The following is a 137,853-nucleotide window of genomic DNA, read 5'->3' as shown; positions in this document are numbered from 1 at the left end:
AGAAAAAAAATTCTATTTGATAAGAAAAATAAATAAAAATAAAATTAATATAATTGAAGTAATAATTTCAGCTGCAAGATAAAAAATAATCCACAGAAATCACCCACATTTCTGTATATAATCAACAAAACCCAGTAGAAAGTGATAGAAAATGAAATTATTTTTGTAACTCAAGTCCCAAAGTCCACTAGTATAGGATTCTCTTTTCATTGGTGGAGATCAATTCTCTAGGCTAGTATGGAGGGAGTGGCAGATTTGGCAAAAGCAAAAGAGGAGAGTGATGTAGGATTCTTCTATCTTCCAGTTTCAAGAGAGAAGACTTATGATGCTAACTTCTCTTTAGGTTGCTAAAGGAAGAGAAAAACTGCAGGAAGAAGCTAACATGAGGGATAGTCGTGTCCCTAATCAGCTTGCTATAGTAGAGATTTCAGGGGATTTATTACAACTTTCTGTCTCTCTCTCTCTCTCTCTCTCTCTCTCTCTCTCTCTCTCTCTCTCTCTCTCTCTCTTTCTCTCCCTCTCTAATTATTTTCTCCCTCTCTCAACTGAGTTGAGATGTCTCACATCCAATTGAGAAGCTCTTTCAATCTGTATTGCCTGGTATATATTACAATATGTAACCTCTGATTTCTGCTTTGCTGTTGATTTGGAAAAATGAGTTTCTTTGTTATTTGTTCATGTGTGTTCATTGTGAAACCAGTTTTTGGTAAGAGGGAAGTAAAGCCTTGGATATAAAGCTTGGGGCTCTCCTTTTCCCATTAATGAATTGTAATCTGGAGTTTAACTTGAACCTTAAAGTTATTTTCCCAAGACTAACAATGAGGGAGAAGATAAATATAATTCTAGCCAAATACCCCTTTTCTCTGACCCCATCCTCTTGCTTCCCCTCCTGAAAGGAACGAAAGTCTCCCTTGAGAAGGGAAGGGGGAGAAGAGATATCTATTCTTGCCTACCTGCAAGCCACTTTGAGACAGCCACATTACATATTCAAAATAACTACAGAAGGTATAAAACATTTGGAGACACCAACAGCATCTCTAAGACAGCATAGAGGGCAGTCCCATCTACATCAGAAGCCACTCTTCCTGAATTAGTGGTCAATCCTATCTAGCATCGCTTTGACACAGCCTTCCTCCACTGTCAGCTGTCACAGCTGTCTCCCTGAAGAAAGATCACATCAAGGATCTCCAAGGAGCCCAGCAGCTCGAGACATGCTAGGTCTAGGTGGCCTTCATAAGGGCACCACAAAGGTGAAAAAAAGGACATCTAGCAACCAGCAGTTCTAAGTTTTGTTATGGCCACATATGCTTTCAAAATTTAAACCCACTTTCCCTTGAACATGTAATATGTATCATGAGCATTGGAAGGAATGCTTTGTACCAATTGCTCTTATTATACCACCTTAGTAAATATCCCTTTCTAAAGGCTAATTAATTCTGAATGATTAATTGATATTATGATAATCAATGAGGGAAGAAAACAAGCACTGACTCAGGAACATTCCAATGAGAAAAGACATTTCCAACCTCTCAGGTTTAACCCTAGAGTTCTGAGGGAAGATGTCACAGTATCCCTCTGGGGTCCCAGGCTCCTAGTGACAATTAGAAGGTTAGCTCCCGAGTATATGCTACTCGTTGTTCAGTGTTAGCTCCAGTCTAGTCTCTTAGCATCGTCCAGTGTCTTCTCTTCCTCATTATATCTTCTTGCAAAGAATTTGAAGCCAAGTTCACACTACCCAGTGAAACCAATACATTGAAATCCTGCCGATATCCTGCTGCAACTGGACTTTGGCATTATTTGCCTTCAAACATTTAATATTTGCTTTGTTTTGTACTTTTTAAGATTAGTATTAAAGGGATAACATGTGAGGCAAAGACCTGGATTTTTTTTTCTTTTCTCTAGGAACAGCTTGTTTCCATGACATTTAAGAGTGAGACTTTTCTAAATGACAAGCAGATTGTTGAAAGATGTTATTTTCTATCTTTTTTGATATGGATCTTTGCCTAGTTAGTGTAATGTAAGTGAGACAGATTCCTAAGAAGATTTTTAGCAGTACAGATATGGAAAATAGGGTAGGGGTGGAGAACTGGGATGCAATGCCTTGTTATGCTTGCTGCAGAAGTAACCTGATGTAGTGAAGCATAAAGTTATAAGATGCTATCATTACTATTTTTAAAAGATCTATTTCAAAATATTGTAAAGCAATTTCTGAAAGATCAGCTTTTAAAGAAATCACAGATATACACAGATAATGCATAATGACAAACAAATTTCAAAGCCGTACCTCCAGCACTGAAAAATAAAATGAGTCCAAATGACTGTCATTAGCTTCTTTGCGGGCAGAGACTATCTTTTAGCTTTTGTATGTATCCCCAGAACTTAGCACAATGTCTGACACATAGTAAGCACTTAATAAATGTTTGTTTTCTTCCTTTATTCCTTCCTTTCTTCAGGCTATACATGAGTTTTCTGACACCCAAAACCAGGCTGTTCTGTCATTTAGCATTAATAGAGATCATAAAAGTGCTTTGAGTCAAAAGAAGAGAATGACCAGAATTCAAGCAACTTTGTCAACTAAACAATGAAACTTCCTACAAAGGATGTCATTTTCCATTTTCATTTTTTTATATGTGAGCAACAACCGTGAAAGTAGAGAAGAGTTTGAAACACCTCCTTTCTCTTTGTTTCAAATTTTAAAAAGAATATTTACAAAACAAAGGTGAATTTTGCTATATACAAAATATTTTAAGTTATTTGTGCAATTAGAAGGAGATGAAAATATAACTAGTGTCAGACACTTCTACAGTTCCTTAGTGGCACAAAGTAGGCCTAGCTTCATGGTTCCTGGCAAAAAACAAAGACAAAGAATTATATGCAAAATATTATAGGAAATCAAAGAATCAACTGTAACAATAAGAACCTCTACTGGGCCCAGCGGAATGGCATGCTCTTCCCTCTATACTCAGCACTTTACTTCCAGTCTTGTGGGAACCTGACCTATTAAAAAAGGGTCAGGTTCTTTTTTCTTGAACTCTGGCTCTCTACACCAGCTACATTGGAGCCTCTGGAAAAATTATTTAAAACTTTTGTTTAGGCTCATGCTTGGGGTCCCCCCTAAGAGGGGAAAAGGGGAGCAAGAAGTTTATAACCAGATAAAAGCAGGACAGAAAAAGGAACTTATAAGCAAAACCCCAGAAGGAAAGAAGCAACTAATGAGAGAAGGCGCTTGGGATGAAGGGAAGAGAGCCAATGGGCCACACTTAAAAAAAAAAAAGTAAAGTAAAGAAACTGAAAGAACATAACACTATGTTTATAGCAGAAGAGGGTCAGGTGGAAGCATAACCTGGAGGAAAAAAAAACACAATATTAGAGACAGATATAGAAAAATATAAACCTAACTTTCACAACTTTCAATGAAAATAGATTAAATAATCCAATAAAGTAAAAAAAAGTGACAGATTGGCTAAGAAAACAAAACCCTCTGATCAATTGATTGCAAGAAACATACTCTAATATGCAAAATAAAACTGAGGGAATGGGAAAAAATTACTATGCATCAAGTGTATCCAAAAAAGCAAGAGTCACAACCATGCTGACAAAGCAAAAACAAACATTAGAAAAATAAAACAGATAAACAAAGAAACTACACTATGCTGAAAGGAATCATAGACAATAAACCAATATTAGTAGTAGATACAATTTGCACCATAGATTGGGTTGCATATTGGTATGCACAATCATTAATCTCTGAGAGGAAACATTATCTGAGCTACAAGAAGACATAGACAGTAATACAACAGAGATAGGAAACTTCAATTACCCTTTCTCAGTTTTGGCGAAGACTAATAGAAAAATAAACCAAATAGAAAATATGAAACTGAATAAATTGCTGGAGAAACTAGAGTTAAAAGATATCTTCTAAATGGGACAGGAAAAGAATATGCATATTTATCAGCAGCAAAACTTTTATAAAAACTGACCACTAGGGCACAGAGATATTGCAAACAAGTGTGAAAAGGCAATAAAAATAGTAATTGGTTGAGGGATCACAAATGAAAGATACAAGCCCAAATAGAGACTTAATGAAATGCTAAATAATGAATGGGTCAAAGAAGAAATCATAGAAAACATAAATAACTATTTAAAAGAAACACTGCACCAAAATTTCTGGGATGCAGCTAAAGCAGTCCTGAGGGTAAAAATTGTAACTTCACAAACCTACATTAACAAACAGAAAAAAAAATCATATTGATGATCTGAATATGTATTTTAAAAAATAGAAAGCCAACAAATAAACCTAAAATAAGCACAAAAGAGGAGATATTGAAAGAAACAGAGAAATTACACATAAAGCTAAAAGCTGATTCTTTGAAAAGACTGATAAATTTAAAAACCTCTAGCTAATTTGATTTAAAAGATGGCAGAAAACCAAATCAATAAAATGACAAATAAGCAAGGTGAAATCAGAACAAAACCAGAATTAAAAAATGATAATTAGAATATATTATGCACAATTTGTGCTAACAAATTGAAAATACAATAGAAATAGAGAAATACCTTCAAAAATATAAAATACCCAAACTATCAGAAGATCCAGTAGAGATTTTAAATAACACAATCACAGAAAAGGAAATAGATCTAGTTATAAAGTAACTATCAAATTAAAAAAACTCCTGGTTATTATTAGGTCCTTTTCTGTTCTGCTTGTAACAGGTTATTTCTTCCTCCACAAGAAAGTTCTATCAACCTTTTAAAGAAAAATTAATAATCATATAATCATACTTTACAAATTGTTCTCAAAAAATGAGACAGTACCCTTCCAGAATCCTGCCAGAATAAGACAAATATGGTTCTAATATATAAATCACAGAAAGATAAAACACATAAAGAGAACTATAGATCATTATCATTCATGAACTTTGACTCAAACAATTTAAATAAAATCCTATCAAACAGACTACAATGATTTATCCAAAGAACCATTCATTATGACCAAGTGGGATTAATACCAGGGATGCAAGGATGGTTCAATATTAGGAAAACAATCAACTTAGTCACATTAAAAAACCAAATCATCCAAAACTCAATGATCATGTCAATAAATTCAGAAAAAGCCTTTGACAAGCTCTTTTATGCTAAAAACCCTACCATAGAGGGACTTTTTCTAACATAAAAATCATCTATCTAAAACCAAAAACAAGCATCATATGCAATGGGGATACACTAGAAACTTTTCTAATAAATATGGGAGTAAAGCAAAGATGCCCATTCTTCCCACTATTATTTGATATGATTTTGAAAATGTTAACAGTAACATTAAGCTAAGAGAAAGAAATTAAAGGCATAAAGATAGGTAAAGATGCGATAATTCTAACCCTGTTTGCTGATGATATGATGGTATACTTGGAAAATCTTAGGGTATCCAAAGATATTAACTGAGATAATTAATAATTTCAACAAAGTTGCAGGCTACAAAATAAATCCTCAAAAATTAACAGTATTTCTATATAACAATAACAAAATAGAAGAAGCAAAAATGAAAAGAGAAATTACAAATAACTACAAAATATATAAATATCTGGGGATTGACCTACCAAAACAGGCAAAAACATTCAGTCACGTCCAATTCTTCATGGTTCCATTTGAGGTTTTCCTGCCAAAGATACTGGAGTGGTTTGCCATTTCCTTTTCCAGTTGAGGAAACTGAGGCAAGCAGGGTTAAGTAACTTTCCAAGGGTTAGACATCATCTAATCTGTTCTGTTGATATATTTAACCAATGGTTAAATTAGTAAGTGTCTAAGGCCAGATTTGAACTCAGGAAGATCATCTTTCTGAGTCCAGGCTCAGCACTCTATCCACTGCGCCATCTAGCTGCCCACAAAAGACAGAGGGATGCAATTACAAAGTGCTCCTTTTTTTTCCCTCTCTCTCTCTCTCTCTTTTTTTTTTTTTTGCTGAGGCAATCAGGGTTAAATGACTTGTCTAGTCACACAACTAGTAAGTGTCAAGTGTCTGAGGCCAGATTTGAACTCAGGTCCTCCTGACTCCAAAGCCAGAGATTTATCCACTGTGTCACCTAGCTGCCCCTACAAAGTTCTCCTTAAAGAAATAGAGAACAATATAAATAGATAAAGGAACATTCAGTGTTTGTGGCTAGGCCATGCTAATATAATAAAAATGATGATGCTACCAAAATTAATTTACACTTTTAATGCTATAGCAATTGTATTACCAAAAGGATACTTTATAAAGTTTGATTAAATGACTTATAAAAATTGCATTGGGATAAGCAAAATGTCTAGAATATCAGCAGAAATGATGAAATCTCCCTTTCAAGGCATGTAGGATGAATAGCACTTCCGGAATTCACACTAGCAGCAGTCATCAGAACCATCTGGTATTGGTTAAATATATCAACAGAACAGATTAGACAAAGGAAATTCAAAAACAGTAGAACCCAATAACCCAGAGTTTGATAAAGTGGAAAATTTAAACTGTGTAGGAAAAACTCCTTATTTGATAAAAACTGCTGGAAAATCTGGAAAGCAGTCTGACAAAATTAGGCTTATACCAACACCTTATACTATATTCCATAATACATTCTACCTGGATACTCAACTTTAATATTAAAGATTATATTACAAAGAAATTAGAAGAGAAACAGATCATACACCTCTCAGAACAATGGTAGGAGAAATATTCTTAATCAAACAGGAGATATAGGCAATTGCAAAAGATAAAAAAGGGAACTTTATCTACATGAAAGTGAAAAGCTTCTGCACAGACAACACTAATCTATCTAGGATAAAAGAAGTGATTAAATGGAAAAAATATTCATATCAAATTTCTCTGATAAGGGTTTAGTATACAAGCTATATAGACAATTATTAACTATATACACATACATATATACATATACATGCCTTTTCCCAGTAGATAAGTGATCATAAGATACGAATAAATAGTTATTAAAAAAGCATTGGAAAAAAAATAACAAAAGAAGCACTGCAAAATATTCACAACCACATGAAAAAATAACTAATAACTAATAACAAGACAAATCCAAATCAGAACAACACTTCTCACCCTGAAAATTGGCAAAATGACAAAAAAAAATTGTAATGGTCAATGTTGGAAGATTATGGAATGATAGGCACACCTACACATTGTTGGTGGAGCTGTGAAATGGCACAACGATTTTGGAAAGCAATTTGGAATTATGCAAATAAGTGATGAAAATGTACATACCCTTTGAACCAGAGAGTCCACAAGGAAACCATCAATAAGACAAAAGTCCCCATATACATCAAAATGTTTATAACAGCTCTTTTTATGACAGCAAAGAATTGGAGGGGGAAAAAACAACTAGATACCCATAGATCGGGGATTAACGAAACACACTGTGGTACATGAATGTAATGGTATATTACTGCACTATAAGAATATCTATGACCCTGGGCAAGCCACTTAACCCCTAGTGCCTAACCAAAAAGCAAAGAAAAAAAAAGAATATCCATACTTCATTTAGCTGCCAAATTGATCTTCTAATGTGCGGAACTGACTGTGACACTCTTTTGCTCAGAAAGCTCCATTGTTTTAAGAATAAAATATAAACTGCTCCCATTTAGCATTTAATTTTTTCCTTTTTAAAACTGTGTTTAGTTTTATAAGAATCTATTACCTTTCCCTTTTATTGTCCCCCCCATTTAAACAATTTTTTAAAAAAGAAAAAGAAAGCCCTCATAATGAATATGTATAGTCCACCAAAACAAATTCCCACATTGGCTATGTCCAAAAATGTATGGTTAGGTTCTTAAAAAGAAAAGCTAGGTAAATTATTTTTTAAAAAATTTACAGGAGCCTCTGTCTCCTGTATATTTACATAATTCTGTGAGAGTTACATAAATTTAACAGAAAGATAAACAAGAAAGAAAACATAAAGGTAAAAAGCATAGTTGAAAGCTAGATTTTCAAAAATGTAGGGAAAGTATATTTGATTGACTGATGGTAAATTCTGAATGAGAATATTAAAAGATACACATATTTTTCATCTTATCATGATACTTTTCAAATATTTATTATGTACTAGTTAGGGCATAAAGGATTCATAAACAAACATGAAAAGGCAGAAAAAATAAATGCATCCTTTACAGATCATAATGCAATAAAAACAGTAATGAATAAAGGAAATACGAGCAAGAGATACACCACTAAATGGATACTAAGAAAGAACATCCTGACTTTCAATTGATGGGTCAAAGAGCAAATTACAGACACAACAAATAATTTTGTTAAAGATAATCATTAACAAAGAAACAAGATACCAACTATTATGGAACATGAATAAGCAGTTCTCAGAAGAAAATTTACATCTCTGAAAACTTACATTTACAAAATCGAAAGAGGATCAACTTACCACATTATTTAAAAGACTAGAAAATAAATTAGCAACCCATTTTAAGATTTAAAAAAAAAAGAAGAGGAAGAACAAGCTTGAATGTTAGAGGAGAAATACAGAATCTTGGAAATAACAACTGGCTTAGTGAGTTAGGTACTCCTTTCCTCACCCAGAGGCCTGAGGTCAAGGTTAATGCAAACTGTAATCAGTCCAGGGAGCAACTGGCTTCTAAAGAGATGGGGTCAGGTGTTTTGTTTGTTTATTTGTTTCTGGATCACTACCACCACCACCACAAAGTAAAACTCCAGAGAAAGTCACTTAAACAAAACTTACATTTGCCTCATGTACATGATCTTCCAAAGAGGGATTAATAGAGTCCCTTCCAGAAAGGTAGTCAATGTACAAAGTACATAAGACATAAAACAGCCAATTATTTCCTGTGTCCCCCACCAAGATAAAAAATTTTAAAAGAGCATGCACTGACAAATATTTAAAGAACAAGCTTTTGCCTTCCCCTCTGCTCTGTAATTTCTGAGCACCTTCCTCAAGAGAAGCCCATATCTCCTGGAAAGCCAGGCTTGGACACAGCTTCCTGTCCGTGATCATATCCACTCGTAGTAGTTCCAGTCACACCAACTGAGGAACCTAGGAATTCCTGAACTCAGTTGAAGTCACAAGGATGCATTGGAACACCAATCTCAGAATGACTAATTAATCACTTGTGCTCAAAGAAATAAATGCAAAACACAAGAAGAAACTAAGGCTTTGAGATCCAATCTCAGGCTCACCCTAACAAGCACAAATTCTTAATCATGTGAAGGTAGTTACCCTTGCTCCTAGGATTCAGGAGGGGAAGACACATCCCCTGACCTCCCTATGAGAAGTCTAAGGGAGAGTTTGTACTGAGTCCTGAACCACATGTTCAAAAGAGTGGCAGAAGAGAGCAAAGCAATGACACCTCCTCCTTTAAAGTCTAATGGATGGTTGGCTCTTCCTGGCTTAGCCAATTCTCTTTGATGATACCTCTTCCCTGCTACCATTACAAGAACTCAGTAATTGGTGCACAGTCTCAAAGTCCTTCAGGGCTAAGCATGAATCCCTGGAAATACTCCAAAGAATTCACCTCTTCTCCAAGTATGCTCCATGGTATATTTTTTAGCCAGAGGTCAGAGGAGACTGCTATGATTACCCCCATTGCAATTTTTAAAAGATTGTTATACTAATAAAACTGAGCTATTTTTATTTATAGAAGTAGCACATGATTTTTTTAAAGTCACTATGTGAAATGATAATTCTTCCAGCTATGTTAAAAAATAACATGTCTGAATTTCACAAGAGGATTCCAGGTTTATAAAATATTTCATAGACCATTCAGATCCAGAGGCTTTCACTGAAATATTAACATTAGAAAGAGATCCTTTGCAAACAGGATTCTATGACTGGGGGTTAGAGCTGAGAGGTTTGTTCTTTATTTTTGTTTTTAAAATTAGAAAAATTGAAAAACTATTAGGTAAACTGATCAAGAAAAGGAGAGAAAAACTGAATTACTAAAATAGCTGTATACATTACTTCTACTTAGATTTTTTTCTGTTGATATTCCTGGGTTTCTCTAGCTAGATTTCTAATATCCTAAATACTGAGAGCAATTCAACTCCCCATCTATTTGTAATAAAATAATACAATTGCACCTTTTGAAGTATTCCTAGTTTTACATCTCAATTATTTTTTTCCCAAATTTTCTGTCATTTTCTAAGTTTAGCAACATGCTGCTTACAAACAGGAATACTTTTATTCCCTCTTTTCTGATGTTTATTGTCTTAATTTTGTTCTCATATGCTCAAACAAAGGTGAGAAGAAAGGGTATCTTTACTCCTATTTGAATTGGGAAAGTTTCCAATTTTTCTCCATGACAAACAATGCAAGCCTTTTGTTTTAAGCATGTAGTTTCTTTTTTTATTATATTAAAGAAGGGTCTTTTTGTGCCTTGTGCTGTGAGTTTTTAGCATAAATAAGTGCTGCACTTTGTCAAAGGATTTTTCTGTATCTGTTTAAATAATCACATGGTTTTTATTATTTTTTGTCTGTAGGATTGATTGTGCTTTTTTCTTAATATTGCATCTCTGTTATGACTCTAATTTTGTTATAGTGAATTATTTTCTGAATATATTTCCATAGTCATGAGAATGTTATTTAAAATTTTTGGAACAACATGACTTCAGTCTATAGTTCTTGCTTTGCCTCACCGTAGTGTGGGTATTATTGATATTTATCTCCTAAAAAGAGTTTGATTGAATGCTTTCTATATCTTTGAGAATATTTTTATAGCATAGGAATTAATTTTTCTTTAAATGTTTGGTAAGATTTGCCTGTGAATTCTTTTGGTTCACGGGCTTGTTTCTTTCATAACTTGTTCTGTTTCTTTTTCTGAGATTCAACTGCTTAAGATTTCAATGATTACTTTGTTAGTTTGGGTATTTTATATCTTTATAGATGCTAATGATCTTTCTCTGAATTTTTAGTCTTGCTGGTATGTAAGATTATGTAGGAATATCTGATAATTCTTTTTATTTCCTTTGTTTCTTGTGAATTTACCTTGTTCTTTTTATTTTAGTAATTCAGTTCATTCTTTTTCTTGACTAGTTTACCTAATAGTTTTTCAATTTTTCTAGTAAAAACATAGCTGGAAGAATCATCATTTCACATAGTGACTTAAAAAATCATGTGCTAATCACTTCTATAAGAAAGAATAGCTCATTTTTATTAGCAGGAAAGGGAGAGGCGCAAAGAAAGGCCTCTTGGTCTCTGATTCTAACTGATCTTTGCAGTTTTCATTTATGATTATTCTCCGTGACCTGTTTTTGAGCTCAGTTATTTTTGATAACAGATACCTTAAATTTTCTTCCATTTTTCTAATCTTTGGATTTTATTCTAATGTTTCCTACTGTCTCATAAAGTCAATGCTTTCTATTTGGTTTATTCCATTATTTTTCAGTGTCTGTTATTTGGGTCAGATTCACCACTTTGTGTACCCAGCTATTTATTCTCCTTCCAGTTCTTTCCTCAAAATTTTTATTTTGTTTTTATCTGTTGATTCATTCTTCTAATTATTCATGCAGTTCTTGTGGAAAATCCTCTTTTTTTTTCTTTTTTACCTTTGACTCTGTTTGCAGTTGGTATGATATTACTATCTCCTTCTGGGTGGGAATTGTGGATATCTCTGTGTCTAAAGGAACTTCAAAGAGTGGTTGGTGTCTTCTTACATTTATTCATATCTCCAGCCTTAGTTCTTAAATTAGGACTTTGTGTCAGGGCCAAAGGGCACCTAGGTGGCACAGTGGATCGAGTGCTGGGACTGGAGTCAGGAAGACTCATCTTCCTGAGTTCAAATCTGGCCTCAGACACTAGCTGTGTGACCCTGGGTAGGTTACTTAACTTTGTTAGCCTCAGTTTCCTCATCCGTAAAATAAGCTGAAAAAGGAAATGGCAAATCACTCCATTATCTTTGCCAAGAAAATCCCAAATGAGGTCACAAAGAGTGAGTAGGACATGACTGAAAAAATGACTGAGCAGCAGCAGTCAGGGACAGACATCGTTTTTTGCTGTGCTTTTAGGTGTTTAGTCAGCCCTTTTATGGTATAAAGCCAGGTCACCAGGGTTCCTGCACTGATTTCCACCTTCTGGAGCTAAGCCCCCCGGGGATATTTAAGTTTATGAGCGCTCACTGGTTCTTCAGAGCCCTGTAATGCCAGGGGTTCAGGAGTTAATCTCTTTGTGTGCCTTCATCCACTGGGATAGTAACTCCATATGTGCATGGAGAGAGGTTCCTTTATTTGCTAGGCTATTTTATCAAATGGGGGGGGGGGTTGTTGTTCTTATTGTTGTTTAGCAATTTTCAGTCATGTCTGACTCTTCGTGACCTCATTTGGGATTTTGCTGGCAAAGATACTGGAATGGTTTGCCATTTCCTTCTCCAGCTCATTTTCTGGATGAGGAAACTGAGGCAAATAGAGCTAAGTGACTTGCCCAGGGTCACATAGCTCATAAGTGTCTAAGGCCAGATTTGAACTCAGGAAAATGAGTCTTCCTGACTCTAGGCTTGGCACTCTATCCAGTAGTGCTACCTAGCTGCCCAGTCAAGTGTGTTATACTTTGAATTAATTTGTTCTGTTGTAAAAGTAAACATGTCAGTAAGGACTCATATAATGTGGTTTTGCATGGATATTGACCCAGAGCAAGCCTCAAACTTATCAGTTTCCAGAGCACCCATTGGTAAGGAGGATCTCAGGTGGTACATATATTTTTCATTTCCTTTTTTTTTTTGCCCCCACGGTGGGTGGCTGGGAGATGATTCAGTGTAATGGGAGGAGCACAGAACTTGGAATCATGGTTTCAGATTATGATCCAGTACTCAGTAGTTGTGAGACCACGGCCAAACCTTTCTGGGCCTCAGTGGTCTCATATTTAAAATTAGGGGGTTGGAAAAAGAAAAGTAATAAAAGAGCACCGTTGATACATTGAAGCATTTGGTGGTTCAATAGATAGAGCACTGGGCCTGCTGAAGTCAGGAAGACCAGAGTTCAAATCCAGCCTCAAACATTTACTATCTGTGTGACTCTGGGTAAATTACTACCTATCTCAGTTTTCTCATCTGTAAAAATGGGGATAATAATAGCACTTACCTCGCAGGGTTTTTGTGATGATAAAATGAGAGTATATTTGTAAACTGTTTTGCAAACCTTAAAGCTCTACATAAATACTAGCCATCTAAATGATGCATAGAAGAGAACAGAATGAAGGTCATTAGGAAACACAACCAAGTAGGACAGCTTTGGAGATAACATGTTGCATATGTTTAAAGAGAAAAGCAAGCTATTTATAATGAAGATTCTCAGCTTCATGTACAATCCTCTTTTTCTGCTCTGTTTGTAAATGGAAATGATCATCTTATTTAGTGTTAGTTAAGTTTAAAATAAAAAAAGATAAATGGGGGTAAGTGGTTGAACTAAATACTAAGGTCTTCCATCTCTAATACTATGTGATTTTGTGGATATGTTAGCCACATTTACACTGTTGTTAAAGCCCATCTATCATCCATATTCTCCCAGTAAGGCAGTACGACTGAGAATCGTGGAGTAGCATGCTCCCAAAAGAATTAAAAATGACAAAGGGTAACAGAAAGACAAATGGTAGGCAGATTTTGCTACCAACATGTTACCAAGAATGACTTAAGTACTATTAGTTGTTGGTTGGTTGTTAGCCCTTGAAGAGGACCAAAATAATATCACTAGGTTATAGCCACATCACAGTGTGTCTGACTATGGCTGATCAAACCAATACAAGCTTGGCATGCTTACCACAGATCGGGTATGAACAATCTGTATGAACATTTGGGGTGGATTCTCTAAATGTGCACATCTCACATTTTTCTTGAGCTACCTCAATTCTGCTTTGCTCATAGAGCACAGAACCTTCTCTGATGAGGGTCCACCATACTAGGCAGGCCCATTCCAGTGTCTCCCATGTCACAAATCAATTCCAAAGTTCTTAAGAGAGACCTTGAGAGTGTCTCTGTATCACTTTTTCTGACCTCCTTGTGAGCACTTGCCCTGTGTGAGTTCTCCATAAAATAGTCTTTTTGAGCAAACGTATTTTTAGCATTTGAACAACATGGCCAGCCCATCAGAGTTGCGCTCTCTGCAGTAGAGTTTGAATGCATGGTAGTTTAGTTCAAGAAAGGACCTTAGTGTCTCGTATCTTATCCAGCCAGGTGATCTTCAGAATCTTCCTAACAGTTCAAATGGAAGTGATTCAGTTTCTTGGCATGGTGCTGGCATACTGTCCAGGTTTCACAGGCATACAACAACGAAATCAGCACAATGGCTCTGCAGACCTTCACTTAGGTAATCAGTCTAATACCTCTTCTCTTCCACACTTTCCTTCAGAGCCTCCCAAACACTGAGCTAGCTCTGGCAATATGTACGTCAACTTCATTATCAATGTGTACATTCCTGCAAAGTATACTGCCAAGCTAAGTAAACTTATCCACAGTATTCAGAACTTCTCCATTTGCTGTAATTGATGGTTCCACATATGGATGGTGTGGAGCTGACCTGTGTTTTCTTGGTGATAATTGTTAGGCAAAAATTAGCACAAGCAACAGAAAATTGATCCATACTTTGTTGCATCTCAGCTTCAGAGGCTGCATTGAGTCCACTTTAGTCTTGGCTTGTAGACTTTTCAAGTTGAAGGATTTACCATCAGTGCAAGCAGCTGACCTTGATGCCATGTTCATCCTCATTGAAGGCGTTTGACAACACAGCTGAAAATATCATGCTAAAAAGCATAAGAGCAAGCACACAGTCTTATTTCACTTCACTGGTGACTAGGAAATCACAAAAGCATCATCCATTATCCAGAACCCAGGCAAGCATGCCATCACGAAATTGACGTGCAATACTTATGAACTTCTCTAGGCAACAACATTTTGACATAATTTTCCATAAGCCCCCATGACTGACAGCATCAAAGGCCTTGGTCAGATCTACAAATGTTGTGCACAGACCTCTGTTCTGTTCCTGGCATTTCTCCTGAAGTTGTCAGGCAGCAAATAACATATCAACTATTCCATGGCCTTCTCTGAAGCCACACTGGCTCTCAGGTAATGTCCATCTTCTAGGTGAAGGATCAGCCTATTAAGGAAGACTCTGGCAAGAATCCTGCCTGCAATGACTAAGAGACAGATACACACACCCATTGTGATTGTCATAGGACCATCTCTATAAAGGTAAAGGAAATAGATGGTCCTATGACCAGAGAGATGGGCTGAACACTTCCATAGTGTTCTCAACAGACCATCATCAGTCAATGCTGAAACCACTGACTGTTTACCTCAGTTTGAAGGCAATCCCTACCTAACAGAAGAAGAGGTTTTGAATGCCATTAGGCTCCTTTCATGTGGCAAAGTACGATGTGCTGATTCTATTCCAACTGAGATTTACAAGGTGGGGGGTCACATTGCTCATATAAAAGCTAACTGAAAATTTCCGGGTTATATGGCAAGAGGAGGTTATTCCCCAAGGAGTTCAAAGACTCCCTGCCATGTCTGGTAGTCTGAGCCTACTCCAACATTAAAAGTCACCCAGAATTAAAAGCTTGTCCTCTTTTGGCACAATTATGATAAGGGTCTCCAGGTCTTCACAAAATTTTTCTTTGGCCTCTTCAGGTGGGAGAATAGGCACTGATGATGGTGGCATGCCATTTTCTTGTAAGTGGCAATCACATTCATGAGCCTGTCATTCACTCCTTTTGGTAGGCATACAAGCTTGTTGACTAGATTAGATGGGTTTTTTTGTTTGTTTTTGTGAGGCAACTGGAGTTAAGTGACTTGCCCAGAGTCACACAGCAAGCAAGTTTTATGTGTCTGAGCTGCATTTGAACTCAAGTCGTCCTGACTCCAGAGCTGCTGCTCTATCCACTGCGCCACCTAGCTGCCCCTAGATTAGTTTTGATTACAAAACCTACACCAGCTTCACAGTGTTCTCGTTCACTGCAGCCACTTCAGAAAAATGTGTATCCAGCTCCAACTTCAGTGAGCTGGCCTTCATTTGCCAGCCTTGTTTCACTCAGGGCTACTCTTTGGATGCAATACTGAGCTCTCCAGCAACAAGAGCTGTTTGTCTTTCAGGTCTACTGGATTTGTGTTATTTATAAGTGTGCAGACGTTCCATGTATTGATGGTGAATCATCTATACAGAAGTTTTTGTACATCTTTTTGTGTTTTGACTGGAGAGTGAGATCCCTACCTGCTGCAGTAATCAGCCCGGATCTGGATAAGTAGACAATTTTAGGGTACCTTTTCTAGCCCCTTCCTCACACCAGAAGGTTAGCAGTGCAATCCTTAAAAGGCTGCTCAGACACCCGGGGGGCTGCTGAATCCCACTGCTGCTAATCCCACGACCCTATGTCTGGGCTGCCTGTGTGCATGCTTGTGACTACAACTCCCAGTGTATCTGTACCTACTACTTTGTCACTTGCCTGTCTCCACAGGACTTTGAGATAGGTAAAAATGGGAAAATGGTATGGGTGATGTCTTTTGATTCATGTGTAAATTGGATTTAAGTGAGACAGAGTTGCACAAAGTCATCAATCTCACTCTTTCTTCCAGAGTCATCACAGTCCAGTGGCAGGACAGAGTTAAGATGACTGGTGATGGCTCGAGATGCACTGGATGACCTTGGCATCTTCGATGTCTAACCAAGCTCTATGTCCCACAGCACCTTCTGCTGCTGCCTTCATGACCATTGGAACAAATTGTTGTCATCTACCCATTCCACCAGGGGAAGTCTTCATATGCTTGGGGGTAGACACCCACCTAACTCACCAACAGCTTTGAGACCCCTCAGTTATCCTCAACCTGGTTTAGCCTGTCTGCCAAAATTACCAGGGTGTAGCCATTGTCCATGCTATAGCCTCTTGGTGCCACAGGTGAGAGAGTTAGGTAGATCAGGTGGACACCAAAGGTGAAAAGCAGCCCTGAAAAGGACTCAGCAGCCCTCACAGCAGACTAGGTACTAGTCTTCCTTGAACACACTCTACACCCTAATATAAGTACTTGTGTATTTAAGTACTGTGACATCTTATTGAAGATACCTAAGATCAGAAGAGATGGGAATATCATGAAGTTAAATGAGTGATGGTTAAAAGAAAGTTGTTAGATACATTTATCAGCCTCCAAACCTTTCTCCTTCCTTTCTCAAGGAGTTCAGTGCCTGGCGCAAAATCTTTCTCCCTTCCCCATTCTTGTCCTCATACTGGGGGACAAAATATAATCATACCATAATTATGCCAATTTAAAAACACCCTAACTTCACAGTTCAACTTATTTCTCATGCCCTATTCTTTTTGATCTTGCCATCATCTGAAAGTGTTCCACTTCTATGTCCATGAACTCTAAAGTTAAACGAGAGATTGCTAAAGGACAGCAACAATACCATTGACAACTCCAAGATTCTGGGAGCACATGGGAGAGAAGAAAAGGAAGCCATCCATAGGACTGGGTAGGTCATCTTGGCTCTGCTACTTACTAGCTGTGTAACTATGGGCAAGTGACTTATCCTTTCTGAACCTCAGTTTCTCCATCTGATATTGACTTTTCAGGCAAGTGTTGTGTCTAACTTTAAAGCATTATATAAATGGAATTTATACATACATATATGTTTTACTATTTTACTATTAGTATCATCACCTATGAATATTTCAAAGGAAAATATGGACAAGAACGGTACAAGATGAGAAGAAGTAGAGGAGTTGCAATTTGTGTCCATGGAAAAAATATCCGCACCAATGAAATAAGAACAAAGAATGTAACATACTGTCTTCTTCTTCTGTTTCTCCTTCACTAACAAGAAGCTATTGGGCATAGCCTGTGCTTACATATTTTACAATCCTCTCTCAGAGAAATCTGCACTGAATCATGCAGCTAGAGAAATAGATTTATGAAACCATTAACAAGTAATCAGGATCCCATTTCTATTCACTGGCCTAGATGGCCACCTATTGGTAAGAAGCAAGAATATTAAGGCACAAATTTAACAATAACAAAAAAGGAAAGGTGCTTAGCAAAATCCATCATTGAATCTCAGAGGGACCTCAGAGGTCACCTTGTCCCACCGACACTTGAACAAGAATCTCCTCTTCAACATACTGCACCTGCCTCACTGAAGGGGTCATCCAATCTTTGTTTGAGGATATCCACTGAGGTCTTTTATTCCCATTTTCCTTCTGGTCAGAACCATTTGTTTGTGTCTTCAGAATTCATTGTTGAGAATTTTCCATCCCTCTTGGGCCAACTTCCCTTTAGACTTTTCTCTCCATAAGCATTTTTCCCTGAACCTTTTGAAATCTTCTCATCCTTAATCTGTGGGGTGAATCACACCATTTCCAATTTCCTTCTCCATCATGAATTCTTAGGTAGAGCGACCCCTTCCTCCCAAAACTCCCACCATTTTAACTTCAGCAAACTTCTTGTTAAGGTCCAGAAGAGTAAGTATTCCTTATTGCTTCCACTCTTGTTACTTTTTGAAAATTAAGTTGCTATGAATTTGAAGTTAAGATTTTAATGAGTTATTTTGCATATGGGACGTGCCAATAGTTTAAGTCCCCCATCAGTAATCTCAATCCCAAACTTTTTGTCTAAGTTTTCCTTCTGTTTAAGTGGTCTGACAAATACTCCAAAGACAATTTTGCTCATTTTGCCTTCATATTTTGGCTTGAAGCTTTCAGGAGAGTATAAAAGCATTACATATAAAAACAGCTGTCATGGTAGTGACAGAATACTCTTTATATGGATCAAATGCTGAACAAGTAAAGCCAGTCATGACACGGCTTGTGAGAGAATCTTACCAATTTACCAAAAGACGATAAGTAGCTACAATGGATTTTCTTTGTAGAGTTCTTGCCAAACTCTGGTGCTATTTTGTAAAGGTATAATAAAGTTGGCCAATCTCTTCACATTTAGAAATTGAGCTTTCCATCAATCTGCTAACATATATCCCAACATGTAACATGTAATATATAATACTAAGCTAACATATAATACCAAGCTGTTTCAATCAAACTTGTTTAAAATCTTGACAACAAATTTTGGTAGCATACTATCATTAGCTTTGGTAAGTACTTTTCTGAGCTAACATTGTAGCTAAACCTTCTTCTTTCTCACTCTTTTCTTGCACTTACTGAGACCTATTTCCTTCCTGATAATAATATATTCTTTAGAGTACTGATTACACTTTCACTCATACCACTCTCTACATACATCTCCACCACCCATAACTCCAGAGCATTGGTCATAGTGATAAAGTCAAAATATTCCTTGCTTTCCACTGCCAATATTCCCTTCCTCCTTCTTTTGTGTTCTGGCTTTCACTGAATTCTGGCTCCCACCTTAAGACATGGCCTCTCTAACTTTCCAATACTGGTTGCACTTTCACTCAATCTCCCCAACTCATTGGGCAGGGTCATGGAATTGGAATACTCTTTGTTCCCCATTGCCACTTCAAGACTCTGCTTCTTTCACCATCACTAAGTAACCTCTTCTCTTTCAAGATTCATTTAGTCCTTATTTATCACCCAAGAAAGTTGTTAGATACATTTATCAACCTCCAAAACATTCTCCTTCCTTCCTCAAGAAATTCAGTGCCTGACTCAAAATCTTTCTCCCTTCCCCATTCTTGTCCTCATACTGGGGGACAAAATATAATCATACCATACTTATACCACTTTAAAAACACCCTAACTTCACAGCTCAACTTATTTCTCATGACCTATTCTTTCTGATCTTGCCATCATCTGAAAGTGCTCCATTTCTATGTTCATGAACTCTGAAATTCCTTCAATTGTTTATAATCTTTTATCATTCCACCTTTCCTAAAAACCTAACCCTATTCTTCATCCTCATCCATGACTTCTAATCTCTCCAAGCTTTAGTTTTTTCCCAGGCCAGCATCCCTGAATTGGTAATATTCTTCTCCTTTCTCCATTTTGACCACTGGTCAAGTAATTCAAATCCTCACTATCCTTTTTTCTCATGTCCTTTTCCCTTTTTATCGTATAGCTAATCTTGCCCTGCCAAGTCACCATTATTATTCCTACCATTTATTGACTTTACTACTATTCACCTGCTCCTGAAAAATCCTGAAGAAACCTACAAAACTGTGATGACTAAATCCATGCAAATTTGTTGCATGGTCTCATCTGTGCCTTCAGTGGAGCAAGGCAATGCTTTTATACCTCCCTAATTGACTCACTAACCCCTCACCACATCAACTTTCCCAAACCTTTTTATTCTTCCCCTTAGGTCATGTGCCAGAGAAGTGAGCATGGGTTTTTATGTGTTCCATCTTTTTCTGTTTTAAATAAAAGTATAGTCACAGACCCAGGATCTTAAACAATGGAGAAATTGGAACCCAGGATTTCAGATCAGATGTTGCAACCAGCCAAGCAGGGAAACCCCAAGAATCCAGTGTCCTAGGATGCAAACCTACTGGGGAGGGAGTGTGGCTTTGGACTTTTTTTCAAATAATATTTTATTTCTTCCCAATTGTATGTAAATACAATTTTAGCATTCATTTTTTAAATTTTGGGTTCCAAATTCTCTTCCTCCTTTCCTCTTCTCCCCCCCTCTCCGAGATGGTAAGCAATTTTACCTAGGTTATACATGTGCAACCATGCTAAACATTATTTCCACATTAGTCATGTCGTGAAAAAAAATACAAAAATAAAGTGGAAAATAGTATGCTTCAATCTGCATTCACGCTCCATCAGTTCTTTCTCTGGATATGAATATCATTTTTCTCCACCCGTCCTTTGGAATTGTCTTGGACCATGTATTGCTGAGAATAGCTAAGTCATTCAAATCTGATCATCCCACAACATTGCTTACTGTGTAAAATGTTCTCCTTATTCTGCTCACTTCTCTTTGCATCAGTTCATTTAAGTTTTTCCAGGTTTTTTTTAAATCATCCTGCTCATCATTTCTTATAACACAATAGCATTCCATTACAATCATATACGACAACTTCTTCAGCCATTCCCTAATTGATGGGTACCCCCCTCAACTTCCAATTCTTTGCCACCACAAAAAGAACTGCTATAGTTTTGTACAAATAGATCCTTTTCTCTCTTTTTTTAATCTCTTTGGGATACAGACTTAGCAGTGGTATTGCTGGACCAAAAGGTATGCACAGTTTGATTGCTCTTTGGGTATATTTCCAAAATGTTCTCCAGAATGGTTGGACCAGTTCACAACTCCAAAACAGTGCACGTGTCCCAATTTTCCCACATCCCTTCCAACATCTATCATTTTCCTTTTCTGTCATATTAGCTAATCTGATAGGTATAAGTGATACCTCAGGATTGTTTAATTTGCATTTCTCTAGTCAATAGTGATTCAGAGCATTTTTTCATATGATTTTGATTTTTTTGTTTGAAAAATGCGTGTTCATATCCTTTGACCATTTATCAATTGAGGAATGACTCATATTATTATAAATTTGACTCTCTTCTAGTTGACAAATGAGGCCTTCATCAGAGACACTTGCTACAAAATTTTTCCCAGCTTTCTGGTTTCCTTCTAATCTTGACTGCATTGGTTTTGTGTAAAATCTTTTTTAATTCAATATAATCAAAATTATCCATTTTATATCTTGTAATGTTCTTTGTCTGTTGTTTGCTCATAAATTCTAACCTTTTCCATAGATCTGATAGGTGAACTATGCTATGCTTCCTTAATTTGTCCATGGTATCACCCTTTATGTCTAAATCATGTACCTATTTTGACCTTATCTTGCTATATAGTATGAGATGGTGGCTTTGGACTTTTAATTTAGTGTGATTGATGTTATGTAGAAACTGGCCTAAGATGCTAGCCTACCCCTCCCCTCCTAGGTGATGGGGAGAGAAGGGGGGAAAAAAGAGAATTATGCACCTGAGGTATTGAAGACAAATGATAATATGTTTGTTCTGACTATACTTTTGAAGTGTATTCCTTTGTAAAATCTAATCCAAATTTTAAGTGGTTAAATGAAACTGGCGTACTAAGATTCCTAAAACTGGGAGACATAATTAAGTTAGGACTAGAGTCAGTGGTAGAGAAAAGATACTCCTCAACTTCCTAAGGGCACGAGAGAATCCTGGACAAGGGGTAAGATGTAAAGAATCTGGCCTTCAGACAGTGGGAGGAGGGACTGTGGAGAATTACTGTTAGTTACACAGACAATTTTTAAGGATTTGTGCTCATGTTCTTCAGACATGCATCTTAAGTTAGAAATATTTTTCCATGCACACAATTTTCACACTTTTTGTTGATATCTGCGATCATATAGAGCCTTTAGAATATTTTTCTTCCATGTCCTTTCTTTATGCAATTTATGTGTCCAAAGCCATGTTAAGCTTTCATATTCACAGAAATATATGCACTAGGCATCATCTACTTCCTGGTACCATGTGTGGGATCAGTGACAATCTGGTACAATACCCCATTACACAATTTTAACTTCTGTCATTGTCTCAAAAGCAGGCACCTTCAAGGGACCAGCACTTGAGTTCTTTGGCATCAACATTTCATTTCTTGGCTTGCATCATTTCTAAAAGTTCTTCAGCCATCTGCTCTCGTCACCACTCAGTCATCAACAGATAACTGCGACAGAGAATGTGGGCTTAATGAATTAATGGTTCAATTAATATTGCTGGCATTCTGTTTGGTGAAAGTCTCAAAACTTTCAACTGTACTTCCATTTTAAAAATTATTTTTTTTCAATCTGCCTTTTCTTCTTCCCATCACACGCCCATTAAAAATCAAAGAAAAACAAAGCTCTTGTAACAAACAGGCAAAATTTTCCACATTGGACATGTCCAAAAGGAAATATACATATATACAGGTTTAGAAACTCAATGAAAATAATGATCAATTATGATTCCAGAGGACTAATGAAAAAAATATGCTACAGGCAAGAAAGTAAGTACCCTTCTGGGGACAATTTTATCTGTCTTGTAAGTAAAGGTTACAACTTTGTCTTTTACACTTTTCTTGGCATTTCTGTCTTTGTGTAAATAAGTGGCAATATATAAGGTGGGTACGTTCCCTGAGGATTATACCTTGAAAGAAACTTTGTTTCTCTCAAGGGAAAATTCCCCCAAATAGGATTGGGGGAGTAATATATAATCCCCTTGAAGAAATTTTCTCTTTTCCCTCAAGGAAGACCCCTCCAATATTGTGGGTAATCAAAAATGTGTGTACCATTTTTCAACATTCTTCAGAGCCAGAAGAATGAAAGAAGTCCTATATTCCTAACCAGAGAAATAGGTATAATTTGCCATCATCAGCATTCTTCAGAGCCTAGAGAATTGAGAGGGCCTAGTCTTCCCCTTGTCATGTGAGAAATAATTAAAATATAGAGTAAATTAATTTATATTCCACTTTGGGTGTGAAGAGGGATTTTTTCTTAAATATGTGAGTGTAAAACAAGTCATTTTTCTCCCACAGCCGGATCAGTCTGGGGAGTGTGGTACCATGATCTCTGAAGACATCTAGCGACCAAACTGAGAACAGCAATATGCTCGGGGGGGTTTTAGATGTAGGAGTGACACTTAGTGACAAAGGCCCTTTAATATGTTTAGGAAGAAAGTCTCCAGGCTTGGCCCTAACTTACTTTGTCCCTGGACAAAGGACTGAACCTATTGATAGCCACACCTACACTGGGGGAGTATGACACTGTGAACCCAGTTATACAAAACAAGAGCCAATAGGGATTAAACCTATCACCCCCTAGGAGGTTTCATTTGTACCAAAAGCACTGACATTTCTGAATAACCCATGGGTTTTTCCTTAACCATTAACTGACCACCAGTTCTGGTGCTAACAACCAGCATTCAGTTTTTTTGACACCTTGAAAAGTCAGGAGGGATTCCTGCTAGCAATTCCTGAAACTTTATTAGATTCACAAACTGAGCCCCAGGCCTGTGGCAAGGCTGTTAGGCTCAGCTACGTGACCCCTCGGGAGGGATTCCTGAAACAATTAAAAATTTAACTGGGCACTGTCTGTGACCCCACCTCTATTTAACCACCCAAGTATCTAAATTGGAAATCAGAGTACTAACAGATCTTTTTAACTTATCCAAACAAAAGAGGTACTTTACCTGACAAGAAGTAAAATTCAGAAGCATCAAACTAAAACCAGTGAGGAAACCTTATATTCATTGTCTTAATTGAGACTTGTAGGGATGTTCCTTCCCCAAGCTTCATCAGCCCTATATTTGTTTATTTATCTGTGTGTGTCCCATGAATTTTCCTTGGTCACATTTAAGAATTTTTTTTTTATAATGGGAGCTAAACTTATCAAAACTAAGGGAAAACTCTTGAGCCAGAGATGACTAAAAAACAAGTAATTAGGTTTTGTGATATCTGGTTTAAAACAGGGAAAAATTCAGCCAGTGAATTATTTTGATATTCAGAAGCTGAAAGATTTAGTATTCGTATTAGCAGATAAAAACCCAAAGCAGTTAAAATATGGTTATTTACAGAGCAAATGAACTGATGATTTAAGTAAATTTAAGTCATCTGATAATATCTTCCTTCTTAAAGAAGCTGTTAGTCATGATCATAGGGGCAACATAGTTTTTATTAGACAACATAAGACTTTCAGCCCCTCCACTTAGAGAAGTAACATTCCTAGATTTGATGAGGACCATGTAGCAGTTATAAACCACTTTCAAAGGATAATTAGAGGTTATAATCCTACTTGGGCAAATGTACCTGACTTCATGGTAACCCTACTCTTCATGTGAGAAAAATGAGCCATCATAGAAGAAACATTTAGGTTGGCTCTGGTGGTGGGAGATCCCTAATCCCAAGGGACTCCCCACATTGGGACCCCAACAGTCTGTATGATTACAGCAGGCCAAGCAATCTTTACTTAAAGGTATGAATGATTATGCAGCATTTCCAAAGAACTAGAGTAAATTTCAGGAGATAGTACAAGAGAAGGGTGAGAATCATAATCATTTTTATGATAGGCTATGCAAAATCACTAAACTATATGCAAGACTAGACCCCATCACTCCATGAGATGAATGTGTTATTAGTACACACTTTTTTAATCAATCATTGCTTGAAATAAAACTCTCCATAAAAGATGTCCTGCATGGCATGAGATGCCTATAGGTCATCTTAAGAGCACTGTCCTATTTGTTTATGAAAGCATGAAGAAAGAAATACAAGAGAAAGAAAAACAAGAAAATGAAAAATCTAAGAAAGAAAAACAAGAAAAAAAAGAGAAGGAACAAGCTGTCATTACCCAAGTGCAGGCAACTTCAGTTCAAACCATTCTTACTCTCTTACCAACTGTCTCAGAAGCCCACAAACAGGCAGTGTCAGGGTCAGGTCAAAACCTTGCAATTCACATGAGTTCTTTCCGGTAGGAGGAAGGGTCATATTGCCAAAGATTGCAGAAATAAAAAACAGGAGCCCAGAAATAAAAAGAAAAATAGTAGTGTTGGTTCTCAGAGGAACAGCAATGCACGAAAGTGCAGGGGAGGGTTGTGGATCTCAAAGAAGGACCTTTGAGTTTCCCCAGAACCTGATGTCCTAGCCCCAATTATCCCAGTCCCCAAAATGGTGAACCCCATATACCACCTTTAAGGCTGAGGACACAAACTATGATTGTTTACTATATACTAGAGCCTCTATATAAATTCGACTAAGTAAACCTGATTATGACTGTGCCTCTTTTGGGTCTTTAATATTGTTGGGGTTTCAGGGAAGCCTCAATTTACTCCTAAATTGTCCCCTAATACAGTTTCCATGAGTCTCCTTTCTGTGGAACATTCTTTCTATTTATGCCTACGTCTCTGCTAAGTCATCCCCATTGGGACAACATCTCCTGTGCAAACTTAGGGTCACTATTTCCTGCTTCTCCAATGGTACTCCATCCCTATAGCTGCCCACCCAATATCTGACATGAGGGCAACAAAGTTTGGCCCTTAAGGCATACTTTGATTAAGATTTCTCTATACTGGCCTTATTTAAGGCCAATTGTATTTACAATTTATGATTGTATTTACAATCAATTTAGAATGCCAATAATTAATGTTTGAGATACATGCTACTATTGCAATGCCATTGCATAAGAAATGTTAAGAATCAAAACATTTAACTCTCTTGATTTGAAAATTACAGAATATTAACCCTATCCACATTCTGAAAAAAGAAGAGTAAGTAAACAAAAAAGAGAAGAAAGCAAGTACAACCTAATCTGGGAAACTATTTTGTGTTGCTTGTTGCTTGAACAGACCAGGCTTTTTGTAAGCTGTTTAGTAACTAGGGCTGAGAGAACTCAGAATTCCCATCTCCCATGCCTCAACAGGAACATAAATCACTGCAGGGCTCCTGCTTTCAGGAGTTTCAAAACTTTCAAAAGTTTTTGTAATTCCTAAGAACATCTTCCATTTCCAGGAGAATGGCAGAATCTCAACTAGCTAGCAATGTTTCAACATAGTTTAATTGTTACAGATAAATTAGTGACAAAGTCATCTGAGTCAAAATTAACTATGCAGCTTTGTAAGCAAGACATTGGTTTTGACTAACAATATTTTGTGTTAAAGGAAAAATTCAGTTCTATAGACAGTCTGGGATACTATTGAAATCTAGACATTTCAGAAATATATCAAGTAAAACAAGAAAGTTTAGGAGAAAAATATGAAGGAAATAAAAGCATTTGGTTTTGAAGGCCACTGGAGGGGTATTTTAAAGAGTTGGAAAGAAAGGCCTAAGGGAAGTTTGGAGTTTCATTGAAATAAGGATATGAGAAATTTCGTGGCTTAATTCTTTTTTATATGGAACAATTGTAATAAGATTTGGCAGCTTGAAGTTCCTGGGCCCCAGTGCAGGGGGATGGGAAGGTGAGTGCTGTCTCAGGTGCTAATCTGTGAGGTAAGATGGGGATTTTACCTAGTGTGGCACTGTATTGAAGGTATTGTTGGAAAAGTTAATTTTTTTAAAATTTGTATTCTCTTGGGATGTAGATTCAGTTGTTATAAGACTGAGGTAAATATGTTTAAAAAAACTATGTAGAAATATAATAGCTAATCATAATAATTTTCTGGAAATTTGACATAGCAAAGATCTAAGATATCCTCATCTTAAGACCTTACAAGCCCTGCTAACAGCTCTAAACAGAAAAACAGTGCTGAAGGCTGATCCTCAGTGTTACTATCTTGAAGTACTTTTACTTCTCTTTGTCCTGACTTCTGCCTCCTTAACACAGTGAAAGGCCAAAGAATTTTCCTTTTTTAATGATAGTTTGGTGACACTGAAAGGATGGAAGGCATCTATGGGAAATTCTTAATTACTTCCAAACAGGAGGGAGAAAGTCTTCAGTTTTGTGTTAAGGTTAAAGAGAATGGAGCAAGGTGGAAATGTGATTCTAAAGAGATTCTAAGCTGGGTGAGATCACATTTTGAACAGAGCCAATGTTGCTGAAAAACAGAAAGCATCAGGAAACCTGGCATCCACACACAGCATCCATGTTAGACAAAAAGGATCTCACTTTAACAATTTACCTTTCAACTGAAGGAATTGGACTTAAAGCTGGAAACCAGGAATGCCCACAGCAACTACAGAGCCTGAAATAACTCAAAGCCTGAAGAAGAACTGAAGAGACTTGAGCTCTCCCTATCTCACTAACTCTTCTCCACCTCTCACACAAAGCAGAGCATTCATCTCTATCAATGAGGACAGAATTCCAATTCCATGGACTTTGGGTCTGGGTTTACACTAGATTTAGAGCAGAAAAGAGTCTTGGAGATTATTGAGTCCAAATAGCTTATTTACAAATGAGGCAAGTGAAGCACAAGGGAGGTAAAATAACTTACCCAAAATAGGTCACAAATTACATATCTGGGCTATCACTATCCCTCCTACAATACGGCATCCAGAAATGAACACAGTGCTCTAGATGTGGTCTGACCAAGTGACAGAATGTACTCTTACCTTCCTCGTTCTGGACAACATGGACAATGAATATAGTTTAAGTTCCTATTGGCTTTTTAATATAATTTCACAGTTTTGAATGCATGTTTTCTGTATCGAGTCTGTTAATGAACTTGAGTCTCAGAATATATGCAAGAGACAGGAAGAAAGCAAGAGAAAGAATACCTCAGCAGCACCTAATAGAGTATTCTTCTCGTAGTAGATGCCTAGTAAGTGTTGTTGTTATTTTTTGTCCTTTGTTCCCAAAGAGGACCAATGACATCAGAAGGGTGATGTCTTGACTTGCAAGTAAATTGGATTTAAATGAGGCAGAGCTGTACAAAGTCATTAACCTCACTCTCTCCTCCAGAGTCATCAAGGTCCAATGGCAAGACACAGGTCAGGACAACCAGCAATGGCCCTGGACGCAGTGGGAGACCTTGGCCTTTTTAACCTAAGATCTTTCCCAGGTCCCATTTTGTCTGAGGCAACACCCATTCAGTAGTTAAAGGCTAAGCTAATAAGTGTTTGTTTACTGAATGAATGAAAAATTAATGAACATATGAACATACTAAGAAGACAATGCATGAAAAGAAGTCTTTGTCACATAGAAGGATGACCTTAAATCAAGGAAATAGCTACTTTGATTCATAATGAGAAAATGTCCATATAAGGCAGACTTCCCCCAACTATTTACCAGTTGTCCACGCTCACCTTAGAGTGAGATACTGGGAAGCATGTCTTCTTCAGAAGAAAGACATCATGATGATGAAGAAACTCAAGACCATTCCATATGAACATTAGTTGAAGAAACCATGGATGTTAAAATAGAAAAGGGAAAAATAATAGCTACCATCAAGTATTTGAAGAACACTTTCCAGGTAAATTGTAGAGAGGATTCCCATTCAGGTATGGGGTTCAATCACATGGACTCTGAGGTATCTCCCAATTCTGAAACCAGTGTTTCTGATTCTGAAAGAGGTGCTACAAGACTGGGTAAATGTTATCCCATTTCCTAAAACAGAGAAGAGTATATTACATATTACTTATCAGACTTATGGATAGGCAAACATCTTACGGATAAACAAGAGACAGAGGGCAAAGTTAGGCATAAAATGGATAATTTTGATTACATTAAATTAAAAAGGTTTTGTACAAATAAAATAAATGTAGCTAAGATCAGAAGGAAAGCAGAAAATTGGGGGGGGATTTTATAGACAGTTTATTAGATAAAGGTCTAATATCTAAATTATATAATAAAGAACTTTGTCAAATCTATAAAAATATGAGTCATTCCCCAAGTGAGAAATGGTCAAAGATATAAACAGGCAGTTTTCCAATGAAGAAATCAAAACAATTTAGTGTCATATGAAAAAATACCACAAATTATTATTGATTAGAGAAATGCAGATTAAAACAATCTTGATATATCATTTTATACCTGCCAGATTGGCTAAAATGATAGAAAGGGAAAGTGGCAAATGTTGGAGGGGATGTGGAAAAATTGGGACACTAATTCGTTGTTGATGGAATTGTGAACTGATCCAACCATTTTGGAGAACAATCTGAAATTATACCCAAAGAGTTATCAAACTACCTATACCCTCTGACCCAGCAATACCATTACTTGGTCTATTTTCAAAGATGACTATGGAAAAAGGAAAAGAACCTATATATTCTAAAATGTTTACAGCAGCTCTCTTTGTGGTGGCAAAGAACTGGAAATTGCAGGGATGACCATCAACTGCGGAATGGCTGAACAAGTTGTGATATATGATTGAGATGGCATACTACTGTGCAACAAGAAATGATGAGCTCAATGATCTCAGAAAAACATGAAAAGACTTGCATGAAATAATGAAGAGCAAAATGAGCAGAACCAAGAGAACATTGTATGCAGTAACAGCAATATTGTTTTAAGAACAACTTTGAGCAAATAAGTTATTTTGTCTATTATAAATACCTAAATTAACTATAAAGAACATATGAAGAAAGACACTATCAGCATCCAGAAAAAAACTAATAAATAAATGTATAGAATAATTTTACATAAATATATATGTCTGTGTGTATGTGGGTATATATATTATTACAGTATATACACCCACATACACACCTATTTGTGTCTAATGGTAGCCATCTCTAGGGTGGGGGGGAGAAGGAAAAAGGGAAAAAAAGAAATTTACATGACAATTTTTGTTATATATTTGAAAGGAATAGCAAGTTATGCATAGTAAATTTGTAGTTTCACGTGCAATCAATTTTTATTGTACTATGTAATAGAAATACTTATTTAATTCCATACATTAAAAAGAAAATATATATAAAAAAAGAAAAAAAAAGAAACAGTGCTAAAATCCTGCAACAATTGGGCATAGCTTCAACACTTTAAGATTTTAAGATTTAACCTCACACCCAGGCTAGAATGCAATAATTCAATATTATTTGAGAACTGAAAATTATAAAGCAGAAAGTTTCAATTCACATCTCCATCCATTATACCACACTGTCCTAAGAATCATGAAGCCTTAACTTCTTAGCTTTTTACAAATGAAGTTAGGTAAGTGTCTGGTAGTACAGCCCAACTGCCTTTCAGCCCTACATCAAGCACTATAAATGTTCGTTATTATGATTACTTAATTTTCAGAGCTCTATTCTAGATAATTATATAACAGGGTTTAGATGTGACTACTACATAATAACTTAAGTATTTCCTTATATCGTGCAAATCGGGAATCAGTGTGTTAAATCTCTTTGTGTTCTCTGGGCTCGGTGTCTCCATGTGGACATAACTTCTGTGAAAATTATCAAGGACTTCAGCCTAAGAAATGAGAGCCATGCCGTGTCAGAGTGAGACCAGGCTCCTTAGAGCTTCTTGCCTGGGCCAAAAATCCTAATACCCTACCAGCTCTCCACCTAAAATATTAGAGTAAGAAATTTTAACAACAGTGACTTATAACATCTAGTCCAGTATACTTCAAGCTGACTTAGCAATGACAGTTGTGCATTTAAACCAATGGAGCCTTATATTGTACAACTTGATAACATCAACACTGTTAGGAAAATGACTTTTCTTGTAATTCAGACACTGTTAGGTGATAAATTCAGCTAGTGAAGAGTTGTTTAAAAGCTGCTAAATATTTCAAGGGGTGTATTCTATTTCATTAGGATTATAATAATAGTTACAAGGATTTCTTAGTTTGTTTTATCTGATAAATCTTTTGAGACTTGCTTTTTTGGTATAGTTATGAGGTAATAGCAGCTCTGTATAATGTTTTATAATGCTCAAACCTGAGAAACAGTGCTGGAACTAGACTCTTGCCAACCTTCAGAATTTGAAGAACTAGCTTCATACCCAGCTAGAATGGGAAATTTACAAGTTAGCTTACGTTAAAAAAATAAGTTCCAACTAAACTTATTTAGCTGTATTAAAGCCACATTTTAACTTGGTAGCAAAGACTCTAAGTCTACAGAACCCAATGATCTTCTGGAGGTTTGGAGTGTAAACATCACAAGAACTTTAAAAGTTCCCAACACTTGTCCATACTGACTATATTAAGCCTTCCATTTTAAAAACAAAGGCATTTTGACCCAGCTCTGTAGTCCCTCTACCCATCCCATGGCTTACTACTCTGCCTGGAGTGACTCTGCTGCTGTAGGGGTTTCCCCATATCTTAGGAAACCCTAGAATGTGGTTACTGAGAAAAGGAGATCTCCTCTTGTATTACTAATACTCCTCGACAAAGTTGATAGCAGCAATTTTATGTGATGATATGTGATTATAAAAGTTATGTAGTTGTACCTAGAATGGTATATATTGAAGTTACATCTTGAATCAACCTATTCTTAACAGAAACCAGTATTAGGGACATAATTTTGCTTTAGGGGTCAATATAGAATACTTATTCTCAACAACTGAATCTGAATCCAGCCCTAATCTATGATTAGTGAAACTTTGCTGTTTCAGGTAAAAAATTGTGGGACTGTAATTGATATTATTCTGAGTTTGATTCTAGGTATGATCATTGGAAATGTCATTGAGTTCATAATGCCAGAAGTCCAATGAGAATGACACCTGTAAACTGCTAGCAGTGGATATTTATCCCTGGGGAATAGCTGGGGGTGGGAAAACTAATGTATGACCGTATTAACTTGGTTTCCCATACAAAAAATTTCCCACCTGGTTAATTCTGAACCTGGCTATAACATCCTGTCAATACAAATGGCTACCTATATGATTCTTGCCTGGAATTAACACCGAATTAGGCAAGCATCTTCCCCTTGCTACAACTATATCCCTCTTTTTCCTTTTATATCAAGTTTCTATAATCATGAAAGGTGGTCAATAGTAGATATTAGTACAATACTTATTCAATTATTTAATAGACTAATACTGGAACACATTTTAGTTACTATAATAGGATGCAAGTAAGATCTTATGGTCACTCAATCTAAATATAGTCATTCCCATATCCTAAACAACTAAGCGGATGAGTACTTGGGCTTGTCATCTGCCTGCTAGTAGTTATGTATTCACGTGTCAAATTAGGTTCTGGAAATAAACCAGCATATAAAACACTCTGAAATACAAATAAATTACACAAGTGTTACCTTAAATATGTCTTCACGTTTTAGAAAGTATTTAAGAGCAGGGATCTAAATCTGTGTAGTATCTATTCCATTTGAACATGGTTAATAGCTGAACATGTTTTACTATAGACAACTCAACTGATACATACTGTTCTCTTGTATACAATTTAGAATTAATTACTAATACTTGCATGTGTTTTTGTTTCAACTGGAGTCAAAAATAAGCATCTTTTAGGTAAATTCATTTGTATAGCCATTGCATCAAGGCACAGAAGTCATTAATTTACAAAGAGTATTGTTCATCCTCCTGAGAGGGGAATTAATTGGAATGGAAATTTTTGAGACAGCAACAAGATCTTAAAAATTGGGGTTCCGAATTTTACATATGCAATTGTATTGTTTGTCCTCTAAACTGTCAACAGGCAATCACAACATCACAAGACTTATGTGAAAACCAGGTTTATTACAAGAGAAATAAACATGTATATGGAACCCAAAAGGTTCCAAGTCTTTACAGAAGTTTACATTTTTATGATAGCAGGACAAAAGGAAGGAGAGATACCAGGAAGTGGCATGACATGGGAAGGAGAATGGTGCAGCAAAGGTAAGAAAAAAGACAAGACCACTCCCCATGGGGAGGAGTAAGGTGATGGCCAAAACCTCATTCTTTTCCCTTGAGAATTAGACTGTAGGGGGCAGCTAGGTGGTGCAGTAGATAGAGCACCAGCCCTAAAGTCAGGAGGACCTGAGTTCAAATCCAACTTCAGACTAAACACTTGACACTTTACTAGCTGTGTGACCCTGGGCAAGTCACTTAACTACAACTGCCTAAAAATAAAAAGGGAATTAGACTATGATCTTCATAGAAGGGCCCACTTGTCTGCAAAGGACGCCAGCTGTACCTGCATTATCCCAGCCTGGCATAGACTGGTTGGTGCCTGTCTTGCCTCCAAAAGACCAAGGAGTTCAGCTTGGAATGCAACGACAAATTATGTCAGCTCAGGGGGAGCTTCACCCTTGACACATACAGGGCCGCCTGCATGCTCTGGGTCCAGTGTTTCTGGAAAATATGGCAACTCAAAAAGACAATTCAGGGGACCCCTTACACAAAACAAACCAGGCAGTTTAAAAGGGTTAGTTAGGTTCTGATTTCCCAGTTGTTATTTGAATTTCCTAAATATATCAACATAACAATTTACTAACTTACATCACAGGACAGTTATAGGTAACAAAACTGAATCTGAGGTGAAGAATGAAATAAATGAACACTAGTCTTAAAAAGTGAAATAGTGGAGTTAATGCCAATTTCTAAAAAGCATTCCATTTAGCTTACAGGTCTACTTCAATAAATATTAAATCTTTAACCAGAAAGGTTCATACTTTACAAGTCAGATCTTCATAGATTTTTAAAAATTCTTCCTTCAGCCTGCCGTTGGCAGTGTCTAAATCAAGTACAGTGTTTAGGTAAAGACAGAAACAGCAAGTAAAAACTTAAATTCTTCAAAGTTTTAGTGAATCGTGGGTTAATAGGATTAGAGCCATAAAGTTTGAGCTAGTTTTCACCACATGACCTAGTTATTAGCAAAGCAGAATTAAAGTAACTGTATTAAATTGTATTGAGATCTGTTTTGCCAAAGATTTTAACACAAACATCTAAGAATCTCTATGAGTAACCTGAACCAAAGAAGCAGATCTTCTAGGAGAAACTGCTCTGAGAACATGCCCATTCCAGAATGCCCAAGAGAAGAAGTCTTCAAAAACCAGAAAACTGCATGAGATGTCTGAGCCCTAAGATACGATATGCTGATTAAATAGACATTGAGAAAGGGCTACTAAGAAAGAGACTAAATGTTCACCCTTCCCTCTCACTCTTTCTCCTTTTTTAGGGTAGCACCAATCTGGTTTCTGGATATGGTTTCTGGAAGATTGGACATCATATGTGGGCAATCAGATGAATAATAATACAGTTCTTCTTTTGTAGGGACAACCTTCTTATCCTGAGATGGGGGAGTACCACTTGCTAGTTGGGGATAAGTGGAGGGCCACTTGGGTTAGGAATAGTTTTAATTCCATGAAGAATGGTGAGAATATATGACTAAACAAGTCTAAGGGCCACAAAGAAACAAGTCTAGAATAGACAGGAAGGGAAAAGAAATAATAAAGAGACTGAGAGAAAAAAAGCCTTTCTAGAAAAAGGCACCAAAAAATGAAATTGTAAAAACTAATGAACAAAATAAATTGAAAAGGAAGAAAGGAAGGGGGATTTTAGTTGACTACTTAACTGAGAGGAGAAAAGAAAGGGAAAGAGTTAAATAACTAGATAAAAAGAAAAGAGACTAAGCAAAGGTGTAGCAAATTGGAGGGTAGGGCATTGAGAGTGAGGGGAAAAGACCCAGCAGGAAAAGTCTGCCTTAAAATAAATCAAGTTAAAATAACTGAAGAGAAATAGTACTGTGTTTACAGAGTAAGGGGAAGGGGGAGATCTTAATTGGTAAAAAAAAAAACTATCAGAAATAAGTGGAGAAAAATACAAACCTAAATCTTATAACTTTAAATGTGAATGGATTTTTTTTAATCCATTTTTTTAAAGTGACACTGGATAAGAAAACAAAATGTTACAAAATCTGTTGCTTACAGGAAACACATTTTAAAAATAAATATATAGGTAGAATAAAAATGAAGAATTGGGAAAAAAAAATTCAAGGGAATTCAAAACAGCAGGAGAATCATGCTATCAGAAAAAAACAAAAATAAACATTCAAAATATAAAAAGAGATAAATAAGGAAATTACCTTGCCTTAGCATCTAAATTCATAAAGAAAACATTAATTGAGCTACGAGGAGATAGACAACAATGCGATACTGACAGGAGATTTCAAAAGTCCCTCTCATTTTGGAAAAGTATAACAAAAAGATAAAAGGGAAAATATGGAGAGACTGCTGGAAAAACTAGAGCTAAAAGACTTATGGCATCTTCTAAATGGGACTGCAAAACCTTATACATATTTCACTGCACTGCGTGACTCTTTTACATGGACTGACCATATATTGTATTAAAAACAAATATAAAAAGGCAATGCATCCTTTACAAACAAAAACACAATAAAAATAGTAATCAGTTTAGGGACCACAAGCAAAAGTCACAGACCCAAATGGAGACTTAACTAATGAAATCATAATGAATTGGTAAAAAAACACATCACATTTCTCTGATAAGGGTCTGACATCCAAGATATATAAACAGTTATAACTAATACTTAAAGCCATTGCCCAATAGATAAATGGTCAAAGAATATGAATGAACAGTTTTTATTTTGTTTTGGTTTTGGTTTTAGGCAATGGGGTTAAGTGACTTGCCCAGGGTCACACAGCTAGTGTTATGTGTCTGAGGCCACATTTGAACTCAGGTCCTCCTGAATCCAGGGCCAGTGCTCTATCCACTGCGCCACTTAGCTACCCCAAATGAACAGTTCTTAAAAGAAGAACTGCAAAATATTAGCAATCACATGATAGATAGTCCAAATTTCCAGATAAGAGGAATGCAAATCAAAGCAGCTCTGAAGTTTTTCCTCCCACCTAGAAAATTGGCAAAATTGACAAAAGATGGGAATAGTCAATGTTGGAGGAGTTGTGGGAAGACAGGAACACTTCTGACTATGTTGGTGGAGCTGCGAATCAGTACAACCATTTTGGAAAACAATTTGGAACTATGCAAATATAGTGACTAAAATGTCCACATTCTTTATCTAGAGATTCCATTACTGGGCTTAGTATCCCAAGGAGACTATTGATAAGAATAAAGTCCCTATATAGAACAAAATAGTTACAGCAGCACTTTTTGTGATAGCAGAAAATTGGAAACAAAGTAGATTCCTGTCAACTGGGGGATGGATAAATAAACTGTGGTATGATAATGGAATGGAATAATACTTTACTGTAAGAAATGATAATGTGATAAATATAGAGAAGTATGGGAAGACCTACATTTACTGATGCAGAGTGAAGTAAGCAAAGCCAAGAAAACAATATCCACTGATTACAACAATATAAACAGAAAGAACTGCTACACAAACAGAAAAAAAGTCAAAAATAACTGTTGCAAAATTATAAGTAAGAAGTTTGATTCAAAAGAAGAAATATGAGAAGACACTCCCACCCCATTCTTTTGCAGAGGTAAACAGTCCACGAGTGTAGCGCATTGTACACATTTTCAGACTTTTTAAAGGTCTGTTTATTCAGTTATGCTGATTTTTTTCTCTTTTTTTGTCTTTAAATAATACTATATTGGATGACTCTCTAGGAGAGACAGAGGAAGGATGCTGAGGGAACTATAGTGATGTAAAAAAAAAGACATCAATAATAATAAAACAATGACTTTAAAAATATTAAACACTATGATGAGATTAGATTTATACCAAAGTTTCAGGTATGATTCAGAATAGGGAAAACAATAAACATACTATATAAATGTATATGTATATAAATTTATATATATATATATATATATGTACATACACATACACACACATATTCACATGCATACATCGCTGGATTCTGCTTTCTAATCCATTCTGCTGCCTTTTCTGCTTTTTTATGGGTGTTTTTCCTCTTAATGTTCCTAGTTATAATTATATTTTAATTGTCAAATATATTTCCTTTCATCATATCTTCTCAGGGGAGAGTGCAAGAATCTTATCATGGCAGTAATCTATATTTGAATTCTGTTCCTTTTCCCCCTTCCTCTTTTCAACAAGACCATACCCTGATCTCTGCTTCTGACACTTTTTATTTTTATTTCTTTTTAATCTCCTGCCTTTTGAATCACCCGTTGAAGTTGAAATTTGTTTTACTTATTATGTCCCTGACTCTACCTTTCTTCTTAAGCTCACTTCTCTCCTCTTCCTATCCCTGTCTATTTTCCTGTTGAATTGTGTGTATTTAACCTTTCTTTGTTCATGGGATGCCTACTCCCTTCACCCTTTCCTCCATGTTTGCATACTCTTCTTCTCGTGTACCTAGTTATAAAAAATAACAAGTTCCTTCCTCTTCTTCATTTCTTACTGTTGTGAGCCAGACTACTAAGTCCAGCCTGCTGGTTCAGGCTCAAAACTGGTAAAAGACAAGACACTTAGCACAAACCTGACACATAACTGCGGTTTAATAAAATGCTTGTTAACTGACTCTAGTTTCATAAAATGGGGTTAACAACAACAGAATGGAAAGGATATTCAGTAGGGCTATAGCATGGATTTGGTTTGGCAAAGGTTCCCTGCCTATTCATTTTCCACAGTAGCACATCCTGGTCAGTAATTTATGTCAAATCTGAGGGGACTCCCAGCTCCTCATGTACTTTGCTTGTATACTTAGGCAATCAGGAAACTATGTCAAAATCTATAGTGTTAGTCTGCTTCCACCAGCTAAGTGTCAAGGATGGCTTCCTTACCTTTTAGTGAAAAACTAGCCTAGTCAACACGTAAGGTGTCGATACGTACACTCAACATGTGGATGATGCTCCTAAAGTTCTCTTAGAGGATCTCTGACTACTTAAATGACTTATGGTCATTTTTGGGAAACTGTGACCTTGGGGGTGCCTGTTCTGGGCCACACTCGAAAAAGGCAGACTCGAAGGTAACTTGGTAAATGGGAGTCATCAGGACACCCAGGCACGGGTTCTCCAAAATCCAAAGAATCCAATAAATCTTTGTTGTAGCTTATTCAAGATTGTGCCTGAAATTCCCTGGGTTTCCCTATCCACTCTATTTCCCAAGCATAGACTGAGCAAGCTGAACCTTAGATTTTCTCAGAGTTGATTTCCCGTCCCTTATGTCTCATATGGGCAACCATTCAACGCAGGATGTCAGCCATCGTGATCTGATGATGGTTAAAACTATGTTATCCATATAGTGGTGTACATTAGTGCTCTCAGGAAGGAAAACCTTTTTCAGGTCTCTGCCCGCTATAACGTGGTAGTATAGTAAGAGTTCAAGTAGCCCTGAGGTTACTGAAAACATACTGGACTCCTTCCAAGGTAAAAGCAAATTGCTCCTGACTAGTGTTAGCCATAGAAATAAAGAAAACAAACAAACACTGGTGAGGTCATTTATCCCCTACCACTTACCCTGGGCCTGGACCGGCTTGGTCTACAACATTGAGGTCAGGTATATCTGCAGTGATGGGTATGATGACTTCATTTAGATCCTTGTAGTATACCACAGCTTCCAGGTGCCATCTGCCCTTCCTCATGGACAAAACATTATTGTTTTAAGGGAAACTGGTATAAACAAAGTACTCCAGCTTCCTTCATCTCCATCACTAGAGAAGAAATATCTTTTTGACCACCCCTCCCCCGCCTGATATCATTTAGTGTTAACTGTACAAGATGGTCCAAACAACACCAAGTTTTCCATTTGTCCCTACCCATAATAACCTACATAGGGGTTTCAAAAGGACCTGCACAGATAATGAATCCCAATACCTCTTGATGCCTCTACTCTATGCCCTGTGTAATCTTCCTTGGGGCTGAAGGGCCATTAATGCCCTGGTGCTGAATTTCTCTTACAGTTTTACCAGCACACCTATAAACTGGCTATCAATTGGTTGCTTATCAATCTATAGGAACCACATCCAAATCTCCCTCTAGTAGAGGGTGGTACCACCCTCTAATTATCTAGAAGATGAGAGGCAGGGGGCTCTGAACCTCCTCCTTCCATTCACAGACTATGTATTTGAACTGACAGCCATTTTGCCTAGGCCACAGATGTCCTGATCTATCTATCTAATCTAATCTCAAATTTCACAATCAGCCCACACCTAGAGTTATGTGGCAAGAGAGACCCATAGCTAAAGTCTGAAACCATTATGATAGGGCTCCACCCAGCAAGTGGGACCTAATTACCTATGAGGCAGGCTGTGGGAGTTGGGTCATAAAGCCAATCTAATTAAACCCATTTCCTTAAGAGACTTTACCTCCTTATTTGCAGAGCCCCACTTGGGAGCCTGCTTCAGTAGGAATTCATATGTATGAGACCAGGTTGGAAAAACTCCCCATTTTAGCAATCTGAAAAAAAAGAGACCAAGGGCTATTTCTATGTGGAACATGTAACTGATCCAACTGGTCTTACAGTCCTCAGAGATCTCCTCCAGCCTACTGAACTTTGCTCTGGAAGGCCTCTCCATTGGCTCCATTAGATCACCCTCTCTTAGCAACTATTACTCCACTGACTAGCTTGAACTTCCCTTATAACCTCCCTAGATCCACAGTGGTGAAGGTTTGCCAGCTCAGTCTGTGGTAGAAATCACCCTCCTCCTGGAAGCAGTAATAAGAAGAGTTAACAAGAGTAACAAGAAAAGAAGCAGTAACAAGGGGCTTGGGGCTTTCTTACCACAGGCTCTCAAGTGTTCTCATTTCTGCTTCCATTCTTCTGTCTTATGGTTCTGACTGAAATGCAATGCAAAGACACCTGGATTGGAGACTGTACTTACCTGGAGGCTTGTCAGTTCCTAGTTCACTCCATCAACAGAGCTCCCTTCCCTTGAGCTATTACCAGCTCCCTTAACTTCCCCTGGGCATTCATTGCACAGTCCTTAAAAGCTAAGAGCTCTGTCTGCATTGTTGCTTAATGAGCTGTCAATTCACTTTCATTCTTACTTATTGGCAGTCCAACTTCTGCAGGACAGTAAACAACCAGGGAATGCTGGACCTATAATTTTCTTTACCCTTCCTGCCAGCCTCCTCTAGCACTCGATAAGCGAAATTGCTCTGGGTCTATGGAAGTCTACTGTGTTGCACTGCGAGGATTCTCCATAATCCATCAGAAAGGCCCTTGGCAGAGGGTACCAGAATGTCATATCTGGCCATCTAATCATCTTACACTTGGTATTTGCAGGACCCGAAATGACAAAATACCATCTCATCCCAATTCCATTTTCAACTACATCTACTGTTAAGAGTTGGCCTAACTCCCATCAGGTTTGATGTCAAAACAAAATGAAGCACTTTTGGTCATTCAAGAGTTAACAAAAAGATGCTTACCTAGCTTTAGCTAGGAAGGGATATTCAACAAAGATGGTACATAACTTCAACTGGGCAAGGCAATATTTTTACACCTCACTGACTCACTATCTCACTCACCAAAGTGACTTTTCCAAACCTCTTTTGTCCCTCCCCACCACATTCCTTAGCTTCCCCACCCCCTCCCCACCCTCCAAGCCCAGAACTTTGACTCATACCACATTGAAAAAAATTGGAGCCATTCTCAATGGGATCTTTCTTCTCCCCCTTCATAATCTTACATCACCTAGAAGCCTTCTGCCACTTTCTCTTTCAACTGTCTCACATAAAGAGATGACTCTTCTCCTTGCCAAGGCTAACCCCTCTATATGCACAAGTGATTCCAATCCATCCCATTTTCTCCAACAGATTGTCCCCTCTATCTTTCCCACTCTCTCACTTATCTTCAATGTCTCCCTATCTACTGGCTGCTTCTCTACTGCTTACAATGTGCCTATGTCTCTTCATCCTCAAAAAACCCTCATTTGCTCTATCCATCCCTGCTAGCTATTATCCTATATCTTTTCTCCTTTTTCTAGTTAAACTCCTTGAGAAGGACGATCTATATTCCTTATTACTGTTGAGAGTACCTCCATCCTCCCAGTCACTGAGGCTTATAACTGAGGCTTGTCAAGAAGCCCAGGTATTTGGAAATCAACTCATTCCTTCCAACGTAAAAGTAAAGAAAGCAACTGTTCTTCTCAACCCTGCAGCATGCAAAGGAAAAGCTAGAAATATTTTTGAAAAGAATGCCAGCTTAATTTTACACTTCTCTGACATGGATGTGACTATGGTCAAGAAAGAATATGAAGTACAAGCCAAGAAGCTGCTAGAATTAATGTAAAACTCAGTCATCCTGGACTCATTCTCTTTCACCTCCCGTATTCAATCAGTTGTCAAGTTTTGTCATACTATATGCCCCCTTCTCTTCTCTGATGTTGCCACCACTCTGGCACAAAGCCTCATCACCTCATACCTGGACTACTGCAAAAGCTTGTTTGTAGGTCTGTCTGCCTCAAGTCTTTGCCCACTTCAGTCCATGCTCCACTCACCTCTTAAAGCCATCTTTGTTAAGTGTAAATCTGACCGAGTCACATCCATTCAATCAATTCCAGTGGTTCCCTAGTACCTCCTGCATCAAATGGAAAATCCTGTAAGGTTTTTAAAGACCCCCCCATAACCTGACCCTTTCTGACTTTTCCAATCTTTTCATACATTTTTCTCTCCCATCTCCCACCCATGTAATCTGTGATCCACTGACCCTGACCTCCTTGCTGTTCCCCCACCTCCCTATTCCAGACATTTTTAATAGCGACACCCCATGCCTAGAATGCTCTCCTTCCTCATTTTTGCTTCCTCGTTCTCTGGCTTTTTTCAAGTCTCAGCTAAAATCCCACCTCTACAAGTAAACTTTCCAAGTAATGCTAGTGCCTTCCTCTGTTGATTATCTACAATTTCTTCTGTACATCTTGGGTGTTGTCTCCCCCATCAGGCAGTAGTAGCTCCTTGAGATCCAGACTGTCTTTTGTCTTTCTTTGTATCCCCAGTTTTCAGCAGAGTGCCTGGCATGATAGGACTTAAATAAATGTTTATTGGTTTTTGTTGACTTAAGCCTTAGTCCCCTGTGCCAAATCAAGTTTCTGGGACTGTTTTGTCTCCTTTCAGGGGAAAAGATATTGCCCCCATCGCATTCAGATATAAATTGCAGTAAATTACTTCTGAATTGCCAATTCAACAAACATTTATTAAACATCCACAATGTGCAAAGTACTATGCTAGGCACTATAGATAACAAAGACAAAATGCAAACAGTCCTTAACTCCAAGAAGCTTACATTCTACCGAGGAATGCAATATGTGGACAGAAAAGTAAATACAAGATAATCTTAGGAGGGTCAGGTTTGGCTTCCTGAAGTAAATCTTGAAGGAAGAGGTGAAGAGAAAGTGTATTCCAAGCCTTTGCAAAGGCATACACATAAGAGATGGAATACTGAATTCATGGAAAAATTAAGTCAGACTGAAAGCGTGTGAAGGTAGTACTATGAAGAAGGGAGGTAGTGTGAAGAAGAGCCAGAATGGGCAGCATTTTAAATACTAACCTAAGTAGTTTGTATTTTATTCTAGAAGCTTTAGGGAGTTACTGAAGATTCTTGAATAGGGGAATGACATGCTCTGGTAGGTCAGAAACAGTAGGCCATGGTATAGATCAGGTGGTTCACTTCAGGCAGATGTCTTGGGTTCCTGGACAAGCAACAACCAATTATGGAAAGGCCCCACTCACTAAGGATTATCCTACCTATTCCTTGTGGTTATTTTAAGACACACTGAGAAAATAAGGGTTTCTCAGATCCTGAATAGGCAGGAGGTCTTCTGACCCAACAAGAATAACTATACCAAACACTTCTATCAAGAGTTATTGACAAAGGCTATCAATTATCACGGCCATTGAGAGCCGTACTTGTGAAGTTTTGGACTTTAATAAACCACCTCATTTCCAATACTGAGTGCTTTATTTTACCCAAACAGAATAAACTTGTTCTCACCCACAACATATGCTCAAACCCAGGCTTTAAGATTTTTCATTTTGGACAACTTCTGGAGAATGGTTCCCTAGTACCTCCTAAATCAAAGGGAAAAAATGGCAAGAGGAGAGATCGGAAGCAGAGACAACAATTAGAGCTTTTTGCAATAATCAAGATGATAAGGACCTGAACTAGGGATGGTGGTATGTAGGGTTGTATAAATGGAATGCAGGGTACAGATGCAAGAGATGTACAGATTAATTAATCAGTTTTGGCAGCTGATGAGGACTAAATGAAAGATAAAGAAGATTCAAGGATGACTGAGGTTGGGAACATGGCTAACTAGAAGAAGCCTAACACCAGCACTCTCTATTTTGGGATGAAATGAGGCACTCTAGTGACACTGAAAAGTTAACAAAAAGGAGGTTTCCTTTGGCCTAACACAGAAAGGATATGCAGCAAAGATACGGTGGCACTAACCATCAGCTTTGGTAAATGTGACCTTCCTCACTTCCTTATGGAAACATGTCCAGTCAGTAGGACATTAGGGCAGGGTATGATAACTCCCCTGTTCTCAGTCACCCAATAAGTCTAAAGAGACACCTAGACTCCAACTAGGACTTTTTATACCTTTACATGGCCAGGAAGTTGTGTCAGGAAAGCTGCATCCAGTGAGGTCCTAGGGAGAGTTTTGTATCCATTAGGAAAAACGTAACCCGTGTTACAGGAAGGAAGGAGGACTGAGCTAATTAATCTATGTTATGGGGAAATCCTGGTAGATAGTAGTACCTGCAGTAGATATTAGTCACAAGTAGTGATGCCTTCAATAGATCCAAGGAGCTTTGGAGGAGAGATGGATTTATGGTGGGATGGGGAGGAGAAGATATGAGTTCTATTCTGGACGGGTAGAGTTTGAGATATGGATGGTATATCCAAGTGAAAATATCCCAGGGTCTTTATGGCATAGAACTAAAATTCAGAAGAGTTATAAAGTTAGATTATATCTTATGGAAACATGTGCAGGCAGTAGATCATCAAGGCAGGGTATGATGACTGTCCTGTTCTTAGTCACCCAGCAAGTCTGAGATGCCTTTGACTTTAAATAGATATATAGATTTTTAGAATTATGTACAAAGAGATCATTGAACCCATGGAAAATGATAAGCTATACAAGAAAAAAAAAAGACTCAGTATAGTCTTGGATAATAACCACCTCATTTCAGCTAAGTTGCTGGGCCTGGAGTCAGGAAGACTTGAGTTCAAATTTGACCTCTGACACTTACTAGCTTTGTGACCCTGGGCAAGTCACTTAACCTCTATTTGCCTCAGGTTCTTTAACTGTAAAACAGGGATAACAACACCAACTACTTCTCAGAGATGTTGTTAGAATAAAATGAAATCGTATTTGCATAAAGCACTTAGCACAGTACTTGGAACATAGTGTTATATAAATGCTTAGTCTCTTCTCCCTTTTTTCATCTAAAGAAGTATTTGACTAACCTGCCTATACAAGTGACAAACTTCACACTAATCAGAATCCTTTGGTGTTATAACATCTAAAGCCTTCTACATCTTTACACATCAATTTGACAGTGAACCAGAGAGCCAGCCTGTAGGGACCTCTGGAAGAGCAGGTGTCAAGAGCCGTCTTCTACATGAGGTCCTTCCTGATCTCTCCAGCTGCTTGTGCCTTTCCACCTTTTATTTATCTATATGTACACATATTATCTCCCTCAGCTAGATTATAAACTCTTTGAGGACAGGAAATATTTTAACTTGTGTCTGAATCCCCAAAGCCTAGCACATAGTAGGCATTTAATGTCTGTTTATTGGTTGCTTAACCAAGGAAGCATTGATTCTAGAATATGCAGGTGGGGAGTATGATAACCATTTGCTGAGATTATATTCACCATGCAGGGAAAGAGGAAGTTCTGTGGAACAAGTAACCACAAGGCAAATATAAAAATAGAAAGACAATATTGTGTAAGCATGAAGAGCTACAATAAGCATTTATTAGTTCTGAATGATGACACTTTCTTGCTGCAGAGGTCGTATTGCATTCAATGCTAATAATGAAACATAATTGCTATTGTGATGATTGCTAATCTGAATTTGCATGGTAATCATATTGATGTCATGGTTTTTGGGGGGGTGGAAAAGAAGCACCCCCATGGGGCATAATTTCAATTGTCAGAGACAAGGAAGAATTTGACTGAGGATATATAACAAGAAAGCAGAACTAGAGCATTGAACTTGGAGTCATAGGACCTAAGTTTGAATCCCCTTCTGCCACTTAAAGTCAGTGTGACCTTGAGCAAACAATTTAATCTTTCCTCATATATAAAATGAAAGAATTAGATCAGAAGACCTCTAGGGTCCCTTCCAACTCAAGATGTATGATCCAATGAGTTATCTACAGGTAGCAATCTTTCCCAAGGGAATAAACACTGAACATCGAGGGTTGAATGGGGAAGATAAGTTCCCAATAACCAAAAGAATCCAACATCAATCAAATATTTATCAAGTGTATGTGCCAGCCATTATGTTAAGAGTTGGAGATGCAAAACACCCCCCCAAAAAAAAAAAACTATACCTGCTTTCAAGGAGCTTACATTCTAACAGAGGAGACATGTAAATAATTAAGTACATATAAGATACAAGATAGAAAGAAGATAAGCTTAGAGGGGCTTTTGAATTGAATCTTGAAGGAAGCCAGTGATCCTAAGAAGTAGACGTGACAGAGGAGAGCATTCCAGGCATGGAGATACAACCAGTGCAAAGACACGGAGATGAGACAGAAGATGGGAGATGAGAGTGTTGTGTACAAGGAACAGTAGGATAGTAGCTATTTCTAGTGCTTAGCACGGTGCCTGGTATACATTAGGCTCTTAATAAATGTTTACTGATTAATTATATCATAGATTTCATGATGCACTTAGAAGTAAAGAGTAAGAAGCTGGAAAGGGATCAGGGTGTGAAGAGTTTAGAGTCCTTCCCCCTCTCCCTCCACAAAAGGACTTTATATTTGATCCTCAAAGTGATATGAGGCCACTGGAATTTACTAAGAAGGGGAAAGTGTTAAGTGACATGGCCAGACCAGCATTTTAGAAATATCACTTTGACAACTATGTGAGAGGAACATGAGATAGACACCTGTTGGTTGTTGTCTTTTGTTCTTGAAGAGGACCAAAATGACATCACCTCATTAGAGTCAAGTTACAGTGTGTCCGATTGTGGCATAGTAGACCAATGTAAGCTTGGAATGCTCTACCACAGGTTGGGTACAAAGGGTCCAGGTGAACATTTGGAGTGGATTCTCTAAATTTGTGCATCTCATTGTTTCTTTGGAGCTACTTCAATTGTGCTTTGTTTAAAAAGCACAGCACCTTCTCTGATGAGGGCAAGCCATGCTGGGCGATTCTGTGCCTGTGTCTCTGACGTCACACAATCAATTCCAAAGTTCTTAAGAGTGAAACCTATTAAATGGCATAAGGAAGAGGTGATGGGGGATGGAACTAGAGTGGAAATGGTAAGTAAAGAGAAAGAAATGTATATGAGAGATGTGGTAAAGCTAGAATTTACAAGACTTAGCAACTGATTTGAGAGTGGGAGGGGTAAAGGACAAAGCTCTTAGGACACAGCAATCCTTTATTTGTCCCCATGACACGAGTTTCCTTCCTAAAAGAGAGGAAGTTAAAAAAAATACTTAATATACAAATATGGAATGTAGATGGCACAGACCTTTTATTCCAATGCAGAAATGAAGGTGAATGGTCACTGAGGCAGGAGGAGCCACCCACTCAGTAAGCAATAACAGAACTTAGAAACTATTTATTTCCCCCTCCATTTAGAGTACATTGCTTAACACTGTGTGTAGCTATGCTAGCTGCTCAGAGTAGAGAGGAGTAAGGAGACTATCCCTCCCCTCCCACCCCCAAGAAGTCCAAGGTGAGGCTCCAAATAGGGAAGAACAGAAATGAAGTTATTAGTCTTCCTTTCCTCTTATAACCTACTGAGTAGGCAGCTCTTCCTGCCTCAGTTGCCAGTTAACTTCGACACAGACCCGTAGTCATAAGACAAATAAAGCACAGTTGTGTCATCACAAAGTCCTGAACAAAGGGTATTTTCTCCACAAAGCATGCATGTCAACTCCCAGGAAGTTTCACTCCAGTCCCACTGTTCAGGGTGGTTCTCCTGATCAACTCTTGTTAAGTAAGAATATAATTATGTCTAGAAATGTTTTTCTCCTCCTGACTCTTCAAAGCTAGTATTGTCCCAGACTAATGATACTCTTTAGTACAACTGTCCCTCATAGCTAATGTTTTCTAGATTCTTCCCTTGACGAGTGATGAGGATTTTATTTTGTTATTACTAGTATTTTTTAAAATAATATACTTAGCTCAGGGGTGAGGAATCGCAGTCTCAAGGCCACATGTAGCCCTCTAGATCCTCAAGTGCAGCCCTTTGAATCTAAACTTCACAGAACAAATCCCCTTAATAAAAGGATTTGTTCTGTAAAACTTGGACTCAGTCAAAAGGCCAAACCCAAGGACCTAGAAGGCCACGTGACCTCCAGGCTGCAGGTTCCCCACCCCTGACTTAGCTGGTAGATAAAGCAGTGCATCTTTACTCTCCAGCACTACGATTATGCTATCTTTTTTCAATTATTATTGCATGATGAGAACAGCACTTTGGCTATCTAAAGTACAAAAATGATATTTTTAAATGAAGATCTATTATAAACTACAAATCTATAGGCTATAGATACTTTAAATTGAATTTATATAAACCACATTAAGTAAATCTGATAAGTTAAAAAATTTAGGGGCAAATGTATGGATGAATACAACAAAATTTGGAATTATTTTGTGATGTGTCAGTGGTGTCAAACTCAAATAGAAACAGATCCCTGCAGCTGTATATTGACTTACAGAATCACAAATTAAACTTATCTATGTTATATTATATTTTTAAAAATATTTTGTTAAACACTTGCCAAGCCTTAACCTTGTACCACTTTCACCATCCACTGTCTTTGTTCTTATTCCCATGCTGTTGAACGAAGTTGGAGAAAATCACTATGTTATGCTGTCTGGGTCCACTACAAATTTATGTCACATAATCTCAATGGGCAAGGTAATTCTTTTACAACTCTCTAATCTATTTACTATTCTATTTACCACAGTGGCTTTTCCAAATCTTTTCATCTTTCCTTTATCCTACTATACACTTCCCCTATCCCTGACCCTCATAACTGAGAACCTGCCTCATATTTCCTTTTCTTTAATAAAAGTTTTATGAATTTTTTTATATCACCATAATTTCCTCTAGTACCTTTCTCTCTTTTCCTGCCAGAGTCATCTCTTATAACAAGAAATATTTTAAAGGAAAAAATAAAGAAGAAAAAATCAGCAAAACTGATCAATACATTTTAAAAGTCTAAAAATATATGCAATATATCACACCTGCGGACTTCCCAAGTCTGCAAAAGGGGTGATCTTCTTTAAAGCCTACTTGTTTTTAGTAAATTTGCAACATATACTTTTTGATTATTTTGTGGTTCTTTTTGCTTACGTTGTTACAGACACTGTGTATACTGTTTTCTTGGTTCTGCTTGCTTCACTGCAAATAAATCCTTCTATGCTTATCTATATTCATTACATTTGTTATTTCCTGCATCACTGTAATATTTCATTACATTTATGTATGACAATTTGTTTAGCCATTCTCCAATCAATGAGAATCTACTTTGCTATCACAAAAAGTGATGCTATAAATATTTTTGTGCATATGGAGAATTTCTTATCAATAACATCTTTGAGGTATAAGCCTAAGCCTAATATTGGAATCAATGAGTCAAAGGATATGGACATTTTAGTAATTTTATTTACATAATTCCAAATTATTTTCTAAAATGATTATAACTAATTCAGTTCTACCAACAATATAATAGAGTGCCTACTCCAATATTGACTTTTCCATCATTTGTCATCTTTACCAATTAAATTATGAGGTAAAATTTCAGAGTTATGAGGTATGAGGTAAAATTTCAGAGTTGCCTGATTTGTATTTCTCTTATTAATCATTTGGAGCATTCTTTCATACAGTTGTTAGTAGTTTGCAATTTTTTGAGAAGTTTGTTCATATCATAGACCATTTAACTATTAGGGAATGATTTTGTGTCTTACATATATCTATTAATTGATCACATATCTTGGATATCCACCCTTTATCAGAGAAGTCTGATTTTTTTTTCCTCCTATTTAGCTGCTTCCTTTCTTATTCTAGGTGCATTAATGTGTTTTGGGTTTTTTTTTGTACAGAAGTTTTTTACTTTCAGGTAATTAGTTACTTATTTTTTGTCTTTTGTAATTGTTTCTCATTTGGTTAAGAGTTCAACTCAAAGCTGTGAAAGATATATGATCTTTACTGTTAATGTCCATAGCCATTTTGAATTATTGTGGGATGCAGCATAAGGTCTTGCTCTAAGACTAATTTGTCCGAAATTCTTTCCAGTTTTCCCAGCAATTTTTATCAAATAGGGAGCTCTTTCCTAAGTAGTTTATATTTTCCCCAATTATTGAGTTCCATTGTTTCTAATTCTACCTTGCTAATCTGTTTAGTCAATCAATAAACATTTAAGTGCCTACTTTGTGCCAAAAAACTGTGCTAAGTACTAGGGATAAAAAAAAAAAAGAAAGACAAAAGATAGTTTCTGACCTTGAGGAATTCACAGTCTAACAGGAGACAACATTCAAGCAGCTCTCCTCACATACTGGAGGTGAACTCTATCACAAATAAATACAGAGCCAGCTGAGAGGAACCTGGGCATAAATTTAAAGTATAGTGGCAGTAAGGCACAAATATAGAATACAAGTAATGCAAATAGGAACTCACAACTCCTGGTACCGCAAGGCCTGGAAGTTTTTTCTTTGTAAAGTCCTTAAGCACCTCCCTTTGATTGTAGTATTTCTGCTGGACAAGTCACTCAGCTGAGCTCCTAAGATCTGCTTCTTTCTTGAATTCATAAGGCAGCACTTCTCAAATTCTGAGAGATCACACTCCTTGAAGCCTTGAAGCTGCTTCCTTCCTTTAGGGACTCTCTCCACATTCATGTCTCTCCTGGTGGGTGGGTGGGTAGGTGTGGGTGTGTGCTCGGCAGCGCTCCAAGTAGGATGCATTTTCTTCTACTCCAATGACAAGGCTGATAAGGGAAGGAAAGTCATCTCCCCCACTTCCTACCTTTTGATACAAATCTTAGGGTCTGCAGTCACAAAACACTTCAATGCCTGCAACTCTATTGCTGAATGGAGGTTTCCATATAAGCCCAGGAGGTGTGACTGATTCTTTCAACCAATTACAAAAGATTCCTTGTAGGGTAGAAGATGCCTTCATCCCTAAGGCATGTACTTTCAAGTTGATTAAGTACTTATTCATACAGTTATTGAGGAGCTATGGGGAAAAACAATGGGGCAGTCAGATGGTTCATTGGATAGAGGGACAGGCTGAATCAGAAAGACCAGAGTTCAAATCTAGCCTCAGTTACTTACTAGCTGTGTGACCCAGGGCAAGTCACTTAACTTCAAGTTTGCCTTAATCCACTGGAAAAGAAAATGGCAAACTACTCCAATATCTTTGCCAAGAAAATCCCGCAGATAGTATGATCCACAAGGTCACAAAGAGCCAGGCACAACTAAATCTACTGAACAACAAATGGGAAAATTATTTAAAACAGTCTTTATACTTTGTGATTATATTCTAGGCTTATTGCAAAGGGAAACTCTGTTACTTCCTCCCTTACACTGATGACATTCCAGACTTTGATAAAATCAACTCAAGTGGGAAATGAAACTCCATCCTTTACACACCAGATCTTTTTGGAGCCTTATCCCAAAAAGTGAACTTCTTGACTACAGTGAGAGCTTCTTGGACAAAAAGAGCATCTTGGTAGAAATTAGGTTTAGATGAAGATTCTTAAATCATATATTTAAAATAAGCTAAAAATACTTATATAATTTGAATATAAAAGGTTACATTACCGTATTTGGAAAATAAAGGAGAAATGACAAGGCACATTGGGAAAGAAAGAAATGACATACGCGAGGCAGGTTAAGCCACCATCACCACCTTGATCACCATTTTCACTTGGATCTTGATGGAGCCATCCCAGGACCCTGAACCCAAGAGCCTTTGAAATAGCAATGCCTCCCAAAACATCAGGCCTGCTTCTAGCCCATCTCCCATAGCTATCACTGAGGGGAGAAATCATTGTGGAGGAACACACCTTGCTTACCACCACTAGGCAACAACTGTTGACTAATTTTGCCTCCAAGAGACTTCTAAGTACAAAAGTTCTGAGAGTAATAGTATCCTCCTCTCCTACCCCACCCTGGTCCTGCTTCCATTCCGCCCTCACAGTCATCATCAATGGAAGTGGCTCCTGTGAAGAAGGGGCCAGCCATCTCCACCAACTACCAACCACCACTCACAGGGCAGGCTAACTAGCCTAGCTGAAGTCAAAAGGGAATGGAGGTGAGAGGCAGCACCAAAGGGGAAAGGAAGAGCAAACCCCAAAATTCACAACAATGGCCAAGAGGGGAGGCCAATGTGGGGCAAAGTCTGGGCTTCAGGCTAGAAGGGAGTTAGTGTTGGATGACAGATGGTGGTCCATGCAAAACAAAAATAAAAGGTACCCTTAGGGAGAGACATAAGGCAATATGTGCCAGGAAAGTCAAATCACTGCCACCACCAGCTTGACCACCATCTCCTCTCTGACCCAAATGAAAACAGCCCAAGACCCTAAAACTAAGAAACTAGGTATAATAGCTTCCAGTCCAGTGTCCCCAGCCATTATCCTGAGAAGCAAACTCTGTGGAGATGCAGCCTGGTGACTGTTCCTGCAGGCGATACTGACACAACTACTAAAGACCCAGAAAATACAGTTTTTGTCACTAAAGTCCTTAACACTGTCAAGTGGTTCAATATCATAAACTGATAATATTTTATCAGTGGAAATGACATGAAAGTAGAAATGACTTTGCTTCTCTCCCTTAAGGATCACGGAACTTTTCTATCTCTTGCAACTGAAACCTTCCAAAAATGTCATCTTCCCCATTTCTTTTCTAATTTGCACAAATAATAAATACTTAATAAAGTCTTTTTTTAATTCAAATGACAGGAATACTTTTAAAACTATGGCTAGAGGAAGAATTCATAACTAAGCAAGAGATATAGGTGAAAATAAGACAAAATGTAGCATTTTGATACATAAAATTAAAGTTTTTATATGAATATAATCAAGGCAGATATAGTTATAAGATAAAGTATTAAAACAATCTTTTTAATAAATATAACTGATAGAAGCCAGAAATAGAGACAAAGAAAAATGACAGTTAGCTAGATTAAAAGTGGTATAAGAATGTGAATAAAGTTCTACAAATTAGAAATACAACCTATGAATAACATGAAAATGTTTCAGTCAATAAGAGAAAAACAAATTAAAACAACTGAACTGTTACCTCACACTTTGCAAATTGGCAGAGGAAGTCAATGTTGGAAGAGATACGAGAAGACAGGCCTATTAATAACAGTTAAAGCTCAGAATTGGTCCAACTGTTCTGGAAAACAATTTGTAATTACGTAAGAAAAGTAACTAAACTGACCATACCTTTTAACTCTGAAAGCTTATAGTCATATATTAACCCACGGAGATCAAAGAAAGTCCAATAAATACTAAAATATTCACTAAAATCTTTTTTGTGTTTGTTAAAATTAGAAACAAAGTACTATCCTACCACCAATTGGCTAACAGGTAAACAAACTACTATGTAAATATGTGGAATATTATGATGAAGAAATGATAAGTAGGAATTAAACATGGCAAAATTTTTGTAAGAACTGATGCAGAGTGACACTGGCAGAACTTATTGTATTTCTATACAACATCCAAAATAAGTACAAGTGAAAAGATAACTAAAAGGAATATAAAACTCTGAAAAACTGAAAAATCAATAATGTTCCTGGAGAAGAAATGAAATATACCTTTCTTTCTCAGTAGGAAAGGCATTAAAAGAATGTGATGTCAGATTATTTGATTAACTCTCTTTTGGTTTTTAGAGGGAGGATTTGTTACAATTGCAAGTATGCTAGGGAGATATCCAGAAATTACTGTGATGTAAAACTAAAAGGTATTATTAACAAAACCTATTTTTAAAAAGTGAAATAAAAGGAAATGGCAATTTTGAGTCAGCATTGGTTCATCAAATAAAAATCATGCTGGACTAACTTCATTTCTTTTAGAAAAGGTCTCTAGACTGGTAACTAGAATACTATTGACAGAATACACTGGATTTCAACAAGGCCTCTGACAGTCTGTGCAGGAGACATCAGTATGTGCCGTTTTGATTAGATGGATTCAGAAGAATTGGACTCAAAGACTTGATTCTTAGGTACCAACTGGTATTAAATTTGTGGGAGCTCTCTACTATAAGGCTTCTACTGGGGATATGGATGCAGATAGAGATGGTATGCTTGGTATGCTTTTCAAATTGGCAGATAACAAACACTGGCATAATTATAAAGGTCTAATAATATCTCAATATATTAGAATGAAGGTTCAAATAGAATTAGATGAAATTTAGAAGGACAAATGTAGCATTTGGATTAAAGAAAAAAATCCGCCTAAGTACATAATGAAGACAGCCAGGTGACAGTTTCTATGAGAAAGATTTTAATGAACTGAAAGCTCAATGAATCAAATGTGACTTGGTAACTAGAAAAGCTTACATGACTGAAGGTTGCATTAACCAAAAACCAATATACAGAAAACAAAAAACCAATATACAGAATATAGAAGTTATAACATATAAAAAAACATACAAGGGCAGCTATGTGATACAGTGGATAGAGCACCAGGCAAAGAATCAGGAAGAACTGAGTTTAAATCCAATCTCAAACACTTAACAGCTGTATGACCCAGGGCAAGTCATTACTTAACCCTGTTTACCTGAGTTTCTTCCTCTGCAAAATGAGCAGAAGGAAATGACAAACCATTCCAGTATCTTTGCCAAGACAACCCAAATGGGGTCACAAAGAGTCAGACACAACTGAAACTACAAAACAACAACAAGAAGCTACAATCCCCATTATACTCTACTCTGGGCAAACCCAAACTCTGGATAAAAAGTTCTAGGTGCCCCAAATTTAGCAAAATAAAATTTTAGTAAACAATTCCAAATGTATCTATGAAGGTGAGTAGACTCAAAGTCATGCCATAAGAGCATCACCTGAAGAAACTTACATATTTTGCCTACAGGAAACTTGGGGAAACAAGACTACTTGCTGCTTTAAATATTTGAAGTGCTGTCATATCGAAGAAAGATTTGATATGTTTTGTTTTACCAAAGAAGTTGAAACAGGACTAAAGGGTGGAGGAAGGCTACCTTCAAACTAACACTTAGGAATAAAGATGGAATGAACTGTATCTTGGGAATCAGTGAATTGCCCATCACTGGGGGTCTTCCATGATATCATGTCATAAATGAGACCATTTGCTTATGATGAGATTCTGGTTCAGGTATGGCTGGGCTGGATGACCTCCAAAGTTTCTTCTAGTTGTTTTTTTTTTTTATGATCATCTTCATCTTTTTCCTATATATAACCTAAAGCCTGGCCTTAAAACAATAATATTAATCTTCCTTTGCTCCTCAGTTAGGATGTGATCCACAGACAGCATGCTTACTGAGGGATAACTTCCTTAGATTGGTCTGTTACCCCGAAAGGGGAAAAGCTAATAGGAAAGGTTTGACAGAGTAGGGGGAAGGATGCAGAGGGGGAAATCACAGAATTTTAGAAGTGGAAGTGACTTTTACGACATAATCTCATCCACACCCCTTATTTTTATACATCAGATAACAGTCCAAAGAAGTTAGTATCTTGCCCAAGATCACTAGTAAATTAGACCTCAGGAATTATAATGTCCAGTGCTCTTTCTACCATTCCTCCTGCCTCTTTGTACAAACTATGTTTGTACACGTTTGTACAATGTTTGATCTCATGAGGAGGTCTTCAAAGAAAATAAAGAAGCCATATACAAGTGTTCTGATTTCCTATAACATTAGAAGTAGCCATATCAAAGATAAGTACAGAAATGAGCCTTTAGAGCAGGGTTTCTTAGCCTGGAGTCAACTGACATCTTAAATAGATTTCTGAGGTCATAAACTTGGACCGAAAAAACATTACATCTTTATTTTCACTTACCTCTTGAAATTTAGCATTTCCTTCAATTATTTAAAAACATTCTGAGAAGGGGTCTAAACACCTCACTAAACTACCAAAATAATACTCAAAAAGGTTAAGAATTCCTGCTCTAAGGGTCTGGCACATACTAAGAGTTTAATAAATGCTTCCTGCCTTGCTCTAGAACATATCCCAGAAATAATTTTTTTAAGATGCAGTGACAGATTTTTACTGAACTACACACGTGGAATATCCTCTCATAATTAATCCAATGTATTTGAAAGACAAATGTTCAATGAATAGTTATTTCAGTACAGTATGAAACTTTCAAAGTAATTTTTAAAAATTCTTAGAATTTAAATTTGTAAATAAACAAACTTTGTTACTTCTCATTTTTATTTTTTTTCTAAAAATCAAATGAACAGTTATTTACAGCTGTACAGTTTCAAACAAAACTTTCCTACTTTGGTCAAAAGCTCTAAGTTTAAGAATATCTACATGATTTACACTCATTTGAGAGATTCCATTTGTAATCAACAACACATGATACTCTAGCAATTTTATTGTACAACAATCCACATACCACCATACATTTTTTAGCTTAGCCTAAATTTTAAAGTGCTGTTATCAGATGAAAGTAAGCAAATGCTACCGAATACTGAATTTCTTACCGGCCATAGTGTACTACAATTGAACAATAAATCACATTTGTAAAAGCACTTTAACCTAGTTTTTCAGTTTAAAACTGGAAAGAGTAATAAGCTTGGGGAATTATTCTATTAAATGAGCCAAAAAAGTATTGTAATGTCATCCATCTCAATAAAGGGACAAGACTTTAGACATCCATAATTACCTAATTGTAATAAAGAAGCCACAATTATTTACAGAAACCATATAATAAAGATGACAGCCAGCATGGCACAGGAGATAAAGAGCCAGTCTTTGGGGCCAGGAAGAACTAGGTTCAATTCCTAAATGACTCCTTTTGGCTGTGACTCTGGGCAAGTCACTTAACTTCCCAGTGCTCTAGACTTCTAACTTTCTTATAACAATAAGTTGTAAGGAAGGTACCCACTTATATTGGTCGAGGGGGCTTTCTTATCTAGGGGCTTCCTACATCAATGAAATTAAAGGTCCAATGTCTATATCTGTATCATTCCTATATAATAATGTAGACACATCCTTTAAAACTGAACATGAAGTTCAGGCATACGATGGTTTTTTCTAAGCATTCCATTTACAATTAATCTCCTTAAACTAATAATAAAAGTACATCAATATAGTAAATATGCTATATTTCAGTTGCAATTCCAAACGTTTGCTTCTACTTGCTTACTTTGCAAAAGATTATCCACACCAAGTAACAACACACAGAAAATGCCAAACAATTAGATCATTAGCTATTATTACATGTTTTAGAATATTTTTAATGATTTAAAAGATAAACTTATAAAAAACACTTGTGCATGAATCTTTCAAACATATAAACCAGTAAAAACTGAAATGTAATAGGCATACTAAATGAAATTAAATACTCAAAATATCATAAGGGAAAAAGAACAAATATCTCATTTAAATACCAGTGCACTTGGAACTAAGATTTGCTAAAACTATTTACTGAAGACAAATTCAACCTCTTCTCCCAAGACTACAATGTTTGCCTAAAGGAGAACATAAATTAGAGCTACTTTAAATTAATAATTACACAGACTGAAAAACATCCATCTTTGAATTAATTTTAATGTCGATAAGAAACCAAGTTTATTACAGTTCCATATTTGAGACTGTAGGAAACAATACTTCTGTTTCTAGGGAGGAAAAAACCTCTAAAATATTATTATTTTATATGTAATATAGAGGATTTGGTTTTCAAAGAAAATCAGCTACAGTAAGAACATGTAACAAGCACTATCATCATATATTATTAATAGCTTAGAAAACATTTTAAAATTCATTCTTTCCTATTTGAGTATGTTACCATCATTTTTATTCTCCCTGTCCATTATTTGTCTGTAAATTTTATTTTCCTATTAAAAACAAATATAAGAGACACTGTTTAACACTCATTTCTCTCCATAAATTACTTTTTAAAATAATCTTTCTCAGGACACAGACATGATTTAAATAGAAAAACAAATATAAGTATTTCATAAAATGAGATCTCTCTTGAATAAAAAATTAAGATGAAAATTGCTAGTTGACAAATTACATATTTCCAACTCACAAAGACACTCATCAGAGAAAATTCAGTTCCTAACCAACTAGTTCAGTAGTAACTTGAGGAAAAAATACCCTTAACTCCATCACAAAGAAATGCAGAATAATTAAGATGGAAGAAAAAAACTATTTTGGTTTTTTTCTGTGTTTTAAGGAAAACACACATACACACAAAACAAGCATGGCAAAAGCACTTAGGAGATATGTAATTATAATGAGTTAATGCTAAGGCATCCTTATGCTCACATTTCTCATCCTAAGCAGCATCAGTAGATCTTTGTACTACATGTCATTTTGGTATTCCAGATACTTTGCCGCAATGGGCTCTTCAAGCTGAATTCCTCCACTTCCCATCAATGCAAAGGCAGGATACATTGTACCTGAGCAGTCCACTTGGCGCTCATAAAGGCATTTCATGTGATCTGCATCATAAAACCCAACTTTGCCTTTATCATAGTCGAGGAAAATTCCTATACATGTTGGCATGGGAAGAACTCTGTTTTCAGGTTCATTGGAAGAAGTAGGTGACTTGGGAACAAAAAATTTCTTCATGCCTACAGTAACTAATGTAAAGGGCTGTGCTGAGTCAAAGCAGGTATCTTCACTTCCACTGTCATGACCGCTATCTTGCTCATATCTAAAATGAGAAAATAACTGTAATACACAAATTATAACAAACAATTTTATCTATATCATAAGACCTAGTGTATTTTCACATACACATTCAAATATCACACTCTGGTCTAAACAAACCTCTCTACTGAAAAGTACAGCTAAACATCTTAAATTTTTTTTTTAAGGCAATTGGGGTTAAGTGACTTGCCCAGGGTCACACAGCTAGTAAGTGTTAAGTATTTGGTCTGAGGCCAGATTTGAACTCAAGTCCTCCTGACTTCAGGGTCGGTGCTCTATCCACTGTGCCACTGAGCTATCCCCATTTTAAATTTTTAAATAGGCACTGAACAAACAATAATTAATGTAAAAGGTAGTAGGCAAGCAAGTTAATAATAGCTTATGTTTGTATAGTGCTTTAATGTTTACAAAGCACTTTCTTCCTAACCTTACTTGCCTTAATAACTTGCCTTAATAGCTGGGATTTGAACCCAGGTCCCTCAAGTTCAGGCTTCTCCCCAATAAGCCACACTTAGACACCTATCAAGAAAACCATTTGAAACAAAAGCATTACAACAGTGTTCAAAATCACCTATTTTCTATCATTGTCTGCATTTCCACCTCTGTTCTTTTATGTTCTAAACATACCTCCATTAGCACTACATTCATGTTTCACTTTTTCCTATAATAATTTCTCCTCTATTTTATCAAGAAATACATACTTTACCTTTCAAGAATTATGAGATTAAAGGAAAAAATATTACCATCCCTCACTGAAAAGCATGAAAATCTTTGCTGCTCTTTATTTATTTTGAGAAGAATAGATAAAAGGATTTTCTTTAAATTAATGGGAGCAGCTAGGTGGCACAGTGGATAGAGCACTGTGCTTGGAATCAGGAAGACTCATCTTCATGAGTTCAAATTCAGCCTCAGACACTAGCTGTGTGACCCTAGACATGTCATTTAACTCTGTTCCTCATCTATAAAATGAGCTAGAGAAGGAAATGGCCTCAGTTTCCTCAGCTATAAAATGATCTGGAGAAGGAAATGGCAAACCACTCCAATATCTTTGCCATGAAAACTCCAAATGGGGTCACAAAGAGTAGAATATGACTAAAATAACTGAACAAAAAATTAAATTAATAGGCTGAGGTAAAATTTTGGGCACAGATTTTTTAATTCAGAAAAATCAAGCAACCGTTTTTTGGAATTCCCAGGGCCAGAATAGAATCCCCTTGTTTGGCGGTTGGGCCTACAAGGTGCACAAGGGCTATATGTCTAGGCTATTTCCACCGATCCTCATACAATGTAACTACAATTACAAATGAGTAAATGACAATGGTCACCCTCCTTCTAAGGAGATTTAGCAGATTTAAGAATAGAAAGAAAATCCTAGCTTTGATCACATGTCCATTTCAGCACTATTATATAAAATCATATTAAAGGGAAGTTTTAAAAAAAATTTGTATTCACCATAGAAAAGTACATGTTACCATAATTACTTGTAAGGCCACTGGTTGGCCATTTTTCAGTCGTGTCATGACCCCATTTGGAGTTTTCTTGGCAAATATACTGAAATGGTTTGCCATTTCCTCCAAGTCACTTTACAGATGAGGAAAACTGAGGTAAACAGGGTTAAGTAACTTGCTCAGGGTCATACAGTTAATAAGTGTTTAAGGCCAGATTTGAATTCCAGAAGCTGAGTCTTCCTGACTCCAAGCCTGACACTCCATCCACTGCACCACCTAGCCGCCCTAAGGTAAGGCAACTACAGTATTCAGTGGTATCTCATCCAATAACTAACATATTTAGTAATAATACAATAGCAACACATATAAGCTCTATAAATGAAGGTACTGAATCTAAGCCATTTTTAGACCTACCATGAAGTGAAAAATAAACCTTAAACTGACCCAAAGTGACCGTGTTCTAAGAGAGTAAAGAAGAATCTACCTCGGGCTACTTATATCACGAGGATTATGGAGCCATTCTTGTAGTTTATCATTGGAAGCAACTCCCACTTTAACCATGTATGAATATGGTTCCACACGTAAGGCCCAAAAGTGTTTTCCTTTGGTGATTCCAGTGTCTCCGATAATATAATCTAAGCTTGTGTAACAACCCACTTGGATACGTTCAGCAGCAAGCAGAAGAGAAAATCCAGCTCTACTGTCCACACGGTCTCTCTTTAGATTCAGCAACAGATGTTCATTGTTATATCCACATTTTTCATCAAAGAGAAAACTAAAAACTTAAAAATAAAAAACTAAAATTAACTTGAAGCTTATTAACATTTTTCAAACTTAAAAATAAACAACTAAAATTAGATTGAAACTTATTAACATTTCAAAATTGTAATATATCAATTTGAGTAAAATTCTAAATAGATTTTACTGTTCAAAATCCATATCCATCTAGTAAAAGTATAAAATTAAATTAAATTTCAACTTCTTTGCACACCTATAGCACAAAACTATATGAAGGTTGAGACCTAAAACCACTTGTGAGGACAACTGAAAATTTAAAAAAATATATTTTTAAAAGACTTAATACTCCCCCAAAAAATGCCACACACACAAAAAAATATGTGCTTCCCTAGTCATCTAAAAAACAGAAGGGCTGGCTTTGAGTAAAACCAAAACTTATTAGTTAATTTCACAATTCTCTAACTATCTTCAAAACAAGATGACCACTGTGCTCAATATCTAATTCATAATGGGGGAGTTAGAGGAATACAATGCTGCAACAGACTTCCCTTTTAAAATATGTAATTTGGATTATAAAAATTTAGGGAGCTGCAAATGTTTTCTTCATATCCCCAAGACTACGTTGCATTTATCATATATCCCTTGATCAAAATACCTCAAAACACAAAGGAAAAATTTCACAAATATGTAAGCCAAAACTATTTCAGCTACCTATTACGAAGTTTATGGAAAGGATTGAATACTGAGTAGAAACTGAGACCTAAGCAAAACTAAAAACTAGATTAAGGCATTGAAAAAAGTGAGGCAAAAAATTAAGGAATAAGCACAGGTGACAAGGAAACAAAGCTATCATTTTTGGCAGACTGATATGATGGTATATTTGGAGACCCCCAGATAGTCAACTAAAAAACCAGTTGAAACAATTCACAACTTTAGCAAAGTTGTTAAAATAAACCCACACAAATCATCAGCACATCTAACCCAGCAGGAAGATGGAGAAACTCCATTTAAAATAACCATAGAGAGTATAAAATACTGTCTTGGGAATTCACTTACCAAGACACACACTGGTATCATATAAACACAACTACAAAACACTATTTATACAATTAAAGGTATATCTAAATGACTGGAGATATAGTACTTGTTCATGGGTAAGTCAAGCCAATATAATAAAAAGGCCAATACTACTCAAATTTACTTATTCAGTCCCATAGCAATCAAACTAACAAAGAATTATTTTATAGGGCTAGAAAAAATAATAGCAAAATTCATCTGGAAGAACAAAAGGTCAACTATCAAGAGAATCAATGAAAAAAGAAATGTAAAGGAGGGAGGCCTTGCAGTACCAGATCTCAAACTATACTACAAAGCAGTAATCATCAAAACAAGAAATAGACCGGTTTGATCAATGGAATAGATCAGGTGCACAATATACAGAAACAAGCAAGCACAATAATCCAGTGTTTGATAAACCCAAAGATTCCAGCTATCAGAACAAGAATTCATTATTTGACAAAAATTTCAGGGAAAACTGGAAACTAGTCTGGCAGAAACTGTGCACAGACCAAAATCTCACATAATATACACCAAGATAAGGTCAAAATGGGTACATGATTTATACATAAAGTGTGATATAAGCAAATCAGGGCAGCATGGAAAAAAATTACCTGTCACATTCATGGATAGGGAAAGAGTTCATGACCAAACAAGAAATAACTTCACAGGAATTAAAACGGGTAATTTCAACTATATAAAATTAAAAAGTTTTTGCACAAACAAAACCAATAAAGCTAAAATAAGAAGTAAAGTAGGAAAGTGGAGGGGGGGGATTTGCAAGTTTCTCTGATAAACATCTCATTTCTCAAATATATAGAGAACTAAGCCAAATTTATTTTAAAAATATGAGCCATTCCCAATTGATAAGTGGGAATGAATAAAAATGCAATTTTCAGATGAAGAAATCAAAGTAATGCTAATCACATGAAAAAAATGTTCTAAATTACTAATAATTAAAGAAAATAAATTAAAATAACTTTGAAGTACTACCTCACACCTATCAGAAATGACAAATGCTGGAGAAAAGTGTGGAAAATAGGTAACACCGATGCACTAAAAGTGGAGCTGTGAATTAGTCTAATGACCATTCTGGAGAACAATTTAGAATTATTCCCAGAGGGCTATAAAACTGTGCATACTCTTTGACCCAACAATACTGCTATTAGGTAGATGAAAGGAAAAGGAAAGAACCCATACATACAAAAATATTTAGAGCAGCTTTTTTTGTCATCATAAAGAATTGGAATCTGAGAGGATGTCCATCAACTTGGGAATAGCTGAACAAACCGTGGTATTTGACTAATGTAGATGGAATACTATTGTGCTCTAAGAACTGACAAAGAGGATGGTTTCAGAAAAATCTGGGAAGATTTATATGAACTGATGCAAAGTGCAGTGAGCAAAACCAGGAGAACAATCTACACAGTACAGCAATATGGTAATGGAAAGCAACTGTGAAAGATTTAGTAACTATAATCAATGCAATGATCCACCACAACTCCAAAGGACTCATGATACAAAACGCTATCCACCTCTAGATAGAGAATTGATGGGCTAAGAGTACAGAGATTAAAGCATTTTTTCTTGCTTTTTTTTTTCAGAACATGGCTAATGTGGGAAATGTTTTACATGATTGCATATGTATAGTGATTATCATATTTCTTGCTTTCTCAATGGGTGGGGGAAGGGTAGAAGGAGGAGAATGTGAAACTGAAAATAAAAATAAAATTTAAATTAAAAAAACAAAGTGAGACAAAACATAAGTAGCTCAAGAAAGGTTGTTGGGTTTTTTTTTTTTAGGCAATTGGGGTTAAGTGACTTGCCCAGGGTCACACAGCTAGTAAGTATCAAGTGTTTGGTCTGAGGCAGGATTTGAACTCAGGTCCTCCTGTGCCACCTAGCTGCCCCCTAAAGGTTGTTTTTTAAAAGACACCAAAATGACGACATCTGACCTATTTAGTGACACTATCCTGTCAATTCTAAGAAACTCAGGTTTGAAAAGGGGAGAGGGGGGAAAAAAAGGAGTTAATATAAATTTCCAAAGCATAGAAGAAGATATTTTTCTACCTTACATGACAATAAATAAGTGAATCTACCAATTAATTTAAGCCCACACCTGAAGACCAGATAGTTCAACCTGAATTATTTTACAGTACTTTGTTTATCTCTCATCTACATGTTTAAAAAAGAAATCTTAAGAAATTTCATGATAATTTTGATTTTAAAAACTTTAAAATAAGAATTACAAATTTTTCCTTACCAATTTTAACAGATTAAATATGGTAGAATCGACCAACTTTTACAATCCTACTTTATAGCTGCGGAAGGGACCTTAGAGATCTGGTCTAACGTCATTTGATAGATGGGGAAACTGAGACTTGCCCAAATTTGCTCAAGGTCAAGTGACAGAACAAGGAATGGCCTAACTGTCCTGATGCCAAATCTAACATTCTTTATATTATACTGTCAAGCAGTAAGAGTCTTCCTTTTTTACTGTAAGATTCCTTTTTCTCTCTCTGTTCTCTCTATACCCACTCCCCAAATGTTCCCTTCCCATCCATCTATGACCAACTTCTACTTTTACATTCTCCCCTTCAAATCAGGGAGGCCAAAACAGAAAGATGGATTTTAAAATATTTATTTCTTTCATTCAACAATCATTTATTGAGTATTCATGAGTAAAGCATTCACTGTACCAGGTACTACTCTGAGAGACACTGACATACAAAATATAGTCCCTGCTATCAACAAGTTTTCAGTCTAGTAAAGGAGATATATGACTATGTACCTCCAAAACAACATCACAAAGTAGTTAGCTGGTATTCAACCTCAGAAGAAAGAAATCACTTCTGACTGAATTGATTAAGAAAGGCTTGGTAAAACGATCAGGATGACTAGACTATTTGGACAAAGCAATTTTCATTAATTAACTGAACAAAAGTTAAAAGGGTAGGAGTGTAAAGTGGATCTCAGATTTGCAAATCTGTCCCAAACTCTTTACAACTCTTCTTAGAGTGCTGGGCCTAGAGTCAGGAAGACCAGAGTTCAAATTTGCCTTCAGACACTTTTTGTTTTGTGACGCTAGGCAAGTCATTTAATCTGTCTGTCTAAATTTAGCCTTAGATCACAGTGCTGTTGTGAAGATCAAATGAAATGATACTTGTAAGGCACTTAGCTCAGTACCTGACATACAGTAAGTACTTAATAAATGCTCATTCCTTTTCTACAACTATACGTTTTTCATCTCCAAAAAAAAAAACAAAATGATTTAATTATTTAGCTAAATAAATATCTATAAAGGCCATGCAAACCAGAATCAGATGCAAGTTTTACTTCAAGACATGAGACAAAAGAGAAAGTGAGAAATACCATTTGGATGTCCAAATGGTAGTTCTGATAACCAAGTCCAATAAATTTTCTTTAGGCTTACCAATAAATCATAGAAACAGGGTACTTTTAAGAACATAAAACTCATTTAAGAAAGGATTTATGTCTTTCTGATCTAAGTGAATAGCTACCTTCAAACATCTAGTTTCATTCCTCAATTTCAGATGTAGTTCTCAAACAAAAATGTTGATACATTTAGACCTCAGGTAATTTTGTCAACTCTAAGTCAGTATGCTGCCCAAAAAAAGACAGATATCATCACACTAGAATGGTTTCAGATAAGTCTTAATAGTGGGAGAATTTGTAATTAGATTATTTATCAAGGCCTTTTTTAATTCTGTTTCTTTGATTAAACATCATAATACCTGGTGCTGGAGTAGTATGGAAAATAACTTCTTTGCTGCAAGGACTACAGACAGAACCTTTATATCCTCTCACTCTGAAGGCATAGCTACTGTTACTTTCAAGATCAGAAATTACTTTGTTGGTACTATGGACCTCTATCTCATTCCAGGTTAACATTTCTTCTTCTCTACTAATTTTTCGATATTCAAGAATATAACTATCAGCTTTATTCTTCTTTTCAGGATGATGCCAGCATATCAAGGCTTTGTTATATATTTTGCTTTGTTCTTCATTGATCTCTGGTATATCTACACCTACAATGAAACAGAAAGGAATGTTAAATACATACATTTTGGGCCCAAGTTTTTTTTTTCTTCAAAAGCAATATGCAAACATGCTTCTCCATGGTTTCTTGCATTGCCATTAAAAATTGTTTGAGTTTTTGACATTAGAGAAAACAAATATGTATATTTATCACTATAATTAAAAGAATAAAAAACAAAGAAATGAGAAGAATATCTGGGAAATGAGAGATTGAAGTAAAAAAAGACCATATATCCTGCTTATAATGATATACATATAATAATTTCTAAATACCATCTACTCTATTTTTTCTCTATGTTGAAAGAAAATCTTTGGTTAGAGATAATTTTTAATTTGTGTGTTGGTTCTTTAAATATATTTTAATGAATTCAAAGACCAAACCATGAGGATCTGACTTTTAAAAAATGAAAATAAAATCACTGGAACATATTGTATAAATTCAAAATAAAAGTTTTAAAAACAATTGCATAATTTCCATTCATTTTCTTCTTAAATAAAAATTAAAAGTGTTTCAACTTAGGATAAACGTACTTAGAAAAAAAATTTTAACTTGGGCTTTTGAGAAAGATATACAAATAAGCATGAAAAAGTGACTCACTTTTAGAAAAAAAGTATAATCTGTTAATATTTTGCTACCAAAGGTAAAGGATAAACCCCTCTTTTCAATTAATAACTGGGGGCAGCTAGGTGGCACAGTGGATAGAGGACTGGCCCTGGATTCAGGAGGACCTGAATTCAAATCCGGCCTCAGACACATAACACCTACTAGCTGTGTGACTTCTGGTCAAGTCACTTAACCCCACTGCCTAACCAAAAAAAAAAATTAATAACTGATAAACTGGGAGCATTTATTTTGTAGGTGGAGTTGTATATAAATAGTGAAGTCTATTTTTGGCCAAATAAAAGTTTCAATAAATTTAATTTCTAAAAAAATCATTTATCAGGAAATATATAAATCAACATTACTTTCAACAAAGGAGGAAATATTGATGTAATATTTACAGTTTTCTTTTTTTTTCATTTTTTGGCTTGATATCTTAAATTTGTTTAATTCTTGTAAAGAAAAATCCTTACACAACATTAAGTGCAATCAATCAATCAAAACATTATAATGCTACAGGGGAAAAATACCCCTTTAATGAAATAAAGGACTTCCAAGTATTCCTAATGGAGGAACCAGAGCTGAATAGGAACTCTGAAATGGAAACAGAAGCATCAAGAGAAACACAGAAACATTTGAACGGACTATATAATGTTGAATTACTAATAAGTGAAACAAGTTTCTCCTTAAAACCCCTAATATCCTTAAGGATCATAGAAGGAAATATAAAGTGAATCCAAGTTTTTTAATATATTCATTATCTTAAAAGGAGAAAAAGGAAAGAAAAAAAAAAGACTATCCTAGAGGAGAAAAGGGTGTAAAACTTAATCTCAAATAATCATAGTAAAAGAGAAGACTATGGAGGAGGGGCAGGGGGAACAGGAATCACATGAAAAATTCACTTTTATCTGAACTGGACAAGGGAGAGCTGAACATACACAACCCTCCAAATGTGGAGAGTGGAGTATAAAGTAGAGATTAAAAGGAAAGAAAGAAAAAGTAAGAACCTGTGATTAGGGAATGGGGAATGGAAACAGAAAATGGGCAGTGAAATAGAAGCAGTGTGTATTAATTATAGATTACTACTGGGGGGGGCAATTAAAGAGAGGTATAATTGAGAGAGTAGGATAGAAGGAAACACTATTAACAATCATAATCATGAACATGAATGGGATGAATTCATCCATAAAAGGGAGGAGGAAAGTAGAACAAATTAGAAAGCAGAATCCAACAATATGCTGTTTAAAAGACACATACTTTAAACAGAAAGATTATACAAACTAAATCTATGTTTCAAAAACATAAGAATACCAATCATGATCTTACACAAGGCCAACAGTAAAAATACTTGAGTAAAAGAGATAAAAAGGTTAACTATATAATACTTGAAGGCACCTCAGACAATAAATTAATATAATACAATATATAAGCACCAAATGGCATAGCATCTAACTACTTAAAGGAAAAGCAAATAAATTAACATGATAAAGATAAAAGTTCTTAATATGCCACCTGGACAGATAAAAGAAAAATATAAACAAGAAAGGAGTTAGGGATCCAAATAAAATTTTTAAAAAGTTGTATATAATAGATTCCTTATGATTTGGACATGTCAATATGATAAAAATGAAAACGCTGCCTAAATTAATTCATTTATTCAGGGCCATACCACTCAAACTACCAAAAGGCTTGAAGAGCTAGGGGGGAAAATCATTTAGAAGAACTAAATGTCTTCAAGTACTTCAAAGGAAAAAAGCAGGAAGGAAAGGGAACTTGCTAGTAGTACCACATATATCAGACTATACTACAAAGTAGTAATCATTCGTACTGGTTAAAAAATAAGTTAATCAATAAAACAGATCAGCTACAAATCTAATTTGCTAGAAAGCAAATTAGCAAAATAGCATAGTTTTCAATGAAGCCAAAGAACCCAGTTACTAGGGCTCACTATTCAGCCAAAACTTCTTAGAAATTTGGAAAGGAACCTGAATGAAATTAAGTACAAACCAATGTCTTAGACCATATACCAATAGAATCTCCAACCGGATACATTCAAAAATTAAAAGAGCAATAAAGAAAATGCCTTTAGTAATTATAAATAATTTATGGGGGTAAGGGGCAGGTAGGTGGCGCAGTGGATAGAGCACCGGCCCTGAAGTCAGGAGGACCTGACTTCAAATCTGGCCTCAGACCAAACACTTGATACTTACTAGTTGTGTAACCCTGGGCAAGTCATTTAACCCCAATTGCCTAAAAGCAAAAAAAAAAAAAAAAAGAATTTATGGGAGCAGCTAGGTGGCGCAGTGGATAGAGCACTGGCCCTGGATTCAGGAGGACCTGAGTTCAAATCCGGAATCAGACACATAACACTTACTAGCTGTGTGACCCTGGGCAAGTCACTTAACCCCATTGCCTAGCCAAAAAAAAAAAAGAATTTATGACCAAACAAGAGACAAAAGTTCATAGAAGATAAAATGAACAATTTTTCTTTACATAAAAGTGAAAAATTTTTGAAGTAGTAAAATCAGTGAAGGGAAAATTAGAAGGGAAAAAAGTTAACTGGGAAAATATCTTTGCAGCAAATTTCTCTGATAAATATCTAATATTTAAGATATGTATAAAGAATTCACTCAAATATATAACAGTCATTCCCCAATAGATATTAGCAGGTCAAAGGATATTAACAGGTAGTTTTCAAAGGAAGATTAGAAATCCAAGTGATCAACACATATATGAAAAGATGCTCCAAATAAGTAATAACATAAATTCAAATTACATCAACACTGAGGTTTTATCTCCCACTTATGAGATTGGTAAAAATACAGAAATGAAAAAAGAAAAAATGGCAAATGTTGGAGGGACAGAGGAAAAACAGGCATTTATGTACTTACTGATGCAGGTTATAAATAGGTCTAGCCATCCTGTAAAGCTATTTGACACTGTTCCCAAAATGTCTAATCTATGCATACCGTTCTGCCTCAGCAATACCACTTATGCCTCAAAAAAGACCAGGAGAAAAAAAGATCTCATATGTACAAAAATATGTATGGGAAATCTTTCTGTCATAGCAAAAAACGTAAAAGAAATTGCCATCAACTGGGGAATGCATAAACAAACTATGGCATATGGATATATTAGAATATTATTGTGCTATAAGAAATAATGAAAGGTAGAGTTTCAAAAAAACCTAGGAAAACTTGTAAGAACCAATAGAGAATAAAGTGAACAGAACCAGGTGAACAAGTAGTACAATAACAACATTGTAAAAAAATTTTTTAAAGACTTAAGAATGCTACAAAACACTTTTCACATAAATAAAGTCAGATCTAAATAACTGGAAAAACATCAATTGCTCATGGGTAGACTGAGCTAATATAAAAATGACAATTCTACTTAAGCTAATTTACTTATTCAGTGCCATACCAATCAAACTAGCAAAAAATTATTTTACAGTGTTAGAAAAAATAATAACAAGATTTATTTGGAAAAACAAAAGGTCCAGAATATCAAGGGAACTAATGAAAAGAAATTCAAGGGAAGGTGGCTTAGCTATTCCAGATCTTAAATTGTATTATAAAGCAGCAATCATCAAAACTGCTTGGTACTGGCTAAAAAATAGACTGGTGGATCAGTGGAATAGGTTAAATATGCAAGACACAGTGGTCAATGACTATAGTAATCTATTATTTGATAAACCCAAAGACCCCAGCTTCTGGGATAAGAACCCACTCTTTGAAAATAAATGCTGGGAAAACTGGAAAAAGAGTATGCCAGAAACTAGGCACAGACCCAAATCTGACACTATATACCAAAATAAAGTCAAAATGGGTTCGTGATTTAGATATAAAGGCTGATACTATAAGTAAACTGGGAGAACAAGGAATAGTTTACCTATCAGATCTATGGAGAACAGAAGAATTCATGACCAAACAGGAGACAGAGAACATTATAAAATGCAAAATGAATCATTCTGATTACATTAAATTACAAAGTTTTTGCACAAACAAAGCCAATGCAGCTAAGATTAGAAGGAAGGTAGAAAACTGGGAAAGAATTTGTACAACCAGTCTCTCTGATAAGGGCCTCATTTCTAAAATATATAGAGAATTAAGACAAATTTATAAGAATACAAGCCATTTCCCAATTGATAAATGGTCAAAGGATATGAACAGACAGTTCTCAGATGAAGAAATTAAAGCCACCTATAGTCATATGAAAAAATGCTCTAAATCATTATTGATTAGAGAAATGCAAATCAAAACAACTCTGAGGTACCACATCACACCTATCAGATTGGCCAACATGACAAAACAGGAAAATAATAAATGTTGGAGAGGATGTGGGAAAATTGGAACACTAATACATTGTTGGTGGAGTTGTGAAATGATCCAACCATTTTGGAGAACAATTTGGAACTATGCCCAAAGGGCTATAAAAATGTGCATACCCTTTGATCCAGCAATAGCACTTCTAGGGCTATATTCCAAAAAGATCATACAAATGGGAAAAGGACTCACATGTACAAAAATATTCATAGCAGCTCTTTTTGTAGTGGCAAAGAATTAGAAACTGAGAGGATACCCATCAATTGGGGAATGGCTGAGCAAGCTGTGGTATATGAATGTAATGGAATACTATTGTGCTATAAGAAATGATTAAGAGGCTGACTTCAGAAAAACCTGGAAAGACTTGTATGGTCTGATGATGAGTGAAGTGAGCAGAACCAAGAGAACGTTGTACACAGTAATGGCCATGTTGTGCGATGACTGATATTGATAGACTTAACCCTTCCCAGCAATACAAGGATCTAAGACATCTCCAAAGTCCTCTGATGGAAAATGCTATCCACATCCAAAGAAAGAACTATGGAAGTTGAATCGCTGTCATTTTTTTTCTCTTCTGTTCAGTTTTGTTTCCTCGTTCTAATGGTTCCTCCTATTGGTTTTAATTTTTACTTACAACTTCACTAATGTGAAAATATGCTTAATAGGAATGTAAATGTATTGCCTATATCAGACTGTGCCCCGTCGTGGGGAGGGTGGTGAGGAGGAAGGGGGAGAAAAATTTTAAACTCAAAAGCATATGAAGTGATTGTTGATAAATCAAAATAAATTAATTAATAAAAAAAAACCTTAAGAATGCTGAACAATTCAAAGAACACTCACATCTCCAGGGGACCAACAATAATAAAGCAGATTATTTACCTAATGAGAAAGGTGATGGATTCAAGATGCAAACACAACCAATTATGGATTAATTTTATGTAATTATGCTGATTTATTATAAGGGTTTCTCATTTTTGTAAGTGGGGGTAGGAAATTTGGGAAAGTGGGGTTAGTAATAATCACACCCCCCCGAAAGCCATTAAGGCATTTAAAGGAAATGTACAGAAGAGCAAGTGAAAAGTTCAAAAGTATAACAATGAGGACAGCTTTAAAAGTAATTGGCTGAATTTGTTTAAAAAAAAAAGGTCACATATAAGAGATTCCACAGATTCATATACAATCACCTTTTTAGGTTCCACTGCTTATATTAAAATACTATATTTTTTCCTTTTGGTGCTTAAATGTAGAATAATTAAAAAGCAAACAATATAGGTTCTGGGGCAAAGTATGAGATGATGGTGAGGCCACATAAATAAAGAGCAAAGCAAATAAGAGACTATGAGCGCAGAGTTCTGAGTTACTATCTAGACTCTGCCCGTGATTAGCTATGATCCAGAAAGCAAATCACTCTACCTCTTAGTCTCAGTTTCTTCAGTAAAATAAAGGGATTAATGACCTTTAAAGATGTGTTCTTGATTTAAGATCCTCCATCTCTTTATGCTATCTTATACATAGTTTTAGCAAAATACTACTTGCTAAAGCTGTTCTAAAATTTGTGCCTACAATGAATGGAAATGGGAAGAAAGATGCAAGTAACAAAAAAAAATAGAAAACAAGCATCTTTATAATCTTTTCTTAGTTTTTTTTCCTTCTAATCTCTCTCTCCCCCTACACTATTCCTTCTCTTGCTCTTCAACAATTTCTATTTCTCTAAAAGTTAAAAAAAAAAAGAATATAAAAGACAAAAAGTTTTCCATGATATCAGAAGCTGCAGAGGAAGTAGCCCATACTTTTTCAAAGCATTAAGTAATCAAATAGGGATGAGGACTGTAAGACAAGCATGATATGACTAGACAGACAGACTTCCTGTTTGTGTCCTAGAGGTCCCAGGCCTCTGTACACAAGGAACTTTTGCCATACAGCTCAATTATAAACAGTGCCTACTAATGAAAAAGATGGAGGAAGAACAACAGAATGACAGTTAAATGTACTTCTCTATTCTGAACTAGAAGTCATATAGTCTATACAATACAATACCAGAGATTTTAGTTTTACATACAGCAAATGCAAGGATCCTTTAATATGGTAAACATTACTATACAAAAGATAAGCTTTATTTTACTAAAGACTTATCTAGGGGAAAAAGGAAGGAAAGACTACTTAGTAATTAGGAAACTAGTAGAAGGCTTACATATTATATAAAATAAATTGATTTTTCTCATGTACTACTGAAAATATTTTTCTTAGCAATGATTAGTTTTTTAAATGTCTAATATGTCTTAGCTAAAATTCTATGGGAATTAACCCATAACTCTTTAGCTAGAAAGCATTTGAACTAAGTCTTTTATCTAGAAAACAAGTATTTCTCATTAAGCATATAAAAAGTAACTGTTAGAATATAAGAATGGAATCATATGCCTTATTAACAATAAATACTACAATATATTTAAATGGCAACTAAGTTCCATTAACAGTTATCTGTCAAGATGTAGGGTCGGGGTGTGATGGGTTACATGAATTTTAGTCAATTTAGGCCTGTATCCTGGTTAATTAATTTTAATATGCCTATTATATATATATACACATACATACATATTTATACACACACACATACACATATGTATACCTAAGACTTTGGATAGTATGTTCATCCCCATCCCCATGTCACTTAACTTCATAACTTTTGATTAATATTTCAACTCTGTGACAGTAGCTTTTTATTTTTATTTTTTTCAGTCAAAAGGCTGTAGGTAAGCAGCTTTGGATTATGCTTTGGCTATCACAGAATTATAGCCTAGACTTTTGAAGTAAACCCAGAGCAAATCCAATCAAAAAAACTTTGAACTGAAAAGAAATGGCAGTGCTAAAACTGCCTATGACTATACACTAAGCTAGATGCTACAGAAAACAACTGCAATGTTAAAAAAAACAACTGAGAAATTCAAGTCTGTAAGACAAAATTCAAGAATCCTGCGGGTGACTTACTCCTAACACTGGAGCTTACATGCCCACAATGGTGTGCTTCCCATTAACAATCAGTACTAGACTCTACTAGCTCTTTAGAAAAGACATTTACTCAAATGGTATAGCAAAAACAATAGTTACATAACATTTTCCTAAAATATCTGAGGTACATTCTTCTCCAAATGCACACACATAGAGTTCTTGGGATGGGAGCAGGAAGAGTGAGCTTGAATGGTAGCAAAGCACCTATGTGGGAAAACCATGCAGCCAAGTTGACTCCTAACTTTGGAACACCAGGACCTCAAAGCCTTTTCTTTCTCTAAAGAATCCTCAACACATAAAGTTCACTTGAAAGCAGAGGTCAGTGCTAATGATAGATGAGATTTTGTTGCTAGCTTTTTAATTTTGGGGGAGGGGGGGCAGAGGAGGGGTATGCCTCTAAGGCCAAAGTCAGCAAGGTCAGTCAATAAATATCTAATTGTCAACTATGAGCCAGGCACTGTGCTAGGCACTGGAGATAAAAAGAAAGATAAAAACCAGTCCCTAATCTCAAGAAGCTCACAGTCTAATGAGGAAGACAACATGTAAATGGCTGTATATGAACAAGCTGTATAAATTGGCAATAATCAACAGAGAGAAAGCATTAGAATTAAGAAGGATTGGGAAAGGTTTCCTGTAAAAGGTGAGATTTTGTGGGACTTGAAAAGGAAGAGATGAGGAGGCAAAGCACTCCAGGCATGAGGAACAGCCAGTAAAAATGCCCAGTCTGGAGAGAGAATGTCTTGTTCAAAGAACAGTAAGGAAGACAATGTCACTGGATCCCAGAGTACATAGTGGTGTACAAGGTTTAAGAAGAATAGAAAAGTACAAAGGGGCCTGATTACAAAGCTTTCGAACACCAAAGGATTTCATATTTCAAACTAAGTGTGACAAGAAAGCCTGTGGAGTTTATGGAATAGGGAGATGATGTAGCCTTAGGAAAACCACTTTGACAACTGAGTGGAGAATGGAAAGAGACTTGTGGGAGAGAGGTCAACCAGCAGACTACTGTAAATAGTCCAGGCATGAAGCAATGAGAGCCTGCACCAGGAGGGTAGCAGTGTGACAGGAGAGAAGTGGGAATATACTAGAGATGTTTACAAAGGACTCAACAACTTATTAGATATAGGAGGGTGATATTGAGAAGTCTAGAATTTCACCTAGGTTTGGAACCAGGAGGACTAGGAGACTGGTGGTGCCCTCAACACTAATGGGGAAGTCTGGAAAGAGTGAGGGTTTATGGCAGGGGTGGGGAACCTGTGGCCTTCTAGGTCCTTGGGCATGGCCTTTTGACTGAGTCCAAGTTTTACAGAACAAATTCTTTTATGTGAAGTTTGGATTTGGTCAAACAGCTGCACTTGAGGACCTACAGGGCCACAGGAGGCCTCAAGACCACAGGTTCAGCACCCCTGGTTTAGGGAAAAAGATAATTCAGTTTTGGACATGTTGAGTTTAAGATATCTACAGGACATTCAGTTAAAGGTGTCCAATAGACAGTTGGAGATGTGAATCTAGAAGTTAGCAGAGAGGTCAGGGCTAGGCAAATGAATCCGAGAATCACCTGTATAAAGATGAAAATTGAATCTCTGGAAGCAAATGAGATCACCAAGTAAAGTGGTAGACAGGGAGAAGAGGGCCCAGGATAGATCCCTATGGTATACCTACATTAAGGAGGTCTGATAGGTAGGAGGAGAACCAGGAGAGAGTGGTGTCATGAAAGAGAAGGTGATCAACAGTGCCAAAGGCTACAGAGAAGTCAGGAAGTATAAGGAACAAGAAAAGGGCACTGAATTCAGCAATTAAGGGATTGACAGTAACTTTGGAGAGAACAGTTTTGGTAGGATGAAGTTGGAAGCCAGGTTGCAGAGTTAAGAAAAAGCCTTCTAGCAAAAGATACTTTGTTTCATACAGTATAAAAGAGATTCTTGTTCAGGGATAGGTTGGACCAAAAAGTATGTGAAATCCTTTCCAGCACTGAAATTCTATGATTCAGTGACTTCTTGATCACTTGCGGGATGATTTTGGCTTCTTTGCATGTATGATAGTTAAGGCTAGAAGACAGACATTAGTATATATGCTAAAACTTATCATTAGATGTGAAAATATGTTTACTAGGAATGTATATGTATAGCCTATATCATACTGCACACCATCTTGAGGAGGGAGGTGGGGAGGGGAGAAAAATTTAAAACTCAAAAGCTTAGGGAAGTGATTGTTGATAACTCAAAACAAATTAATAAAAAAAATATCTCCCTCATCCCCTCCCAAGATGGGAGGGAGACCTTATCTGACAACACTTGATTATTTTGTATTCTAATTCACCTATTATATTCTAATCTTGATTGCATTCTATTTTGTGTTCCTGCCTTATAACCCTTACTAGTCCATAAATAAACTCCTCAGGACAGAGATTATTTCTTATTTATCTCTGAATCTCTCCAATCCCTAGCCCAGTATCTGGTACTAGTTGCAATTTTAATGTTTGTTTAGAATGCAAGTATGAATAATAAGGTACCCAGGAATTTTAGAAATGGTAGAGCAGTAATCTCCATTTCTCTGAGATAGGGCACAGTGAATGACTGTCATCTACTTACTGAAAGACAGCAGACATCAGGATTAGCCTGGGTCACATTACTTAATAGGGTGACTTGATATTTGCTCAATATTCATCTATGAGGGAGAGCTCATTTCTGGGGAAGAATTTAACTTCTTTTTTGTCACTTACTTGCTTCTCTCATCATTCTTGCTGTAACTCTTCTCAAGATCAATCGTTTCAGATCAAGGCTGGCCTCATCACAGAAATTTACTTTAATCTCTATGTTCTACAAATCTCTATTTATTACCAGCCTCATATAACTTAGCAAATGATTGTATGTTTTCTTGTTCTCTTTCTTTTTAAAAATTTATATTTCTTTATATTTTCTGGTTCTCTAATGCTTCACTTGTACAAAACTTGTCTCACCAGTAAGACTAAGCTTCTTGAGGGCACCGTATCAAATTATTCCACTGTATCCCCTTATGAGAAAGGTGTCAGACATGCTTGTGGCCTGCAACACTCCCCAGTACTGCCAGTAAAATATAAGTGAGAAATGTTTAACAAAATAAATAAAAATACATTAAAATATAAAAAAACCTTACCATTAGAGAAAAAAGCTAATTCTCCAAGAAGCTCTTCTTGTTTAGATGCATCAACAACATAGTCTTCAAAAGACGTTTGAGCTGCTGGCCTGAAGGTCTTCAAAGACTCAGTAGCTTTTTGGATTCTACAGAAATGTACAGAAATAATTTAATATTAAAATGTTTTAAAACTAAGTATATTTTCTGAAGTCTGCTTAGGATCTTCGACAAGAAAGGCCCCCTTTCAACCTCTGAACAATTAAAATTAAGTGTATAACATTTCAAAAATACATAAACGTAACTATGAAAAAGAAAGGAAAAGTATCATGCCTATCTTATAGATGAGGAAATTAAGACTGATGGAAATTAAATGATTTGCTTCTTCAACAACATAAAATTTGTCAATGCTAATGTTGAAGGAAACACTTACTTTGAAACTTCATGAAAAGCTTTTAAAGTTAAATGCAAAAATGATACCTGAGGTGGAGTTGTTTTGCTGTTTGAACAAAACAAGACTGATCTGTCTCTTTAAGCACTTCTTGAGCATATCCTACAAGCCCATTATTTTCCAAAAGTCCCTGATATTCTTCCATTTGCGTCTGAAACTTGTCTAATCTTAATTTCTTTGAAACATCAATTGCTTTGATAATAGAAGATTTCTTCTCTTCCAGAACTTCAAAGAGTTTGTCAAAATGTGAAGTTGCTTCTTCTTTAGCCCTCTCTCCGTTGCACTGTTTGAAAGCAAAACTTTATTAAAACACTGCAAAGAATCTAACGAATTAAATTATAGTTGGTCCACACAAGTTGGTCAAAACAAGCACTAGTTAATTCAGACAGTACTATTTCCAAAAGAATTACCATTACAGGGGGAGAGGAGATCAAACTAAGAAGATTTTTTGGCAGAGAAAGAAGCAATACAATACACTTTATGACTTTTAAAATAACTAGTATTTTGGCATCATATAGAAGTAGGACATGTAAGTCAACAAGAAAGCAAAGGTAACACTGCTGAATAGTGTTTTTACTATGTACAGTTTTTACTTAGTTTTTACTATATATAATTTTGAATTCTCTATTGACATCTCTGAATTTTCTATAATCAAAATCTAACAAGACAATACATTCTTTATAAATGATGTATATGATGAGGAAATTATATTTTGCTTTGAACAATATGTCATGAATATTCCTTTAATCCAAACTCTCACTGCATACTTTTCTCTAACACCATAATTAACTTTTTGATTTAGACCCTTGATCTGATACTTCCCTTAATGGGAGGGGGAGAGGAGAGGGAGAGGACCTATGCAAAGTCAACAACCTATTGATGAGTAGATCAATTAGTCTTTTTTCCCAAATATTTTGCTTTTTTCCAATTACGTGTAAAAATAGTTTTAACATTCATTTTTTAAAAAACTTTCAACTCCAAATTCTCTCCCATCCTCCATGCTCTCCCCCCCTTAATGAGAAGCCAAGCAATTTGATACAGGTTATACATGTGCAATCATATAAAATATATTTCCATATTAGTCATATTGTGAAAGATAAAACAGACTAAAAAACAAAAACAAAACAAAACAAAACCAAGAAAAATACAGTAAAAAAATTATGCTTCAATCCACATTCAGACTCTATCAGTTCTTTCTCTGGAGGTGGACAGCATTTTTCATCATAAGTTCTCTGGAATTGTCTTGGATCACTGTATTACTGAGAATAGCTAAGTCATTCACATTTGATCATCCCACAATATTGCTATTACTGTGTACATGTTCTCCTGGTTCTGCTCACTTCACTTTGAATCAGTTCATATAAGGCCAGGTTTTTCTGAAAGTATCCTGCTCGTCATTTCTTATAGTACAATAGTATCCCATCACAATCATATACCACAATTTGTTTAGCCATTCCCAGATCAATAAATCTTAGCAGCTGCCAAAAGTAACTACAATAAAATGATTTACCCAAGGTCTCACATCTAGTTAAGGGTCAAGAGTCAGATATTAACCCAGATTTTCCTTAGTCTAAGCCCAGCACTCTATCTACCAATACTATGCTGCCTCAAATATATAGGAATATTAAATCTACACTCTAAAATGTTAATACATTAACTGAAATCACTGAGTATTTGTTATTATTATAACAAACATACTTTCAGAAAATTCATACCATTTTTAGTTCCTAAGGTTGGAATAACCCAGAAAATAAGGTGTTAATTTTATTTAGAAAATGTGATATGCATAGTGGTAAAATAAAATTAAAGACAGGAGCTAATGTACACAGAAAGGATAACCTTCATTAGCAACCTGGGCAATAAACAATGCATATTAGTAGAGTATTTTTGCATTTTCCAAATGACTTCTGACCAATACTGACAACAAAATGGAATATCCTCCCCTCTTAAAAATGTCCAAATGGCATCCTGTAGCATATAGTTCAACAATATACTGAAATGTTAAAACATAAGAACAATATGAGAAATAAGGAGGCAGTCAGTTAACAAGCATTTATTAAGCACTGTCACTATGCAAAGTGCTAGGTATAAAAAAAGGCAAAAGACAGACTGCTTTTGAGGAGTTCACAATCTAATGGGAGAGAAAACAACAAGTATGTACTAGCAAATTTTATACAGGATAAACTGGAAATAATTAACAGACGGAAGTCATTAGAATTTAAGAGGAATTGGGAAAAAAACTTCCTATAGAAGGTGAGGATTTTAGTTGGGAATTGTAGGAAGTCAGGAAAGTCAGGGAGGCTGCGATGAAGAGGAAGAGCAAATTCTTGGTATGGGGGATAGCCAGAGAAAATGTAAAGAGCATTACAGAGTTAGATGAACTACTGCATTGTTCAGATGTGAGGTGATGAGGGCCTGCACCAGGATGGCTGCAGTATCACAGCAGGGAAAGGGGAACTCAATAGGCCTTGGCAATGAATTTGAAAACGATATGAGGGAAGTGAGGAGTCAAAGGTGACACCAAGATTGGGAAGCAGGGGGACTGGAAGGATAGTGATGCCCTAAATAGTAATAGGGAAATTTGGAAGGGGAGAGGTTTTAGGGGGAAAGAAAATTAGTTCATTTTTGGACCTGTTGAGTTTAAGATGTCTACAGGACATCCAGTTTGAGATTTGTAATTGGCAGCTGAAGATGTAAGACTGGAAGTCAGGAGAAAGGTTAAGGCTGGATAAGTCAATTTGAGAATCAACATAGATATGATCATCTAAACCATGGGAGTTAATGAGATCACCAAGTGAAGTAGCATAGAGGGAGAAGAAGGCCCAGGACAGAGCCCTGTGGGACTGTTATGGGTATGACCAAGATGAGGAAACAGGTAAGAAAACTGAGAAGGAAAGGTATTTAAAAAGGTGAAAGCTATAAAAACTTATGTATTATTATCTCTCACTTTATATAATAAGTGTTATTATCTCCCACTTCATGTAAAAGACTTAATTTTATAATTACTAATCAGGGTTAGAAAATAAATTTTTTCTTACATAAAATGGGATACAATCTTTACTAATATTAATACAACCTACAAAAGCAGTTAAGTCAAAGGTACAGAGAGGTTAAATAATTTGTAGAGAGCCAAAACAAATTCTCTGGATTTCAATCTCTTGGTTGATGAATTTCTCTAAAGTAGAACACAGCATGCAAGTGGAACTAACCCACTGTAACCAAAAACAAAAACAAAAAATTTATTATGGTAAAAGATTATTTAATGAAATGCTTATTAAATATCTGATATATACAATCAATTATTAAGCATTTAATGTGTCATCTATTGGCTTTCCACCTCTCTGCCTTCCAATACCAAATCCTGGTTTTCATCCAATCCCTTTGACTCCTCATTTCTCTCCCAGACCATCATCACCTCCGCACTACCACATTCTCCTGCTTTACCCATCTTAGCCCCTTGATGAACCACTTCAAATCTATATTATCCTCTCCTATCAAGTCCCTTGCCTCTTTATCATATCGCCAATTGTGCCCTACCAAGTCTCAACTTTGGATAATTCCTACCATCTGCTGTCTTTGCTCCTATATGTGCTACTGAATGAAGGAGAAAATCACACAACCATTCTGACTGGATCCATTGCAAATTTATGTATATAAACTCAACTTGCCCTCACCATTATTTGGCAATCCTTTCACATCTCCCTAATTAACTCACTATCCGAATCACAGCTGTTCTTATAAACCTTTACATCCTTCCTCAAACCTCCCAGGTCTACCCATGCTCCCACCCTCTCAACTGAGAACCTTGCCTTATATCTTACTGAAAAAATTGAAGCATTTGTCAAAAACTCCCTCTTCTCCCCACCTCCTCATTTCATCACACAGATACGTTCTGCCACCATCTCCTCTTTCATCTCTGTCTCACATGAACAAGTGGCCCTTCTCTTTGCCAAGGCAAACCCCTCTACCTTCACAAATGATCTCATTCTATCCCTTCTACTCCAACAGATTGTCACCTCTATCATCCTCACTCTCTCACTCATCTTCAATCTCTCCCTATCTACTTGTCAGTAGATGGGCTACTAACTACTGGAGGCCCATGTCTCCTCCATTTTCAAAAAACCCTTACTTGACCATTCTATCTCCAACAGCTATCATCCCATATCTCTTCTGCCTTTTGTGACTGAACTCCTTGAAAAGGCTGTCTACATTGGTGCCACGACTTCTTTCCTTTTGCTCTTCTCTTAACTCTTTACAATCTTGTTTCTAAACATATCATTCAGCTGAAACTGCTGTCTCCAAAGTGATCTCCTAATTGCCAAATCGAATGTCCTTTTCCCAGTCTTCATTCTTTTTTACCTCTCTATAGCCTTTGACACTATGGATTACCTTCTTTTCTTTGATACTTAGTTCTCTCTAGGTTTTTGGGACTGTACTGCTGCATGGTTCTCCTCCTACATGTTGACTCCTCCTTCTCTATCTCCTTTGCTGGATCTTTATCCAGGTCTGCCCACTAATCACAGATCTCCCACAGGGCTCTGTCCTGAATCCTCTTCTTTTCTCTCTCTATACTACTTCACTTGGTGATCTTATCAGCTCTTACAAACTCAATTACCACCTCTATGTTGATGATTCCCAAATGTACTTAAGCAGCCCTAACATCTCTGCTGGCCTCCGGTCTTGCATCTCCAACTGCCTATTGGACATCTTGAACTGGATGTCCCAGACATCTTAAACTCATCATGTCTAAAACTGAACTCATTATTCCCACACACAAGCATTTTTCTCTTAGTAATTTTCCTATTACTGTGGAGACCATCACCATCCTCCATCACCCAGACTTTCAACCCAAGTGTCATCCTTAAATCCTCACTCTCTCTCATCACCCTCCCAATATCCAACCATTTGACAAGTCTTGTTGTATCAATTTTCATGGAATACCTCTCGAATATACTCCCTTCTCTCCTCTCATACTGCCACACTCTGATACAGGCTCTTATCTCCTCACAACTAGACTACTGCACTAGCCTGCTGGGGGATCTGTCTGTCAGAAGTCTCTCCCCACTTCAGTCCACCCTCCATTTAGCTGCCAAAGTATTTACCTAAAGCACAAGTCCAACCATGTCACCCTCCTAACTCAAGAAACTCCAATAGCTTCCTGCCAACTGTAGTATCAAACACAAAATTCTCTGCTTGGCACTTAAAGTCTTTCACAGCCTAGAGTGCCCCACCCCTTTCCAGTCTTCTTATATCTTACCCTCCCTCTCCCCTCAACATACTCTTCAATCCAGTGACACAGGCCTCCTTAACTGTTCCTTGAACAAGACACTCCCAACTCTTGGCTCCAGGCATTTTTCTGTAGCTGTCACCCATGCCTGGAATGCTCTCCCTCCACATCTCTGCCTTTTGACTTTCCTGTCTTCCTTCAAGTCCCAGCTAAATTTTCACTTTCTACAGGAAGCCTTTCTCAATCTCTCTTAACTCTAGTGCCTTCCCTTTGTTAAATATTTCCTATTTATCCTATATGTAGCTTGTTTGTATATATTTGCTAGTTTTTTCCCCCATTAGATTGTGAGCTCCTCGAAGGCAGTACTGTCTTTTGTCTTTTGGTACACACATTGATTATTACTGTGCATGGCACACAGTAGATACTTAATAAATGCTCATGGACTGACTGACAGCTATCTTTCAGGCAAAGAGCCTAAAAATACAAAGACAAAAATGATATAATCTTTTCTCCCAGGTATCTTACATTCTATTTAAGGAGATAACTTGTACATAAATAAGCACTTAAAAAACACACAAGATAAATACATAATAAAAAGAGGTTTGTGGCAGAGAAAGGGTATGAGCAGCTGGAGGAATTAGGAAAGACTTCATGTAGAAGGTGATGCATGAACACAGTTTTGAAAGAAATAAAGGATTCTAAAAGGCAGAAGTGAGAAGGGCATGGGGATCAGCTAATGCAAAGTTGTAGACATAGGAGATGGAGTATAATGAGGGGAAATGGCAAGTAGGACAATTTTACTGGACCATGGAGTTCTAAAAAAAATTATGTATAATGTATAATTAAAGTTGGAAAGATAGGTTAGCAACAGGTTGTGAAGGGCTTTAAAATCCAGAGGCACATAACTGAACAAAGGAGTGACATAATCAGATCTACATTTCAGGAAAATCACTTTGGCAGGTATGTGAAGAAGGGATTGTATACAGTGAAGAAAGATAAAATGCAAGGAGACCAATTATGAAAATATTGCAATAGCCCAAGCAAAAGGTACTGAAGAACTGAATTAAGGTAAAGTGGTCATGTGAGTAGAGAGAAGAAGAGAATGATGCAAGAGTTTAGAAACAGGGAAGATGTGTCCACAGATTAAACATTTAGTGGGGTGGAAGAATAAGGAGTCAAATTTAACTCCTAACTTACAAATCTAGAAAAAGGGAGGTACCTTTGGGCCAGAAACAAGAAAGTCTGGAAGAGGGGCAGATTTAAGGGAAATATAATTAATTCAGTTTGGGACATATTGGACCTGACATGACTGCAGTATATCCAGTCTAAAATGTCCAATGTGGAGGTGAAAATACTTGAAAGGCTTTAAAAGTGAAACAAGGGAATATATACATGGCACTTAAAAAGTAATGTGCTAGTGATGGAGTGCTTGAACCCCAATTTCTCCCTGGCCTCAGAAACACTATCCTCGCAGTTTCCTCCAGCTCAAGGACCCTATCTCTGGCAATAACCCATGAGAGGACCTAGTGAGGCAAACTGTTGCTCTCCTGTTATAAGAACAAGCTGACTTCTGTAGAATTTCTCTTGTACGATCTTGTATCAACAAAACTATCACGTACTGATTCCCAGTTATTGTATATAATCCAGAGGTCAAGTTATAGACATCAATTCCTGAAACTATCTTGTTATGGACATAATAGACCAAAAATATATCCTTTAGGAACCCTCTCTTGTCCCCTCCTCTCCCCCTCTCCGTTTCCAGTAACAAATGATGCCTGTGACCAAGGTTGTATGTTATTGCCTAAAAGAATAATTGACACATAATCCACTGCTTTTCCTATGTAAGCTTTAGCATCATTCCTGTTAGGTTGCAGAATTCCCTAAAGAGCTCTGTCCACCATGGAAAGTTCCTTGAGAATCCTTGCCTGTTGTATAGCATAACAATAAATCTTTGCCACCTTGACTTAAAAAATGCTTGAGTCTGTGAATTCATTCCAGATGATCCTGTCCTGTACTCTGGTCTTTGAGGGGGTCTCTGAACCTCTCAGACCACAACACTAGGTGTTTGGTGCATACAAAAATTATAATACAATATGTGCCCTCATGGATTTATAAATCTAGTTTGGGAAATTAGATAAATATATGAAAATTAAAGTTATACTTTAAAGTTTTTTTTAAATAATTCACAATGAGTATGAACTGAGATAGGCAGGATAAGTACAGTATTCATTATGGTACCATGTCAATCATCATCCCATACAACTGCCTGTCACTCTATCCTATGAGACAGATTCTATTCTATTAAAAAAAAAAACCCTATCCCTATATCCAACCTATTCTTAATAGGCAGAGATCAGTATAGAGTGTTCACATCTCAAAGGAGAAACCACATTTATTAAAAGGAAAATATAGTGTACAATAGATGCAAAAACAACATTTGTAGTTTTGTAAATAAACTGTACTGATCACTTCTATTATATTTCAAAATGCTATCTGTGGTGTAGTTTTTTTACAAGTCCACTGAAAGGGGTACAATCAAAATCCATTTCCCAAATAAGATGGCAAAAGTAGTTTAAAACTTACCTCTGTTTCTTTCATTAGCAAGTTCAATTCTGATATCTGGCTTTTAACTTGGCTCTCCTTGCCAATAAGATAATCGATGTCCTTTGAAAGCTTTTCCTGTTAAAATATAAATACATCGAAAATTAACAAAACTTTAAAAGTATAATTAAAAGGTCTTAGAGATAAAAGAAAACAGGTTATAATCTATTTACCTTCTCCTGGAAGTCTGTATTACATGGCTAATAAAAATCAACTACTCACCTATTAAAATCTATCACTGCCCTGAATACACGCGGTCACAGATGTTTAAAAAACAAACACAGTAAAAAGAAAAATGTTGAAATCAATTCAATAAATATTTATTAAGTACCTACTATGTGCCAGGCCCTGTGCAATTTATTAAAGGTCCTAGTTTACTAAGAATCAATTATTACTTCCCTAGCTCTACCTTCTAAGACCTTTAAGTGAAGAAAAAAAAAACAACCATATTTCTTTTCTATAAAACCAGGCTTGCTAGTATCCCAGAGTTAACTTCAACCTATGATATATTTTTAAAGTTGAATTATTAACCAATCAAGACACAAGCATTTACTAAGCACCATAATGCCAGGCACTGTTCTAGGCTCTAGGGGTTAAAAAAATAAAAGCAAGAACAGCTCCTGATTTCAAGGAACTTGCAATCTAGCTAGTACGTGCGCGCGCGCGCACACACATACACACACACACACATATACACACACAATATATACAGGGGAAGGAGCTGATCAGAATATTCATAAGCCAGGGGTGGGGAACCTGCAACCTAAAGGCCACCTGTGGCCCTCTAGGTCCTCAAGGATGGCCCTTTGACTGAATCCAAACCTCAAAGAACAAAGCCCCTTAATAAAAGGGTTTATTCTATAAACTTGGACTCAGTCAAAAGGCTACACCCAAGGACCTAGAAGGCCACATGTGGCCTCAAGCAGTCCTCACCCATTAAGCAACTGATTTCACCTTCTATGCCAGTTGAACAAAGGGGACAGGAAAGAAAAATAACAAGGTGTTAATGTTTTAAAGTATGTGCAAACTTTTGTTATCCCTTTATGAAGTGTGAAGAATTTAGGACAAGTAACAACCCTGATGGCCAAAAAGAAAAGAATACAGTCTCTAAAGACAGAAAGTCAGAAGAAGCAGCCATGAGGAGAGTGCCTCTGGAAGAAATGAAGGTAGCCACCTATGGATTCAAGACAGAACTAGCCCTGACAAAGAAGAGTCTAGCTATGAAGAATGAGGACACATCAAGAAAATATAAAGGAAATTGGGACCCTAGCATGCTGGAGCTGTGAACTGCCTCGGGGATTGTTCCCTACACATTGCCTCACTACCAGTATACCTTATATATGTGCCCACTTTTCCCACAGCCAATGTGTATATTTGTAGATGATTGTGCCCCAGGTTTATGGGGAAATGTTTTGAAACTTCTGTTCAAAAGCTGACATCTTATTAAACTGAATTACTTTGAGCACATATTATCTACTGACTATTAAAGCTCATGAGTTTTATTTTTACAGACCCAGAACACTTTGAATACAGCATTATAACCACCACCATCACCACTCTATCCACCCCTCCCCACAACATGGTGACTCAACCTGCAATCTGTGAATACTTAATTTAGAGAGTTTACTCAAAGTGGGTAGTATAAAAAACAGATATAGTGTAATCTTATGGAGAAGGCACTATGAGTTAGAGGTATGGGGATGGGGATGGTTAGGAAAGACCTCATGTAGAAAGTGCCACTTGAGCTGATTCTTGAAGGAAACTAGGGATTCTAACAGATGGAGATTAGAAGAAAGTATATTCTATTCCAAAGAACAGCCTAAAAGTCAATTTCACTGGACCAGTGTTGCATGTAGGGAAGTAATGTGCAATAAGACTGGAAAGACAGAAAGAAGCTAAGCTGTAAAGCCACTGGAGTTTGAATAATAAGGTAACATGGCCAGATTTATACTTTAGGAAAATCAGTCTAACAGCTGTGTAAACTATTTATTAGAGAGGGTAAGGACTTGAAACAAGGAGATAAAGTAAGAGGCTATTGCAATATTCCAAGCAAGATGTAATGAGGGACTGAACTAGGATGTCGTATGTATGACTGGACACACTCACAAGTGAGAGAGGCACTCTGAAGGTAGAAACAACAAGATTTGGTATGTGGGGTGAATGAGTGAGGAGTAGAGGATAATACTAGGATTTTGAACATTAGCAACTAGAAGGATAGGGGTGCTCTCAAGAGAGATAAGTTTGGAAGAAAAGATTAGTTTAATTTTATATATGCTGAATTTGAAATGTCTAGAGGCAAAAGGGAGCCACTGAAATTTACTTAATGAAAGAATGACATCATTTCTGTACTTAAGAAAAATCACTTTGGCAGCTATGTAAAGGATGGACTGGAGTGGGGAGAGATTTGAGGCAGGGAGACCAATTAGGAGCCTACCGTTATAGTCCAAGGGCAATTTGAGGTGGTGGCTTTGTGATGAATGAGAAGAGAATGAATACTAGAGATGTTATAGAGGTAAACTGGGCAAGATTTGGCAATGGAATGGATATGTGGAGTAAGTGAAAGTAAGGATTTGAGAACACCAAGTTTGTAAACCTAGGAGAGTGCTGTCCTTGACAGAAACAGGAAAATTAAGGAAGAGGGATAAATTTCGGTTAAATGATAATGAGTTGTGTTACACACATAATGATTTTGAAATATCTATGGGACATACAGTTTGAAACGGCAACTAGTGACATGGGACTGAAGCTCAAGAGAGAAACTGCCTGGCTATACCAAGAAATCAGTTCCATAGGGATGACCTATGAGAGCTAATGATCTCACCTATTGGATGGTGCTGGAAAACACCACAATCAGGTGGCCTATGGATGACAAGCCAGCAATGGAAGCTAAAAGTGACAGTTAGGAAAAGAAAGTAATGTCTTAAAAACCCAGAAAGAGTATGCAGTGTCTAAAGATAGTGCAGTACATCAGAAAATACCCAGGCTAGAGTGACAAAAATAAATAAAAATCAGGGTAAAGCAGCTGTCGTCCTAAGATAACTTAAGAGGACCTAAGGAAAGATTGGACCTCCAGGGGCATAAGTATGGCCCTACTAAAGTGAAAAAACCTCCAGGCAGACTCCACTGAATAAAGAACAACAAGCCTCAGGGCAGCTAGGTCTAGGAGGCAGCATCTGCCTTAGGAACTTTCATTTCTTGGACAAGGTGGAGGGTTAGACAGCTGAACAGGGGAAGACTAAAGGACCATCCACTATTGCTTGACACCAGGCCCAGATGTGCTGACCAGACCAGGTCCTGGGCTATAGCTGTGGGTGAGGAGACGCAAGCAACACCCAGTTAATGAGGCAGCAGAGGGGCAGGGACCCTGCTGGATGCAGGGATTCTGCTCTCCCTGGTTTTTCATTTCCAGGGCAGAGGGGAGGGCTGAAGTTTGCAGCCGAGGGAGGGACTCCATGGAGCAAGAACATTTGTGGAACAGTATAGCTGGGGGATCCAGCCATGGCTTAAGGGTCAAGAGGAGTGCCCAAGGTTGGGCCTCAGTCAGAGCTCAGAAAATAACAGTAAGAAGGACCTGAGGCCTGGGGCACCATTCCCCACATCTCTGGACTAGAATCTGATTACAATAAGAAACTGCTAAAAATAAAATAAAACCAAATAAAAATAAAGATGAGTAAGCAAAGGAGAAAGAACCCGACCACAGACAGCTGCTATGGGGACAGAGAAGATCTAGGTTCTTATTCAGAGAAAGACAGTGAAGTTAAAAAATGACCTCAACTTTAAAAAGAAATGTCAAATGGTCACAAGCCCAAAAAGAGTTCTTAGAAGAACTTCAAAAGGACTTCAAAAATTAAGTAAAAGGGACTGAGGAAAAATTTAAAAAAAAAAACAATCCAAGAAAATCAAGAAAACTATGAAAAGAAAGCCAACCAACTGGAAAAAGATACCAAAAAACATAAGGAAGAAAATAACTTCTTGAAAACAAAAATTGGGCAAGGTGAAGCTAATGATATAATAAGATACCAAGAAATAATAAAACATAATCAAAAGAATGAAAAAATAGAAGAGAATGTGAAACATCTCCTTAGAAAAACAACTGATCAGGGCAGCTAGGTGGCGCAGTGGATAGAGCTCCAGCCTTAGAGTCAGGGGGACCTGAGTTCAAATTTGGACTCAAGACACTTGACACTTACTAGCTGTGTGACCCTGGGCAAGTCACTTACCCCCCAACTGCCTCTCAAAAAAAAACCAACTGATTGGGAGAACAGATAAAGGAGAGACAACACAAGAATTGTTGGACCACCTGAAAGTTACAATTTAAAAAAGAGTCGATACACTATTACAAGAAATTATTAAGGAAAATTCCCTTAAGTTCTAGAACAAAAGGATAAAATAGAAAAAATCCACTCATCACCATCTGAAAGAGATCCCAGGATGAAAACTTACAGGAATATCATAGTGAAGTTTCACAACTCCCAGGTTAAGGAGAAAATATTTTAAGCAACAAGGAAGAAAAATTAAATACAGTGGAGCTACAATCAGTATAACATAAGATCTAGCAAGTTCTATACTAAAAGATCGTAAGTTTTGGAACATTATATTTTGAAGAGCAAAATAGCTGGGGTTGTGACTATTTGTATCCCCAGCATTTAGCACAGTGACTAGCACTTAAGGGTTGTTTGGTTTTTTTTATTCATTCAAAAGTCAAGACCTACCTTTAAGGTTTTATAGGCACTGCTAATGGTGGTTACCCGATGGTTTGAATGATTACCACCCAACTTACAGAGATGGCAAACTGGTCTTCTACATAATTCACAGTACATATTTACTCTCTCCATTTCATGTTCTGGGCACATTAAAATCTGTTGAGAAAAAGGAAGCATAAACATGAAGAAAGGTTGTCTAAAATTACCTAAATTAAAAGAAGCAAAAACATTATATAACCCAAACAAAATCGTAGTTGCTATTTACATACATTGCTTTAAGTTTTATAAAGCATTTATATATCATTTCATTTGATCCTCACAAAATGCACACATGAACCTAAGATTTCACACCAATGCAAGTTAACATCTTCTCTGCACTGAAAAGTTCACTGACTTGCACAAGGTAACACAAACAGTATGTGTCAGAGAGGGTTCTTGAACCCAGGTTTCTCCTAGTTCCAAGACTAGCATTCTTATCTACTATTCCATATTACCTCTCACAAAAAGCAAACATTAATAACTGAGAATAATTCTTTTACAATAATAAAATAATTCATGTTAATAAATGAACAGATTATTTAGAGGGTACTTGAAATTAAGAGAGGTAGAGGAAAGAAGTTCAACCACAGGTGTGTTTTCTATATAAATCATTTGAATTCTTTCTTAGGAAAAAAAAGGCTTATTTAAATAAACCAGTTAACAGACCCAAACTGTCCTTGATCAGCATATTTCCACCAAGTTAAAACCACCATAGTTTAAAATACAATAGACAGGCAGGTAGGTGGTACAGCGGATAGAGCACCAGCCCTGAAGTCAGGAGGACCTGAGTTCAAATCTGGCGTCAGATCAAACACTTGACACTTACTAGCTGTGTGACCCCAATTGCCTAAAAATTAAAAAAAAAATAGAAATAATTTAATATAATCTAGGATTGTCAATCTTAACTGTCAGACCTTTTTTTTAAATAGACAAAATCATAATAAACTATTCAAATTTAAAGCTGTGAAGTTAAAATTAGGGGGGAAAGAATGCATCTAACTAGAAAGTCCTCAGCATTCCAAAGTTCCTCCCTAAGTATTGCTAAGAATTAAAACTTTACTTTTGGGGCAGCTAGGTGGCACAGTGGATAGAATGCCAGCCCTGGGAATCAGGAGGACCTGAGTTCAAATCCTGTCTCAGATACATAACACTTACTAGCTGTGTGACTATGGGCAAGTCATTTAACATCGCCAAAAACAAAAACCTTCACTTTCAAAATATAAGGTGAACCTTTTTTTTTAACAGAACCAAGAAAATCTAAAATTATGAATAAATGGGCAACAATTAAAATTTCAGCTTGACATACAATAAAACTTTTAAAATGGGAACCTCTTAGCCATATAATGTTAAAATACGTGAAGAAAAGAACTTGCAGAGAAGACATGTTTACTGCACTCCTGATTCTTCCAGACTTTGTCTTCAATCCCCTAGAAACTTCATCTTGAAAGCCCTGTCCACATCTGGACTTCACACACTGAAGTATCCTTCATTCCTGTGGCTTCTACCTTTGATTGGCTTGTTTTTCCTAGAACCTCCATATTAAGGCGAAGGCCCAGACCAGTGGTGTGTCTGTTTCATTCTTTGTATCTGTATCCCAAATATCTAGGACAATGCTTTGTCAAGCATTAAAAGCTTAACAAATGCTTGTCAATTGACTGAAGGACAAATTAGTTTTACCTGATTTAGTACAAAGTGCTAACTGATCTATTATTGCCCAAGTTTGGGGGGGGGGTATTGTTTTTAAGTAAAATAGCTTGATTAATTTGGAAGCAAAGCTTGTCAGGTTGTTTTTTTTTTCAATCTATTCACCCTACATTTACTCAAAGTAAATTTTTCATATGCCCCATAATTTAAAGGACAATTTCAGTACCTCTATCAGGTTCCAAGTATATAACTTTATACATATACACACCATTATAGATGAACATATACATATACACATGCATACACACATATACATACATGCCCACATATATATATATATGTATGTATGCATGTACACACACCCCTAAATACTTAAGCAATAATTACACTGATAAAGCCAATAGGTTTAGATATAAAAAGCACTGGATTTGAGAGACTACCTGGATTCTAACCCAGACTCTACCACTTACTAAATTTTTTGCACATATCAATCAATCAACAAACAAACATTTATTAAGTACCTACTCTGTGTCAGGTACTGTGCTAGGTATTGGGGACATAAATACAAAGAATGAAATAATCCCTATTCTCAAGGAACTTACATTTTGAGGGAAAAAATAAGTATATAATAGGTATATACAGAATATAAAAAGATTAATTCCAAATAAATACAAGGTAGTTAGAAAGGTAACAGTTGGGAACAGCAGGAAAGAAGGTGGTGCTGACTAAGCTTCTATTTTCTCGGTAAATGGGTATATAATCCTTATACTACACTACCTAGCTCAGAGGACTATTCTAAACATCAAGTTAAATAATGTTTTAAAGCATCATACAAATTTCAGCTATTATTATAATGATGACAGATCACATATAGGCTTATAGAGGGAAATGAAGCTTTATGTCAACCACTTGAAATCAAACAGTGTGTTGTGATTAAAAAGCTGGACTTAGAGTTGGGAAGAACCGGGTTCAAATCCTATCTCCTACACTACTAGCTGTATGACAATGAACAAGTCTTTTAACCTGTTCTGTGCCTCAGTTTCCTCATCCATCCCTGTCAAGTCTAAACCTATTATGCTAAGCACCTATGAGCCACGCAAATAAACTAAGAATTATGACTAGTCACTCTTAATTCCTCTGTAGTCACTGTGTATACAACTATACCCCAAAAAAGTCTCTCAGTATTTCCAGTCCAAAATCCTAATCTCTGCACTTAGGATATGACATGTCCTTGTTAAAATATAGACAAAAAAACTGATCAACACTGCAATTATTATGTTATTCTCCCCACTTTCATCAAAATCCCACTTACCTTAGGTCTAAAATTAGTGGTTGGGCCTACATATTCGTGCTGAGCTTTTACAGTGCCCCAAGGATGATATATTTTGAAGCATTCATTACAGTAGCTTGCACTGCAGTCCATGCAACTTTTAGTGGATTCTTGAGGTGGAGGTTTGCAGAGGTCACACATAATGGCTGTAGCTGCCCTAGCTGCCTGTCGGTATCTTTCCACAATCGTTTCCAAAGTGAAATTTCGAAACAAACCATTGATTCCACGCTCTCCCAGGTCAATATCATGTTCACAACCAGGACAAGGAAAAGTGGTCGTCCTAGGAGTCAATGAGTTGCGTTTCCAGCCTGAATAATTGATCATTCCTAATGTTTAGTTACAGTAGTGGGAAGATGATTAGAATGACAAAACACAGAATGAGAAAAGTGTATGTACATTGAGTACACCAAACACAAAATACCCAAAGGAATAACATATACAAATCAATGCAAATTATGGAAACATTTTAAAAAATAGCTTTCTATTGAACTTTCCTCCTATGCAAAAGATCAAATACAAAAAACACCTGTATTTTCCAAAATACTTCTTAAGGAGTCAAAGAAGAGCACCTGAAATATCCTCACAAAAGGATCTTGATAAATATTTTTGATGATGCTGAATAAACTTCACAAGTCCTGTATACACTGTATATACTTGTTTGTATACTGTTTCCAATTGGATTGTAAACTCCTTCAGGACAAACACTGTCTTTTGCCACTTTTTGTATTCCCAGCATTTAGCACAGTGCCTGGCACAAAGTAGGCACTTAATAAATGTTTAATGATTCAATGAAGTCCTCAACTCACTCACTCACACTCATTCTCTCTCTCTCTCTCTCTCTCTCTTCTCTCTCTCTCTCTCTCTCTCTCTCACACACACACACACACACACAACACACACACACACACACACACACACAAACTAAACCGACCACATAAATATACAGCCATGTAAAATACAGCCTTACTTGGTTGCACATGCAGCCCCATGACAGAAAATTCCAGAAAGTAGTTGCAGCACTCCTATTGCATATTCCCCTATTTGCCCAGAATCTCACTTGCCCAGAATTTGGCTTTGAGAGGAATTCAGGTATCAAAGGAGTACTCATTAATGGTCATTGTACTGATCCCCAAAACATCCTAAAATAATCCTATGCTAGTTCAGAATTCCTAATATTATACAATATGTACTGACTCTCATTCACTAGCCAATAAAATATTTATGAAATTTCAGTAGGTAACATGCTAGCTTTTAAAGTACAATCTACTGAAGGTTGGATAACACATTCACAGCCATTAAAGTTAATCATTTTAACAAAGGCCACAAAACATTTTCCTACAAGCTTAAAAAAAAGGATTTTACAAATGAAAATTTTTAAATGTCATAAAATATGGAATACATGGAATAGAACCTTCTGCTTCCCAACATTTAGGAATAATACTAATGGAAAGAATTCTAGATTTGGAGTCAGAGAACTTGGTTTTGAATTCTAGCTTTTCTAAGTTTTGACACTGAGCAAGACACTTGACATGTCTGGGTTTTGGTTCCCTCATCTGTAAAATGAGGGAGCAGGAGAAGGATTGTTCTATAAGTCAGAGTTTCTAAACATTTTTTGTGGCATGGACCCCTTTTGGCAGTTTGATGAAGCTATGAATTCTTTCTCAGAATAATGTTTTCAAGTATGTAAAATAAAATATATAGAATTACAAAGGAAACTAATTGTATTGGAATAGTTTACATAAATAAAACTATATAAATATGTAATAATTTGATTAGATTAACATTATTTCAAAACAATGGCAACTTTTTTAAAATGTGGGAAAAAAATCTAAAAAGAAAAAGGCATTCATTCAAACTTGCTTCTTAACATATCAGATTAATAAAAAAATGATAAATGCAAGCTTTGAAACATAACACAACAGTGATAATGATTTATGGTGCAGTGGTTCAGTTTCAAGAAATGAAACAAGAAATGTATTTCTAGTTTCAAAGTTTTACCATGTAGAGTAGATCACATATGAAAATGAAATGGATAATTGTGCAAAATAAATAGCTTTAAAATAATTACTTGTTAAAGCTCAAAGTTTTGATTGTTAAAAATTTGGAAAAAATATGATAATGAAATCATACTTTAAACAACATGTGCATGCAGGACACCATGCTTTTACTTCACTCCATGTTCAAAAAAGTCTCAATTTATTACAAATGTGTATCATTCCTTTTCCATAAGCCTCTCCTACTATGCCTAATTTTTTGTCACCCAAAATCAAAGATTATAGCACAAAACTAACATTTTATAAAATAAGATGGCATACATAGTTGAGATGGCATAACAAGATGGCATAATGTTTGAAGCATTAGTCTATAAGTGAAAAATACGTTTGATCAAGATATAGTGACTCTGGGAGCAGCTAGGTGGTGCAGTGGATAAAACACCGGCCTTGGATTCAGGAGGACCTGAGTTCAAATCCAGCCTCAGACAGATAACACTTACTAGCTGTGTGACCCTGAGCAAGTCACTTAACCCCACTGCCTAGCCAAACCAAAAAAAAAAAAAAGATATAGTGACTCTGAAACGTTTTCAGTAGTTTTCTAAATATCACTTAAAATTTTTTGAAAATAATTTCCACTATAATAACTTATTTTATACTATATATTTAATAATTCAGGAATAAAAATAAGCATACCAAATCATGTGTTCAGGACCCTAAACGCAGCACAGTTGATCTAAAAGCATTTAGGAAATAGCTCCAACAAAATTAGGCAATAGGTCAATCAAGAAATTATATACACATAGACACACACATACATTCTTTCCTAATTTGGCTTTAAGGGGATGGACTGACTTCTGAGAGAATTCCAGATGTTTTACTATGAATATCTATAATATCTTGTACTAAAGATATAATGAACAACAAAAGCAAGTGATGTCTAGCCTAAAAAGAATATGGAAGAAGTAAAAGAGCAATAATTCTACTGTAGAAATTGCCACTATTATTTCCTTTTAGAAATTATTATGGTACGTTAAACAGGATGGTAACATACACTTCATTCTATATTCTTCATAATACACCTTAAAGCAATATTATAAAAGTGAGTTTATTAATCCCCTCCACTAGATTAAGTCCTTTAAGGGCAATGACTATTCATTTTTCATTTTCATTTGTGCACAATGCACAAATAAGTTAACAAGACACAAAAGACACAATAAAATTTTGTTGAAATTAAGACATGTAATACTCTTTTGCCCAATTTTAACACATAAAACAATAATCTGGACACTTAGAAATTAACTCAATTTGAAACAAATTGTCTATATTGACGATTCTAGGTCTAATATTATATTTTATTGTACATTTTATACATAGTAAAAAGCGAATTTCTGGCTCAGGCTGCTTGCTGGCCCTATGATATGAGATAGATTGGGATGGGAAAAGAAATTCTGGTTCATATTTCTTCCCACCACGATGAAAAGAAGACACTGCCCTATTCTCCATTTTGAGCTTCTAGACATTGTTCCTGGAAGCTAGGTCATAATACCTGCAGAACCAAAGTTGAGAAACAAGTCACACTTTCAGTTTTGACCACTTGGCAGGTGTTCTTATCTTTCCCCTTCTGTTACTTGTTTCCAGACATGTATACCCTTATCTTTCCCTCCTACTTTTTGTAAAATTCCATTTTTCTATGTTGTTTACACATTCACATTCCAGATAAGGTTGTTGAAGCTAATCCTCTGGGCTCACTGACTCTTGTATATGATCAGTTCAGCTTACATTGTGAGCATAAAAATAAAACTGCAATTTATTATCTTTGCATTGTTAATTGGTGATTGACAAAAATCAATGGACACAAATAATTTTTATTCATTATCGATCCCAGAGTGGAGAAATTAGGTCAATCAAGATCAAGTTTTCCAGACCAGTAACCCTCCACCACAAGGTAGATTTTATCTTGAGATATAAAGAAAAAATTGCATGAAAAAAGCCTGAAACTTGGGACAGTGCCTCACCAACCCTAGGTGAGCAGAACCCAATTTAACATAAAATTATAAGTCAAGAAATAGGCTAGAAAATGAGCAAACAAAAAAGAGAATGATCTTTAAAAATTACTACAGTGACAGGGAAGATCAAAACACAAACTCAGAAGACAACAATATGAAAACAAAGACCAAAAAGGTCTTAAAGAAAAATGATAATGGGATACAAGCGCAATAATAATCCCTGGAAGAGTTAAAGAAAGAGAGAAGAGTGAGAGAGGAAAAATTTGGAAAAGAAATGAGATAAGAAATGATGAGCAAGTTGATTTTAGAAAAATAATGAGGGCAGGTAGGTGGTGCAGTAGATAGAGCTTCAGCCTTGGAGTCAGGTGGACCTGAGTTCAAATCCAGCCTCAGATACATGACACTCACTAGCTGTGTGACCCTGGGCAAGTCACTTAACCCAAATGCCTCACCAAAAAGAAAAAAGAAAAAGAAAAACAATGAAAGATTTGCACGATATAATAAAGAGTGAAATGAATAGAACCAAGAAAACACTGTATACAATAACAGCAATACTATTTGATGAATAACTGTGAATGACTAAGCTGAGTGTTATAAATATTCAAATCAACTACAAAGGACCTATGAAGGAAGATGGCATCTACCTCCACAGAAAGAATTTATAAATAGAAGTATGCATAGTAAGGTTTTACATACACATACACACACACACACGTACATATGTGTGTGTGTGTGTGTGTGTGTGTGTGTGTGTGTGTGTGTGTGTATATCAAATGGTGACCTTCTCTCTACTATAAGGTGGGAAGGGAGAAAAGGAGACAGTTCACAACTTAAAATGTAACAAAACAGAATTAGCTTAATGGTAAAAAAAAAATTCACTGAACAAAAGAACTTCTTAAAAAACCACAAAACAGGCCAAATGAAAAAGGAAGTACAAAAGCTAACTGAAGAAAACTAATTCCTTCAAAATTAGAAATGGGCAAGCAGAAGCTAATGAGACATCAAGAAACAATAAAATAAAGGTAAAAGAATGAAAAATAATAGAAGAATGTGAAATATCTCATCAGAAAAACAACACATCTAGAAACAGACTAAGGAGAGATAATTTAAAAATTACTGGACTACCTGAAAGCCATGATCAAAGTACATCATATTTCAAGAAATTATCAAGGAAAACTGCCCCAATATGTGAGATCCAGATGGTAAAATAGAAATTGAAAGAATCTATCAATCACTTCCTGAAAGAGATCCCAAAATTAAAATTCCCAGGAATATTATAGCCAAATTCCAGTGCTTCCAGGTCAAAAGAGAAAACATTTCAAGTAGCTAGAAAGAAACAATTCAAATACTGTGGAGCCACAGTCAAGATTACACAAGATTTGGTGTCTTCCATATTAAAGGAGTAGAGGGCTTGGAATATGATATTCAAGAAGGCAAAGGTGCTAAGACTACAATCAAGAATCACCTACCCAGCAAAAATCAGTATGATCCTTCAGGGGGAAAAAATGTATATTTAATGAAATAGAGGACTTTCAGGCATTATATTTTTTTTTGGTGAGGCAATTGGGGTTAAATGACTTGCCCAGTCACAGAGCTAGTGAGTATTATGTGTCTGAGGCCAGATTTGAATTCAGGTCCTCCTGATTCCAGCTGGTGCTCTATCCATTGCACCACTTAGCTGCCCCTTCAGGCATTTGTGATGAAAAGACCAGAGCTAATAGAAAATTTTCAAATACAAGACTCAAGAGAAACATAAAAAGGTAAACATGACAGAGTAATAAAAAGAATCTCAATAAAGTTAAATGGGAAGATAATACCTGTAATTCCTAAGAACTTTATCATTATTGGGGCAGTTAAAAGTTTATATAGACAGAGGCCATGGATGTGAATCAACTATGTTGACATGAACTCAAAAACAAAAACAAAAAAAACCAAAGAGTTGAGAAAGAGGGATTCACTGGGAAAGGGGGGAAGGGAGAGAGTAGAATGGGGAAAATTTTCTAACATGAAAAAGGCACACAAGGAAGAACTTTTACAGTGGAAGGGGAAATGGAGAGGGTTGGCAGATAATGTTTGAACCTTACTCTCTTTGGAATTGCTTTGAAGAAGAAAGAATATATATATACACATATACACACACACACACACACACACACACACACATATACATACATACATACACACACACACACACTCAGTTGTGCGTAGAAATGTAACTTATCCAATATGGAAACAGGAAGGGGAAGGAGATAAGGAGGTGGGGGTGATAAAAGTGAGGGCAAATTAATGGATGCAGTGGTTAGAAGCAAAATAGATTTTTGAGGAGGGACAGGATAAAAAGAAAGAACAAGAAATAGAATAAAATGGCATAGTTCAGGGAAATACACAGTAATCATAACTTTGAATGTTAATGGGATGAGCTTAAAAAACAAAAAATTAGATACATAAAACATCAAATAGAAGCAGATAGTAGAATGAATTAGAAACTGGAAATATGTTGTTTACAAAAGACACACTTGTAACAGAAAGACACATATATACAGAGTTCAAATAAAGGGCTGAAGTAGGATCTAATAAGCTTCAGCTGAAGTTAAAAAAAGGGGGAGGGGAGGCGGTGGTAGCAATCATGATTTCAGTCAAAGCAAAAGCAAAAATAGACCTAATTAAAAGGGATAATCAGGGAAACTGCATTTTACTAAAAGACACAGACAATGAAGTAATGTCAAAAATTTTTACAAGTTTCTCTAATAAAGACCTCATTTCTCAAATATATACTGAGTACAGATCTGAGTCAAAATTATAAAAATAAGAGCCATTCCTCAATTGATAAATGATCAAAGGATATAAACTGACAGCTTTCAGAAGAAAAAAATCAGTTATCTGTAGTCATATGAAAAAATGCTCTCAACCATAATTAATTAGAGAAAAGCAAATTAACACAACTCTAGGTTACCATCTCACACCTTTCAAAAATTACAAATGCTAGAATGGATGAGGGATAAATAAGTACACTAATGAACTGTTAGTGGAATAGTGAACTGGTCCAACCATTCTAGGAAACAATTTTGAACTAAGCCCAAAGGGCTATAAAACTGTGCATTCCCTTTGACCCAGCACTACTCGGTCTGTATCCCAACAAGATCAAAGAAAAAGGAAAAAGTTGTATTTCTATACACAACTGAGTGTATGTGTATACATATTCTTTCTTCTTCAAACCAACTCCAAAGACAGTAAGGTTCAAGCATTACCTGCAACCCCTCCCCCTCCATTACATATACATTGTACATGTACAAAAACATTTAGAGCAGCTCTTTTTGTGGTGGCAAAGAACTGGAAATTGAGAGGATGCTCATCAATTGAGGAAGAACTAAACAACTTGTGGCATTTGATTGTAATACTGTACTATTGCGTTATGAGAAATGACAAGGGAAATGGTCTCAGAAAAATATGGCAAGATGTATATGAAGTGATGCAAAGTGAAGTGAGAAGAACCAGGAAATCATTGCACACAGTAACAACAATGCTGAACTGTGATGATCAGCTGTGAAAGATTTGGCTACTCTAATCAATACAATGATTCAAAACAATTCCAAAGGACTCATGATGAAAAAATGTTGTCCTCCTCCAGAAAGAGAACTGATGAACTCTGAGTGTAAACGGAAGTATAACTTTCTCACTTTCTTTATTCTTCTTGCATTTTTTAAAATATGGCTAATACAGAAATATGTTTTACATGATTTCACATGTATAGCTGATATCACATTGCTTGCCTTGTCAATGTGTGAAGGAGTAGTGAAGAGGGAAGGAAAGAATTTGGAACTCAAAATTTGAAAAGAATGTAAACTTACATAATTTTTAAAGAGTTTCAAAGCTTTCAAAAGAAATAATCTTATCTTTTGTGTTCCTAATTCCAGCCACATTGGGAATGGGAAGAAGGAGATCCTTTCCCAACTTGAAGAAATGTATAGCATTATAAATTAGAGACTGAATGTGTGAAATGCATATTTGGTGCATATCTCCAAACTATGATGGAAATGTGATCTGAATTTTTTTTTATAAATGCTAAAATATCCTGTCGGGTTTGTCAGTTTGCAAAAGCACTTAGGACTTTCTCATATAAACAGCACACTTCTCTATCACTCTTTCCTAGAGAGTAACAGATTTATTGTTTTAGTACAAGGAAAAGGGAGTGATTTCACCAACTAGAGAATAAACAAAACTGATGCCAATTAAAAACTGTATGTCTAATGAAGTCCAAAAACAGAGAAGAAACATTATTTTGTAGCTTTTAAGCCTTATTTGGTACTTAAGAACCACCTGTTACTAACTCTTCTCTCTGTGTGAGAAAATTGCTTGTTTAAATCAGGAAGCAAATGTTCTAGATTAAGTAAAATTTAATTTTAAGAATGTTTTACCATATCTCTTTTTCCTCTGTGAAGGATTTAACAGAAATTGATTGCCTAGACAAATCAGAAGCAAAGTCACCTAAAAGGAAATAGACTGTGCATTTGCAAGCTCTTAAAGACCCAAATTTGAAAAGTTTTATCTGACAAAATGGGAAACTATCTGTAAACCTTGAAGTTTGAATTTTCATCAGGGAAAAATAAAAGATTTGCAACTACTTGATACTATATAAGAAAATTCATGCTAATTTGCAAAAGGAAAATTCAGTGAAGGAAACCAGTTCTGAGCATAGGCTTGGGATATGATTGGGAAAAACTATGAGGAATCAAGGAAGTAGTAAAGGTAAGTGAAGTGTTAAGAGTATAGAAAGCCTGGTTTGAGGAGGTGTTAGACTTCCTACAGATAAGAGCGGTGTGGGAAGATTTCCATGCCTATAAATTTGTGTACTATTTGAAGAAATGTCTGTTAGATTATGTTGTGAGATTTTTCATGATCTGAGATTTATTTCACCAATTCAGATATTCTTGTTGATGTGGAAAAATAGTTGGAATCATGTAGTATGATTTAAATTCACAGTATTTTTCTAGATACATTTACCAAGGGAAGAATATAGAAATAAATTTGCCACATGAAATTATTTGAGTATAGCATGCTAAAATTCTGTCCTTGAAATATACATTCATAAAATTTCATTACTATGTAACAGAGGTTATTTTACAATATCCAAGTTTCAGAAGGGCCAAACAGACCCCCCCCCAAAGAGGGAGATGAGAATACAACACTGCCCTGTTAAGTTTCTGTGGCAGACTTAACTGAAGGTAGCAATAAGGTCTATAATTTGAAATGCTAGCAGTGAATGGACCTTGGTAAAACTGAGATTCTGTTAAGTACCTCTGGAACGATAGATCCAGATTTGATATGAGTTTATCCTAAACAAAACTGTAATGCAGCCTCATTTAAAATGAGATGTGTTTTTCCTATTATGATGAATGTGATATTTGACCTGCTTTAAGTAAATAAGACTTTAATGGAAAATACACTTAAAATCTGGCATTAAGGCTAAACATTTAGAGACTGTAAGAATAAGAATTATAGGGGTAATTGGATCAAAATTACTCTCTGTTGGTCTTCACTTACCTTTACTACTTCTTCAGTCCCTCGTGGTTTTTCCTATACATATTCGAAACCTATCCTGGTTTCCTTCACTGAATCTCTTCTTTGCAAATTAGCACAAGTTTTCTTAATACAATTAAATGGAAAACTTCTACTCTTCCCTGATCCAAGTGATAGAAAATGAAATGATTTTTAAAAAAGAATTCAGATATATATATTTTTAACTAGATTAATGTTATTTGACTGTTAGTGACTATTGTGTCTATGTTTTTAAAAATCCATGATAGTTTTGTATTAGTATTATGCTTATAATCTCTTGCATTTTGATTTTTGGGAAATTATGGTATAAGAACTGCTATTGATAGTGTGACATATAACATTAGAAGATTAATTCCTGTTTTGATTTGAATGTTGTGAAATTCAATCACTTACTAGATTTATGGTTAAAAATACTGTATTAAGTATTTACTTGGGCATACTTGGCCTTAAAATGGGTAACAACAACTAATGTTGGGGAAAGTACCAAAGATTTTTAAAATTCTCATTATCCGCAAAGTTCTTTAGGGATTTGCCAGGTTCTGTAGATCTTCTATCTTGGCAAGGTCATACAATTTGCGAAAGGAGGTACAAGAATGTATGTGACTAAGGTAAGTCACGTAAATTCTAAAATAGTGAATCTGTTTATCAAGAAACTGAGATTCCCTTCTTCAACACAAGCATAGCCAAAATGTCAGATAACTTCGATATTTGCTTGTAGTATAAAAGTGATTTATATGATGAATTGTCTGACTACTAATTATGAAAATTACGAAATTGCACCTAGAATAGTACGTTAAAATTACATCTTTGAATCAACAAACCCCAGTTAAAAAGATTTTTTTTTACCCTGGGGTTACTATGAAATGCTTTAAAATATCCAGACTAACAGAATCTAGTGTCTTTCAGGGATATGAGTGAATTATCATATATAAAACTCAAGAATGTGATTTTTTTCTTAATTTCAGATGATTAATTTTTATATGAGAGCATGTTTAAACTAGAGAAGTAAAATGATGACTGAATTCTTTTGGAAACTCATTATATGCACTTAATAAGTACTGAAGATAAATGCTTATTACTTATTATGTACTGTTGCTACAACATGAAAATCAACTATACCCTGCTCTAAACTGTAAGAAGAATTTACTACACAAGGAAGAACTGTAATATTATTTGCTCTGAGTTTTGAATTCAGGTATACTATTTGATTTATTGTTGAGCCAGTAAGCCATCATTCAAGGGAAATGCCATGAGCTACTCAAAAGGAGTATGATCTACGAAATGCTACAGGTAGCTGTTAAGTATCTGGGAAGGTTGAGGAGACAGCCTAACAAAGGTAATGGAAGGATTCTCTTGACTCAGTTTCTCTGTGGTATTTTCTTTCTGAACAGGAAATGTTTCCTACCTGGTTGTTTCTGAGCCTGTGGAACTCTTGTTGCATGACTGGCGATTTCAAAGAGTATCTATAATGTTTACCTAAAATCAAAAAGTTAAGGGAATTCTGTCCTGGCATGCCAATCATAGGTCAGTCTGTAACCTTAGGCTTAGGCCTGAGGAAACAGTCCAGATTTTGTTATAACCAGGTCCTTCATCCATTTATTGGAAATTTCTCTGACCAAGGGATAAAATCTGCAATGTTTGATAATGGATCTTATTGTCTGCATTGATCAAGTATCTCTGAATCACTATCATGGGATGCAAGTACAAAGGACTCTATTGCTTTGATTTTACTGTTCTGTATTTACTGTTCTGATCATACCGTTCTTACCATTACTGTCTAAACTTCCTTATCTAGGTGACTAGAGAAAGATCAATTTTTAGACTTGCTATCTCCTTACTTATTGGTTTACAGTTAACACGTTAATATATAAGATTAGGTCCATTCAGTATCACATCTGTTCTGAATGATGTGAGGATAACATATATCCTCAAAGGATGACATAATAAAGATGTGACATGATAAAGACATAAAAGTTTTCATTTTTAATGGATTAAGTAAACTTCACTTTGGGGGAAGCAACAAGATTAGACTGCTTCCACTTGAGATCTAGGACGTATGTGATTGGCTTTCAAGTATTTTCCAACAGGTAAAGGAATATACTTAAAGAACTCATGTCTAACTTTCCATTTCAAAGAATACTTATTGCAAGTATTCCACTGGACTACGTGCTTCTAATAAAGAGAAGGATGGGAAAACAAAGTGATACAAAGTGAAATAAGCAGAACCAAGAAAACAATGTATATACAATGACTACAAGAATGTAAACGGAAACAATTAAATAAAAAATGAAACTTGTGTCAAAAAAAACTCATGACAAAAATAATTGTATTAGTAGCCTGGGAATTCAGCTGTTATGCCAGTAAAAAACAATGGAAAAGGCCAAGATGATGGTTCTAAAAATATATTTCAGATTTTATATTGCAGGTAATAGGGAACTACTGAACTTCTTTCGGGTTCATTTGAATATCCACAAATGCTTATCCATATAATTGCCTAAATATACAGGCTTTGGTTACGGTTTAGTAATTGTTTATAATGTCACAAGCTGGATTTAGGCTTTCACACTTAGAATCGTTTTTATTAGTTGTCAAGAAACTTTTAAATCATGATTTTTTACAAATGAAAAGATAAAGAGTAAAAAAGGTTACCCATTCTCCTCCACAAAACAATTTACACTATAGTACTTGGAGGTACATACAAGAAATATATGTATATATTTTGGGAAAAGAGAAGGGGAATACTTGTTGTCTCCAGGATGACCAGTAATAGAGCCATTTATCATAACATAATAGGTCAGGAAGAGTTCAATGAGATTTTTAAAGCATTAACTTGACATTCTGGAAAAACAAAGGATGTTTCAAACAAATACTATCATTCTCTGCAATCAACATATTTTTATGACTTTACAAATAAAAACAAAAATTCAGTAGTTTACTAGTCTAAAGGGACATACATAGAAGTAAATTCTCTGTTAATCACTCATTAGAAATTGCTGCTTGCCCTAAGTAAATGGCCAAAGATCATTTCCCCTCCTCCTCTTAGTACATGTGACTATATTGCATACAAAATTGTTGGATCTATGTTGAACAATCCAATCACATCTATATTATTAAAAATAATAGGTTTTTATAGTCACAAAATTCTAAATCACTTAGCTTTAGAAAAAGGTTTGTCTCAATTTTTTCAAACACACACATTAAATGGACTGGCTGTCCAAAGCATTTCAGTATATGTAAGATGGTTAAAAGAATGTAAAATTTTTTTAAAGTCTTCAATGTGGCCTAACTGCTTGATTAAAATCCAGTTTTCAAATTAGGATATCACTAGAAAATTACCAGTGTTGAAGAATGGGTTTTCATATTGTAGCTAAATTTTTACTAAAGCTTTTTTTAAAATTGTATTTTATTTTGGGAGCTCTTCTTCAATGGGAGGTTGACATTTCTCTCTCTCTCTTTCAACACATATATATTTACATATATGTATATACATATACACACATACATAAATGTAAAAAACACGAGACAAAAGGACTTATTTTACAAAGACATATCCTCAAGGATTCTTTTTTATGATTCTTTTTGTAATCTATAGACAGCATTATCCATATCAATGCTATAGCTAGCATTATTACCTGTACTGCATGCAGGTTTCAGGTAAATAATGAAAGAATAAAGGGTATGTGAAGACTAAAATATTCCAAACTTTCAAATTTGATCTTCTTCTATACCTCTGACATTTATTTATAAGATTAACTATATAATATTTGAACTGGCTTTTACCATATGAACTAATTACTGGAAGGCCAATGTGATTAGGTTTTGTGAAGCCCTAAGTCATACTAAATCTTATCACTAGCTAGTTTAAGCAGCATTAAAAGCGGCTTAGAACCTAGCAAATCAGGCTCCTAGAAGAAACAATCGGAAAATCTTCACTGAAAACAATGCCCATTCCAGATACTGTTATCAACTAAGACCCCAGGGGCAGCAAGGTGGTGCAGTGGATAGAGCACCAGCCCTGGATTCAGGAGTACTTGAGTTCAAATCCAGCCTCATACACATACTAACACTTACTAGCTGTGTGACCGTGGGCAAGTCACTTAATCTCACTGCCTAACCCCCCCAAAAAAAGAAACCTAAGACCCCAGTTAAAGACTTAGTTTTTTATTTAAATTAAAGATAAGTTACAGACTTTAAGTCTTTAAATTTTTTTAAGGTTTAGTTAAACTTTACACATTTAAGTTAAAGACTGAGATGGTTGATTCAGAGATATACACGTCTCTGAGTTTGAGTGACGTAACTGGACAATTTTTGGACAGTGGTCAAGGATAGACCCCTCTGAAATAAGAATTTCCAAGGGACAACGTTTCCCAGAAGCAGATGACTTCATGAAGTAGACAGTTCATCCCAAGACGACAGAGTAAGAAATTTGTTGTTTAAATGAATATTAACTGAATGCTGCATATATATGTTTAACCAAACCCTTAATTTTACCTAGAACTGGAACTGCATTGGGGAGTTAGGGAAAGGTCTAGAGGAGATTAAACATGAAGAAATATTTGACTGGGACATTTGGCACTGGTTGCTAGGGTCATGCTGGATTTAGGAAGTTTTATAAAATTGGTCTTATAATACTAATAATTGTTACATTAATTTTGCTTTATCATGGAATTCAATACTTCCCAATACTTGTAGCCACCTGTGGAAATGCCTTCCAGAAAACTTATAAGAAGTTTCATGGGAAAAAAAGTGATAGGATATATAAAACTCTTAGCCAGAGACACACATATGTGAAAAAAAAAAGTGATAGGATATATAAAATTGTAGCTAGAGATGCACATATGTGATGTTCAACCAAAGGAGGGAGGTCTGTGACAACAGAATTTCTGGCTCAGGCTTCTTGCTGCCACTGTGATAGGAGAAAGACTGTGATGGGAAAGAAACTTTTGTTCACATTTCTTCCCATCGCTATGAGAAGCAGAGGACACTGCCAACTCTCCATTTTGAGCTTCCAACATTGTTCTGGGAAGCTAGAAGGTCCTAACACTTGCAGAATCAAAACTGGGAAACAAGTTACACCTTTGGTTTTGACCATCTGGCAGGCATTCTTGTCTTTCTCCTGTTACTTGTTTCCAGACATGTATACGACATGTACACCCTTATCTTTCCCTCCCACTTCCTGTAAAATTCCATTTTTCTCTACTTCTTATATGTCCACATTCTACATAAGGGTATTGAAGTTGATGCTCTGGGCTCACTGACACGATCAGTTGAGCTTGCACTCTAAGTATAATAATAAACATGTAGTTAATTATCTCTGCATCACTGATATGGTGACTGACAAAAGTACCTGACCAATGTTATCCTCAGATAATTTTTATCTCAACATAAAACAAGTTAAAATTAGGTTATTACTATAAAAATTAAAAATTAAAAAATTTATTTAAGTGAATTGAAAACAGACCTAAGTGTTGACCCATATTCTTACCCTAAAGCAACTGAATGATTATTACATTTAATGCTTAAAATTAAAGAAGGCTTATGGTATAAAGTTACTTTTTTTAACACAAAAAAATGAAAAATGTATTGTCTTCTTTTACCACAGGATATACTTATTATATATGTGCCTACTACCACAAGAAAAATTAAAACTATGAAAAAAGTTAGAATTCATTTGAAAACTTCAGTATCACTGACCTTTAAATTTTAAATTAATTTTGTTTGTCCACTTTCTAAATAGTTTCAAAGATTAAAGCACTGATATTCAGGAACTTTGGATTAAAAAAGGAATTTAATTTATATCTACATAGTAGGCTATCTTAGCCACATAAAGCAATAATACCACTTTTCTACCTCTCCACCTCAAAGGCTTTCATTGTAATGCTATAAAACAGTGAACAGAAAGGAAGCTTGGTTTAGAATTTAATTTCAAAGAGAAGATTCACAACTGGTTTATAAAAGACAAAGCTGTAATTATATCCTATGCACAATGCAATTTTTTATTTAGCAGCAAGAAATGTGTTATTTCTTTGTACAAATAGTAGCTACACTGCTCCTGATCACTTAACAAGCTATCTTATGTTTCAGAAATAGTCACTGTTTGTAGAGTTAGACACCTCAATCTTGTCCCAAAGGCCCTCCCATATTACAATTTCCATCTGTTACAATCCTTACCAATTTGCTGGTTAGTCAGATCAAACTTTGGAACTGTTTAAATTTGCATTTTTTTATATAGCAAAAGTTCTTCATGTGGCTGTTAACAGTGTGTGATACTTTTGAACTGTTCCTATACTTGGAAGACTTATCCATCAGGAAATGGTTCTTGCTCTAACATGTTTTGGTTAATTTCCTATCTATCTTGGATATCAGACTGTTTCCTTAATGACAGATTCCCTTCTTTTCTTAGTTGTATTGATTATTTTCCTACAAAAGCTTTATAGCTTCATTTAATCAAAATTATATAGTACATCTTTTGTAATCCTCTCTGTGCCTTATTTGGTTAAGAATTCTTCTCTTAGCCAGTTACAAAAGATGCCATCATCCATTTTCCTTCCATTTTAAAAATAATGTAATTTTTTATATCTTTAGATCACTTATACATTTTGAAAGTATTGTAGTACATCACATAAAATGCTGGTGTAAACCTATTTGGAGACGTGTCTTTCTGGTTTGTTCCTAGTAATTTAAATGGGTGATTCTTCCTCAAGTGGTTATATTCTTGAGTTTAGAGAATACTGGATTATGTACTTAACTGCTTCTGGTTCTTGATTATCTAGTCTGTTAAACTGATCTAGTTTCCTTTTTTTTTTTAACCAGCACCAAATTGTTAATGACTAATACTTGGTAATAGAACTTAAGTTCTGTGAGTTCAATTTCTACTTCATTCCTACTTTTTTCCGTTAGTTCTAATACTTCAGGCCTTTTGTTCCTCCAAATGAATACGGCTATTACTTTATCAAGCTCTGCAAAGTAATACCTCAGAAGTTACTAAATTAATTTAGATAATAGCATCATTTTAACTGAATGGGTGGCACCCAAGCATAAGCAATTAATATTCTTCTAATTATTTCTTAAAAGAATGTCTTATAATTGTGAAAGTCTCAAGTATGAATTGTTAGATAGACTCCCACATATTTTATGCATTTTATAGTTATTTTTAATAGGAATCCCTTTTTTATGATTTTTTCCTGGTTTTGTTAATGTTATACACATATGCTGACCATTTTGTATCACACTTTACTGAAATGATTAACTGTCTCAACTTCATTAATGATGATCTTTGGTTTTCTAAGAAAAACATCTACAACTAGGGATAATGTTGTCCCTCTTTACCACTGTCCATGTCTTTAATTTCTTTTTTTTTTGTCTTACTACCATGATTAGCACATCTATAACTCTCAAATAAAAATGGGGAAGGGATACATCCTTGCTTTCCCGATATTTATTGAGAAAGCTTCTAGTGTATTATTACAAATAATGCTAGGCTTTTTTAGACATATACTTTTTAGATGTCAAAATGGCCTCTACTATACTTTTTAATTTTTTTTAGAATGAGCATTAAATTTTTTTAAAAGCCTCGAGTTTTAATATATTATATTAATTTTATTCCTAAGGTTGAACTTCACTGCATTCCTGGTATAATTTCAACTTAGTTATAGTGAATAATTTTAATATATTGTTCTTTTTTTTGCTAATTTAAAATTTTTACATAAATATTCATCATTGATATTAGCTAGTGTTTCTCTTTCTCTTGTTTTATCCTTTCTGAATTTAGGTACTGGGACTATAATTTGTGTCATTAAAATGAGTTCAGTAGGGTCTTTTTTCAATTATTGAGAATAATTTGTGTAGCACTTCTTGGTAAATCCATTTGGACCAACAATTTTCTTGTTCATTTTCATTCTCTGAGATTGGGTTGATTAACATCTCTATGTTACATTCTGTTAATCTGCCTAATTCATATTATTCTAGGTAATCTTCCATTTCCTTCAAAATCTCAGGTTGGCTAGCATATAATTGTATATCGTAGGTTCTTGATCACTTTATTTCTTGATTTGCTATGAATTTATTTTGTTCACTTTGGAAATGATTTTTCTCTTTTTTAAGATTACCTAAAGTTTACAGATTTTTTTTAAAAAGTTTTTGCATATACTAGCTTTTATTTTTTATCATTTGGATAGTCTTTTTGTTTTCCATTTTATCTGTTTCTCTTCTAAATTTAAACATTTCCTTTGTGTTTCTTTTCAGTTTTTTAATGTGTTAACTATAGATCTTAATTGCATTATCAGGTTATGAATCCCTTTATTTTGCTAATTATGTCTTCAGACATAATTTTTCCTCCCTTAGCTAAATTTTGTTATCATAATCATTCTTCATATGTTTAATTATTTCTACTATTTGTATTTTAACTTGTTTGTTAGAATGTTATTATGTTTCCATTAATGATCTATATATTTGATTTGTGTTCCCTTTATTAGTATTTTTATTATCACACCCATAAAGAATATATTTAATATTTCTGCCTTTTTATAGTCATAATTTTCCAATGTTCTCATCGGTAAAGATACCATTTGATGCTGAGAATATGGATTCTACCTGTATCTATTCATATCAATCTTTCAAATAAGTCTCTCAAATCTAAAATCCAACTTTTCCTAGAGTCTATACAGTTATATATTTTCCTTTTTATATCTGTTAGATTTTTTCAGTTCTAAGAACATTAAAGTTTTCTATAATTATGTTACTAGCTATTTCTCTTTGCAATTTGGTTAAATTTTCCTTTATGAATTTAGATACTATGTTATTTGGCGCATTCACATTTAAGAGTGACATTGTTTCATTGACTATGGTAGCCTTAAGCACAATGTAATTTCCCTGTTTTTGCTGTAGTTTCATTGCATGATTACAATTCCTGATTTTTTGCTATTACTGGATATATAGTAAATTCTGTTCCAAACATAATTTCATTCTGTATTTCTTTTTTTATGCTTCTTGTATGCAGTACATTGCTGGGTTTCAACTATTCTGCCATAATTTTTTTATTTGAATGCTTAATACATTCCCACGTAAGGTTAATATTGTCAGGTTTGTGTTTTCCTCCATTTATTTCTTGTGTTATCTACTACTGTCCCCTTCCTCTTTCAAATAAGCACTTTGTCCACAATCAATTTTGTTCACAATACCTAGATGATGGTCTATTAATATAGAACTCTATCTCCTATGTATTCCCCCACTTCCATTTACTTGCCCTATCCCAAGTTCTTTGAAAAATGCTAAGTTACTAACTTTTCTTTTTATTTCTCTGCTCCTTTTACAGCCTTCCTTTCCACTGGCCAAGTAAGGTAAGTGGTTCAAAATCTTCCCACTCTTTCCCAAACTCTTAAGTAATATACTTGTTGCAAACCCTTTTTTTTAATGTTTTCATTGACTTTTTACTCATTTTTATCCTCTTCTAGTGGAGTCTGATTTCTTTTTTCCTTTTCCAAAAGTCATAACTTGGTTACTGCTTTATTTTCCAAAGATCACATATGTGTTGCTGCTTTATTTTCTCTCTCCCTCATAAACGAAAACTAAAGTTTTACATCACTAAGTCACACCATATTATTTTCTGTCTTTGGTTCTATGTCTATCTCTTCCCCACTACCACTCTAGACTGCCACTGGAGACCCACATATACCCTTTTTATGAACTGGGTGCAACCCTTTGCTCAGAGAAATGGTCTGTTGTTCTCATTATTCCCAGAGAAAACCCATTATAAGGTTCCTGTCTAATACCACAAACATATACCACCCTCCCTCCAATACTTCTACTGAGACCTGTGTTCTACTCACCCATCACCATTCCCATAAACTTTGCTTCATGCAGTAAAAGAGATACTAAAAAGATTCTATGTAAACTAAATTGTACCTGCTGAATATTCTTATAAGTAGTGAGAACTCCTATATGCATTTATTTTTCTAAATGGTATAATGTGTGCCTGTATGATACTGAAGTAATGAAGGAGATGGGAAGGGATGAAAGATCCTTGTGAATCTAACCCTATGCTAGAAAAGACAAAAAAAGACAATTTGAAGTATATATATGCCCTACTGATAACGGATTAGTAAATATTTTGTTGATCATTCCCCTACCACTAGTGCCCCTCAGAAAAAGAAAAAGAAAAACGCTTATATTTATTTTGCATATATTCTATATATTACTTTATATGTACATGGTAACTCCCTTGACAGAATTTAAGCTTGTTAAGGGCAAGGAATATTTCCTCTTTTTTTTTTGTCTTTGTATTTCCAGTACTTGACACTGTGCCTGGCAAAAAGCAATTGCTTAATAAATACTTCTTGAATGATTAATGCAGATCTAAAACTATGAAATAAAACAATCTAAGCATAGGAAATGGACTTGTGATTTAGACTGTCACAGGAAAACTCCTAATGAGGAAACCCCCCTACTAATCTAGGTCAGCACCTTCTCTGCAACTTATAGTTTTAGAGAGTTGCCTAGAACAGTGATTGGTTAAATGGCTTGACCAGGGTCATATAGCCAGTTTAGCTGTTTTCCAGAGGCAGGATATAAACCCAGATCTTTTAGTAAATCATTGCGAGAAAAACTAGACTTTGAAACTTAAAAATTAAAAGTTAAATAAATTCTCAATACTTTTGCCTTTTTTTCCCACTCCATCATCTAAGAGCACAATTCTACAACTAATTTTTCCAAACCTACCAAACACATTGTTCAATGCACTCATCTCCTTGAAAAAGGTTATAAATTTCCATCATAAGATCTATGGACAAAAACTAGACCAGTTTATTTCCTAAAATATATTCCACAGAATGTTGATATTCCACATGATGTGAAATGAGGTTTCATAAGAAAAAAATCTAAGGCTAATCAATTTCCTCCTTTAATATATTAAATATAAATATACATAAAATAATTATATAATTGCAATATTTATAATTTCCTCTATTACATTCTAAAATATTCCTAATTCCTCTTTATCCTGGGATTATTTCATATCTACCTCCATATCCCCAAAACTAGCATTTATGAGTTATATCAACATATTTTAGGTCCAAACATGCTCTGCGAACAAATCAATTTGGAAAATATTAGACTAGATAATCTTCAAGGTTATGATCCTGTAAGTTATTTATTCTATATTCTATTCAAGCTCTAAGATTTTATAAGTTTAGTAGCAATACTGATACTTAGGCTACATTATAGTGAGCACTTTAACAGACCTTCTCATGTCTATTGCAGGAGGCTGCTCAAAGTTTACATAATTAACCGTTCATGGTTGGCATACCACCTGACAACTAGGCCACCTGAAACCTTCTAAGCATGAGATATCTGTTACATAAATTTGATGTACTATATTTGTAATATTCGTTGAAATACTGCTTTACAAATGTTATGTGCTATCTTCCAAACAATTCCCTTGATGACAGAAATGCCACCATTCATTTAAGGCAAAGTTACCTTTGGTACTTACAATCCTCTGCACGTGGGAGACATTCATTATTTCAGCTAAACATTTCTTAAGTGTGTAACATATATAAAGCAACGTGCTAAGCACATCAAAAATAAAAAATAATCATTTCTGGCCTAAAATCACTTATACTTATGTCACTAAATGATTGGAATTTTCCTGTTTAACTCCAAATTATATACCCTTTATTCAAAAACATTCATAACAGTAGTGGGTAGATTCTGAAAAACAGCAAAGCTATTAAGACAGATATGATTAAGTTATTTCATGTTGATCACAAATGAAAGTTGACAAACTTAAAACTGAAGAGCTAAGTTAAATATGCTGAGGAGAGGGCTACATAAAATAAATCTAGGTAGGAAATGAAGAGTTAATATCTAACTAGAATCACAACTGGCAGAGTAAAGTAACAAATTTGAATATCTCAATATCCTGTTTCTTCAGTCTCTAAAGATGGTCCAGCTTCCTTAGTCATAGAAAATCAAGGCCCTCTAAGCAGTCTATCAAGATTTACCAGTAGTAGATCACTAAGTCATGCCTAATAGATCTCCAAATTAGTTGATGCTACTGCTGCCCTTCTCTACTTTTTCTAAGAATTCCCAGCAGAAATGAAAGCACAGTAATATAGTACTAATTCAACAACTTTTATGTCAGCAAAGTCTTTCTTACTGTCTACAATTTACCTTAAGCATTCAAGAAAATAAAAAGTAGCTTCTTCTCCCAAAAATGTTGGTAATGAAGTAGATACACTAAAAAGAATTTTAGCATAGCTATTTACTACTCTACTACATACATACTTCACATTACAAGAGTTTTAAAGATAAAATAAGTGTGTACAATGGATAGCTAGTTCAAGTATTATTTTTCTTGAAATCTCGATTGTTTTGAATGTTTGAAGGAATGATTACTTTATCTAATATAATACTATCACAGTACCTGTAGTGGTTACTATATAGTGCCCACTATGTGCCAGCACTGTGCTAAACACTTTACAAACATTATCTCATTTGATCCTCATTTAATCTCCGGAGGTAAGATTATTATCCCTGTTTTACAGGTGAAGAAACTGAAACAAACAGGGGTTAAATGATCTGCCCAAGGTCACATCTAGTAAAGTATCTGAGGCTGACTCAATCCACTACTACATCTAACTGCCCATGATATATTGTACTACTCTGGTGCACTTATCTTCCTTTTATGCATTATATTTGCCTGTGTAAATCTTAAACTCCCTGCTAGGTCATAAATGCTCTGAGCGCAATAAATGTTCCTTACTTGTCCTTATAACTCTTAGCAATTAGCACAGTACACTGTGTATTGTACACATTTATTGTTTGGTGAACTAAAAAATATGCAGAATATATTCAGCAAGCCAGTTAGCATTCAAACCTTTAATAAATTTTAAAATACCCTTTGCTTTCTTTTATAATAGCATAAGAGCACACTTATAAGCCACCCATGGTTAGTGGGTATGTTGTTGCTGTTGTAGTTGTAGGTGAAGATTATTGTTGTTGTTGTGTAGTTGTTTCAGTCATATCTGACTCTTCATGACCTGATTTGGGGTTTTCTTGACAAAGATACTGGAGTGGTTTGCCACTTCCTTCCCCAGCTCATTTTACAGATGAGGAAACTAAGGAAAACAGGGTTAAGAGACTTGCCCAAGGTCACATGGCTAGTAAGTGACTGAGGCCACATTTGAACTCAAGAAGATGAGTCATCCTGACTCCAGACCCAGCACTGCCACACCTAGCTGCCTCAGGTGAAGAATATAAGCATAAAAATACTTCATATAAAAGCCCTATATGACAGGGAGACACAAAAGAGAGCTACTACTCTCTATTGGAATCTGTTTATTTTGCAATTAACAAAAGGTAATTAGCACCCCCTTGCCAAAATTTTTGTTTCGAGTAAAGAATTTTCATCTAAACAACCTTCAAAGAGCAGTTAGGGCTGACCATGGCAGCATCCTGACTACTTAACCTTGAAGCAAGGTTCAAAAGAAAAGCACTACAGCCAATTACCCCAAAGGATTCTATTCACTGGTGACCTGCCAAGCCTATGTAGAACCTCTGGCATCCTCTTCCTCACAAATCTTTACCTCTGTGCTAGGTAATCTGATACTGATTCCATTTCTGCAGGAATCTCATATTTTTCCTGAAAAGAGCAATCCACTTCTTTTTGGACTTCTGTATTTCTCGACTGTAGGCCTGACCCAAATTAGCCTCAGAAAGGTTACAGTTCAATGTGCCTTTTCTACTCTAGTTTGCATAGTGAAAGTAGCTAATATATTTTTCTTCATTCATCACAGTTTTGACAATATCCAGATATAAAATTGTATGTCTATATCAGTGCATAAGTGATACACAAATCAAATTTATGGCAAAAATTTTCAAACTACTTTTCTTGCAACAACATAACAAGGCAGCATAGTGCAGTAGCAGATGGAGCTGACCTTCCTGGAAGCTAGGAAGACCTCTACTCAAATCTCAGCTCTGTTACATACAGTCTGTGTGATCTTGGGCAAGTGATTTAAGTACTTACAGCTCTATGTAACTCTAAAACTACAGGAGGCAGATATGTCACCAACCTGTATTAATAGAGGGAGTTTAGTGACATGGATATTCCCTATGCCAATGAAATCAAAGGTCAAGTCCCTATACCTACACAAAAATAAAATGGATAAAGTCAACGAGAAAACGATCAGTGGGAATTGATGATACTAAAGATTTACAGCCTTCAAATATCCTTCAAAACTAGCAATAATCCAACTATGTAATTGATTCTATTTATTCATCAGCATTTATTTAAAGATCTAAAAAGTTATAATTTTCTCTTGTAAAAGCTGCTGTTTATATTTATCTTCATTTTCAAAAATATTATGAAAGATCAAATCTCATAAATACATTTATTTACTAGGGGCAGCTAGGTGGCGCAGTGCATAGAGCACCAGCCCTGGAGTCAGGAGGACCCAAGTTCAAATCCGGCCTCCGACACTTGACACTTACTGGCTGTGTGACCTTGGGCAGGTCACTTAACCCCACTGCCTACAAAAAATTAAAAATACATTTATTTACCCCTAACTTTATAAACCACCTGTCCCAAAGACCTTAGTAGAGTACTCTGAAAAAAGTGGTGTTCAATAAGAGTTAAAGGAATGGACAGTATTCTAATAAACTACCATTTCATTGAGTATAAATTTACATTCTAAAGGAAAAAAAATACCTTGATAACAACATTATTCATTGGTTACAATAGTCAAATATGATGAAATGCAAATTTCCTATCTGTTAGCATTCAACATATGTCAGAACAGAAGCTAAACGTCCAGATATTCTGGCACATACCTGCTCTGTTAATTCTGTCAATTTTATCCATACTAGGAGACTGGACCCGAAGCCGAGGGCTACTATGACAGGAGCTCTCTGATGCCACATCATTAAATGAATCATCAAGTGTCAGTAAAAGAAGTTCTTTAACACATTTATGACAGATACTGTGTTGACAGGGAAGGATCAATGGATGGGTAAATAGCTCCTTGCATGCTGGGCAGATGAGCTCTCGTTCAATATTCTTAATAGTAACCTTAAATGAAGGAAGAAAAAGAAGTCAGAGACAAAAAGGCACTTAGCTGTAGATAGATGCTTATAACATTTACATATATACACATGTGCATATGTGTATATACATGCATATTACACACATATTTCAGATATCTTTCCAGAAAAGTCACCAAGGAACGTAATTTTAAAAAATAAATCTGAATCTTCCTCTCTTATCATGAGCAACTTACCATCCCCAAGACTCATGGTATAAGGGCACACAATATGGTAAATGAGACAAAGGCAAATAATGTTGAAGGACTGAGTACACAATGGTAAAATAAATCAGCAACATCATCAGGAATTTATTGGGGAGGCTAGATTATACCACAATCTAAATTTAATAAATTGCCAATAAACTATAAAACTAAAAATTTTTGCAGAAAACTTGAGATTATAAACCCATGCAAAATGAACAGCACTATGAATAAACTATTCTTCTTTACACTAGATTCAGCATCTCTATGACTGCCAAACACTTAGCATGACAATTTTCTGGATCCATTAAAATATTTAAGGACCTTTATTTTAAATCTGTTTATATGGCTGAATTCTGTAATTACACATCTTTGAGACCTAGAACTGTGTCCACTGTTTTACATATGTTGTATATTCCTAGGTTAAATAAAAATTACTATATTTTTAAAGTATTCTATAAAAAATGAAAGAGCAACAAAAATCAGAAAGATTCATAAATATAATGATCATATTTTCATTAGAATAATTAGTAACATTTTAAAGTCTTTATTAGTACAACAAAATGTTTGGTGACCTTACACAAGTATTCTGTCCTTATGTCTCATCTATATGTAGAATGAGGAACTCAAATATCAAACACTATGATTCTATGTTCTATTTAATATTTTCTGTTCTGTCTGTCATTAACTAGTTTGAGGATATAACTAACCTTTCTGAGTCAGTTTTCTCACTTGTAAATGAGGATGGACTAATCACCGAGGTCCTTTCTGACTCTAAAATTTTAAGATTCAATAGACCAGAAAGTCAGTAACACTCAAATATTAAAGTATTAACACTAATAGCCTTCTTAGTATTTGGTTTTTAAAGATGTACCCCCAAAATTTTAATGCATACATTTGTTTTCAAGAAAACAACATATGCTACCCTTCTGGAAGTGGATAGTATTAAAACTAATAATTCACTAACTAAAAAGTAGCACAATCACTTGGATCCTGATTTTCAACAGAAATTGTCAATGTATTGTATTTTTATATTATCTTGATGTTAAATAAAATCCATCCCCATTGAATATGGGGTATGGAAGAATAAATAGGCCTCAGAAAGGATTTCATGAATAATAATTGCTTTGACTTCCTCAAATACACTTTGAAATGTTGTTTTATGCTTTAAAATCCCAAATATATACAGTTTATCATACATCATACATATCATACAAATGTATTTCAACTCACTTCATTTTTTCTAATGAATAGTCAATGATGTGAATTTGAATTCTTTATCATGATGGTCAAAAGATCCTACATTTAAAGCAGGAAGGAAACTTAAAGTCCATCTAGTCCAAGAAGAGGCAAATTTTATTTCTAAAGCCTGTGAGCTAAGAATGGTTTTTAAATTTTAAATACAATAAAACTTTATTTAAAAAAGTAAAACCCATTCTTAGCTAACTACCTTACAAAAATCAGGGCATTGTCCAACACCCTCATTTTACAGATGAGGAAACCAAGACCCAAAGAGGTCAAGTAACTTATCCCAAGTAACAAAACAATCTTATCCAAGGGTAAAAGTCTTGTCCCAATTACAGATCTGAAAGAACAAATTACTTTTATAATGGAATCTGCTGCTTAAGTAACAAGAAATGTGGTTTATCAAGGAAAAAAAAAAGGAAGAAATGTGGTTTAATATTACCTCAATTTGTTTAATTTCCTGTTTTACTCAATTTGACATCCCCCAATAGGCAGCTAGGTAGGGCAGTGGATGGAGCCCTGGGCCTGAACAAGTCAATTAACCTGTCTGCCTTAGTTTCCCCAACTGTTGCTGTTATTTTCCAGTCCAGTCTGACTCTTCCTAAGTTGAACCCCATTTGGGGGTTTTCTGAACAAAGACACAGAGGTGGTTTGCCATTTCCTTTGCTAGTTCATTTTACAGAAGAGGTAACTGAGACAGACAGGGTTAAGCGACTTGCCCAGAGTCACACAGCTATCAGGTATTTGAGGCCAGATTTTAATTCAGGAAGATGAGTCTCCCTGACTCCAGGCCCTGCATTCCATCTACTTCACCTGTTTCCTCGTCTGAAAAATGGGAATAACAGCTCCCAACTCCCAGAGCTGTCGTGAGGACCAACCGGGATAACTGCAGGGCGCTAAGCCCGCTTCACCGCACGAGCCACATAATTGTTAGCTATTGTCATTATTGTTTATAAATGCCGGCACCCCCGCCGGAACTAGCGCAGTAATAAAAGTCTTCGCCTCAGCCGGAAAGGAGGCGGCGGGAGGCTCCGGCAGCCCCAGGCTGGGGCGGGCGGGGAAGCCGCATGAGTCTCTCCAAAGCGCTACGAAGCGCCACGAACCGCTGCCGCCCTGGCCCCGCAGGTGCGCTCTGACACCACCCGCACTTCCCGGCCTTCGCTCCCCGGCTCGCGAGGCTCACAGAAAGTCAAACCAAACGAACCATCACTGATTTCTTTATTTAAAGGTGCCCCGGTACAGACGAGGAGCCCAAGGGCCCCGAAGCAGCCCCACCCCCCGCCGGGCCGGGAAGGGGGAACCTGGGGCTCGGGCCCCGTGGCGGGAGGTGCGGCCGCCCCCACCCGAGGGTGTGGCACGGGAGCCGAGGCCGGACCCGACGGGCACCGGGGGCAGGAAGCGAGGCCGCCCCGCGGAGCTGGGGGAGAGCTCCTCCCGCGGGCGGGCGGCCATGGCTTCCACGAGAGCGGCCGCAGCGGCTCCTCACAAGAGCGTACTCACCAGAGACTCGGCACAATCTCCCTCCATCGCCGACCCTCAGCCGGGTGTCATGAAGGGAGGTCGCGCCGGGCTGTGGGAGCGGCGCCAGGCGGGGACAGGTCGAAGCCCGGAGCGCGAGGCTAAACACGCGTGGACTGGAGCCGGGGACTGGGGGGAGGTGGGCGAGGCCCGGTAGCCGAGCTCGTGGTCGGTCAGTCAAAGGTGTGGGGGGCGGGGACAGGCCGGGGAGTGGATGAGGCCGGAGTGACGCAGGGAGGGGCGGGGGGGGAGGGCAGCGGGGAAGAAAGGGAAGTGGAGCCGCCTCGGAGCGCAGAGCTCGAGGCCGCGCTCCGAGGGTCTGACTCCCGGGGAGAACCCCAGCTCCCCGGCGGAGGACTGCAGCTGGTTGCTAACTGCTATTCCGGCCGAGGGGGGCGGGGGCGAGGGAGATGGAGCCTGGCACGGCCGACGGGGGAGGGGCTGCACGAGGGGGTGGGGCAAGCTCTCCGGTCGCCTAGGCGACCGGCACCCCACCGCATAATGAGGGCGGGGCCGCCCAAAGCCTTATTAAGTCCCGGGAGGGGATTGCCCTTCCACGTAAGGCGAACTGGGGGAAGGAGGACCAGAGAGAAGTCTGGTTTAGATTCCGCCCCAAGAGTATTTATTGTAGGGCATTTCCCCCTTCCCCGTGCAAAGCCAAAAGAAGGAAGAAAGGAAGGTTCGGCAACGGATGCGACGCTCGGGATTTGCCCCTCTCCAATGTCCTTTCTATTGGCAATAGGGATCTTTCCCCGAGCTTGGAGCTGTCCATCAGGACTAATAGGACCGCTAGACCTTGGTCTGTGTTACAAACACAAAGCGCTCCGCCTCCCCGCCCCCTCCCACAGCCCTCCCTCGGTCTCTCCGAATCCCCCTTCTTATTCCTAGTCTACTGCCCCCTCTCCCAAGGGTCCCCAATGCTTCTTAAATGCAGGTAGACTAGAAGAAAGATCAAACCAGAGAATCCAGCACCACCACCATCTTCAGACCCTCCTTTCCTCAACAAGAACAGACCCCCATTTTCTGTTTCTGGTATTTTTTCACTTTTTAACGTCGCCTTTATGTTCGACCCGCCTCCACTGACTTTTTTTTTGCGGGGGGGGGGGAGAAGGTTGTCATTGGTCTTCCTAGGAACCCTGGGCTTAATAGGACCTTTTCATTCTCCATTTCAATTCATTTTTCAGCTGGTCATTGAAATTCGAAATTCGATCATTGAGTTTCAATTGTGAAAAGGTGTTGTTGTTCTCTACTAACACCCTCACAGAGGACTCCTAGCAGCTGTGTGAAGTATTAGTTGGAAAGGTAAGGCAAAGAGTCCAATTAAGAGGCTATTGTAACAGTCTGGGTGAGAGATAATGTGGGCCTGTTGGTTGTGTGAATGGAGAGAAAGATTCAAAGGCAGAAGATATTGTGAAGGTAAAATATTCACAACTGATTGATATGAGCATTGAGGCAAAATGATAAGGAAGACTCTTAGATTGATGTATATTCTTCACCAATTGATTCATATGTGTATATTTTGCCTCCCAAACTGCTTGTGTGCCAGAGCCATTCCTATGCACTGTGCCAGGTATGTGAAAAGTGCTCAAGAAGTATTTTTGGATAGTCATTACACTACATTACACTAATTCAGGCATGACAGTGGCAAAAACACAGGCTCTAGGACCCTTAGTTCAAATTCTAATGATATTTATTACCTGTGTGACCTTGGTAAGCCACCATACCTCTTTGGCCCTCCATTACCTCCTCTATGAAATAAGGGGTTGGACCAAATCAGCTCTAGTTCTATGAACATTAGATTTCTAAATAAGGCCAAGAAGCTATGGAAATAGAGAAATTATGGAAATTAGGGACAATTGGGAAGAAAAAGCAGGATCAGGGGCCACAGTGATAGGTCAAGGGAAAAACAAGGAACTTTTAAATACCATAAACAACAACAAAAAAAACCCATTAACTCTAGGATTTTGAACCTGAGAAACTAAAAATTTCTCAGAAGGTTTGGATGCAGTTATGATCTGTACTAGCAGGAAGAGTACCAACATCTATGAGATCAGAGATCTATTTGAAGTACTTAAGTGTATTTGACTCCAGTACTGTCTGTGTTCATTTTAATATTTGTTTTAGGTCATGTAAATAGATACTTTCTTTGCATTGTTTTCTGGTTCTCATAGCCCTTATCAAGTTTGTTGAATTGAGGCACAGACAGTGGGAACTATTTAACCTAATCAATCAACATAAAATACAAATAAAATTTCCCCACTTATTATGCCTTTTCATTTTTTACATGCTTTTTTAACATACATGATGTGGTAGAGGCAATACCTGTCAGCTAAGTTAGACTAATTTTACTTTAAAATGTACTATAACTGTTCTTGAGACTTAGTTGGTTCAGGATACTGAGACTTGGTATTGACTTGGCTTTCTGATGGCCTTAAAACAAAACAAAATTAAAAAAAAAAAAAAACCCTGCTCTCTCAAGCTTCTGAGTAGCAGACAGAAATGACCAACAGAAATTCAGGGTTGCAACATAAATCAATCATGTATCAATTGAATAGTCTTTCCTTGCTATGGCTAAGTAAATTCCCTTTTGTTAAATGTCATATGTTCTACAAGTGATCCATTTCATCCCAATATCAAAACCGAACTATAGAAGAACCTGGCCTACAATACAGCAATTTAACATATAGCTAACATATGTACTACTATCTTACTTAGATTGGCTAAATGCTGTGGGAGTTTAATGTGCCACTCATTGCTTGCTTTCCCCCCTCCCCTCCCAGGTAAGGCCTCTGAAACAGGTGCAATTAGGCACTGTGACATATGGTAAAGAACACTGGACTAGCAGTCCTGATGACCTGGGTCCTTTAGTTCTGGAGCTACCAATAACTGCCTGTGTGACCTTGGACAAATCATCTCTAGGTTTCAGTTTCCTCATCTGTAAAATGAGAACACTGGTCAAGATGACCTCCATATCTTTCAGCTTTCACTCTGTAAATTAGATAGTGACTATTACCAATGCTGTTATCTGCCCTGTTTCCATCTCTTAATCAAGGGAAGCCATTCCTCTTACTCATAAGAATTGCTCAAAACTTCCAAGTATTTCTACTACCAAAAGCACACTTCTGCCTGATCATATCCCCAGGATTTTCAAAATAAAAATAAAAGTAGGAGTTATATAAAAATTAAATTTTCAAAGAGACACCTAACCAGAATTCTGTTATGGCTCCACCCAATTGTCTAATCCACCTTTTCTTATCTCTTTGGTGAAAAAATTTGAAAGCAGGATTTGTGAAGGATAGGGATTATTATATAGCTTGCAGAAGAAGGGTTAACAAGCTGATCTAATGAATCCCCAAACATCCTAAGTTAACAAATGAGCTTGAACTGTATAGTTTAGATGATCTGGATTATTCTTAAGAGTTTATGGATACCTGCCAAGATATACCCAGGAACTATCTGGACATAATTATGAAACACTTTATGCAAATAAAGTAAGATTTAAATAATTGGTGAAATTTTAATTGTTCATGGGCCAAGCCAATACAATACAAATGATAATTCCATTTAAATTATTTATTTAGTGCTGTCCCAATTAAACTACCAAAAAATTTTTATTGCACTAGAAAAAAATAATAAAATTCATTTGGAAGAACAAAAAGTCAAGAATATCAAAGGAATTAATGGGGGGGGAAATAGAAAGGAAGTCTAGCAATACCAGATCTTTTATAAGGCAGTAATTATCAAAACTATCTGATGTTGGCTAAGAAATAGAATGGTGGATTAGTGGACTGGAGTAGGTATACAATTCGCAGTAGTAAATGACCTGTAATAGTAACCTTGTGTTTGATGAACACAAAGATCTAAACTTTGGAGATAAGAACTCACTATTTGGTAAAATTGCTGGGAAAACTGGAAAGCAGTCTGGCAGAAACTAAGTATAGATCAATTTCTTACACCAGTTACCAAGAGAATGTCAAAATGGATATATACCCTAGACATAAAGGGAGATATTAGCAAATTAGAAGAGCATGGAACATATTACTTAGAATTATGGATGAGAAAAAAATTTGTGAATAAAAAAGAGGTAGAGAGCATTGTGGGATAAAAAGTGGATAATTTTGATTAACGTCAGAAAGGTTTTGTACAAATAAAAACAGTGTAGCCAAGATTTGAAGGAAGGCAAAAAATTGGAGGAAAAAAATTTATAGCCAGTTTCTTAGATAAAAGCTTCATCTCAAATATATAAATGAGTAAAATTTATAAGAATATGAGTCATTCAATTGATAAATGGTCAAAGGAAATGAATAGACAGTTTGAGGAGAAGAAATCAAAGCTATATATAGTCATATAAAAATGCTCTAAATCATTATTGATTAGAGAAATGATAATTAAAACAACTTTGTGGTCTCATCTCATACTTCTCAGATTGGCTAAAATGACAGAAGGAGAAAATGACAAATGTTGGTGGTGGGTATGTGGAAAAATTGGGACACTAATACACTGTTGGTAGAATTGTGAACTGATTCAACCATTTTGGAGAGCAATCTGTAATTATGCCCAAAGAGTCATAAAAACTGTATACCTTTTCATCCAGCAATACCACTATTAGGTCTGTTTTCCAGGATGATCAGGGCAAAAGGAAAAGAACTTACATGTTCTAAAATATTTATAGCAGCACTCTTTGTGGTGACAAAGAACTAAAAAGTGAGGAGATGCCCATCCACTGGGGAATGGCTGCATAAGTTGTGGTATATGATTGTGGTGAAATGCTACTGTGCTAAAAGAAATGACAAGCAGGTTGATTTTAGAAAAACATGGAAAAATTTGAATGAAATAACTCAGAGTGAAACAAACAGAACCAAGAAAAAGTTGTATATAATAACAGCAATATTGTTCAAAGATTAACTATGAATGACTAAGCTATTCTGAATAACATGATCATTGAAATCAACTACAAAGGACTTAGGAAGGAAAATGCTACAAAGAAAGAACTGATATATCAAAGTATGTATTGTATGGTTCCACATATATATCTATATCAAATGTTGGCCTCTAATACAGAGTTGGGAGGGGGAGAGATAACTTGGAACTCAAAATGTAGCCAAAAATTAATGAATTTTTAAAGTTTATGGAAAGGGATTTCTGGGTCACAACAAGATAGAATGTCTGTGAGCAACAAGATAAAAGACTACATTTTCTCTGATTCCCATGATCTCTCAGGTCTCTCCAAAACAGAAATTATCTGCCAAAGATAAAGCAACTTCAGATGTTTCCATGGTTTAGGATACCCAGAATCCAAAAGAAAGTAAAATTAAAAAAAAAAACAAACCCAGGAACTGATGCTCATTGACTCTGAGCTCTCAGCAGCCCTCCACTACCTCTCCCACTACCAGCAACAAGGTTGCACTAGCAGACACATGCTTACATCAAAACCCATTCCTATATCTCAGTAAACCCTCCCTATTTCTAGTGATGTGGAGATCCCAGCTCTAGGCTAAGGAAGTTAGCTAAGGCCTTGACAGCCAGCTTGGCCAAAGTCCTTCAGAGACAAAAGCCTGCCAAGGACTGAAAAACAGAATAAACAAGTGTGCTGCAAAGCTCTGAACTTCCAGTGCTGACAAATATGACCTCTGAACTTCAGTGCCAGGCCAGAAAACTAAGGTACAGAGGGAGTGGGGACAAGTCACCAGAACAGGATACCATGTGGAGGAGGGGCTCACTCTACTAAACATGAGGGAAAGAGCATAGCACCGGGTGTAGCTAGTTCTGACCACTCAAAAGTCACTTGGGGCAGAGACCCCAAGCTGATGAACTGTGAAATATCCATTGTGGGAGGAGGCTGAGACACTTTGAGATCCAGCCCCAAAAGAAACCACAGAAGGGGGGGAAATCAGAAAGTGATCATGGAAATGGGGGGATTGGGTGGGAAATGTCAAGACCTGGAACATAAACAGATAAATCAACTGGGGAAACAATAACAACTGAAGGAAATATGGCCTCTAGATCTAGTAAGTGAGTTCAGGCATCTATGAATAAATACTTTAAAATAAAGGAAAATAATCCAACACTTGATGAGACAGAGGACACTGTGGAATTTGAGGAGAACATTGAAATACAACACGCTGTTCTTGAGCAGTGTAAAAGAAATGAGAATTATAAGAGCAGAATTTATGTCTTGCACAACAAAAATATAAGCAGAATAGAAAAACTTGAATCTGTAATGGTAAGACTCACCAGAAAACAAAAGAGAGAACAGATTGATTGGGAATGCAAATAAATAAAAGTAAAGGACAACCTAGAATAAGAGAAGCAAAAAACAATAACATTAAAAGAAAACATGCTCACTATGCAAGCAAAACATACTGATTTCAAAGGCAGAATGTATACAGACCACCTAAGGATGATAGGTCTCCCAGAAGAATACAAATGGGTAAAAAACCTTAACATCATAATAAGGGAAATGATAGAAGAGAAATGCCCAGAACTTTGAGCACAGGAAATGAAATTCCAACTGAAAGAATTCAGATTGCCTCCAGAAAAACAAAACTCAAGGCTGCAAACTCCAAGACACATATGGTTAAATTTAACAATACAAATCAGAGACAAGTTCTAAAAGCCATCAGGAAAATGATATTAAAATACAAAAGAAAAGACATTAGAATACAGCAAGATTCTTTCACAACTGATAGGAAAAGGAGGAGTGAATGGAATAATGTGTTTTGAAGAGCAATGGAGCTCAGGATGCCGCCTAGGGTAACCCATCCTGCAAACCTGAATATAACCATATAGGAAATCTAACAAAAAGATAAAGAAAATGGAAAATGTGGAACTGAATAAATTTCTAGAGAAATGAGTCAAAAGACTTACAGCATCTTCTAATGGGACAGCAAAAGAATACACATATTTCTCTGTATCATGTGGACATGCACAGAGATATTGCAAGCAATGTAAAAAAAGGCAGAAATAGTTAATACATCCTTTAGAGGCTGTAATGCAATAAGAACAGAAATTGATTCAGGGACCAAAAACAAAAGATACAAGCCAAAATGAAGACTTAACAATGAATTTTTTTTCTAAAATGAGTGGGTCAAAAAAACCATAGAAACAATAGCTATGTAAAATAAAATTATAATGATGAAACAACATATCAAAATTTCTAGGATGCAGCTAAAACAGTCCTCAGTGGGGAAATAATATCCTTACAATCATACATGAACAAAATAGATAAAGAGAATTAATGAATTGAATATGGATTTTTAAAGAATTAAAATTTTCAAAAATTTAAATCAACAAATAAACCTTAAGTAAGCACAAAATAAGAGAATAATAAAAATTAGAAGGGAAATAGATAAATTAGAAACAAAAAACATAAAATGATAAATAAAACTAAAAGCTGATTTAAAAAAAAAAGTAAAACTGTTAAACCCTTAGCTAATCTGGTTAAAAAGAGAGTAGAAAATCAAATCCATAAAATATCAAATGAACAAGGTGAAATCACAGCAAAAACAAATTTTTAAAAATAATCAAAACATATAAACAGTTGTTAACAAAACTGAGAACACAAAAGAAATAAAAGAATACCTTCAAACACAAAATACACAAACTATCAGAAGATCAGATAGAGATCTTAAAATAACACAGTCTCAGAAAAGGAACCAGATCTAGTTGTAAAGGAACTACCAAAGGGGGGGAAAATTCTTGGTCTTGATAAAGTCACAGATTTCTATTAAATTTTTTAAAAATTGTGCCCATACTTCACAAATTATACTGAGATATTAAGAAAACACCCTACCAGAATCTTTTAATGAGACAAATATAGTCCCAATACCTAAACCAAGGAAAAAGAAAAAACAAAGAAATTATAGATCAATATCATTTTTTTTTTTGCTTTTTGGTGAGGCAATCAGGGTTAAGTGACTTGCTCAGGGTCACACAGCTAGTAAGTGTCAAGTATCTGAGACAAAATTTAAAGTCAGGTTCTCCTGACTCCAAGGCAGGAGCTCTATCCACTATGCCACCTAGCTACCCATAGATCAGTATCATTAATAAACATTGACTCAAAAATATTAAACAAAATCCTATCAAACGGACTACAGTGATTTATCCAAGAAATCATTCATTATGATCAATTGGGATTTATACCAAGGACACAAGGATGGTTCAACATTAGGAAAACAATCAACATAATCATACTAAAAACCAAAACATACAAAACCACATCTCAGTGGACACTGAAAAATCCTTTGACAAAGTACAACACTCTTTTACACTAGAAAATCTACAACATATAAGCATAGTTGTTGTTCAGTTGTTTCAGTCATATTTGATTCTTCATGACCCCATTTGAGGTTTTCTTGGCAAAGTACTGTAGTGGTTTTCCTTTTCTTTCTCCAGCTCATTTTATAGATGAGAAACTGAAGCAAACAGGGTGTCAGGCCAGATTTGAACTCAAGAAGATGGTCTTCCTGAATCCAGGCTAGGCACTCTACCCTCTGTGCCACCTGGCTGCCTTTAAAGGGAACTTTTTTAATATCTTAATTTCTTAAAAAGCATCTAAAACCAAAAACAAGCATCACATGAAATGAGGATACACTAGAACCTCTTCAAACAAATATGGGAGTGAAGCAATATGCCCAATATCTCCATTATTATTTGACGTAGTTCTGGAAATGCTAGCAATAAGAATAAGATGAGATAAAGGAATTAAGTGAATAAAGATATGTAAACTATCCCTGTTTGCTGATGATATCATGGTTCACTAAAAATGCTGCCCCCAGCTCCAATATTCTAACTTCCTTATGGGCCTCATTGAAAAGCAGGTCCACTTCCCCTAGCTAGCCACTGTCCCCTCCCACTCAATATCCTAACTTCCTCATATATACCTCACTGCCTCCCTAGAACAGCAGGTATGTCCATGTGATGGAATCCCAGCCACTGCCTCTGGCTAGCCACTACCCCCAGATGCATTCCTCATATTTCTCATAGAAACAGCAGGCGTGTTCATGTACTCAAACACAACCACATCCATCTAAATCTCAGACAGGACCATAACAGCCAGTCAATCAGAAAGCAGCACCACTAGGATGCCCAAGCATGGTGTGGACCCCAAAACAATAGAAGGAACTTTATCTAAATAGGAACCTGCACAGTAACAGCAAAAGCTGTCCTTTAGATAAATTTATGACATAGAGAGGCCTATTATAATATCATAAATATATGCCCCCCCAAAAAGGGTTTTTTTGTATGTATTGTGTGTAATTGCATTCGCAGTTCCACTGAGGCTGGGACCCCTCCCCTATTACCTAATCCCTTGACAAATCCTTCTTGTCTTTTTAATATTCATAATTTCTGTTGTGTAATCAGCATCATTAAACTATAAAATTGCCTGTCTTGTCTAACTGAAGTTGCCAGTTCCTCTTGGAGCTCATCTGCTGGAGAGTGTAATTCTCAATAAATGTCTTTGCTTGCATTGGAGATGGTCTAAGTCTGTGAATTCTTTCAAAATGACTTCTACAACACACCATAAAACCACAACACCATGACATGCAGGTGAATTGGACTTAAGTGAGGGAGAGCTGTGCAAAGTCACTGATCTTTAACAGGTCTCAGTTTGACTAAGATAATACCCATTCAGCTATTAAGGCTAGGTAAGAAAGAAGGCAGAGACTAGCCTCTATTAATTAGTCAAAAAATAAAAAATCCATCTGGGAGGGAAAGACCCTCAGGGTTTCTGGCCAAAACTGAAACAATTACTATTTATACGCACTCTGAACCAATCAGGGACCAAACAATGATCAAGTGGGGCTTGGCCTGGGACCTACTGTTGGTCAATCAACGAGAGGCAGAGTGATTTGGGGTTAGAACAAGGTATTTAAGGAAAAAACCTAGCCTGTAAACCTCAAGATATCTTGTGAGGTTACAACGATCAAAATTTACAGTCCTTTGGGCAGAGCACCTACCTGCAGGTAAGGGTATGATACCTTATGTGGACAGAGGTAGAAAGAAAAAGACAGAAAGAAGGAAGGGGCTGTAATAAATGATGTATGTAATGAATACAGAGAAACATGGAAAGATCTACATGAACTGATGCAGGATAAAGTAAGTAGAGTCAAGACAATAATATAAATAATAATTACAACAATGTAAATTGTTGTAAATGACACACCAAAAAAAAATCAAAAGTAAATATAACGAGTATAAAGATCAAATAGGACTTGAATGACAAGATAGGAGAAAACACCCACAATCTATCCTTTCACGGAGGTGAGACATCCACAGGTGTTACATATAGCACATATTTTCAGACTTTTTTCAATGTATCAATCAGTTGCCATGACTTTTTTTCTTTCTTAAAAAAAATACTATTTGGAAGTCTCATGTTGGCCGGTCAGGGAAGAAGCAATAATCAAAAAGAAAGGGTTTTCTGACCTTTCAAGGAGATGTTAGAGGTGGACTAGGGCAGCAACAAGGCCAAGATAGCTTTCAAAAGGACCACTTGTGATTATTTTCCATGCCAAGTGTTTCTGAAATTCCACACATAAAAAGTAGGATCCTCAGTCACACACTTATGGTGAGGATTCTGGGTTATTGCTTCAGGTGACTGCTTAAGTCACTTGGAATGAGCACTGATCTGCTTCCTGATGACTTTGTCAGCTACTGCTTTTCCAAGATGGCATCAGTTTGTGTAGTTGTTAGCAGGGTATTTGGACAAGAAGTTGTGAAGGTACCATCTCAGAAGGACCCTCCTCACAATTTCTTCTTTTTACGATGATATTAAGGAAAATGAGATAGTTCAGTGTTTTGATTCAAAATGAAAGCTACCCTTGGACCCCTGGAGATGGTGGCCTGCAGTAGGCCATGGAAGTCCAAAGACATTTCCCACCCCAATGCCCAAAGAGAAGAGCCATTAACATTAGGATTCAACTGGTGTGCTTCTATAGTCATTAACAGATGCTAGTCAATGCAAAGGAGCTTACAGAATGACTCATCATCTAAACATGATTCTGTACAGAGTTTGTCCTCCCTATACCTGCCCCAAGCAAAGGTCACTTCAAAGAGCCCCACTGACGCCAGCCATCCTCCTAGTCCCATCCCAGTCAGGTTTTATTCCTTTATCATATTTATAAGGATGCTTCCCTGGGATAGACAGGGTGGTCTGTCCCTTTGGAGCTTCTCACCACCTTCAGCTTATTCTCCATCTGAAGTCACAGCAAGAGGAATCTGACTTCTGGTGGTGAATAAAACCCAGACCAGGGGGCAACAAAAATTCCAAATGTAGACAAATGCCTTTAGGCAAAGAAGGGAAGGGAAAGCAGCATAGAAAAGAAAACAGCCTGGCACAGAGCCTGGTATTTTAGTTTAGAATCTCTTTATTACAGAGTCAAATGCCAGGGAAGCTATTGGACTGATTGGGGTTTATTCCTGGTTTCTCTTGAAAGTTAGTCACACACTAAGTAAGACATCACTCTACACTTTGGTTTCCTAAAGGCAGCTATTCAATCATTATTACTAATAATTGTAAGCATTTTGAGGGAAATCTTTGAATTTATTTATTTATTTTTGTTAATTTATTTTTAGTTTTCAACAATCACTTCCACATGCTTTTGAGTTTTAAATTTTTCTCTCCCTCCCTCCCCCCTCCCTTTCCAAGATGGCACAATCTGATGTAGGCTCTACATATACATTCCTATTAAATATATTTTCACATTAAGTCATGTTGTAAGGAAGAATTAGAACCAATAGGAGAAACCACAAGAAAGAGGAAACAACAAAACAGAAGGAAAAAAAAGAGCAAATAGTAAGCTTCAATCTTTATTCAAACTCCATAGTTCTTGGATGTGGATAGCATTTTCCATCATGAGACTTTTGGAGATGTCTTAGATCCTTGCATTGCTGAGTAGAGCTAAGTCTATCAAAGTTAGTTATCGCACAATGAGGCTGTTACTGTGTACAAATTCTCCTGGTTTGGCTCACTTCACTCAGCATCAGTTCATACAAGTCTTCCCAGGTTTTTTTGAATTCTACTTCCTCATCATTTCTTATAGCACAACAGCATTCCATTACATTCATATGCCACAACTTTTTCAGCCATTCCCCAATTGATGGGCATCCTCTCAATTTCCAATTCTTTGCCACCACAGAAAGAGCTGCTATAAATATTTTTGTACATGTGGGTCTTCTTCCCATTTTTATGATCTCTTTGGGATACAGCTCTAGAAGTGCTATTGCTGGGTCAAAGGGAAAATCTTTGAATTTAAAAATCACCCTGGGGTAGCTAGGTGTTGCAGTGGATAGAGCACTGACTCTGGAGTCAGGAGGACCTGAGTTCATATTCGGCCTCAGACACTTGACACTTACTAGCTGTGTGACCCTGGGCAAGTCACTTAACCCCAACTGCCTTTCCAAAAAAAAAATCATCCTATATAAAAGCCCAACACACAGCCTTCTACAAAAGGTAATATTGTGGAAGCTGGTAGTATCATTCACATAGACTCTTAAGACAGGATTTGGTTTTTGTACGGAGTTGGTGGGGAGAATTGTTACATTTTTTAATAATGTGTTGTTCTACTAATACATTGTTGGTGGAGTTCAACCATTCTGGAGAGCAATTTGGAACTATGCCCAAAGAGCTATAAAACTGTGCATACCCTTTGATCTAGCAATACCACTACTAGGTTTGTATCCCAAAGAGATCATGAAAAAAGAAAAGGACTCACATGAACAAAAATATTTATGCAGATCTTTTTGTGGTAGCAAAGAACTGGAAATTGAAGGAATGACATCAATTTGGGAATGACTGAATACGGTATGTTATAAGAATGTAACAGAATACTATTGTGCTATAAGAAATGATGAGCAGCTAGATTTCAGAAAAACCTGGAAAGACTTACATGAACTGATACTCAGTGAAGTGAGCTGAACCAGAAGAACATTGTACACAGCAACAGCAACATTGTAGGATTATCAACTTTGATAGACTCAGCTCTTCTCAGCAATACAATTATCTAAGGTAGTTCCAAAAGACTCATAATGGAAAATGCTATCCACATCCAGAAAAAGAAGTATGGAGTCTGAATGCAGATCGAAGCATACTATCTTCTCCTTTATTTTTGTTTTTGTTTTTTTCTTTCTCATGGTTTTTCCCTTCTGTTCTGATTCTTCTTTCACAACATGACTAATGTGGAAATATATTTAACACGATTATATATGTATAACCTGTATCAGATTGCTTGCCATCTTGAATAGGGGGTAGAGGAGGGAGGGAGAAAAATTTGGAACTCAAAATATGATAAAAAATGAATGTTGAAAACTATGTTTGCATGTAGTTGGGAAAAATAAAATATTATTTACATAAAAAGTACCCAAAGAGGCATTCAATATTCAAGTTACTTAAAATTACAAGAGGACAAAATGGCTTAGTAAGTGGTCAGTTCTAGAATAAAAAAGACCACACATCTTTTCTCTGACCATAGATAAGTAAAGTTCAGTTTCCTCACACGCAAGCTTGAGCATACACACACCCACACATACACAAAACTCTTTAATGATCTGAATTAGTTGGATGACTTTCTACATGAGCAGTTTCCCACACTAACAAAATCATGTGCCCATGCACACATTATTCTATTTCTCAAAGCTGGTTCTCTAATCTGGTTTTTGGGAAGGAAGAGGAATAAATATGGTCCAAAATTGTGGGGAGCTACATATACCTCTTTGATAAGCTTTGAGACATTTCTGAACCTTTTCTTTCATCAAAGACAGCACAAATAAACCCCAAAGGTGTACAAGCCTACAAGCACTCCTAGTGTAGACCAGTATTTTATTAGTTGTACAACACACATTTCCTCAAAGTTGATTTAAAATTTTTAAAAGCCTCATTTAGCAACTTCTTTCTCATCACAGTTTGCTGAGAGGAAGACTAATTCATAGTTTTATTATGATGAGTGGCACAGAAATCATGTTGCCTTTAGCAGGTAGTCTGAAGGTGTTTTTTACTAGGGTATTTTTACTATACATACAAAATATACTGTTTATAGTATGCTATACAATAGTAGCTATTGTGAGATTTTTCAAGATGACTTAATTATTAACAACATTACAAAAGAATTATAAATATATACGCCATTTTTTTGTTATCAGTTTTATGTTGGATTCTTTCCTTCTAGCATCTACAGGTATAGGACCTATCTGAAGGTAGAACTTAACTAAGTGCTAGATCCACTAAGGGTTTGGGATGTTACCATCTTAAAGGCTGGTGAAGAAAAGCCATGAACTATGTAGTTCAAGAATATATAGAATTCAAGAATATCTACATGACTTAAAATCAACCAACTAACTTTCAGGTTCCTTCCAGTTCCTATGAATTGCTGAACCCCTGAAGTGTAACTGCTTCAGCTGTTCATCCTAGAGTCTGACTCTCTTCTGCTCAGTTTCCTTAAAGGGCAATATCCAGAAAACTTAGCCAAAGTGAAAAGCGGATGTACCCCCCCAACACCCCCACCCGACGCCTTCCTCCCATCCTATCAAGCAGTCAATTTACATACAAACCTGGCTTTGACATTTCTCAGTTCCTCTAGTATTGCACATTAAACAAAAGCCAGCTATTTCACATTGTGATGTTGAGAGAAAATTTAAGAGTCCGACCTCACTTCCTCTCCCTCTGAACCCATTTATTATCCAAAATGCTGTGTTGCACAGAAACCTTAAGTTATCTCTTTTACTGTATATCTGTTTATCTTCAAATAAGGATGTTTTCATTAGGCTCAACATTCAAACTTACTCTGCTATCAGATACAGACCCTATTTCAAGTATCTTAGATAATCTCTTTCTTGGGCAAATATGTTTGAACTTACAGGCAGTGAACCAAAAGATCCTATTCACAGGCTAAATAAACTTGTTTTTATCCAACCCTCCTTCCTACTCCCTGTGTACAAAGCAGCTTGCTCTCTGTCTCTGTTTCTCTACCACCCTCACCCCGCCTACCCACCCCACCCCGCCCATGGAGTTAAGCAACTTTAAATCCCGAGACGATTGCAGTTTCAGGGACTAGCCAAGTCAAGGTAACAAACAGATGCAGTTTTCTGACAACCGGGCTCAAAGGGAACTCTCCCTGAATAATCGGTTCTTCTCTAAGTTCTGGGCAAGGAGGGACATTTAATTTTCTTCTGTATTCTGTATACTCCCTGTATTTTTCCCGTATTTTCAGCCTTCTTGCAGCTCAGAAGTCTCCCAAGCTAATATGCGCACAGACATCTAGGCAGCATTTCCAGACACTTTTCTACAAACCACTTATGAGCTTTACTTGACCACTTTACTTGTAAAGTGGTGCTGAGGTTCTCTCAAAAACACTTGTCAGAAGCAATTAGACTTCACAGGCATCCTGCCAGAAAAGCTGAAGGCACACTTTCTAGAATTGTGCTAAGGGTGTGGTCAGCATCCCCGAGTGGATTCTTACAGCACAGCCAGTATCAGGTCTAGAGGGTGAAGAGAGGCTCCTTACCATATTCAGGGTCCTATAACTTCAACTTTTCAATATAAAGCACTTTAAAATATTCCATTCTAAGGAATCAGGACTAAGGTCTAGATAGAAGGCGATAAAGCTCAATGACTTACAGATAAAAGGTACAGGGAAAAAAAGAGCCTTTGGAATACAAAACATAAACATGGCCCTTTGTGAGTCACAACCTTGTCCTCACCTTTGCAGGAAGATGGATATTTTTTTCAGGTTTGGGATCTGACCCTGCAAAGCCTATTTTTGTTTGGCACATGAGGCAAGTTATGTACTTGTCAAAGTGTAACCCTACCCAAGATTTCACAGACTCCAGGATTGTTCAAGTACATTTAAAATAGCAAGCAGGGTAGGTAACTGCTTCAACTGTCCTTCCTACTGTTTGACTCTCTCAGTACCCAGAAAACCTAGCCAGGCTGAAAAGTAGACTTGCCCACCTCTTACTCCCCTCCCTCCCAATCAGCAGCCAACTTACATACAATCGTGGCCCCAACATTTCTCAGTTTCTCAAGTACTGCACAAATAAACAAAACCCAGCTACTTTGCAGTCTGATGTTCAGAGAAAACCCAAGAGTCTTATCTTACTCTTCATCACACAAAATACTGTGTTGGATAGAAATACACAACTAAAACCTAAGTTAGTGTTGGCAGAGTAGGGGACCAATCAGTGCAGGGAAAGTTAGAGAGGAAAATAATGAGGGGGAGACTCTCCAGATGATATGTATAGGTACCCATCCCGTGCTGAACCCGTTTTCCTTACCTTGCCCTTTGCTAGCAAATCCATTACGTAGTCAAACAGTTAATTTCCCTGACTCAGACATGCTTATTAACATCGATTCCCATCTTTAGTCTGAGTTTTTGTCAAATGCCTTCTGTTATTAATGAGGAAAAAGAAAAGGGGGGTGGCGGGGAGGAAGGAGGAAAAAGATAAAAGAGGAGACAATTCAGGCTTCAAGTTTTTGTGAAGTGGTCAAGAGAAGAAAGTGATCCCTTAAAGGCACAGAGAGGCAGCGGTGATGTAAAACTTTCATTAGCCGAACAATGGACAAGTCCAGTGAAACTCCGCCTCAACTGCGGTTTCTGGCCTCAGCCCATCATGCAGGATTCTTCTGCCGAACAAAACAAACAAGCACAAAGCAGGGTCCACTTACAGTGGAGAAAATGAAACCCTTTAGCGATCTAAGGTTTGATTTGTCCAGGTGACTTTTTATTGGATAATGTTGATGACCTTGCAAGGTTTTCTTCAATCAGGATGCTAAAAGATTCTGGTCACACCATGTATAGCCTGTGGGTGCTGTAGGTAGATATGGCAGTAATCCAGCAGAGCCATAACACGTCTTTGACAGAGAAAAAAAAGTGGGGAAAGCCCAGGAAATGGCAATAACATCTCATGTCAGCCTTCCTGAAATCCAATAGTTAAAGTACAGAACTTCTGAATTGGATACAGATATAAGGACTATATTTAAAACTATCTTTTGGAAGGTTGATTGTTTGCAAACTACCTTGATATTATTAAATCTTCTCAAGAACTTCCCTTTTAAAAACAAAAACAGAAAGCTTGGACTTAAGATTGGCATTTCTTTACAAAGACCTCACTCCTTCCTACTAATTCACTTTTTAAAATTAATCTTTTAGCTGATAATTTTAAAAATCCGGTGTGTTTAACACATATTCAATTCTTTTGGAAAGACGAATTTACTTGTGGATTGTACTGAAATTATTTCCCCTTCTGACCTCAGTCACAGGGGAAACATGCTTCTGTAGAAAGAAATCCTTATAAAATAAGTCTCGATACTCTGTTGAAAGGTAGCAATAGCACCTCCCTCACCAGGATCTTGTGAGAATCAAATAAGATAATATATGTAAAGGGTCTTGCAAACTTTTGTGTTACATAAATGTTAGATACAATAACTATTAATAACTTAAAATTTTACATAAGATTCATGAATTCCTGAATACTTTTCTTGAGTTAACAAAATATCTGCAATTAATAAGGGTTAGTTACAAATAAAAGGTTGACTGTTTTGAAGACAACTAATGACATCACAGGGTGATATCCTGACTGGCTCCTAAACTGGATTTAAGTGAGACAGAATTGTACACATATATCTGCCTCACTCTCTCTTCCAGAGTCATCAAAGCTCAGTAGCAAGACAAAAGTCAAGACAATTGGTAATGGCCTAGGATGAAGCAGAGGACCTTGGCTTCACTGATGTCTGACCAAGCTCTAACCTGC

General features: G+C 36.2%; 1 protein-coding gene across 2 annotated transcripts; it reads right to left on the bottom strand.

The window, feature by feature from the left end:
- Positions 1–55,697: 55,697 nt before the first annotated feature.
- Positions 55,698–120,219, bottom strand: TRIM36 (tripartite motif containing 36). 2 transcript variants are annotated; one of them, XM_021009494.2, is made up of 10 exons: positions 120,091–120,219; positions 116,894–117,131; positions 92,491–92,834; positions 89,505–89,651; positions 84,775–84,870; positions 76,994–77,247; positions 76,538–76,662; positions 65,167–65,460; positions 60,102–60,399; positions 55,698–58,173 (listed from the first exon to the last, which is right to left on the bottom strand). In XM_021009494.2, exons 1-10 carry the CDS (start codon positions 120,115–120,117, stop codon positions 57,819–57,821), a joined length of 2,178 nt encoding a protein of 725 aa, XP_020865153.1. In that variant the 5' UTR covers positions 120,118–120,219; the 3' UTR covers positions 55,698–57,818. The 2 variants fall into 2 exon arrangements, with proteins under 2 accessions (XP_020865153.1, XP_020865166.1); XM_021009507.2 differs by having other exon boundaries at positions 92,491–92,816.
- Between the last annotated feature and the right edge of the window lie 17,634 nt (positions 120,220–137,853).

The sequence above is a fragment of the Phascolarctos cinereus genome, unplaced genomic scaffold, assembly GCF_003287225.1.
Source record: "Phascolarctos cinereus isolate Bilbo 61053 unplaced genomic scaffold, phaCin_HiC Scaffold_4;HRSCAF=312, whole genome shotgun sequence".
Taxonomy (NCBI): Eukaryota; Metazoa; Chordata; class Mammalia; order Diprotodontia; family Phascolarctidae; genus Phascolarctos; species Phascolarctos cinereus.
The sequence above is the reverse complement of the archived record's forward strand: the minus strand, read 5'-3'. Positions and strand labels throughout refer to the sequence as shown.

Excerpts from the sequence above, each read along its gene's own strand:
- TRIM36 (XM_021009494.2), bottom strand. The coding sequence starts at position 120,117 with ATGGAGGGAGATTGTGCCGAGTCTCTG. Across the intron at positions 92,835-116,893 it reads TGACAGAATTAACAGAGCAG|GAATGATCAATTATTCAGGC; the intron begins GTATGTGCCAGA and ends ACTAAACATTAG. Across the intron at positions 60,400-65,166 it reads CCATACTACTCCAGCACCAG|TTTTTAGTTTTCTCTTTGAT; the intron begins GTATTATGATGT and ends TTTATTTTTAAG.